The 140271-nt window shown below is 44.8% G+C and overlaps 1 protein-coding gene across 1 annotated transcript; it reads left to right on the forward strand.

Annotated features, from left to right (window-relative positions):
• Window positions 1–40237: 40237 nt before the first annotated feature.
• Window positions 40238–121042, forward strand: LOC137428463 (uncharacterized). Its single transcript, XM_078777091.1, has 2 exons — window positions 40238–40421; window positions 119709–121042. Exons 1-2 carry the CDS (start codon window positions 40238–40240, stop codon window positions 121040–121042), a joined length of 1518 nt encoding a protein of 505 aa, XP_078633217.1.
• Window positions 121043–140271: the final 19229 nt, after the last annotated feature.

A 140271-nucleotide genomic window follows, 5' to 3' on the forward strand; every position in this document is an offset into this window, starting at 1 on the left:
GGGCGCGGGATGGATTGCGCCTGTTGGGGGAGGGTTGACGGTGGACGCCAAATGAATGGGACCTAACTAATCTCATGTCTTTACACAACGCATATATTAATAGGGGAAATGGCCTATTCTTACACATACTAAGAAATAACTATCCTACAAGGGGGCCTACGTGTTGCTCGTGAAACTAACTATGGGGGGCAACCTTTAACCTTTAATGAGTCCAATGTGCAAATCTCAAAACCATAGCAATATTTCAGGCATGATATCTCAAAAGGTTTTGGACAGATTCGGACAAAACTTGGTTTATGAGTTGGGTAAGTGATAAGAACAAGCGATTCGATTTTGGTTCAAGTCAAATCCAGACCAACCTATCAGTGTCTGACCAAATTCCCTTTTAAAAATTCCCTTTTTAAAGGCCATTTTCCCTGTGGGATCGGGGATTCGCCTTGCAGGCCCCATGACAATCATCATGGTTCCCTTTTTGAGGCAATGTTTATGATGGCCGGATGCCCTTCCTGATGCCAACCCTTTAGTCCCCTCTTACACGAAGGGATACGGTGTACCTATTCTAAACCGGGGCACACACCGGCAAAGATTTGCAAAAACCAAACAAGACAAACAGTTCACCTGGTGGATGTCTGATCTCTACCGAGTGTAGTCCTCGTTGAGCTCTGTTTCCCTTTTCAACATCGCTGGGGTAGTTTTGTTTCATCCTTGGGACAGATGCTTTGATTTTTAAAAGTGCAATGGTCCACTTACGTCACTCACACTTACTTACTCACACTCACATGTTATTCCATTTACTGAAGAATGAGAGTTGTTTCATGATCGTACAATATTTACTTGAAGTAAATACTTGAAGAACTTTAAGAAATAGATGATTTTAATTGTGATTATTGTTGAATTTGTTCACATTAAATGAGTTGTTATTTCACTTAACATGATTTTCCTACTAATACAAAACTCACGTCATAATATTCTAATCGTTCTGTCTCGTTAAACATCAGGGGAAACTTTGTTTTTCCCATTGATTCATCATGTGACAGTGCTTTCTTTCTTTGGGATGGAGCATTCCCTTTACGCTGTGCTTAACACCACTCCCAAGGTGATATTTTTGTCAGCAAAGTGAGACCCACGCTCGATCTCATATCGAAAGATTGTGGACCACGATCGCTCTCTCATTATCTCTCATCTCTCGTGATCTCGGGTTGTATTGGTTGCATGACCTCATTGAATTTGGGAGCCCTGGACACTTGCCCTGTGTGCCCATGCGTTAATCCACCACTGAGTACAGAGGCTAAATGGAGCAAGAACTGGATTGGGGAAAGGAAGAAAAGGGTGGTTGGTCGTGGGACAATGTCAGACTGGAAAGTTATAAGTAATGGAGTTCCTCACAGATCAGTAGGGCCGTTGTTGTTTATAATTTATAGCAGTGACACGAGCAGACTAAAATGTACTTGGATGCAAGATAGGTGTCTGAGGGATGTTTTGCTTTGTTTCAAGAAGGGATCCGAAGGTTTCTGGGTCAATAAGTGTTTCAAGAAAGTTTTGGTGTCTGAGGGGTATTTGGGTGATGTTTGAAATGTTAAAATGAATGTTAAAACCTCACAATCCTGCCCATTTGTCTGTTACTGAACATTTAGAATTTTGGGTTTTGATCATTCTTCTTGGTTGACAATGATTTGAATGACAGTGGAGTGGTGCAGTGGATCAGGCTGAGTTTCATCTTTGTGCGTCTGGACTCGGCTCAGCGCTCATAACAGTGGAGTGGTGCAGCAGATCAGACTGAATTTCATATTTGTGCTTGTGGACTCATCTCAGCTCCCAGAGCAGTGGAGTGGTTCACTGGACCGGGCTGAGTTTCATCTTTTTCCTCGAGGACTCGGCTTTGTCTTTTTTTTTTTTTTAGCCTGGTGTTGGCTCAGCGGTTAGTGTGCTGCCTTGGGATCCTTGGGATCCAGCCAATCCCGGTCGATGGCTGAATTAACGCCAGGGGTGGTTGACTCAGCCTGTCATCCTTCCGAGGTCGGCAAATTGAGTACCAGCTTGCTGAGATGAATGATCCCGTTGTGTACCCCGATTTAGAATAGTTACACCGTATCCCTGCGCATCGTAAGAGGCGACTGAGGGTTGGCATCAAGAAGGGCATACAGCCATAAAAACATTGCATCAAACAGGGAACCATGAGGTCATGGGGCCCGCAAGGCTAACCTCCGCTCTGGTGGGGAAAATGGCCTTAAAACGATCATTCATTCATTTTTTGTTTGTTTACAAGATTCATTTCATTTTTGTGCTTGTGGGCTTGGCTCTATACAAGGTGCAGTAGAGTGGTTCGGGGTGGGTGGGATGCGTTTCGGCTTTGAGCCTGTGAATTCAGCTCGACGGGCAGTGATGTGGAGTGGTGTGGCAGGGGAGGTTGAGTTTCGCCCTTGGGCCTGTGGACTTGTGCTCAGTTTTCCTTTGTGGGTTGGCCCTGTACGGTCGGGAATTGTGGACCGAGAGTGTGAGGTTTGGCAGAGACTCTGAACAAGGACTGTGTGAGGAAAAGGAGGCGGGTTGCACGAGAGAGATGAGGAGGATTGTGCGATGGAATCAAGGGTTGAACTGAGTGGCGGGGAAAAGCATTTACTGTTTTTACTTTGAAAATTTTGCCATCGAAGAAGTGAGTCGAGTGAGGAAGGAGAGAGTCAGGAGTAGTGTAATAATGTTGTTCCTGGGACACCCCAAATCTCCATTCACATACATGTAAATTTTCCTCTCACCCTCACTTTCCTTCATTTTCCCTTAGCACCCCCATTCCTGCCACCCTTGGCCTTATGGACCTTTTACTCTTACTATCAATGATTGTTGTTGTCTAGTAGACCACTCAAACAATGAGCCTACAAATATTTGTTTATGCATCGGAAATAATTTAATTATCTTACAACTCTCATCACCATCTAATAAATTAACAAAGAAGATGTTTGAGTTTGGTGCTTTATCAAGATATTTTAACTGAGCTAAGATAAAATGGTAAACCTCCCTCAATGTTCTTGTTTGAGCACCTCCAGAGCCACACACCATTTTTAAATTAAAGTATATATTTTCCTGACAACCATCAAAGTTTTCCGTCCACTCAAAAATATTTCCATCTTTTTTACCCAACTCACCAGTATTTAAATTAATTCTCTTATTTGTTTTGTGAACTTTTTTACCAGTTGCCTTTTCAATTATACCTATTTGATATTTTTCACATTCGTTATGTTTTCCATTTATATACCAAGGTTGATTACACCTCCACTCTTTAGTCTGGTTGATACTTGGTTCTATCATTTATATATTCATTAAAAAGGCGGCGGTAGCCCCTTAAAATCCCTAACCCCATTATCTTAGCACTTATATATATCTTATCACTTATATATCTTATCACTTATATATATCTTCTCACTTATATATCTTATCACTTATATACTTATATAACCATAAGGGAGACTATCAATTCCATTTTGTAAAATAAACCTCTTATCGTCAAAAGCCCCCAATGCTTTCTTATTCACCTCTTCTGAATATAATTGATGTTTATAACTTCTTATTCCATTAATCTTTCTAAACTCTTCTTTCTTTGTTGTTAAACAACAATAATAATCATCAAAATTTATAGTGGTTGAAATTGTTGCTTTGCTCACCCCCTTTAGTTTTTTTTCCTCCTTATTAATATTTTTATTTATATATTTAAAAGCATATGCCTTTGAACGAAGCCCTATGAACTCCGTCATTATTTTTCCACCCAACTCAACCTTAAACTTTCCTATAACCTTATCATTAACATCTCTAAACAACTGACTATCTTTTGGATAATTATTTGTGTCATATGTATCAATATCATTTTTCATATCAGAATAAACATCATCAGTTTTTATCTCTAATATAAAGCTGTCAGTGTCCATATACAGTAAACTCAAATCATCATTATATCTAGGTTTAAGTGTTTTATAGAGATAGTCATTCATGAATAATTTAGATAAATCTAGAACTGATGTTCCTATATAAATAGTTTTATCCATAACAACACTCTCCTTTATCAAATGTATAGCACAAAAGTTTTCTGTGAAAACTTCAGCCTTTGTAAAGCTTGGTCGGTTAATCAGTTTTGATGCTTGTTTCCAAGATGTAGTAAGTCTTATGTCTTGTCTCTTTCTTACATTCTCCATCGTCTTTCCAAATACGGCGTTATTCATGAGCTTATAAAAATCATTCTTTGTATCCTTTCTACGTTGTGTATTAAAATTAATGTACTTTTCAAGCCATTTTCTCTGTTTAAACTTTAGAATCTTATGTATCTTCTCTACTCTAAGACCGGCCGAAAGATACTGTCTCAAGTTTCTTTGGTGTACTACATAATTTTTTTTATCATGGAATGTTGTAAGAAGTTTCTCTGACGATTTTGAGGTAAATGGCTTTTGATAATCACTCAACCACTCTTGCTCAGGTGTTCCTTTCTCACATGCATATGGAAGGTCTTTATGTAATTTATGAACTTCCTCTGGATATTTCAAATCAACTTCAAAATAATAACCAACTTTTTCTTCATTCAATTCTGCCTGTGTTGATATACATAGATTCTCAAAGACTTTGTTGTAATCCTTTTATTTTACCCATTTCAATCCACCATATGGAAGAGCCTGAGACATTGCCCAACCATACAAGTTATTCGCGTCATAATACATCAAGTAGGAGCTCTCGACAGATGAATCATAATTTGGAGTGTACTTGTTATTAGCTTTAGCATATCGGCTAGAACATACTTGTGATATTCCCCCTCTCTTTGCCTTTTCAATCATTAAAAGCATATCAACATCGGTTATTAAATCCAAAACTTGTTGTGTCATTTTTAACATTGCACTCCAAGCCAATCCAGGAGCAGTGTAATAGTGTGCTGGGTCCAGACCATATTCTTTATGTGATATTTCTCTAAATTCTTCGAAAACATCAGCAAGAAGAAGAACATCCGTCTTTAGGTACAAGTCATGATACTCTCCCATGTTCTTTATATTATATCGTTTCCAAACGCTTTTTGCATGTTAATAGTCTTCATCTGAAATATCAGTATTATTTAGAATATTAAAATATATATATTTAGGTGGAAGTTTATCATCTGCAAATTTGTAAAATGAGTCCATACAATCATATGGGAAAATTCCCTTTTGTGTTCGTAGACATGTATCTTTAAAATATTTAGAAAGACAACTAAAATCTTTTACTTTCTCTGCAAGTTTTGATAGTGGAGAATTCATGAATTTGTAAGTGTCTAGAAATCGAATCTGTGTAGCTGGTTTCGTGTATATTGTTTTTGTGAATGAAATGTATTTCTGGTCTGTACTTGGAATTGCTGAGATACTTCCAGAAGTCTTTGAGAGTTCCTTGATAAATAGATGAGTGTCATAATGAGCGTTGTTATGAAGAAAAACAGGAATGAAAGAGGGGAGTTGATAATTAATATTACAACTTTGATGAGCCGGACCTCTATATTTACCAGTGAGATGACAATGGTCTCTAACCTTTGGACCTTCACCAATTTTCTCCTCACAAATATGACAGACATTGTTTTTTCTAAATTTCCTTTTCTCTTCACTCGTCAAGGACATTGGTTTGTTGGTTTCTCTCATTATCTTGGTTAATCGAACACAGTCTTTTTCAAGTCGTTTCACAAACTCGTCTGGGGTATTTGAGCCTCTATACACCTCTAACTTGTTATATTCATCACAAACGGATGATTTGATATAATAACAAAAACCACAAGGAGTATGTTTTTGATATTTATTTGTGTATGATTCTTTTGAATCTGGAGAAGCAGTATCATTTTTTTCTAGAATACTTTCAAAATCAGCATATATTACAAACGGATGTTTGATTGTTTTCTTTTCATCTTTGAATGAGATATTTGAGCCTTCTTTAGGCATATTGATTACCGTTGATTTATGTTCACCACAATAATTTGAATGTTTATCTAATCTTGTGAATTGAAGAATTTAAGACAACGCAAACAAATATATATTTTATTTGTTCTTTTACATACTTGTGGTTTTATTAATTTAGCAATAACTTTGATGTATGTATAATGTGAATTTTCCTCTGAATGAATATATTGAAGATTAATATGAGTTTGTTTATATTTGTCAGAAAGCTTTAAAACCTAAATGTTGTTTGTTTCTGTCAGGCCATAAACATTAACTGATAAATTATTCATCTTTTCAAATGTAGGAATATCATTTCAAGCCATAGCCTGGTGTTTGGCTTAGCGGTCAGGGTACCAGCTTGGGATCCTAGGATCCTGGGTTTGAATCCTGGTCGATCGCTGAATTAACGCCAGGGGGGTTGACTCAGCCTGTCATCCTTCCGAGGTCGGCTAATTGAGTACCAGTTCACTGGTAATTCCCTGTTTGTCGTAAAAGGCGACAAAAAGGGTTGGCGTCAGGAAGGGCATTGGCCGTAAAACATTGCTTCAAAAAGGGGACCAAAAAACAACAACAACCACGGTGCCTGAAAAGGCCAACCACCGGTTTGCAGGGAAAAATGGCCTCTAAAGGTGTTTTTTTAATTCATTGATCGACCAGGGATATATATATATTTATAGCCATAGGAAACTTTAGGTCTTTCGTATTTAATGTATTCTCATATTTTTTATGATGAGATACTCTTTCATCATGAAAATGTGGAGGATGTAAGTTTGCTAGAATAGACCAGAGAAAACATTTATTGTCTTTATTAGCCGCGTCGCAGACGCTGGTCATAGAGTGCCCTCTGCTGTTGTTGTTGTTGTTGTTCTTCTTCTTCTTCTTCTTGTTCTTGCAGAGAAGACAAAACCTCAAAGCTCCACCCATTCTGGGAACCTTAGCTCCACCCATTCTGGGAGAGGCTTCATATAAACAAATATCCACCATTTTATTAACTCGCATAGCTTTGAGGCCTGTTTTGTAGGCCCGTGGTGTCTTGCTCTCTCTCCCAGTTTTATTTCAAATCAAATTCGATATATCATTTCATTTTTCACAGTCGCTAACATAGTTTTAGACTCGGTTGAAAAAAAACGGGAAGAAAATCCGATGAAAGTTGCCCTTTATAGAACGAAATGAATTCTCAAAGGCCTATAACTTCAAGTCCATTGAGATTTTTTTTTTTAAATCGCGGCATGGTCAGTCATACACCGCCCGAAATAAGAGATGGGAAAATGCCGAGATATATATATTTTGTTTAAATCGCGGCATGGTCAGTCATACACCGCCCGAAATAACAGACGGGAAAATGCCGAGATATATTAAAAATTCGTCCATTTGATGACGATCGTCACGATGAAATATTTAATTTACACGTCGTCACAATAATGTGGAGAGAGGAGCATAGCTTCGTTCACGTGTCGCCACATCCGGGAAATTGCCGAGATATATATTTTTTAAATTGCGGCATGGTCAGTCATACACCGCCTGAAATAACAGACGGGAAAATGCCGAGATATATTAAAAATTTGTCCATTTGATGACAATCGTCACGATGAAATATTTAATTTATACGTCGTCACAATAATGTGGAGAGAGGAGCATAGCTTCGTTCACGTGTCGCCACACACGGGAAATTGCCGAGATATATATATATTTTAAATCGCGGCATGGTTAGTCATACACCGCCTGAAATAACAGACGGGAAAATGCCGAGATATATTAAAAATTCGTCGCCACACACGGGAAATTGCCGAGATATATTTTCACTTTGCACAAAAATAACATCAAGTAATCGAATCAATAGGAATGTCCTGTGCCTATAACATCGACGTTATAGGCACAGCTGCATCTAGGCATTGTGTAACATCGACGCGGCTTTTGTTTTAATTAAAACTTTTTGTACTTGTTTTTGATATTGATAACTGCTTTTCTATTTTTGATAACACTGGGTAAATCAATGTAAGAAGAAGCTTTTAGAGAATGTGATTTAAGAATATGAATGTCTATGAAAATAATTTTTCCTATATTGAATCCACTTCCTACGATTGAATTATCCACATCTTGCTCTTGTTTAATAAGTTCATCATAGACGCCTGATGTTTTAAAATCTTGATATGTAGATATAAAGTGTGGCTCAGTTCTCATGTATGGTGTATCTATAACTCATTCGTCCTTTGTCATTTCTAATTTTACTCCCATATAAAATTTAAGTGGTTTCATTTCTTTTAGTGTTTTTTCAATCAACGTTTGAACAGCAGGTTTAACTATTTCTACAGCATCAACTATAGACTCTGGTTCAGGAGGTTTAAAGTTAAAGACTCTTATTTTAATATGGCCTTTGAATGCTCCATCACTGTTTTTAGTTGTGATAAAATTTGATCAATGTTGATTTGTTTTAAGATGTCTTTTAAAGCCTTCCTTAAGGATATTTTTATTACAGACATCGCAGTGTTTTGTTTCTAGACCAAGTGGAGATATTTGTTTGAAAAGATTGCGTGTGTTTGATGGTTTTAAGGTGTCTTTTGTATTGTTTATATTCTTGTTCACAAACGTCGCAATACGTTGCTTTGTTCATATTTATATAGTAAAATTATACTTAAAACAAAGTGTCTTTTTAGAGGCTTTTTAGAGATGAAACTGTGCTTAAAACAAAACACCTTTTACAGGTATAGAAGAAAATGTGCTTCAGTAAAGTGCCTTTTTACAGGCTTTTTTGGAGATGAAACTGTGCTTAAAGTAAAATGCCTTTTTCAGAGGCTTTTATAGATGTTAGTATACTTAAAACAAAACACCTTTTGAATCACTAAATTAAACACTAAAATCATCATCATCACTATCACTATCACACAATGATTCACTATCATCATCAATAAAGCTACTCTCATAACTTTCATTTGTATATACTGAAATACTATCATCCGAGTTAAATGAGTACACTGAATCACTATCACTCAATGAATCACTATCATCCGAGTACAATGTAATAGTAAAATCTTCACTGCTGTATTGACTCATATTTAATTAGCAGGAAAAATATTTCCATCTATACCAATAAACTTTCTTTCATTAACGGATTCAATCTCTACATTTTTAATATCAAAAGTTATCTTTAAATAATCTCTCACTACCATATAACGAAATGACATTTCACCAGAAATATTAACATCATTCATTTTACTTATATCTACACCCTTTGGATAATTAAAGTAAATACAAATTTCTCCACGAGTATTGTTGATGGTCTTATCATTCTTTTTCAAAGTATCGCGGTCAATCACTTTTTTAAGCTTTGAATAAATTGCCAGGAGTAGAGGAGAAACTTTTGTTAGATTTACTTTAATGGATGTCTTTCCAGGTATAGTTAGAGCTCTTCCTTTAAATGAAATAGAGGAGCTCGTGTTATTTTCCATAACTGGTTTTACCCAAAAATTTCCATATTTATCTTTGTTCAATTTAACATCTTTGACATATTTTTCTATATCTTCCACCGAAGTAGAGGTTGATTGAAATTTGTCTTTTGTGCTTTGAAACATTGTATTTATTAACGAATAAACTTGTGTTTAGTTGAAGTAAAGTTTTGATATATAAATATGATAAGTTCTGAAGGATATTTAGCATTTCCAGACTCTCCATATGATAAATTAGAGAATTGTCCGGCTTGTGATAGAATAGGGCTTCTATAATGAGGGTTCATATAAACAATGTATTTTCTGTGATTTAATTTTAATTAATGATAATAAAAAAAATAAAAAAATATATAACTCTTTTAAATTAGAACCAAAAATGAATGACTTTACAAGATTAATAAGAGAGATGAATGTTAAGTATTGTGATGATAATACACCATTTCTTTCAAGGGAAGAGACTATTTGTATTGAGGAAATGTATCAAGGTTTAATGATATTTATTCTTCAAAATAATTTTATTGGAAATGTTAACACAAGATACTATATCAATAAAATAATGAATTATTTTGAAATTAAACCCGAACTCAGGATAAAATATAGAGTTTCTAAAATAGCTCAAAAAAAGTAGATGACTTGTTTTCCAAATATATAAATGAATGATTTTTTACCCGTTTGGGAAAATGAGATAAAATTTAATAACCATAAAAATATTCCAAATTCATTGAGATGTCTAATAGTTGGTTTAAGCGGATGTGGAAAAACCTGTTTGCTTTTAAAGATGCTCCTCAGCCCTAATTTTTTAGATGATGATAATTTAATAATTTTTACAAAGTCAAGTTTTCAACCTGAGTATCAACTACTCTCACAGGGTTTTAATGCGGGTCTTAAAAAGGAAGACATTATCGGTTTATTTAAACTTCAAAACAAACTAAATGATTATAATATTGAAGATATAATACAATTATTTTGTGATACACAGAAATCAAAACCGAAAACAAAACGCATAACTTGTATTCTCAGTGATAATACGGATGATATACCTTCACCTCAAGATTTAGATAAATCAAAAAAGAACCTCGTCATCTTTGATGATTGTGTTAATGAGAGAAACCAAACAGTAATGGATAGCTACTATACAAGAGGGAGACATTCTTCTTGTAATTGTATTTATCTTCGTCAGTCATATTTTCAACTCCCTCGGCGCTCAATAAGAAACAATGCCAATACTTTTATTTTATTTAAGTTAAATTCAATAGATGTAAATAATTTTTGGAGAGATAATTGCTCTACGTTATGCAGTAAAAAAGAATTTGAAAATTATATGAAACACACGATTGGAAAATATAAATATATTGTTGTGAAACAAGATGAGATACTAACTGATATTTTACACACATAAATGACAACAATTATTATTAATCTTGTGGGTAAATCTGCTTCAGGAAAGAACTTTTTTTTTTTTTTTTTTTTTTTTTTGTATACAAGATCGAGGCTCGTGAAAGAGCGAACATTAATCACACAGAAAGACAAACTGACACATAAAACATATAACATAGGGAGCGGTAGACAAGATGGGGAGAGAGGGGGAAGGACACAAACACAACATTTGAGAGCAGGGACCGAGAGACATGGAGACATCGAGAGATCTGAGAAAGGGCGAGGGCTTTGGGGGGGGGGGGGGGGCGTGGGAAGGGGGCGGTGGGAGAGGTATAAAACATATGGACACTGCCAGGACTTCCAGGAAAGAAGTTGGAATTTCAAACAAGGTGGATCTGTGGTGAATTAGTGGGGGTAGAAAAGATCAAGGTTTTGGATGGGGGGAGATAAGAGATGGTGTTGAACAGCTGTTTTAAAGTCCTGGAGGGAGGAGTGGGATTGAAGGGAGTGAGGGAGTTTGTTCCAGAGGCGGGAGAAAAGAGGAATGAAAGAGTGAAGGTGAGCAGAGAGCCGAGATTTCGGCAGTTTAACCATCAGAGGGTTGCTGGCAGATCTTGTGCGACCTGTAGGAATATTTGGGGGACAGAGCACAGAGAGAGCTGGGGGAGCAAGGCCGGAGAGGAGTCGGTAGAAGACAGAAAGACCACCTACCTGCCTGCGGTGAGTGAGTGAAAGGCCCTCAGAGATAGCTTCATCGCGGGAGATTCCAATAATTCTGAAAGCTTTGGTTTCAACAGCGTGAAGCCGAGCTAGGTGTGAGGCAGGAGCACCGGCCCATAGGGGAGAACAGTATTCCATTGAGCTGCGGATGAAAGCCTTGTATGTGGTGAGGAGCTCAGGTGTGCCGAGGAAGGACTTCACACGACGGAGGATGCCCAGTCGGCGACTGGCTTTGGAGGCCAGCTTGGAAATGTGGTTTTCCCAAGAAAGATCATGGCAGATAGTGAGACCCAAAATCTTGAGCGACAGAACTTCTTGGAGAGGATTGTTGAGAAAGTAGATGGGAGGGTTGTCCAGTCGATCTTTTCGGAGAGACATAGTAAGAGTGTGAGATTTGTCAGGATTGAAAGACATGTTCCACTTGTTTGACCAGTCTGTGATTTTGTCCAGGTCTTCAGAGAGTGAGGAGGCTGCAGACTGCCGATCTGAGGGAAGAGGAATGGAGCGGCAGAGAGTGGAGTCATCAGCAAAGAGATAGAGAGGATTTTCGAGAGAGTCAGAGAGATCATTGATGAAGACCAGAAAAAGCACGGGGCCCAGAACACTGCCTTGGGGAACTCCAGCCTGAACAGGAAGAGGAGATGAGAGAAACCCATTCAGGGCCACACGTTGACGACGACTAGAGAGGAAGTCCGCCAGCCATGCGTGGAGATTTCCATGGATACCAAAGGAGGAGAGTTTGGTGAGCAGAGCGGGGTGCCAGACCGTGTCGAAGGCACGTGATATGTCGAGGGAGACAGCTCTAATTTCCTGTTTGGCATTGAGGACCTCCATCCATTGTTGAGACAGCAGAAGCAGCATGTCCAGAGTAGAGTGACCTGGTCTGAAACCAAATTGATGATCAGAGATCAAGCCATTGGAGAAGAGGAAAGATTTCATATCCGAAGCAATGATGGATTCCATGACTTTGCTGATAATTGGGAGAAGGCTGATTGGTCTGTAGTTGCTAGGATCTGTTTTTGCACCTTTTTTGTGCAAAGCGGTGATGTTGGCTGATTTCCAAGCAGATGGCAGTTGACCTTGAGCAAAAGAGAGGGTGAAGAGAACAGAGAGAGGATGAGATAGAGCAGCAGAGCAGGATTTTAGGACCCGTGGGCTGATGCTGTCGGGTCCAGTTGCAGAATCAGAGTCGAGGGTTGACAGAAACTTTTCCACCTTGTCAGGAGGAAAGGACACGGAGTCCAGGAGCAGCAGGGTACGACTGGGTATGGTGGGTACAGAGAGGGATGGGTTTGGGACACAAGATTTAGAGGCAAACACAGAGTTGAGGCATTCAGCTTTTTCACGTGCGGAGTCAGCTTGTAGCCGTTTGAGGTAAGGGAGGGGATGGAGGGGGAACAAACACCAGAAACGGATTTGACCAGACGCCACCAGGATTTGGAAGAGGGAGACAGATAAGAGAGTTCGGTCTTGAGAACGGAGAGATATTGTTTCCTGGCTCTCCTGAGGGTGGACACACACTTGTTTCGGGCTTTGTGAAAGGAAATGAGATTTCCTTCCGTTGGATTTGCTTTCCAGGAGACGAAGGCAAGTTGTTTCTGGGCAACAGCCTCACCACAAGATTCCGTGTACCATGGACGGGAGGAAGGGTATGACAACTGAAGACGAGATGGGATAAATCTGTGCATGAGAGAGAGCAATTTACTTTGGAAGAATTCCCAGGATGAGTTGATGTCAGAGGTGGTAGAGATGGGAGACCAGTCCAGATGATTGATGGCTGCTTGAAGACCGTGCCAGTTGGCCTGAGTGAAATGCCAGACTCGTCGACGCTGAGCAGGCTCCCTGAGGATGGTCAGAGAGATGTCCACTTTAACAAGGACATGATCAGATGATCCGATCGGAGCAGAAGAAGAGCAGCAGACATTTTCAGGGAAGTTAGTCATAACCAAGTCCAGAAGAGAAGATGTTCCGTTGACTGAGATCCGGGTCGGGAAATTGACAGATTGTGTCAGTCCCAGTGAGTCGCAGAAGTCCTTTGCTGAGGAGCCATGGCTGGTGAGAGAGGTACCCACACCCAGCCAACTGGCATGATGACAGTTGAAATCACCACATATGAGGAAGAGAGAGTTGGGATGAGTAGATAGAAGTTGGTCCATATCATCAGACAGCGAGATGTAGATGGAGTCATCACTGTTTGGTGGACGGTACAACACACATATGAACAAGAGGTGGGAGCGAAGGGGAAGCCGTAGCCAGAGGTATTCCTGGGGGTGAGGTGGAGAGAGTGCAGTGCAGGGCGAGTGAGGAAGAGAGTTTTTGATAAAGATAGCAACCCCGCCTCCAGGACGAGGCTCAGGTCTATCATACCGGAGGAGGGAGTAGCCCGGGAGAGATACTATGGAATCAGAGACATCATAAAGGAGGAAAGTTTCTGTTAAGCAGATCACGTCTGGTTTGACAGAAGCAACCTGTATGGAGAGATCAGTTAAGTTTGAACGAAGGCCCCGGATGTTTGAGGTCCATACCGTTAATGAAGAGGAAGGGGGAGCATCAGATACAGAACAGGTGGGAGGAGGGGTAGGGTAAGATGTGGAAGAGGTGGAAGAGGTAGGGAGTTTCATAAATCTAAACTCCTGAATAGTAAAAATGAAAAGATTGTAAGTTTTTTTTTAAAACACCCTATGATTCGTTTTGTAGGTACTACAACCAGAGCAATGCGACCAGGAGAAGTATAAGGGAAAGATTATTACTACATTTCAATGGAGGAACATATGCGATTGAGGAACGAAGGTCAAATATTTGAGGAGGTCTCTCTTGGTTCTACAAAATATTCACATTGTAAGAGTGAGTTAAATAAAGTAAAATCTAACGGTCTTGGGATTTTAGAAACGAATCCTGAAGGAATGAGACAAATTATTAAACATTTGTGTGGTGATGGAGTTAAGATTTTATCATTCGGTTTTGATATCGATGAGGAGACTCAACGCAAATGTATGAAAAGCAGAGATACAAGAAGAAATAACAACTCGTATTAATACCAATAAAGAATTTGATGAAATATTCAAAGAAAAGGATTTATTTCAACACATTTACTATAATGACAAAGAAAAGGAAAATTTTCCCGTTGACCTTTACAATTCATTAAATGATAAGTTTCAATAAATAAATACAGAAAATGAATGCCGAAGAAAGAGCAAGAAAGTTTAAGGAACATCAAGAGTTGATTTCAAAAGTTGTTAAACAACAGGAAGGGATAAAGAAGAAACGGAGACAGAAACTGACAGGTGAAGAAGTCTTTGAAAGAAAACAAGAGAAATTTTTTAAACCACTTTTAAAAACTCAACAAACGACTTTACCTACAGTTCCCACGATAGAATTTACTCCAAAAAAACTTCAAATGCTCAAAGATTTTAGTCAAATGACAGAGAAAGAACTTGGAGAATTAGAATATGATGATGAAGGATTATTTCGGAAACTTGAGGAGGTAAATCAACCCCCTAATTATATTGTGGAAGCTCTTCAAAACAATGAATATTCAGCGGATTCAAAAACCAGAGCAGGTCTCATTCCAACAGAAGAACCAGCACAGTTCCATCTTGTGAAAGAAAAGTTATTGATATTTAATGATAAATTGGTGTTCTTAAGTTCTTCTCAACCAAATGTTGAATTAACATCCTATATTAATGTTTCTTCTAACAAACTCCGGATTCAGCGGTTCAAAATATTTTGAGGAACCACTTGATATGGAAAGAGAGGAAGATAGAGAGTATATTGAGTTGCTAAACACACTTGATTATGGAGTTTCTGTTGCTGGTAAAAGTAAGAAGAATAAGAAGGAGAAACATATTATTGATGCTTTAAGTAAGCTTGGTTCGGGTGTTAGCTTTCTTCCAAATGACCCATCACAATTAGTTAAAAGGCTATTATTGTTATTAGGTAGTAAGAAGGCTGTAAACAACGATTGTTTTAATGAAACATCCGCCATTTTAGACCAGTTGATGAATATGAAAATAATTAATAAATGTCAATACAAAGATATTTTATGAGATATTAAATAAGATGAGAAGCACAATTCTTCGTTTTAATTTCACAATGAGTGATTACACAGCTTCATTCCCCTACCCACTACAACTTAACCCCACAAAAGAATATGAGGCATCTTTATTGTCGATGGAAACTTATAATACCTTGTTTAATATCACAGAGAAAAACAACAAGTTTATTTATAATCCAGGAAGTGGAGATAAAACTATAACCGTTTCACCCGGAGCTTACGAGATTTCTCAAATATCTTCTGAAGTCTCTTGCCTTATGAAAGAACAAGGTGATGAACCAAAAAATATTGTCATAGATATTCAAAAACACACTTCAAAATCAACTATTAAACTTAAAATTAATTATAAAGTTGATTTCACGATTGAAAAATCATTTAGAGAGCTATTGGGTTTCTCTTCAAAAAAGATTGAAACTAACGGGATGTTTTACAGTGATAATGTCATTCAAATATCCTCCGGTATAAATTCAGTATTAATTCATTGTGATTTGATTGATGGTGCTTATAACGATGGAATAAAAACAAATACAATATTTTCATTCAGCGCATACTCTACACCGATTGGTTATAAATTTAATATGGAACCAAAAAATCTTGTCTATTTACCTGTGTCAGGAAAAACCATATACAGAGTAAATTTTAGGATAACCGACCAAGATAATCGTATGATATCCTTTAATGAAGAAATTATATCCATCAGAATTCACCTGCATGAAGTTTTTCAATAAATAAATAATGGTTATTGTGAGAAAACACGAGTTGAGAAAACATAAAATAATTACAGGGGATGGGATGTTCCTTTCACCATACTATAAAGACGAAGGTATGTTTCCTGGTAGTGGATACTATAAACCAAAGAGACAATGTGGTGTGGGACATCAATTTAGAAATAAAGGAGATGGGATAATTGATACTCTAATGGGTATTGGTTCAACCATTCTTAAACATAAAGACCTAATTGGTTCAACTGCTTCTGCCGTGGGCTCAGTTGTGGGTGCTCTAAAGAGTATAAAAGATGCTCAAAAAGAGTCATAAATTACAAGCAATCAAATAAATTAAAAAAGGTAAAACTCAACTATCTTCACAAGAACGACAAAAAATCATTAAAATACTTGGGTCAGGGTTTCAACAATTTTAATGCTATATAAATACAAGTGTGAAAGCGATTGATAGTATCTATGATTTGGATGATACGATTATCATTTCAAATTCCACTAAAAAGGAAGACTATTTTAAGGTAAATGCTATAACAGGAACAGACTGGAATTCAAATGAAACAAAAAGTTTTGAAATAAATAATCAACAAACTTACTTGAATATAGCTGATAGTTTCTTGCTGTGTAAATTTAAATTCACTAAGGCTGCGAATAATACTAATGCTACACTCGTAAATGATTTCTTCTGGAAAATGTTTGATCGTGTCCGCCTGTATATTGGAACACAAGAGGTTGAAGCAGTTGATTATGTCTCTGCTACATCTGAAATGATGAAATTTACACTGTATTCGTTTAGTGATAGAATGGGTAAGGGAGCTGTTGAAGGTTTTATTCCTGATATGTCAACGGGAACAAATGCTGACCCTGGTTATAGTCAAAGGAAGGCAATGTATAATGATGAAACAAAAGCAGAGAATAGTTTTACTGTAGCAGTACCTCTTAAAGGTATATTTCGATTTTGTGATTTTGATAAAGTTTTGTATGTGCTTAAAATTAGATTTCAACTACAAAGGAATGATAATGTAAATAGGTTGCTTTTTGGGGTTGAAAATGCTTTTGGTGAAAATAATAAATTTGTTATTAATGATTTGTGTTGGTATATTAGTGAATATACTCCTAATCTTAAAACAGAAGAGATGTTGAATAGAAGACTTAACTCAAAGACCCCACTAAATGTATCATACCTTAAAAGAAGATGTCAACACGTTAAACTGAAACACACTACCTACACTTGGAATTTTGGTGTTCTGGAAGGAAAACCACGATACCTATGGCTCATTTTTAAGAAACCAGATGGAGATGAAGGTACTGATAAGAATAATGCACTGAGTGATAATGCCAAGGTGAAACAACTTCGGGTTTCTCTTGATGGCACATTTTACCCGCAAGATAGATTGGAAATTGATTGGGAAAAAAATTGATTATGCAGAAGCCAACAAGTCTTACCAAAAGGTGTGTGAAAGCAATGGTAATAATGACCCTATTTTGGATATGGTTGCGTTTCAAAAACTTTATACAATCTATGCAATTGACCTGAGTTCTCAAAAAGAAACTATAAAGTCTAACAGAGTGGACACTTCTCTATGCATTGAAAGAGGGGAGAGTGAAGAGGTTAATACATATTGTTTGCTTTTGGAAGAAACAGAATTACAGATTAATACAGATAATGGTGTTATGATTAATATCACATAGGTTTTTTCTCATAAATAAAGGAGTAGGAAAGAACAGGTCTATGTTAATCAAATCAATCTTAATAAATTAACATCTTGTATTCAAAATCAAAAGCTTTGTATTATTAATGTTAATGCAATTCAAAGAAAAGGAGCAGTAAGAATTTATGTTTTACTCACAAGAGAGCAGGTAAAAACACTAAATGATGCTGGTTCACTTAAAATTAAAATGACAAAACCTATGTTGAAGAAATATTCAACAAGGGAAACGAGTGGAGGATTTCTCCCATTTCTAATTCCTTTATTTGCTAGTTTAAGTGCGGCGGGAGCATTGACTGGTGGCATTTCAGCAGCAGTAAAAACTGCTAACGAAAGGAAGGCACAACTAAAAGCTCAAAAAGAATTGGAAAGACATAACAAGGAGTTGGAGAAACAAATTAGTGGAAGTGGTGTAATTGTAGATTTTGCTCAAAAACTTGAAAGTCTACCTGATAAAGCTAGATTGTTGGTTGGAGATATGCTTTCCTCTATCGCTCAAGCAGGTGTTAAACTAACTAAAAGGGGTAATGGGTTATATCTTTCTCATAAATAAATGGATAAATGGTTAAACAATTTGGAAAGAATACAACGTCAAATGTAGAACTTACTAAATATTTGTAAAAAACTAAAAATTGATAATGTGGTTATTTGTATGAGAGATGAATTAACAAAGTTGTCCAAGAATACAAAGAATATTATTATGAATTTAGACACACAGAATGGTTCTCATTGGGTTTGTATTCATAATAGTCAGGATAAATATTATTTTGATAGTTATGGTATGCCACCACCTGTTGAAGTAATACAACTCTTACAGAATGGTGTTTATCAAACATTTCAAGTTCAAGAAATTAATTCTAAATGTTGTGGCCAATTATGTTTATATGTATTATTTCAACTCAGCAATAATGAAAATTTTTATGATATCATTTTTAATCTAATATAAATGACTTATGTTGGAAAAAATGGTTCTATCTTTGGAGAATCTTCTCAGGATATTGATTTATCAAATTATTATACAAAGGCACAGGCTGAACGACAAAAATATAGTATAAGTAAAAATATTAATATGAAGAATACTTATAAATTAATCAATGATCCAAACCCTAAAGATGTGAATGACTTAATTAGATTCAGTGATTTATCACAATATATATCTTTAAATAAAACATCACGTTTTGTTAAACAAGTAAAATTTACAACCACAACACCTGGTTATACTGACCATACACCTTTCCTCATTCAATTTAACTATCTGCTTACAATTGAATTTTATAAAAAAGGGCATATAGTTAATATGCGAATTAATAAATGGGGGTATAATATGCCTGATTTAGGGTATAATTGGTTTTTTCAATAAACTTAGAAGACCTACATGATTTTAATCAGCCTCGTAAAGAAGAATATTATCCGCTTGGTGAGGATAAAGATTTATGTGGAAGTACAATTAGTAAACAACAAATACATGATTTTAAGCTTTAAAAAAATATGATAGTATAGCGATGGTTATAATAATAATAATAATTCATTTATTTTGTATAGCGCTTTTCCAGAAGCCCAAAGGCGCTTTGACAGAGTGGAAAACATAATGCATAACAATACATGAAAACAACAATTGCAAAAAGACAAGAATCAATAGGGAAATATTTAAAGCAAAAGGAGGGAGAAGGAGAAGAGATAGTCAGGGGTTAAATGCTGTGGGTTGAATGTTGAATGCAGTGTTGAACAGGTGGGTCTTTAGTAGGGCTGTCAACCGACCCGAGACCGGGACGAAATCCTGGCGGTTTCGGCTTTCGAGACGGTCTCGGGACGGTCCCGAGATAAATTGATTGACGGAATTTCTCGGTAAAAAAATCCCGGTTAAAATTCCAACATCTTGCAGATAGAGGCATTTATTGAGCCTTGCTTTCATTACTCTGCTTCTGCACAAGCATCATTTTTCGCAAGTGCAGCTGAACTGACACAAACGATGATAGATAAAGTAAATTCACTGTTCCAGGATTTTCCCCTTGTCAACAAACAATGCACTGCAAACGAATCCGAATTTCGAATCCGGATCTTCACCAACATCTAATCATGTCGTCCTTGTCACACACGCTGCATCTCCACAAAATTTCGTCCGAATCCGTCCACAACTTTTTGAGATATTGTGTTCACAAACAAATGGACAAACAGACAGGAGTGAAAACATAGCCTCCATCCACCTTTGGTGGCGGAAGTAATGACATCAGGATGAAGGTCACAATGAAAATCCGCCGCATCGTGGCTTCATTTAAACCGTTGAATCCTTCCGCTGTATCACTCCGCCTCGCCCCGCTACGCTGCGGTCACGTGTCCGTCCTTGGAGACGAGTTACGGAATGTGGTTGCTATGGGCTTTTGCACATTAATATCAAGGGATTCGCTCGAGGCCCCGTGAATGGAGGGACGATGTTTATTCAGATTAAAAACACGTTTATAACGGATTATTCTCCACACAATGTATTAATACAAGTACTATACATTATGTAGTTTTTTGAAATGAGTTTTTGATGAACGTTTATGTTTAATTGCAACGCTAAATCTATAAATTGTAAGAATCCCTCGGGGTTTGGTTTGACGGTTTGAATGTGAAAGTATTTTGGTTATCTTATCTCCACTTTAGGCCTGATAAGTTCATTACGTTTACTTTAGTCACAGAGTCAAAAATAAGGAGGGGGGGGGGGGTGATCACTACACCGCCTGCTTTATAATTTACTAGCAGAAGTACCCGGCGTTGCCGGGCGGGGGAGGGGAGGGGAACGGGGGGGGGGGGGGGGGAGCGAGCCCCTTGGCGATCAAAACTCACAAAATGATAATGAAACTCCAACCGGGATTCAAATATGCCTGGGCAGAAACATTTTCTCCCTCTGACATTCCGAGCAAGAAATTACACGACAATACAAACTGTAATGAGATAACCCGGTCCCATCGGTGGCCGATCATCTGCATGTAGGCGGTGTATTTTATTTCATCCAGGTAAATGGAAGCTAAGTCGGAATTTAAGTACTCAACATCAGAAATGAATTTTTTTCATTGTTGTTTATATATTGTAATGAAATTCCATTATTTTTGAAGCCTTGTTAATTTTTTATTTTTTATATTTTTTTATTTTATTTATTTTTACTTTGCCGGGAACCGAGCCGATCCGAGATCCCGTTATGAAAATTGAAAATTTATCGAGACGGTTCCGAGACGGGATTTTGAATCTAGCTAACAGCACTCGTCTTTAGTGATGTTTTGAATGTGGTGAGTGAGGAGGAGTCTCTGATGGTGTGAGGTAGTGAGTTCCAGAGGGTGGGAGCAGCGATGGAGAAGGCCCTGTCCCCCCAGGATCTGAATTTGGTCCGGATGGAGGGGGTCAGGAGGTTGGTACCAGCAGAGCGGAGGTTGCGGGTGGGAGTGTGTCTGGAGAGGAGGTCAGCTAGGTAGGATGGGGCCAGGTTATGGAGGGCTTTGTATGTCAAGAGGAGGATTTTGTACTGGATTCTCTGGGGGATGGGGAGCCAGTGAAGCTTGTAAAGGACGGGGGTGATGTGGTCACGGGTCCGGGAATGGGTGAGTAGACGGGCAGCGGAGTTCTGAATGTATTGGAGTTTATTGGTGATTTTTGAGGGTGAACCATAGAGGAGGCTATTGCAGTAGTCCAGACGGGAGGTGATGAAGGCGTGGATGAGGGTTTCTGCAGCCGTGGAGGAGAGGGATGAGCGGAGACGGGCAATGTTTTTCAGGTGAAAGAAGGCTGACTTTGTGATCTGTTTAGTGTATTTGTCGAAGGAAAGGGTTTGGTCAAAGATGACACCAAGATTCCGGATGTGAGGGGAGGTGGATACTGGGATACCGTCGATGTTGAGGGCAAAGTTATGGGTTGATTTTGTGAGCGTTTTTGGGCCAATGATGATTATTTCAGATTTATCACAGTTAAGCTTGAGGAAGTTGATTTGAAGCCAGGATTTTATTTCAGTGATGCAGTTTGTCAGGATAGAGTGGGTGTCGGTGGAGACGGACTTGGTGGAGATGAAAAGCTGGATGTCATCGGCGAAGCAGTGGAATTGGAGACCATGACGGCGGATTAAGTGACCGAGGGGGGACAGGTAAAGGATGAAGAGGAGGGGGCCAAGAACTGAACTTTGGGGGACACCTTGGGGGAGGGGAGCAGTGGGGGATTTGCAGTTATTGATGGAGATGAACTGGCGTCTGTCAGAGAGATATGATTTAATCCAAGAGAGGGCAGTGCCGGTAACGTTAAAGGTGGATTCAAGTCGGGTGAGGAGGATGGTGTGATCGATGGTGTCAAAGGCAGCGCTGAGGTCGAGGAGGACGAGAATGTTGAGGTTGCCAGCGTCAGAGGAGAGGAGAAGGTCATTGGCGATTTTGAGGAGAGCAGTTTCAGTACTGTGGTTGGAGCGGAATCCGGATTGGAATGTTTCATACAGGTTATTGGCAGAGAGATGATGTTTGAGTTGAGTGGCTACAGCACGTTCCAAAACTTTTGACAGAAAGAGTAGGTTGGAGATGGGTCTGAAGTTGTTTAGGGTGTCAGGGTTTAGACCAGGTTTTTTCAGAATGGGGGTAACAGCAGCAATTTTGAGGGAAGGTGGGACGATGCCTGTAGACAGGGAGGAGTTTATTGTTGCAATGATAAGTGGAGAGAGAGCAGGGAGGGAGGCCTTGACAAAGCTGGAGGGGATGGGGTCAAGAGTGCAGGTGGCAGTTTTCATTCCTATGAGGAGTTCAGAGAGGTCAGTAGGGGAGATTGGGGAGAACCGAGACAGGGGATGGCAGGACAAGGGGGGGCAGGTGGTTGGAGGGGGAGCGGGTGCGGCGGTGGTCAAGCTGTTGTAGATGTTGTCAATTTTGCGTTGGAAGAAAGAGAGGAAGGAGATGCAGTTGTCTACTGTGAATGACTGGGTGGTGGTGTTCAGGGGGCGGAGGAGTTTGTTTATTGTCGAGAAGAGTGCTTTTGGGTTTCCGGAGCCAGAGTGGATAATTTGAGAGTAGTAGGCGGAGCGGGCGCGAGAGAGGGCATCTTTGTAGTGTTGTAGGTGGTCCTTGTAGGCTTGGGAGTGAACTGTGAGACCCGTTTTATTGCGGAGTCTTTCAAGTTGGCGAGCACGAGTTTTCATCAGGCGGAGTTCAGGGGTAAACCAGGGAGCAGAATGGGTGAAAGAAACTGTTTTGGTTTTTACAGGCGCAAGCTGGTCAAGGCAGGAGGAGAGAGTGTGGTTGTAGTAGTCAGTGAGGTCGGAAGGGGTGTGGAGGTCAATCAAGGGAGAAGTGGACATTTTTTCAGAGAGGGTGGATGAGAATGAGGTAGGTGAAAGAGCGTTTAGCTTACGGAAGTTGATAGTGCGATAATGCCTTGGTGTTGGGGCGGGGATGTTGATGGTCAGAGTGATGGCTAAGTGGTCAGAGAGGGTGAGGTCGGAGCCAGAGAGATGGTGCAAATTTAATCCAGTGGAGCAGACAAGGTCCAAAATGTGACCACGGATATGGGTAGGAAAGTCGACATGTTGAGTGAGGTTAAAGCAGGTGAGTAAATCAGTGAAGTCAGTGGTTATTGTGGAGTCAGTGGAGTCCATGTGGATATTGAAATCACCAAGGAGGAGGATTGAGGGGGAGAGGAAACATAGCTGGGTCAGAAAGTAGGAGAAGTCAGACAGGAATGATGGGTGTGGTTTGGGAGGGCGGTAGACGACAGCCATGACTGACTGTGTGCGACCAGAGAGTTTAAAAGCCAGGTGTTCAAATGATGGAGCAGATGAGATGGAGATGAGGTTGGTCTTGATGTCTTGACGGTGGATAACGGCAATTCCACCACCTCGGCCCTCCGAGCGTGGTTTATTGACGTAGGAATATCCATTGGGTGTGGTGAGGTTGAGTGTGTAGTAGTCCAGAGGTTGTTGCCAGGTTTCGGTGAGACAGAGAAATTCCAGTTTGTTATCCAGGATGTATTCGTTCAGGATGAGGCATTTGTTGTTGAGGGACCGGGTGTTGAACAGGGTGAGCTTGATGTTGTTTTGAACAGCAGGGATGAATTCAGGTGATTTAGCCAGGGTTCGTAGGCAGGAGGTGCGATCGTGTGCATTGCTGTGACCAGGTGCGTTGGGACGAAGAGTGAGAGTGCGCTGAGCCGACCAGAGGACGGGGATGGAGTGACCTGATTGCAAATAAACAAACTTACGACCAGAGCCACGGTGAATGTACCTGGGTCGTCGGAGGAGTCCATTTGATTTGATGGCAGAGATGCATGATGGGGTGGAGCGGGTATTGAGCAGAAGGAGCCTTGCGGCGGAGTACCACAGAGCCATGCCAGGCAGGAGCGGAGAGACATGACGAGGCCAAGGTTGAGGAGGTGAAACAATGGTCCCAACCCACGAGAGCAGGCCCGAGGAAATGAAGGAGCCAGGTAGGTGAAGCCAGGAGCAGAGCCGGGACCAAGCAGAGGGCAGGCAGGAGCAAAGAGACGATCACGAGGCCAAGGTTGATCACGGCAAAGCGGCAAATGCAGCGGCAATCGACCGCCGCCGCGACAAATCTAGATCACGGCGGGAAACCGCCACCAAACCGCTGCGATGATCACAACCCATGAGAGCGTGCCCGAGGTTAGCATGGCAAAGAAGGAAGGTAATGAGATAAGGATAGAAAGCCGAGGAATACAAACCTATTTGGTAGTGGGAAGATGGGGTGGTATTACCTGTCATAATATTAATCTCACATATATTTCTGATACATAAATGGCAGGAAGAAGACTACAAGAGAATTATAATTTTTGTATTCAGGGATACCTACAAGAAAAGGGTGTTACATACCTTATGATTTGGAGCATATACATGGAAATTTTGTCATTAGAAACTGGCCTTATACTGATATTGCTAAACCCACAAATAGAGACTTGTTTAAAATATTAAATAAAAATGAACTTCTCAAAGTTATGAAATATAAAACTCTTTTAGAAATCATCAACAAATCTTATTGGTATCCTATAATGAGAAAAATAATTATAGATACAAGAATATCTCAAAATCCAGATGAATATATGTATAATATTATTTGGGACTCAAACTCAAGGGTAGCTGGGGATGAGGAAGGAGTTGAGGAGAAGGAGGAAGGAGTTGAAGAAGAGAAGGAGGAAAGAGAGAAAAAGGAGAAGGAGGAAAGGGAGGAAAAGGAGAAGGAGGAGAGGGAGGAAAGAGAGAGGGAGGAAAAATATAAAAAGATGGAAATCAGTGAGCTTTGTAAAAGATTAAATGTTTTACAGCAAATAAATCAATCTCAATGCATCGAAGAGGAAAATAAAGAATTAACGACTCTTCTGAAGATATTGATTTTTTAATTTGCTGAGGGGAGTTCAGTGAGAAGATATACATGAAGAAGAGAAAGGTCATATAGTTGATGATGTTGGTGTCATTGACTTTCTTTAGTTTTATTTGTAAATAAATGGAGGAGAGAGTGAAGACATTTCTAAGGATTCTTTATGTTTTAAAAATAAAGATTGAAATGTATATGTTGAAAACCAAAAAGGTTTTGGTACTATGTCAGACTTTTTCTCATAAATAAATATGAGTTATTGTCTCAAATGTAAAAAGAAAACTAAATCTAAAAATATCTCTTATGTTAAAGCTAAAAATAATAGAGTTTATCAAAAAGGAATATGTCAAGTGTGTGGCTCTAAAAAGCGTCAATTCATCTCTCCTAAAAGTGGAGGAGACATACAAAAGTTTCTGTCAGGAAGTAAATTTACAACAACTGGAATTCCTGGGGAACTACATCTACCTGGATATTCTTTCTGTGGTCCTGGAACAAACCTGGATAAAAGATTAGATGAGGCTGACAATCCTAAACCTTGGTCTAAACCTATAAATAGGGTTGATGAAGTGTGTATGAAGCATGATATTGCTTATGCGAATACCACTACATTGGATGAAAAACATGAAGCAGACAGAGAAATGTTATATAATTTGTCTTTGATACGAAATCCTACGTTGAGAGAGAAAGTTGATAGGTTTATTGTGAAAAAAATGATAAGTGCTAAATTGAAACTTGGTCTTGGTTATTCCTCAAAAAACTATCAGGCTCTAATGATGTCATCAAGACTGAGGAGCTTTTGGCTGATGAATTACACAAACCTATAATCACAAAGTTTAAAAGAAGGAAAGTTTATTCTAAATACACCGACCACATATGGTCCGCTGATTTAATCGAACTAAATAATGATAAGGGATGCAGGTATGCTTTAACCGTTATTGATTTGAGGAGTAGATTTGCCTGGGTTGTTCCTTTAAAAAATAAAAGGGGTGATACTCTTATGTTAGCTTTCAGTGGAATATTTAGTAAAAGATAAAGAAAACCAAAGAAGTTATGGACTGACGAGGGAACAGAGTTCTGTAACAAAATATTTATGAATTTTCTTCAGAGGGAGGGTATTAAATTATACAGCACCTTTAATGAAGGAAAAGCAGTTGATATTGAGCGTTTTAATCGCACTTTGAAAGAGAAACTATATAAAAAATTCATACAACTCGGTTCTCAACAGTGGGTATATTTAATCCAGAATATTGTAGATAATTACAATAATACAGTTCATTCATCAACAAAATCAAAACCATCGGAAACATTTTCAAAATTAGAATATGAAAAGGAGATTAATTTGAGAAAGCCCAAGTTCAAAGTTGGTGATATTGTAAGAATATACAGATGGAAAAGCCATTTTGAGAAAGGTTATACAAAGAGATGGACTAATGAATTATTCAAAATCGTTGATGTAATGGATACAGTCCCTTGGACTTACAAATTATATGATATGAATGGGGAAGAAATCTTGGGTTCATTTTACTCACAGGAATTACAAAAAACACAAGTAAACAGATAATACCCTTAAAAACAATGAATAAATAATAAAATGTAATGGGGATACGTTCTTAGACCTGTGAACTCCAAACACAGAATCCCTCAACTTTTCAGTTGGGGCTTAACTTTTGTGTGTGTGTGTGTATAATGGGGATACGTTCTTAGACCTGTGAACCCCAAACACAGAATCTCTCAACTTTTCAGTTGGGGCTTAACTTTTGTGTGTGTGTGAGTGAGTCATAATAATATACAAACCCTAACCCAACCTCAACCCCAACCCTAACCCTAACTGAACCCTTAGCCCCCACATTAAAACACCAAATTTGTGAGTCTAAACAACTGTATCCATTACATCAACCATTAAAAAAGTTCTTAACTCCATCTCTTTGTATAACCTTCCAATTCTATTTATCTTTTTTCCAACTTTTTTAAACAATTCAATGATAATATCAGATAAATGAGTCTGTGAGGTTTGACATTCATTCACAAATTCACCTCACATTCAGAACCCTAACCCAACCCCATCCCTAACCCTCACATTCAAAATCCCAACCCTAACCCAACCCCATCCCTAACGCCGTATTTGGAAAGACGATGGAGAATGTAAGAAAGAGACAAGACATAAGACTTACTACATCTTGGAAACAAGCATCAAAACTGATTAACCGGCCAAGCTTTACAAAGGCTGAAGTTTTCACAGAAAACTTTTGTGCTATACATTTGATAAAGGAGAGTGTTGTTATGGATAAACCTATTTATATAGGAACATCAGTTTTTTTTTTGTTTGTTTTTTTTTGTATACTGAATCGAGGCTCGTGAAAGAGCTGACATTTACTTCACAAACAAATCAACCAGACAAACAAAACACACAAAAAGAGGGAGCGGAAAACAAGATGGGGAGAGAAGGGGAAGCACACAAACACAACATTTGAGAGCAGGGAGATGTGTGGAAGAGAGAGGGCTTGGGGGGAGGAGGCGTGGGAAGGGGGGGGGGGGTGGAGGGAGAAGTATAAAACACAAGGACACCAAGGACTTCCAGGACAGAAGTTGGTATTTCAAAAAGTGGAATTGGGGTGAAATTAGCGGGGGTAGAAAAGATCAAGGTTTTGGATGGGGGAAGATAAGAGATGGTGGTGAACAGCAGTTTTAAAGACCTGGAGGGTGGAGTGGGATTGAAGAGAGTGAGGGAGTTTGTTCCAGAGGCGGGAGAAGAGAGGAATGAAGGAGTGAAGGTGAGCAGAGAGTCTTGATTTTGGCAGTTTGACCATAAGAGGGTTGCAGGCAGATCTTGTGCGACCTGAAGGAATATTTGCGGGACAGAGCCCAGAGAGAGCTGGGGGGGCAAGGCCAGAGAGAAGTCGGTAGAAGATGGAAAGACCACCAACCTGCCTGCGGTGAGTGAGTGAGAGGCCCTTGGAGTTAGCTTCATCGCGGGAGATTCCAATGATTCTGAATGCTTTGGTTTCAACAGCGTGAAGACGAGCTAGGTGTGAGGCAGGAGCACCAGCCCAGAGGGGAGAGCAGTATTCCATTGAGCTGCGGATGAAAGCCTTGTATGTGGTGAGGAGCTCAGGTGTGCCAAGGAAGGACTTTGCACGATGGAGGATGCCCAGTCGGCGACTGGCTTTGGAGGCCAGATTTGAAATGTGGTTTTCCCAGGAAAGATCATGGCAGATAGTGAGACCCAAAAGCTTGAGTGACAGAACTTCTTGGAGAGGATTATTCAGAAAGTGGATGGGAGGGTTGTCCAGTCGGTCTTTTCGGAGAGACATCGTAAGAGTGTGAGATTTGTCAGGATTGAAAGACATGTTCCACTTGTTTGCCCAGTCTGTGATTTTGTCCAGGTCTGCAGAGAGTGAGGAGGCAGCAGACTGCCGATCTGAGGGATGAAGAATGGAGCGACAGAGAGTAGAGTCATCAGCAAAGAGATACAGAGGATTTTCAAGAGAGTCAGAGAGATCATTGATGAAGACCAGAAAAAGCACAGGGCCCAGAACACTGCCTTGTGGAACTCCAGCCTGAACAGGAAGAGGAGATGAGAGAAACCCATTCAGGGCCACACGTTGACTACGACTAGAGAGGAAGTCCGCCAGCCATGCGTGGAGATTTCCATTGATACCAAAAGAGGAGAGTTTGGTGAGCAGAGCGGGGTGCCAGACCATATCGAAGGCACGTGATATGTCAAGGGAGACTGCTCTAATTTCCTGTTTGGTATTGAGGACCTCCATCCATTGTTGAGAAAGCAGAAGCAGCACGTCCAGAGTAGAGTGTCCAGGTCTGAAACCAAATTGATGATCAGAGATCAAGCCATTGGAGAAGAGGAAAGATTTCATATCTGAAGCAATGATGGATTCCATGACTTTGCTGATAATTGGGATAAGGCTGATTGGTCTGTAGTTGCTGGGATCTGTTTTTGCACCTTTTTTGTGCAAAGCGGTGATGTTGGCAGATTTCCAAGCAGATGGAAGATGACCTTGAGCAAAAGAGAGGGTGAAGAGAACAGAAAGAGGGAGTGAAAGAGCGGAGGAACAGGATTTTAGGACCCGTGGGCTGATGCCGTCAGGTCCAGTTGCAGAATCCGAGTCGAGGGTTGACAGAAACTTTTCCACCTTGTCAGGAGGAAAGGACACAGAGTCCAGGAGCAGCTGGGTACGACTGGGTACGGTGGGTACAGAGAGGGATGGGTTTGGGACAGAAGATTTAGAGGCAAACACAGATTTGAGGCATTCAGCTTTTTCATGCGCGGAGTCAGCCGTGTGGCTATTTGAGGTGAGGGAGGGGATGGAGGGGGAACAAACACCAGAAACAGATTTGACCAGAAGCCACCAGGATTTGGAAGAGGGAGACAGATAAGAGAGTTCGGTCCTGAGAACGGAGAGATATTGTTTCCTGGCTCTCCTGAGGGTGGACACACACTTGTTTCGGGCTTTGTGAAAGGAAATGAGATTTCCTTCCGTTGGATTTGCTTTCCAGGAGACGAAAGCAAGTTGTTTCTGGGCAATAGCCTCACCACAAGATTCTGTGTACCATGGACGGGAGGAAGGGTAAGACAACAGAAGACGAGATGGGATAAATCTGTGCATGGGAGAGAGCAGTTTGCTTTGGAAGAATTCCCAGGAGGAATTTATGTCAGAGGCAGTAGAGATGGGAGACCAGTCCAGATGATTGATGGCTGCTTGAAGACCGTGCCAGTTGGCCTGAGTGAAATGCCAGACTCGTTGACGCTGCGGAGGCTCTCTGAGAATGGTCAGAGAGATGTCCACTTTAACAAGCACATGATCAGAAGAGCCGATTGGAGCAGAAGAAGAGCAGCAGACATTTTCAGGGAAGTTAGTCATAACCAAGTCCAGAAGAGAAGATACTCCGTTGACTGAAATCCGGGTCGGGAAATTGACAGATTGTGACAGTCCCAGTGAGTCACAGAAGTCCTTTGCTGAAGAGCCATGGCTGGTGAGAGCGGTACCCACACCCAGCCAACTGGCATGGTGACAGTTGAAATCACCACATATGAGGAAGAGAGAGTTGGGATGGGTAGATAGAAGTTCGTCCATATTCTCAGACAGCGAGATGTAGATGGAGTCATCACTGTTTGGTGGACGGTACAACACAAATATGAACAAAAGGTGGGAGCGAAGGGGAAGCCGTAGCCAAAGGTATTCCTGGGGGTGAGGTGGAGAGAGGGCAGTGCAGGGCGAGTGAGGAAGAGAGTTTTTGATAAAGATAGCAACCCCACCTCCAGGACGAGGCTCAGGTTTATCATACCGGAGGAGGGAGTAACCTGGGAGAGATACCAAGGAATCAGAGACATCATGAAGGAGATGAAGGAGGAAAGTTTCTGTTAAGCAGATCATGTCTGGTTTGTCAGAAGCAACCTGTATGGAGAGATCAGACAAGTTTGAGCGAAGGCCCTGGATGTTTGAGGTCCATACTGTTAAGGAAGAGGAAGGGGGAGCATCGGATACAGAACGGGGGGGGGGGGGGGAGCGGTAGGGTAAGATGTGGAAGAGGAGGAAGAGGTAGGGAGAGCTGTTGAAGGTGTGTCGGAGATTACAGAATAGCTTGGAGAAAGGGAAGAATGGGGCAGACAAAAGGTTTGATGGTGATTGGGAGAGGCGCAGTGAGGTGTTATTTGACGAGGGGGAAGAGCGAGGCAGAAGGTTGAGGGAGATGAAGGTGAAAGTTGGAAGGGGGAAGAAGCGGGGAGGACGCTTTGAGGGGGAGGGGTGAGAGGGGAGTCTAGGAGGGGAGGAGCGAGGGAGAGTCTCGGAGTGGAGGGGTGTGGGGGGAGATTTGAAAGGAATGGGTGATTGGGAAGATTTGGAGGGGAGGGGCAAGGGGGAAGATTTGAAAGAGATGGGTGATGGGGATGATTTGGAGGGGATGGGCAAGGGGGTAGATTTAGAGGGGAGGGGTGATGGGATTTTGGGGTGATGGGATTTTGAAAAATGTACGATTAATGGGAAACGAACATTTATTGCAAAATGAGTTTCTTGAGACATTCGAGTCAAAAATACGTTTGAGGACGTTGGAGGGAGGATGGAGTGCTGGAGAGTTTAGGGAATGAATGAAAGATGCACTATAAGAGATGGAATTTTTTTTTGGAATGAATGGATTTGGTGAGCAAGTCGAAAGCATCCTTTTATAGAAGAAGAAGAAAAAGGTGTTATAGAATATGACAGAATACAGGTCTTCAGGGGTCAGATGAGACATTTTTTAACAACGTGATCACAAACGAAACAACGTGGTCGAAAAACGAACGAACGAACAAATAAGAACGAATAAACGAATAAGAACAGAAGGAAATGTTTTGGGGGTTTTTTTTTTTTTTTTGAGATTTTAAAACAAGGAAGTATGGGATGAAAAGACCGTGAAAAACAGAGACCGGAAAATAATTGCAGCGCGATCAGAGAACCGCTGAGACAAAAACGAAGCCTCAAGCCAAGGTTGGACACAGTCGCCTAGTACTACACTTAGGCCTCAGAATACGCGATAAGAGAGACCGACGATTCTGTACACAGGTATGAAAAACCAATGCCAAGAATACTATTCAAGACACCCCAATAGGTACATACAAGACCAGTTTCGACAAAAACACAATTGAGAAAAGTTACTTAACTTCGAAAGCGAGCGTGCATGGACAGCTTTGAAGAGACGAGACCTCCAATCTTGCGCATGCGCATCAATCCAATCTTGCGCATGCGCAGTTCTAGATTTATCTAAATTATTCATCTATGACTATCTCTATAAAACACTTAAACCTAGATATAATGATGATTTGAGTTTACTGTATATGGACACTGACAGCTTTATATTAGAGATAAAAACTGATGATGTTTATTCTGATATGAAAAATGATATTGATACATATGACACAAATAATTATCCAAAATATAGTCAGTTGTTTAGAGATGTAAATGATAAGGTTATAGGAAAGTTTAAGGATGAGTTGGGTGGAAAAATAATGATGGAGTTTATAGGGCTTCGTTCAAAGGCATATGCTTTTAAATATATAAATAAAAATATTAATAAGGAGGAATAAAAACTTAAGGGGGTGAGCAAAGCAACAATTTCAACCACTATAAATTTTGATGATTATTATTGTTGTTTAACAACAAAGAAAGAAGAGTTTAGAAAGATTAATGGAATAAGAAGTTATAAACATCAATTATATTCAGAAGAGTTCATGGGGGTTATGGATATGGTGTGAGAAATGGAGAAGGTGAAAGGATTTTGGAGTTTGCTGATGGAGCTGATTTGTTGATTTGTAATACTCAGTTCCAGAAAGAGGATAATAAGCTTGTTACATACACGTCAGGTGGGTCGACGACAACCGTTGACTACCTGATGGTGCGTAGGCGAGACAGGGGGCACCTCCGGGACACAAAGGTAATCCCGGGGGAGGAGGCTGTTTCACAGCACCACTTGGTTGTCTGCGACGTAAGGGTGAAAGGTGCGAGGAGAGCTCGGCGGGTGAAGTGCCAACCGAGAATGAAGGTGTGGAGGTTGAAAGAGGTGACAGTAAGGGAGGCATTAAAAGAGAGCCTGAGTAGGGTCGAGGATGATGTGGTTGAGCTTGAAAGTGGTTGGATGTCAATGAAAGCTAGTCTGTTGGGAGCCGTTGGTGAGGTATGTGGATGGACAAAAGGACCACCGAGGCACTCGGAAACATGGTGGTGGGATGATGAAGTTGGAAAGAGGATTGACGAGAAGAGGAAGAAGTTCAAGGAGTGGCAGAAGGCGAAGGGTACAGGAGCAGAAACAGCAGAGCATGAAAGTTATAAGGCAGCTAGGAAGGCTGCAAAGAAAGAGGTAGCAACGGTACAGGAGGCATGTAGGAAAATGTTCGGAGAACGCTTGGATTCAGAAGAGGGTCAGAAAGCAGTATTCAGGATTGCAAAGCAGATAGCGAAAGAGAGGTGTGATGTGATGGGTGTGAGTTGCTTGAAGGATGAAGTGGGACAAATCGTTGTCGACCCAGATGGAATTAAAGGAAGATGGAAAAGATATATGGAAATGCTGTTGAATACAGAGAATGAATGGGATGGCAACATGGAGAGTAACCCAGTTTTAGGACCGGCAGAGAAGATAACTGAGAAGGAAGTTGAGGAAGCGATAAAAGCAATGAAGGGTAGAAAACCGGGAGGGCCGACGGGAGTTGTGGGAGATATGTTGAAGGCAGCAGGAAGTTGGGGTGTGAAGAGAATGACAGAGATCTGTAATCTGGTGGTGAAAGAAGGCCGCATTCCAGTGGATTGGGAACTGAGTACCCTCGTCCCTCTATACAAGGGGAAAGGTGACCCTCTGGAGTGTGGCTCGTACTGAGCGATAAAGTTATTGGAGCATGGAATGAAGGTATTGGAAAGGGTGTTGGAGAGGAGGATAAGGAAGAAAGTGAAGATCGACGAAATGCAGTTTGGATTCATGCCAGGAAGAGGAACGACAGATGCGCTTTTCATTGTGAGGCAGTTGTAGGAGAAGTACATGGAGAAGAGGAAGAAGTTGTTTCTTGGGTTTGTTGATCTGGAGAAAGCAGTCGATCGGGTTCCACGCAAAGTATTGACATGGGCATTGAGGAAGTTAGGAGTGGAGGAATGGTTGATCAGAGTAGTGATGGCAATGTACAAAAGAGCGCGCACAGCTGTAACGACGAAGGACGGGAACAGTGGTGAGTTTGAGGTGAAGGTGGGAGTGCATCAGGGGTCGGTACTAAGTCCACTACTATTTGTAGCTGTGATGGAGGTGCTGGTTCAGAACGTAAAGGAGGGTTTACCGTGGGAGTTGTTGTATGCAGATGATCTGGTGTTGATTGCGGAAAGTATGGATGGACTGAAGGAAAAGATGAACACGTGGAAGGAATGTATGGAGACAAAAGGTCTGAAGGTGAATATCGGAAAGACGAAGGTGATGGCAAGTGGTAAAGCATGTGGTGAGGTGGAAAGAACTGGGAAGTGGCCCTGCGCTGTGTGTAGGAAGGGTGTCGGAGTGAACTCCATTCAATGTACAATGTGCGCGGAGTGGGTTCATCAAAAATGTAGTGGTCTGAGAGGGTCATTAACCAGTGTGGCAGCTACATTCTAATGTAAGGTGTGCACAGAGGGAGCTGCAGATGGAGGAAATGTTGAGTTGGATCTTGGAGACGGTGTGAAGCTGGAAGGTGTGAAAACATTTTGCTACCTCGGAGACATGCTGAATGGAGAAGGTGGATCAGACTCGGCAACGGTTGCTCGAGTGAGATGTGCATGGAAGAAGTTTCGGGAACTGAGTGCCGTGCTGATGATGAGGGGAGTGTCGTTGAAGCTGAAGGGAAAGGTGTATGCTGCATGTGTGAGAAGTGTTATGATTTATGGGAGCGAGACATGGGTAATGAACGTAGAGCAGCAACGAAGGTTGGAAAGGGTGGAAATGCGAATGGTTCGACGGATGTGCGGAGTATCGTTGCGAGAGAGGAAGACAAATGATGAATTGCGAAAGATGATGGGAATAGAGCCTGTGATTGATGCTGCGAAGAGGAACAGGTTGAGATGGTTTGGTCATGTGTTGAGGAAGGATGAATGTGACTCGTTGAGAAGAGTGATGGAAATGAATGTAGAAGGAAGTAGAAGACGGGGAAGACCGAGAAAGACTTGGCTGAAGATGGTGGAAGAAGAAATGCGGGCAAGGGGGTTAACAAGGAGAGATGCAGAAAATAGGGCAAAATGGAGAAGATTGTCATGGGGACCGCAAGGCTAACCCCCATTCTAGCAGGGAAAATGGCCTTTAAAATGCATGTTGTTGTTGTTGTTTGTATATTCAGAAGAGGTGAATAAGAAAGCATTGGGGGCTTTTGATGATAAGAGGTTTATTTTAGAAAATGGAATTGATAGTCTCCCTTATGGTTATATAAGTATATAAGTGATAAGATATATAAATGATAAGATATATATAAGTGATAAGATAAGGGGGTTAGGGATTTTAAGGGGCTACCGCCGCCTTTTTTATGAATATATAAATGATAGAACCAAGTATCAACCAGACTAAAGAGTGGAGGTGTAATCAACCTTGGTATATAAATGGAAAACATAACTAATGTTAAAAATATCAAATAGGTATAATTGAAAAGGCAACTGGTAAAAAAGTTCACAAAACAAATAAGAGAATTAATTTAAATACTGGTGAGTTGGGTAAAAACGATGGAAATATTTTTGAGTGGATGGAAAACTTTGATGGTTGTCAGGAAAATATATACTTTAATTTAAAAATGGTGTGTGGCACTGGAGGTGCTCAAACAAGAACATTGAGGGAGGTTTACCATTTTATCTTAGCTCAGTTAAAATATCTTGATAAAGCACCAAACTCAAACATCTTCTTTGTTAATTTATTAGATGGTGATGAGAGTTGTAGGAGAATTAAATTATTTCCTACGCATAAACAAATATTTGTAGGCTCATTGTTTGAGTGGTCTACGATACAACAATAATAATCATTGATAGTAAGAGTAAAAGGTCCTAATAGTAACGGAAGAGATTGGTGTGTGCTAGATAGGAGAGAGCAGGTGGTCAGAGAGGATAGATAGGAGAGAAGGATAGTTATGGCATGGGTAGTGAAACAGAGCCAAATGGTGTGTGTTATATCGCAGTGTGGGTCAAAACATGAAGGACTGGGGCAGAGAAGGAGGAATTCAGGGACGCACTGCAGAGGATGATGGGAATGGTTGACCTGCAGGTGATGCTGTGCATTGCAAGAGACTGTAACATGCACGTGGAAGTTGTGGAGCTGGGTAAAGAGGAATGTGTGGGAAGTTTGGTTGGGAAATGAGGAATAAAGAGGTTCAAGAGCTGGTAGAGCTGGGATCGAGGAATAGGTTGACCAAAGCAGGGTCATTCTTTCAAAAGCGGGAGAGCCACAAGATTACCTGTATGAGTGGATAGTGTTACGTGGTCCTCCCGTTGACTACCTGGTCTCGGTGACCCCCGGACCGTGAGAGGAACTCCGCCAGAAAGATCTATTATGTATGCGCTTTCGTAACGCAATCAATAGGAATTCCAATCAAGAAAAAAACCCCACACCAAGGATCCGGAATAATCAATGATATATTCCCCGAGCAATCAACACCCATCCACAATCAGCAATCAATAGTACAAAGATGTAAACTCATCTATAATAACTCTAAGATGGCCATCTTATACATTCCTCACGTGAGCCCCACTCCCGACTCCCTCCATGGTCAATGTCTCTCTCAATGTCTCCGTACGCCTGTAGTTCGATCTCCGCACTTGGGCGGTTGAACGGACCCTTCCTGACGTGCTTTCACCGTGCACGTCCCGTACCGGGAACAACGGCTGCAGCACGCACCTCCTGGCCAAGCAAAGCGGGTAAAGTAAAGCAGGCAAAGCAACACGCGGCTTGCCCAGCGCGCGCGGCTCAAGGTGCGACCCGTACGCGGCCTTGTAGATGGTGAGGCGAACTGTGCCAGCTGCTTGGTCCCGTGCACGAACCCACAGTGACTTGACGTGTCAAAGGGTAGTTACACGTCCCGGTAACTCCTCTCGCCAGACGGGCTTTTAAACACCGATTCTCTTACGTTGCTCAATCGATACCGCTCGCGTCCGTGCTCGGCGAGGAAGAAGAAGAATCGTCGCTTCTCCAGGACCTCGTGTCTTTTCCTTCCGTTTCCGGTCTCCTTTTTCCCAGAAGGGCTCCTGACCCTTTAATCACAACAACCTTTAATCGACTACACATTGATAAGCAAAGACCTGAATAGTAATTCACATACATTCACATAAATATGTAACAATAGCGAGAGAGATGGCGATATCGATGGTCAGATGGATGGGAGTGTTGGAAGCAGAAGTTACGTTGGTGAAAGGATGTACATGGGAACGAAAGGAAGAGTTTTGATTAGTCATGGAAATGTCGGAAGAATTCAGTGTGAACATCGGTTTGAGGCAGAGATGCTCTCTCACCCCACTCGTGTTTATCATGGTGATGGAGCTGGTAAGCAGGAAGGTAAACATGACAGGTATTATTGGGAGGATGTTGTATGTGGACGATCTCGTGAGGATGTAAGGCCGGAGATGCAGGTAGTCCTGGGGGATTGGAAAGTATTTGAGAAACATGAGCTGAAGATGAGTATGGAGAGGACTGAGGACACGTGGGTTGAACAGCAGAGAAAAGAAATGAATATCAGGTTAGAGGGGAAGGAGATCAGATGGGGAAATATGTTTGATTACCTGGGGAACAATGACCAGGGGATGGTGGTGGTGGTGGTTCGTGTGCAGCCTATGGCTACTTGGCTGCATCATTTTCTGGGGTGTGGCTGTGCCGCTGATACAATGCCCCCGTTACCATTCAGGTGGTGCTCATTTTGCCGACGTCGGAAGGATGACAGGCTGAGTCAACCCACCTGATGTTAATTCAATGGCTGACACCTGAAGATCTCAAACCAGCCACCTTAACCGTTAGGGCAACACCAGGCTTACCAGTGACGGAGAGGTGGAAGCATAGGTGCAGAGGAGGATCCAGGTGGGTGTGAATGTGTTTATGAGGGTAGAGGGAGTAATGACAGACAGAAAGATGTCAATGAGTTTGAAAGGGAAAGTTCTGATGCCGTGTGTCATGCCAGCCTACCTTCATGTTCTGGAAACTGTGGCACTGGCAGAGGGACAACAACAGAGGCTGCAGGTTTGTAAGAACAACTCGGTGAGGAGGATTGCGGGACTGAAGAGGGTGGATAGAAAGAGGATGGATGAACTGAGGGAGGAGATTGGTGTGCAGATGAGTTTGACGGGGAGATTGGTGAAATACCGGCTGAGATGGGTTGGACACGTGGTGCAGATGGGGGAAGAGAGACTGGCAAAGATAGCGGATAGGTTGACTGAGCAAGGTAAGAGGAAAAGAGATAGGTTACGGTTGAGATGGGAGGATTGTGTGAAGCGGTATATCAATAAGGTGTGTGAGCCTGGTGTTGGCTTTCCAGTTAAGGTGGTTGGCTTGATGGTCTTTATGGTCCCGAGTTCAAACATCTGTCATGGCATTGGATTATCACCATGCGGGCCTGTCATCCTTCTAAAGTTCACAAAATGAGTACCAGCTTACTGGTAATGGGGGGTGTTGCATCAGTGGTACAAACGCACCCACAGAAAGTGATGTGTAGCTTAGCAACCACAGACTGCATATGAACCACCACCACCCGCAACGTGGGAGTTGCTGGGGAGTGGAGAGAGTTGGCTTAGAACATAACAGAGTGAAGTGGAGGTGTATCGTGGTCAAGGTAGGGCAGAAGCTTGGAGCCATTGGACCTCAGCCCTTAAAACGGGAAGAGGACGAGGAGCAGAATTATTCTTCCTATTTCCTGAGCAAATATACTGCATTTAATAATAATAAAAAATTATGCAGTTTATACATTGCATTTCCAAAAAACGTAACTTTCCCACAGGGTTCAAAATATCGAACTTCACAAATGCTCTTCCTAAAAAACTTTAATACAGGTGAGTCAGTCCTACTTCCCAGTGTGATGATCTTGAATTGAATTCCCATGGACATGTCCCAGAGGAATGTTGTTGTTCCATCCGATTTTATTATTTATCTTATTTCTATTATTTTATTATTTATTTCATCCTATTATGTTTTCGGGTTGTCCGTCCGTGCGGTCTAAACCTCGTTTTTCTCAGCAACCACATGTCCGATTGAGACGAAGCTTTCAGGGTAGGAGTGACACCCATGCACAATATTTTTGTGATTGTGATGTCATAGGTCACGTGTATAGCAGCCATCTTGGACTCAAAGCAAATAATGAAAAAATTATTTACCGCAGAATGGAAAAATTTGAAACTTCACACATTGTCAGGTCCTCCCAAAGGGAAACAAAAGTGTGATAATGATGACATCATCGGTGAAGCGGAACACCAGCCAAAAATGTTTGATTCGAATTCCTTATCCTAAAAATCTGAAATTGCATGCACATGATCTGTGACCCATTTGTATTGAAATATTAAATTTATGACATCATAGGTCACATGGTTTGGCAGCCTCATTTGATTGAACATAAAACCTGAAAAAAACTTCTTCTCCCAAACCACCAAATCGATTGACACAAGACTTTATGTGTGTCATTGACTGGTCATGGCGATTAAAAGATGATCACGAAAACATCATTGGTCAAATGGTGTGGCAGCCATATTGGATTGAAGGAAAAGATAAAAGAATTACATCTCTGAAACTGCTTACCCCATTGATGTGAAATTTAACAGATATCATCTAACACCATTGTTGCATATAGTTTGAAAATGATGTCGTAGGTCACGTGATTTGGCAGCCATCTTGGATAGAAAAACGCACCTTATCCGTTCAATATGAAACTTCACAAACATTATCTCCGACCCACACATATGCAGAGTGTACAATTTTTTAAAGGTCATATGTCACGTGGTATGGCAGCCATCTTAGCCTGAAAGCCAATATTAAAAATATTCCCTTCTCTGAAAGTGCTTCACCAATCGATGTGAAACTTGTCATGGCTGGTGAAAATGTGATATGTGAAAACAGCTGAAGGGATTTCAATCAAACTTGTTTATTTTTAGGACAGTGAACGAGGGCATATACACGTTGTGGGACTATGCGGAGGCATATTGGTGACACAATCGCATTGTTCTAATTTTACATAGTTTTATATTTGGCTAAATCAACATTCACATCAACATGTAATACAATCAGAGTGTTGTCTTAAGAATCTGCACCATGTACACTTTCTATTTCGGGATGTCACATGGTGTGTGTTTGTGTTTCATGAAAGTTTAAGTGATTGCTGTAACTGCTTTTGGAAGAGGATAATGTCTCAAGTACAGAGGTACTTCACATGCAGGTACTTTATCAGATCAAGGTACTCAGCATGGAGCAAACATCAGGAAGAGTGGTATGTTTGTCACCCCTCTCAAGGTTCACTGACGATGTATGCTCAAGTTGGCTGTTGGAAGGATTCCTATCGTGTGCAGCTGAAATCGGAACAGCCGGCTGTGCTTGGGTGTGGAATGAAGGTTGAGAATCTGGAAGGATTTCCAAAGATTGTGCAGATAAAAATAGAGGATGTGAACTCCTTTGGCATGGAAGAGGAGCAAAGCGACCAGCCGAATGGTGAGTTGTGTGATCAACGTGACTTCTGATGGGATCTGTGTTTGGTTATTGCCAAGTTTTTTATATACATGATAGAGGCTCGTGGAGGAGATGGAACAGATTGGTAGGGAATGAAATGGAGGGGAGAAAACCACAATTTGCAGAGTCAATGTGAGAGTGAAATGAATGCAAGGGGAAAGAAGAAAGGAGAATGACACATGCAGGTGAACAAGCTGTAAACAATTTGAATGAAACACAAGAAGTAGAAGGGGAAGGCGGAGATGAAACAGAAAAGTAACAAACCAAACAACAACCAATGAACAAATGAAAAGAGATGACGGAAAGGGGGAAAATGACAATGACCTGGAAAAAGGGAATGCTTTGGAATGGAGTAATTTGTGGTGGAAAAGATAATGGTTGGATTGGGGATTATGTGAGATGGTGATAAGCAGCTGTCTTGAAGACCTGGAGGGAAGAATGAGATTGAAGAGAATGTGGAACATGTTTCCACAGGTAGGAAAAAGAGGAATGGATGAGTGGAGGTGAGCAGTGATTCTAGATTTTGAGAATTTCACCAGAAGGTGTTTGCTGGTGGATGTGTTACCGCAGAAACCTGGAGGGGAAGGACAAAGCATGGAAAGGGCAGACCAGAAAGAAGGCAGAATAAGAGACACCACCAACCTGTCTGTGGTGTGAACGTCATGGACCCGCAGACTCAGCTTCATCGCGGGAGATTCCAATTGTCTTGAGGCCTTGATTTCCACGGAGTGAAGCTGAGAAGGATGAGGCAAAAGAGCCAGGCAAGAGGGGGGAGCAGTTTTAATGTTGATGAAGCTGTTGATGAAGTCCTTGTTAGTGGATAACAGATCAAGTGTGTTGAGGAAGGACTTTGCACAATGGAGGATGCTCACTCTTGCTTTGAAGGCCAACTGAGAAATGTTGTTTCCCCAATAAAGATCATCGCTGATGATGAGACCCAAAAGTTGGAGTTACTGAACTTCTTCATGAGGATTATTAAGAAAGGAGGTTGGAGGGTTTGCCAGATGATCCTTTTCACAGAGAGAGAGTGAGAGGGTGAGATTTGTAAGAATTGATGACATATTCCAAGTGTTTGAGCTACTTGCAATTCTATAAATGTCTGAAGAGAGGGAAGAGGCTGCTGCTTCTCTGAAGAATGAGGCATGTCATGGCAAAAGGTAAGCCTGGTGTTTGCTTCATAGCCACGACCCCCTGTTGTTCCATTGAAATAACACCAGGTGGGTTGACTCAGCCTGTCATCCTTCCGACTTCGGCATCTAAATGGTAAATGATCATAAATGAGTGTACGAAACAGCAACAACAGCAGACGGTGGGGTCATCAGCAAAGAGATGGAGGATTTTCCCAAAAGTCAGAGAGATGGTTGATGGAAAAAAGGACTTGACCTACCACACTGCCTGAGGACAATACAACCTCGACAGGGAGAGAAGATGAGAGGATTCCATTGAGATTTAAGCTTAACACATGTGTGGGGAGAAAACCCTGATCTCATGTGTGACATTGAAGGCCTCCATCCATTTTTGAGAGAGCAGAAGAATAACGTTCATGGTAGAGTCACTGGAAAGGGTGGAAATGTGAATGGTTTGGTGGATGTGCGGAGTATCGTTGAGAGAGAGGAAGACAAATGATGAATTTCGAAAGATGATGGGAATAGAGCCTGTGATGGATGCTGTGAAGAGAAACAGGTTGAGATGGTTTGGTCATGTGTTGAGGAAGGACGAAAGTGACTGGTTGAGAAGACTGATGGAAATGAATGTAGAAGGAAGTAGAGGACAGGGAAGACCGAGAAAGACTTGGCTAAAGATGGTGGAAGAAGAAATGCGGGAAAGGGGGTTAACAAGGGGAGATGCAGAAAATAGGGCAAAATGGAGAAGATTGTCATGGGGCCCGCAAGGCTAACCCCCGCTCCAGCAGGGAAAATGGCCTTAAAATGCCTGTTGTTGTTGTTGTTGTTTGTTGTGGAGTCACTGGGTGTGAATCTGAACTTTTCACAGATTTGCTGTGCATTTTGAGTTGTGGCTCCGTCCTCCATCATAAGAAGATTTCTACCATTCGGTCAACTGCGCACATTGAAATGACCACGTGGTGAAATTCATAAAACCATAACATTGTGATGAATGATTCATGCATGTGCATTTGCCTCCACTTACTGTCCTGGGAGGTGATTACTCTCAGGAGGTAATATTGTCATGTCTCCTGTTTGGGAGTCTGAATCCATTACAATTTACATCCATTGAAAGTCCAATAACTTGTCTCATTTGTCATTGGAGGAAACAATCAATGGGCTCTCGCCTCATCAATCATCTCCAGCTGTGACTCAGCCGAGACAGGTAGCCAACACTTGGGCCCTCTGATGAAAGAAAGCTGAATAAAGCATCTTAGAAACGCTACACAAGATAAGACCATCCACAAGATAAGACCTGTGGATAAGACCTTCCACAGCTGCAGACAATTGGAAGTAGCAAAAGGATGAAAACCCCAATGCTACAAGCTCATATCACGGACTGATTTCATCACTGATTAGCGAATCGTCAGCGATAGCTTCGACGGAACGTTGTTCTGTGGAGGAATCCAGGGCCTTCAATCTTCATATCATGTGCAACACTTGGCTCTTGATTTGAATCATTGTTGGGAGTCCAGCTTTGCTGCTGATGAAGGTGATAGTGAGAATTTAAAAAAATTGTTCTGTGTGCCGAGATTATCTCGACTACCCTTTGTGAAAGACAACAAGGGATCATAAATGTCCATTTTGGGTTCGGTTGCGAGAGTACGCTGGCGTTGCATATTCGCCGCTTCTCCGACTGGATGGATGTACAGGGTCTGCTTCTACTTTTCTGACCTGACATCTCACACCTGTCCTGCCTTTTCACACCCGCACGTGCCGCGTGTTCTCCGGCTGGATAACGGAATCTGCTTTTGATGGTACGGAATACGGAATCGAAAGGCCCGCTCCCGTTGTTTGTGGCCGTGGCCTTGTTTGCCGGTGGCCGTGTGGTCTTGGTGGCCTTGTGGCCTTGTTTGCCGCTGTGGTCTTGATTAGCGGCTGCAGTCGTTTGCCGCTGCGTTTGCCGCTGCGTGTGCCGCTTTGCCTCCTCGACCTTGGCCTCGTACTCGTCCCTTCGCTCCTGCCTGGCATGGCTCTGAAGTACTCCGCCGCAAGGCTCCTTCTGCTCAATACCCGCTCCACCCCATCATGCATCTCTGCCATCAAATCAAATGGACTCCTCCGACGACCCAGGTACATTCACCGTGGCTCCGGTCGCAAGTTTGTTTATTTGCAATCAGGTCACTCCATCCCCGTCCTCTGGTCGGCTCAGCGCACTCTCACTCTTCGTCCCAACGCACCTGGTCACAGCAACCCACACGATCGCACCTCCTGCCTACGAACCCTGGCTAAATCACCTGAATTCATCCCTGCTGTTCAAAACAACATCAAGCTCACCCTGTTCAACACCCGGTCCCTCAACAATAAATGCCTCATCCTGAACGAATACATCCTGGATAACAAACTGGACTTTCTCTGTCTCACCGAAACCTGGCAACAACCTCTGGACTACTACACACTCAACCTCACCACACCCAATGGATATTCCTACGTCAATAAACCACGCTTGGAGGGCCGAGGTGGTGGAATTGCCGTTATCCACCGTCAAGACATCAAGACCAACCTCATCTCCATCTCATCTGCTCCATCATTTGAACACCTGGCTTTAAAACTCTCTGGTCACACGCAGTCAGTCATGGCTGTCGTCTCCCGCCCTCCCAAACCACACCCATCATTCCTGTCTGACTTCTCCTACTTTCTGACCCAGCTATGTTCCCTCTCCCCCTCAATCCTCCTCCTTGGTGATTTCAATATCCACATGGACTCCACTGACTCCACAATAACCACTGACTTCACTGATTTACTCACCTGCTTTAACCTCACTCAACATGTCGACTTTCCTACCCATATCCGTGGTCACATTTTGGACCTTGTCTGCTCCACTGGATTAAATTTGCACCATCTCTATGGCTCCGACCTCACCCTCTCTGACCACTTAGCCATCACTCTGACCATCAACATCCCCGCCCCAACACCAAGGCATTATCGCACAATCAACTTCCGTAAGCTAAACGCTCTTTCACCTACCTCATTCTCATCCACCCTCTCTGAAAAAATGTCCACTTCTCCCTTCATTGACCTCCACACCCCTTCCGACCTCACTGACTACTACAACCACACTCTCTCCTCCTGCCTTGACCAGCTTGCGCCTGTAAAAACCAAAACAGTTTCTTTCACCCATTCTGCTCCCTGGTTTACCCCTGAACTCCACCTGATGAAAACTCGTGCTCGCCAACTTGAAAGACTCCGCAATAAAACGGGTCTCACAGTTCACTCCCAAGCCTACAAGGACCACATACAACACTACAAAGATGCCCTCTCCCGCGCCCGCTCTGCCTACTACTCTCAAATTATCCACTCTGGCTCCGGAAACCCAAAAGCACTCTTCTCGACAATAAACAAACTCCTCCGCCCCCTGAACACCACCACCCAGTCATTCACAGTAGACAACTGCATCTCCTTCCTCTCTTTCTTCCAACGCAAAATTGACAACATCTACAACAGCTTGACCACCGCCGCACCCGCTCCCCCTCCAACCACCTGCCCCCCCTTGTCCTGCCATCCCCTGTCTCGGTTCTCCCCAATCTCTCCTACTGACCTCTCTGAACTCCTCATAGGAATGAAAACTGCCACCTGCACTCTTGACCCCATCCCCTCCAGCTTTGTCAAAGCCTCCCTCCCTGCTCTCTCTCCACTTATCATTGCAACAATAAACTCCTCCCTGTCTACAGGCATCGTCCCACCTTCCCTCAAAATTGCTGCTGTTACCCCCATTCTAAAAAAACCTGGTCTAAACCCTGACACCCTAAACAACTTCAGACCCATCTCCAACCTACCCTTTCTGTCAAAAGTTTTGGAACGCGCTGTAGCCACTCAACTCAAACATCATCTCTCTGCCAATAACCTGTATGAAACATTCCAATCCGGATTCCGCTCCAACCACAGTACTGAAACTGCTCTCCTCAAAATCACCAACGACCTTCTCCTCTCCTCTGACGCTGGCAACCTCAACATTCTCGTCCTCCTCGACCTCAGCGCTGCCTTTGACACCATCGATCACACTATCCTCCTCACCCGACTTGAATCCACCTTTAACGTTACCGGCACTGCCCTCTCTTGGATTAAATCATACCTCTCTGACAGATGCCAGTTCATCTCCATCAATAACTGCAAATCCCCCACTGCTCCCCTCCCCCAAGGTGTCCCCCAAGGTTCAGTTCTTGGCCCCCTCCTCTTCATCCTTTACCTGTCCCCGCTCGGTCACTTAATCCGCCGTCATGGTCTCCAATTCCACTGCTTCGCCGATGACATCCAGCTTTTCATCTCCACCAAGTCCGTCTCCACCGACACCCACTCTATCCTGACAAACTGCATCACTGAAATAAAATCCTGGCTTCAAATCAACTTCCTCAAGCTTAACTGTGATAAATCTGAAATAATCATCATTGGCCCAAAAACGCTCACAAAATCCACCCATAACTTTGCCCTCAACATCGACGGTATCCCAGTATCCACCTCCCCTCACATCCGGAATCTTGGCGTCATCTTTGACCAAACCCTTTCCTTCGACAAATACACTAAACAGATCACAAAGTCAGCCTTCTTTCACCTGAAAAACATTGCCCGTCTCCGCTCATCCCTCTCCTCCACGGCTGCAGAAACCCTCATCCACGCCTTCATCACCTCCCGTCTGGACTACTGCAATAGCCTCCTCTATGGTTCACCCTCAAAAATCACCAATAAACTCCAATACATTCAGAACTCCGCTGCCCGTCTACTCACTCATTCCCGGACCCGTGACCACATCACCCCCGTCCTTTACAAGCTTCACTGGCTCCCCATCCCCCAGAGAATCCAGTACAAAATCCTCCTCTTGACATACAAAGCCCTCCATAACCTGGCCCCATCCTACCTGGCTGACCTCCTCTCCAGACACACTCCCACCCGCAACCTCCGCTCTGCTGGTACCAACCTCCTGACCCCCTCCATCCGGACCAAATTCAGATCCTGGGGGGACAGGGCCTTCTCCATCGCTGCTCCCACCCTCTGGAACTCATTACCTCACACCATCAGAGACTCCTCCTCACTCACCACATTCAAAACATCACTAAAGACCCACCTGTTCAACGCTGCATTCAACATTCAACCCACAGCATTTAACCCCTGACTATCTCTTCTCCTTCTCCCTCCTTTTGCTTTAAATATTTCCCTATTGATTCTTGTCTTTTTGCAATTGTTGTTTTCATGTATTGTTATGCATTATGTTTGCCACTCTGTCAAAGCGCCTTTGGGCTTCTGGAAAAGCGCTATACAAAATAAATGAATTATTATTATTATTATTATTAACTAATGCTGGCAGACAAGACATTCAGTTTAATATTCATCCGATGGATGGCATATTGATTAATTGACTGCATGCGGAAAACCGGGATGGCAGTTTATGTGTGGGCCGAGATTTGAACTTTGACTAGATTGCTCAAAGATATACTTGCAAGGTATTGTTGTGTGCCTGCCCTCTGGTGAACCTGTGTTATGACAACTGTGTCATGACATGTGTTTCATGACAACCGCAGGGCGACACGGATGACCAAACGAGCTTTACTCCCAGGCGTTCAATCCACATTTATGGTATTCTTTACACGCGAGGGAAAGGGGGATGACGAACTTACCTGGACGGCTTCCACCCGACTTCTTCGCACCTGGATAAATTAATCACCTCAAACGACACAGGGTTAAAATGTACAAAAAGACCGGCTTTATTAAATAAACTGCCGGTAACAAGGAAAGCACCATAAAAATAAATTCCTCATTGGAGCGCCTCTGTACACACTCAAATACAAACAATGGGAAACATAACTGTAAAAATTAATGTGTTTGTGTGGCACTTTGCTCTAATCAGCTCTTGAACCTCGTCAAGAATCGTCAAAACCCCCTCGCGTCCTTCGCGGCAAAACCGCAGGCTGCACTGCCGTGGGCACAAACTAGGCGTCACGCACCCTCGTTCGCCCAGCTGCACTCGTCTTCGTCGTCCTTGCGCGGGAAGCTGCAGTTCTCGGTCCGCAGTTCCTCCTCCTCCACACGATTGCGATGAAGATGTTAGAACACGACCTTTCACCACCAAATCCAGGAAACGAGAGATAAAAAATCGTGGCTGTTCCCATTGAATGTCCCTCGCTCCGGAACACCCCAACACAAAAGAGAAAGCCACGAGGAAAGCGAGAGAAGAAGAAAGAGACAAAATGTCGGGACACGACTGTTCATGATGAATCTCCCTTGCGCAAGAGGAGAAAATGTCAGCCGAGCGTTCCTTTAGAGTCAAGGTTCTGACGTCATCTCACGACGTCTCTGTGTCCGCTCTCCTCAGCAAGTCCCATCTTAGCAGTCTTTTTGCCAATCAAATCCCGGACCGATCACTGCTCTTTGGGGCGTGGCTTCACGGACATTTTGTGCGTCTGTGCTCACCAGGTCGATGTTATCCACGGTAGTGTTCAATGTCCTCTTTCCGGTTGGTTTTTATTTGGTGTAGTTGATGCGCGATTTCTTACTATTTGTGTGTGCTGCCCGGTGTCATAAGGAACAAATGAAAAAATAACAGAGGCCATTACATACAGGGGATTAATTTACCCATCATCCCTAGCTAATTAACAAACACCACCTCTCTCATGGGGACAAAGACACACTCTTCCACGACATACAATCTACACAAATTTCCGACTTATGATACATCAAGGTTCTTCTTCATCACGACATACGGAGCATGTTTTTTTTTTTGTTTTTTTTTTGTTTTTTTTTATACTGAATCGAGGCTCGTGAAAGAGCTGACAACCGTGAGGGAAAGACAGCACAGGGGGACCGCGAGGGAAAGACAGTACAGGGGGACCGTGAGGGAAAGACAGCACAGGGAGACCGCGAGGGAAAGACAGTACAGGGGGACCGCGAGGGAAAGACAGTACAGGGGGACCGCGAGGGAAAGACAGTACAGGGGGACCGCGAGGGAAAGACAGCACAGGGGGACCACGAGGGAAAGACAGCACAGGGGGACCGCGAGGGAAAGACAGCACAGGAGACCGCATGGTAATCTATACACTCTCCCTGGCTCCAAGGTAATCATTGTCTACCCCCGACAAACGTAACACAGGCCCCTTAAATTCACCCTTACATTTTGCATCGAACATTCAGATTACCCATGCCAATTTTTCCACATTTCGCTATCTTCACCAAAGAAGGGTGCTTCTCCATACACCTGCCAGCCGAGCATGGCCCCATATGCTCGGCTCGTTCCAAATTTCCCGATCTCATCCCATGGCTCTCTTCCTAAGCCGAGAGTCCACAAATCACCACAGAATATCTGTGGAAGGTCATTCTCACACCATCATGTTCCACAGGTGCCACAATGGTTGTCTGGTGGGCTATACTCATCACTGTCCATGCGGATCGACCCAAGTCCAAAAACCAGCACAGCATGGCAGTTCATCACATGCTGGCTGTCCCAGAGTCTCGGGGAGAGGCTGCCAGGCCGCATGCCCGGGCGGTCACCACATCAGGCCCTTGTTGGCCGTCTGTGGTGCCTCCACCAAAGCGCAGGCCACAACACCTCCCGCGAGTGGTCCTCATAATACACCATCCTAGGTACCTGTGAGAAACCACCTCAGACCCCCGGAGGTCTAAACCTCTACCTGAAACACGACCTGAAAACACTACCTGAAACACTCCCTTGGACGGCGCCCCAATGAAAAAGGGAAGCCTCACTCCACCCTACCCCCCATGGGGCCCCTGTTCGTACCATGACACCTATGGTCGGACCCCACGTCCCAATCTCACCAGCACAGGCCCCCCAGCTGGCTGGCATAAACAGATTTTGAAAGGGGCAACTTTTCCCTGAGGCCCACCTCAATGACCTCTCCTGGTCCGAATTCCGCACCCTGGGGACCAATTCCCTCCAAGGCTGTGCCAAACCAAACTCCCATTTAAATTGAATTTTAAATTTCCTTTGAAATTTTTTTGCCCCTTGTGTCCAAACGGCAGCTGCAGGTAACGACCCCTTTCTCCGGGTGCTCTGCCCCTCCCTGCAGTTGTTCCAAATTTTATATGGGGACCAGTTCTTCCGAGGCTCTATCTCCCGACTATTCCATGTCCGAATCCAGCTTGGAGCCAAAACACCCCCCCCTCCCCCACCCCCTGCTGGGTTTTCAATATCGGAGCCTTTTGTACCCAATTGTTGTTTGTGGTGAGGGTCCCCTCGGTCGCTTTAATCTCATCCTGGGGACATTCCATGGGCCGACTCACCTCATCTCCCAGACTCTCTTGGACTCGATCAATCCCCTCCCTGATGACACGGTCCAAGGTGCTCGGCTGCTCCGTTCCAAATTCATTCAGATTATCATCCCCAATCACTTCTGGCCCCAACATGTCTTCATCTTTTCACACCCGGTCTGGTTCTGTTCCACGGACCTCCAATATCTTTACCCCCTGTTGCTCCGCATCAAAGACCTGCAGCTCCACAAGTTCAAATTCCTCTCCCTGTTGTTGCATTGTGACATCCACACCAGCCGGACAGCTTTCCAGGTCATTTCCAGTCAAACATTCCCCATTTAAATTTGAGTTTCCCCCATTTACCTCTAGACACTCCCCATTTACCTCCAAGCATGCCGTCTCCTGCGCCCCAAGTGTATCAGCTTGGGTTGCACCCTCTTTCATTCATTCTTTCATTCCCAATACAATCTCTTCCCCTGCTACTTTGTCAATGCATTCCCCCAGTTCTTGTGTTGTTCCCTCCATTTTTCTTCCTTTCGTTCATTCCTTCCCTCCATTACATCAATTTTGCCTTCCAATTGTTCCCCACGCTCATTCTGAGCATTAATTTGTTCACTCGGGCTATCTTTAATGAAACATTTCCCCTCCTGTGCCACAATGTATCAATTTTGTTTTTTCCATTCCATTGATTTGTCCCTTCAATTAATTCTCTATTTCCTCCATGAATTTGTTCGTTTGTTCTCTTCGGGCTTTTATTTCAGCAATTGTTACATCCATGATGGCTATCATTCGTTCAGTATGGGCATCCATTTTTTCATTCATTTGTTCGCTCCGAGCATCCATTCCCATTAACCATTTGCACATGGCCTGGAAATCCATCGGATCCGTTCCCATTGTCGCCGGCTCCCTCATAGGAAAGGGGGGGTGGACTCGTGCTCGGGACGTGCACAAAAAGAAAGAACAATTCAGTATCTTTTACTTTTTATTCCGATAACATAATCATCAAAATATGTCTCCAACTCGTCAATATTTTCCACAATGCTACTTCCTCGATTTCAAAACATGTTTATTTTTATGCTCCAGATTAATTTGTTTCAGCTTTTGATAAGAAAAAAATGCACCAACCCAACTGGTATTTACCCTCCAAATTGTTTCCTGAGCCTGGACCTCCATTGTGCAGCTGAATAGCACCAGGCAGACTGAATCCGCCCATAATCCTTCAAGGTTTACAAAATGCGCAGCAAGTTACAAGAATAGGGGCTCTGCATCGGCGGCACCACCACGTTCCAACATCGCAATTTCCCACATCTTTTACACTATATGTCCATGATTTAATCACCCCCGTTCATTGTTTTAGCCAAATTTCTTAGCCTACCCCCTACACAGCGTGTGTGTGCGTGTGTGTGTGTGTGTGTGTGTGTGTGTGTGTGTGTGTGTGTGTGTGTGTGTGTGTGTGTGTGTGTGTGTGTGTGTGTGTGTGTGTGTGTGTGTGTGTGTGTGTGTGTGTGTGTGTGTGTGTGTGTGTGTGTGTGTGTGTGTCTTCATAAGGCGAGGTTTTATAGGCTTCGTGTAGTGCTTTCGGTGGGATTTGAGTGGGGGGTGGGGTGGGGGGGTTAAGGGGCAATTACTGTGTGTCCGCCTGTTAGAAGACCCAATGACCCAGAAGACCCCAAGGACTCTGAAGACCCAAAATACCCCAAAGACCCAAAGGACCCCAATTACCCAAAGGACCCCAAAGACTGAGCACACCCAATGGACCCTGAAGACCCAAAAGACCCAAACAACCCCAAGGACCCAAATGACAAAAAGGACCCAAAAGACCCCCAAGAACTCAGAAGAACCCCAAGTACTCTGAAGATCCAAAGACCAAAAAGACCCAATGAACCCCAAACATCCAAAATACCCCAAAGACCCAAAATATCCAATAGAATGAAAAGACCCTGAAGACACAATGGACCCCAAAGACGCAAATTTTGGTAAGACCCAAAAATCCCTAAGACCTAAAAGACCTCAAGGACCCAGAAGACCCAATAGACCCAAAATACCTGAAGACCCAAAATACTCTGTCGACTGTTAAAGACACAAAAGATAATGAAGACCTAGAAGACCCCAAGGACTTTGAAGACCCAAAATACCCCAAAGGACCCCAAAGACTGAAAAGACCCAATGGACCCCAACGACCCAAAAGACCCTGAGGATCCAAAAGACCCAAACAACCCCAAGGACCCAAATTACAAAAAGAACCCTAATGACTCAGAAGACCCCAAGGACTCTGAAGACCCAAAATAACCCAAAGACCAAAAAGACCCAAAGGACCCCAAATACCCCAAATACTGCAAAAACCTTAAAGACCCAAAAGACAAAAACCCAAAAGGCCCTGAAGACCCAAAACTTCCCAAAGACCCAAAACACTGAAAAGACGATCTCGCGAGATCTCGGCGAGGTCACGTGTTTTCGAAGCTGTTCCATGCGCTCACGCTTTCGAAGCTAAGTGATCTTTCACAATTGTGTTTTTGTCGAGACTGTATCTATCTTTCGGTGTATGTACCTATAGCGTATCTTTTGGAAAATTTTCGGTGCTAATTTTTCGTACATGTATACACAATCGTCGGTTAATGCGTATCGAGTATTCTGAGGTCTAGTACTCGTAGGCTTAGGCTACCGTACCGTCTCCAACCTTGTGGTTTTGTTTTTCTCTCAGCGATTCGTCGAATGCACTGCAATTATTTTCGTTCTCTGTTTCATCCCAGTCCTTCACCCCATACCTCCTTGTTTAATATCTCTACTCAAAAAAAAAAAAACCCAAAAAAATATTTCCTTCTCAGGGCTTATTCGTTTATTTGTTGTTCTTATTTGTTCGTTCGTTCTTCGTTCACGTTGTTCGTGATCACACGGTTAGAAATGTATAATCTCTCTATATAGAAATATATAGAAATCTATATATATAATCTATAATAGAAATCTATATAGATGCTAATAATCTAATAATCTAATGCTAATAATGCTAATAATGCTAATGCTAATAATCTAATAGATGCTAATAATCTATATAGATGCTAATAATAATATATAGAATAATCTATAATAGAAATCTATATAGAAATCTAGAATAGTTAGAAATGTATAAATGCTAATCAGAGGCGCATGACCCCGTGCCCTCAGCTCGTTCATTGATGATCCAAAGCCGAGGTTTCAGCACCTGGACCACCTCTCTGCTCTCCTCGGATCCTCTCTCTGACTCGGCTGTGCTGCCACGACTCATAACTCAATATCACCCTTGGTATTTTTCTCGCTCCCGCCTGTGTTTCTCCTCGAATCATATCTCGTGCTCCCCTTCCAGCCCCATTCCAAAAAGTCAACTGATCGGTTATCCGCTTTGACCAATGGTAATTCTGAAGTATATTTACATAATATACGAAGGTTGGAATAACGGACAATGAAAACAAAATGAACAAAACAACAACAAAATGAACAACAACTGAACAACTGTTTTCTCTCATATATTATAACACCCTTTTCTTCTTCTCCTACAAAAGAATGCTTTCGTCTTGCTCACCAAATCTATTCATTCCAAAAAATATATATAATACCATCTCTTATAGTTCCTCCTTTCTACATTCCCTAAACTATCCAGAACTCCACCCCTCCTTCAGTGTCCTCAAACTTATTTTTGACTCGAAGGTCTCAAACTCATTTTGCAAAAAATGTTCGTTTCCCATGAATCGTACACTTTTCAAAATCCAATCTCACCCCTCCCCTTCAAATCCTCCCATCACCCATCCCTTTCAAATCTCCCCCCTTGCCCCTTCCCTCCCCTCCCTCCTAAACTCCCCCCACACCCCTCCCCTCGGAGACTCTCCCTCACTCCTCCCCTCCTAGACTCCCCTCTCACCCCTCCTCCTCAAAGCATCCTCCCTGCTTCTTCCCCCTTCCAACTTTCACCTTCATCCTCCCCAACCTTCTGCCTCGCTCTTCCCCCTCCTCAAATAACACCTCACTGTGCCTCACCCAATCTCCATCAAACCTTTTGTCTGCCCCATTCTTCCCTTTCTCCAAGCTATTCTGAAATCTCTGAAATCTCTGACACACCTTCAACAGCTCTCCCGACCTCTTCCTCCTTTCCACATCTTACCCTACCCCTCCCCCCCCCCCCCCCTGTTCTGAACCCGATGCTCCCCCTTCCTCTTCATTAACGGTATGGACCTCAAACATCCGGGGCCTTCGCTCAAACTTGACTGATCTCTCCATACAGGTTGCTTCTGACAAACCAGATGTGATCTGCTTAACAGAAACTTTCCTCCTTCATGATGTCTCTGATGCCTTGGTATCTCTCCCAGGTTACTCCCTCCTCCGGTATGATAGACCTGAGACTCGTCCTGGAGGTGGGGTTGCTATCTTTATAAAAAACTCTCTTCCTCACTCGCCCTCCACTGCCCTCTCTCCACCTCACCCCCAGGAATACCTTTGGCTACGGCTTCCCCCTTCGCTCCCTCCTTTTGTTCATATGTGTGTTGTACCGTCCACCAAACAGCAATGACTCAATCTACATCTCGCTGTCTGATAATATGGACCAACTTCTATCTACCCATCCCAACTCTCTCTTCCTCATATGTGGTGATTTCAATTGTCACCATGCCAGTTGGCTGGGTGTGGGTACCTCTCTCACCAGCCATGGCTCTTCAGCAAAGGATTCTGCGACTCACTGGGACTGACACAATCTGTCAATTTCCCGACCCGGATCTCAGTCAACGGAGCATCTTCTCTTCTGGATTTGGTTATGACTAACTTCCCTGAAAATGTCTGCTGCTCTTCTTCTGATCCAATCAGCTCATCTGATCATGTGCTTGTCAAAGTGGACATCTCTCTGACCATTCTCAGAGAGCCTCCTCAACTGATTGCTGTGAAGAGTCCTCCACCACCACCAACCTCAACCTCCACCAGGATTTGACCAGACACCATCAGAGAGTCAGAGAGATCATTGATGAAGACCAGAAAAAGCACAGGGCCCAGAACACTACCTTGGGGAACTCCAACCTGAACAGGAAGAGGAGATGAGAGAAACCCATTCAGGGCCACACATTGACTACGACCAGAGAGGAAGTCCGCCAGCCATGCGTGGAGCTTTCCATGGATACCAAAGGAGGAGAGTTTGGTGAGCAGAGCAGGGTGCCAGACCGTATCGAAGGCACGTGACATGTCAAGGTCAAGTTGGACATCTCTCTGACCATTTTCAGAGAGCCTCCTCAACGTCGACGAGTCTGGCATTTCACTCAGGCCAACTGGCACGGTCTTCAAGCAGCCATCAATCATCTGGACTGGTCTCCCATCTCTACTGCCTCTGACATCAACTCATCCTGGGAATTCTTCCAAAGTAAATTGCTCTCTCTCATGCACAGATTTATCCCTTCTCGTCTTCAGTTGTCATACCCTTCCTCCCGTCCATGGTACACGGAATCTTGTGGTGAGGCTATTGCCCAGAAACAACTTGCTTTCGTCTCCTGGAAAGCAAATCCAACGGAAGGAAATCTCATTTCCTTTCACAAAGCCCGAAACAAGTGTGTGTCCCCCTCCATCCCCTCCCTCACCTTAAATGACCACACGGCTGACTCCGCACGTGAAAAAGCTGAATGCCTCAACTCTGTGTTTGCCTCTAAATCTTGTGTCCCAAACCCATCCCTCTCTATACCCCCCGTACCCAGTCGTACCCAGCTGCTCCTGGACTCTGTGTCCTTTCCTCCTGACAAGGTGGAAAAGTTTCTGTCAACCCTCGACTCTGATTCTGCAACTGGACCTGACGGCATCAGCCCACGGGTCCTAAAATCATGTTCTTCCGCTCTTTCACTCCCTCTCTCTGTTCTCTTCACCCTCTCTTTTGCTCAAGGTCATCTTCCATCTGCTTGGAAATCTGCCAACATCACCGCTTTGCACAAAAAAGGTGCAAAAACAGATCCCAGCAACTACAGACCAATCAGCCTTCTCCCAATTATCAGCAAAGTCATGGAATCCATCATTGCTTCAGATATGAAATCTTTCCTCTTCTCTAATGGCTTGATCTCTGATCATCAATTTGGTTTCAGACCTGGACACTCCACTCTGGACATGCTGCTTCTGCTTTCTCAACAATGGATGGAGGTCCTCAATGCCAAACAGGAAATTAGAGCTGTCTCCCTTGACATATCACGTGCCTTCGATACGGTCTGGCACCCCGCTCTGCTCACCAAACTCTCCTCTTTTGGTATCCATGGAAATCTCCACGCATGGCTGGCGGACTTCCTCTCTAGTCGTAGTCAACGTGTGGCCCTGAATGGGTTTCTCTCATCTCCTCTTTCCTGTTCAGGCTGGAGTTCCCCAAGGCAGTGTTCTGGGCCCTGTGCTTTTTCTGGTCTTCATCAATGATCTCTCTGACTCTCTTGAAAATCCTCTCTATCTCTTTGCTGACGACTCTACTCTCTGTCGCTCCATTCTTCATCCCTCAGATCGGCAGTCTGCAGCCTCCTCACTCTCTGCAGACCTTGACAAAATCACAGACTGGGCAAACAAGTGGAACATGTCTTTCAATCCTGACAAATCTCACACTCTTACGATGTCTCTCCGAAAAGACCGACTGGACAACCCTCCCATCCACTTTCTGAATAATCCTCTCCAAGAAGTTCTGTCACTCAAGCTTTTGGGTCTCACTATCTGCCATGATCTTTCCTGGAAAAACCACATTTCAAATCTGGCCTCCAAAGCCAGTTGCCGACTGGGCATCCTCCGTCGTGCAAAGTCCTTCCTTGGCACACCTGAGCTCCTCACCACATACAAGGCTTTCATCCGCAGCTCAATGGAATACTGCTCTCCCCTCTGGGCTGTGGCTCCTGCCTCACACCTAGCTCGCCTTCGCGCTGTTGAAACCAAAGCATTCAGAATCATTGGAATCTCCCGCGATGAAGCTAACTCCAAGGGCCTCTCACTCACTCACTCACCGCAGGCAGGTTGGTGGTCTTTCCGTCTTCTACCGACTCCTCTCTGGCCTTGCCCCCCCAGCTCTCTCTGGGCTCTGTCCCGCAAATATTCCTACAGGTCGCACAAGATCTGCCTGCAACCCTCTTTTGGTTAAACTGCCAAAATCAAGACTCTCTGCTCACCTTCACTCCTTCATTCCTCTTTTCTCCCACCTCTGGAACAAACTCCCTCACTCTCTTCAATCCCACTCCACCCTCCAAGTCTTTAAAACAGCTGTTCACCACCATCTCTTATCTCCCCCCATCCAAAACCTTGATCTTTTCTACTCCCGCTAATTTCACCCCAATTCCACTTTTTGAAATACCAACTTCTGTCCTGGAAGTCCTTGGTGTCCTTGTGCTTTATACTTCTCCCTCCCCCCCCCCCCCCTTCCCATGCCTCCTCCCCCCGGGCCCTCTCCCTTCCACACATCTCCCTGCTCTCGGATGTTGTGTTTGTGTGCTTCCCCTTTTCTCCCCATCTTGTCTTCCGCTCCCTCTTTTTGTGTATTTTGTTTGTCTGGTCGATTTGTTTGTGAAGTAAATGTTAGCTCTTTCACGAGCCTCGATTCAGTATACAAAAAAAAAGAAAAAAAAGAAAAAGAAAAGGGAGACAGCTCTAATTTCCTGTTTGGCATTGAGGACCTCCATCCATTGTTGAGAAAGCAGAAGCAGCATGCCCAGAGTAGAGTGACCAGGTCTGAAACCAAATTGATGATCAGAGATCAAGCCATTGGAGAAGAGGAAAGATTTCATATCTGAAGCAATGATGGATTCCATGACTTTGCTGATAATTGGGAGAAGGCTGATTGGTCTGTAGTTGCTGGGATCTGTTTTTGCACCTTTTTTGTGCAAAGCGGTGATGTTGGCTGATTTCCAAGCAGATGGCAGATGACCTTGAGCAAAAGAGAGGGTGAAGAGAACAGAAAGAGGGAGTGAAAGAGCGGAAGAACATGATTTTAGGACCCGTGGGCTGATGCCATCAGGACCAGTTGCAGAATCAGAGTCGAGGGTTGACGGAAACTTTTCCACCTTGTCAGGAGGAAAGGACACTGAGTCCAGGAGCAGCTGGGTACGACTGGGTACGGTGGGTACAGAGAGGGATGGGTTTGGGACACAAGATTTAGAGGCAAACACAGAGTTGAGGCATTCAGCTTTTTCACGTGCGGAGTCAGCCGTTAAGCCGTTTGAGGTGAGGGAGGGGATGGAGGGGGAACAAACACCAGAAACAGATTTGACCAGACACCACCAGGATTGATTGATGTTGGTGGTGATTGATGCTGTGAAGAGGAACAGGTTGAGATGGTTTGGTCATGTGTTGAGGAAGGATGAAAGTGACTGGTTGAGAAGAGTGATGGAAATGAATGTAGAAGGAAGTAGAGGACCGGAAAGACCGAGAAAGACTTGGCTAAAGATGGTGGAAGAAGAAATGCGGGCAAGGGGGTTAACCAGGAGAGATGCAGAAAATAGGGCAAAATGGAGAAGATTGTCATGGGGACCGCAAGGCTAACCCCCGCTCTAGCAGGGAAAATGGCCTTAAAATGCATGTTGTTGTGTTTGTTGTGTTGACTCTGCAAATTGTTGTTTTCTCCTCTCCATATCATTCCCTTCCATTCTGTTCCATCTCCTCCACGAGCCTCTATCATGTACATAAAAAACTTGACAATAACCAAACACAGATCCCGTCAGAAGTCATGTTGATCACACAACTCACCATTCGGCTGGTCGCTTTGCTCCTCTTCCACGCCAAAGGAGTTCACATCCTCTATTTTTATCTGCACAATCTCAGGAAATCCTTCCAGATTCTCAACCTTCATTCCACACGCAAGCACAGCCGGCTGTTCCGATTTCAGCTGCACACGATAGGAATCCTTCCAAAAGCCAACTTGAGCATCCATGATCAATGAACCTTGAGAGGGGCAAGAAACATACCACTCTTCCTGATGTTTGCTCCACTCTGAGTACTTTGATCTGATAAAGTACCTACATGTGAAGTACCTCTGTACTTGACACATTATCCTCTCCCAACATCAGTTACAGCAAGCACTTAAAGGGCCACAGACACAGAAAATCATGCTTGGTTTAATTAATAGATACTAGGGCATGCCCGTACTATATATAAGCTAGGACGTGCCCGTACGTGGGTGCCCGTTCCTTGCCAAAAAAAAAAAAAAAAAAAAATTTGTGTAGGGGTGTGTGTGTGTAAACATCCTAGGGCGTGCCCGTACGTGGGTGCAAAAAAACATGCGTGCAAACAACAACAACAAAAAAAAACTTTGAAACCACGTGGCAGTAACGACCACAGAACCCCCCCCCCTCTATTTACATGAATGGTTTGGTCCATTCGCAACGACCACAGAACCCCCCCCCTCTATTTACATGCAATGGTTTGGTCCAAAGCGAACGGTTTGGTCCATTTGATGTGATTCGATGATTCGATGTGAATGGTTTGGTCCATTCGCAACGACCACAGAACCCCCCCCCCCCTCTATTTACATGAATGGTTTGGTCCATTCGCAAAGCCAAAGCGAACGACCACAGAACCCCCCCCTCTATTTACATGAATGGTTTGGTCCATTCGCAAAGCCAAAGCGAACGACCACAGAACCCCCCCCCCCCCCCCTCTATTTACATGAATGGTTTGGTCCATTCGCAATGCCAAAGCGAACGGCGAACGGCTAAATCGCCATAGCTCGGTAAGTACTTGTCCGATTAATTTCAAACCTTGAAAAGGCACATCCTCGGGTCCCCAGCAATATACCTGGCAAGTTTCAAGTATATCGGACCCGTGGTTGTCGAGAAACAGCGGTCACAGACACACAGACACACAGACACACAGACACACAGACACACAGACACACAGACACACAGAGATTGCTGGAATTATAGATAGATTGCTTCACTTAACACTTAATTGTCCTTTTTATTTGAATAAATATCACTCGATTGGCCCCCGCCACCCAAAAAACGGCGATTTGATTGCTCATGTGACTGGCTACGTCATCGAGGGAATTTTTGTTGCTGCTGGTAGTTTTTAATAATGATTTTGACTATCAGAAGATTCTTGGTCGGGCAGTTATCATTGCGTGCTGAGAAACCTTTCCCTCCATCACATCACACAGGTGACATCATGAATGAACATCACGATTTTAGGGGCGGGACTCCACCACCAGCTAAAAACTACCAGCAGCAACAAAAATTGCCTCGATGACGTAGCCAGTCACATGAGCAATCAAATCGCCGTTTTTTGGGTGGCGGGGGCCAATCAAGTGATATTTATTCACAAAAAAGGACGATTAAGTGTTAAGTGAAGCAATATCTATTAATGAAACCAAACATGATTTTCTGTGTCTGTGGCCCTTTAAACTTTCATGAAACACAAACACACACCATGTGACACCCCCAAAAAGAAAGTGTACATGGTGCAGATTCTTAAGACAACACTCTGATTGTATTACATGTTGATGTGAATGTTGATTTAGCCAAATATAAAACTATGTAAAATGAGAACAATGCGATTGTGTCACCAATATGCATCCGCATAGTCCCACAGCGTGTAAATGCCCTCGTTCACTGTCGTAAAAATAAACAAATTTGATTGAAATCCCTTCAGCTGTTTTCACATATCACATTTTCACCAGCCATGACAAGTTTCACATCGATTGGTGAAGCAATTTCAGAGAAGGGAATTTTTTTAATATTGGCTTTCAGGCTAAGATGGCTGCCATATCACATGACATATGACCTTAAAAAAATTGTACACTCTGCATATGTGTGGGTCGGGGATAACGTTTGTGAAGTTTCATATTGAACGGATAAGGTGCGTTTTTCTATCCAAGATGGCTGCCAAACCACGTGACCTACGACATCATTTTCAAACTATGTGCGACAATGGTGTTAGATGATATCTGTTAAATTTCACATCAATGGGGTAAGCAGTTTCAGAGATGTAATTATTTTATATTTTCCTTCAATCCAATATGGCTGCCACACCATTTGACCAATGATGTTTTCGTGATCATCTTTTAATCGCCATGCCCAGTCAATGACACACATAAAGCCTTGTGTCAATCGATCTGGTGGTTTGGGAGAAGATGTTTTGTTCAGGTTTTAGGTTCAATCCAATAAGGCTGCCAAACCATGTGACCTATGATGTCATAAATTTAATATTTCAATACAAATGGCTCACAGATCATGTGCATGCAATTTCAGATTTTTCGGATAAGGAATTCGAATAAAATATTTTTGGCTGGTATACCACTTCACCAATGATGTCATCATTATCACACTTTTGTTTCCCTTTGGGAGGACCTGACAATGTGTGAAGTTTCAAATTTTTCCATTCTGCGGTAAATAATTTTTGAATTATTTGCTTTGAATCCAAGATGGCTGCCATACCACATGACCTATGGCATCACAATTATCACAAAAATATTCTGCATGGGTGTCACTCCTACCCTGAAAGTTTCGTCTCAATCGGACATGTGGTTGCTGAGAAAAACGAGGTTTAGACCACACGGACAGACAACCCGAAAACATAATAGGATGAAATAAATAATAAAATAATAGAAATAAGATAAATAATAAAATCGGATGGAACAAAAACATTCCTCTGGGACATGTCCATGGGAATTCAGTTCAAGATCATCACACTGGGAAGTAGGACTGACTCACCTGTATTAAAGATTTTTCGGAAGAGCATTTGTAAAGTTAGATATTTTGAACGCTGTGGGAAAGTTAAGTTTTTTGGAAATGCAATGTGGAAAAATGCATAATTTATTATTATTATTAAATGCAGTATATTTTCTCAGGAAATAGGAAGAATAATTCTTCTCCTCGTCCTCTTCCCGTTCCCGTTGTCAGGGGTGAGGTCCAATGGCTCCAAGCTTCTGCCCTACCTTGACCACGATACACCTCCACTTCACTCTGTTATGTTCTAAGCCAACTCTCTCCACTCCCCAGCAACTCCCACGTTACGGGTGGGGGTGGTTCATATGCAGTCTGTGGTTGCTGAGCTACACATCACTTTCTGTGGGTGCGTTTGTACCACTGATGCAACACCCCCCATTACCAGTAGGCTGGTACTCATTTTGTGAACTTTAGAAGGATGACAGGCCCGCATGGTGATAATCCAATGCCATGACAGATGCTTGAACTCGGGACCATAAAGACCATCAAGCCAACCACCTTAACTGAAAGCCAACACCAGGCTCACACACCTTATTGATATACCGCTTCACACAATCCTCCCATCTCAACCGTAACCTATCTCTTTTCCTCTTACCTTGCCCAGTCAACCTATCCGCTATCTTTGCGAGTCTCTCTTCCCCCATCAACACCACGTGTCCAGCCCAACTCAGCCGGCATTTCACCAATCTCCCCGTCAAACTCATCTGCACACCAATCTCCTCCCTCAGTTCATCCATCCTCTTTCTATCCACCCTCTTCACTCCCGCAATCCTCCTCACCGAGTTGTTCTTACAAACCTGCAGCCTCTGTTGTTGTCCCTCTGCCAGTGCCACAGTTTCCAGAACATGAAGGTCGGCTGGCATGACACACGGCATCAGAACTTTCCCTTTCAAACTCATTGACATCTTTCTGTCTGTCATTACTCCCTCTACCCTCATAAACACATTCACACCCACCTGGGTCCTCCTGTGCACCTATGCTTCCAACCCACCATCACTGATAAGCCTGGTGTTGCCTTAATGGTTAAAGTGGCTGGCTTGAGATCTTAGGGTCGTGAATACAAGCCCCTGTCAGCCGTTGAATTAACACCAGGTGGGTTGACTCAGCCTGTCATCCTTCCGACGTTGGCAAAATGAGTACCAGCTGAATGGTAACGGGGGCATTGTATCAGCGGCACAGCCACACCCCAGAAAATGATGCAGCCAAGCAGCCGGAGGCACCACCACCACCATGTCCTGGTCACTGTTCCCCAGGTAATCAAACATATTTCCCCGTCTGATTTCCTTCCCCTCTAACCTGATATTCATTTCTTTTCTCTGCTGTTCTACCCACGTGACCTCAGTCCTCTACATACTCATCTTCAGCTCATGTTTCTCAAATACCTTCCAATCCCCCAGGACTACCTGCATCTCCCGCCTTACATCCTCACGAGATCGTCCACATACAACATCCTTCCAATAATACCTGTCATGTTTCCCTTCCTGCTTACCAGCTCCATCACCATGATAAACATGAGTGGGGTGAGAGAGCATCTCTGCCTCAAACCGATGTTCACACTGAATTCTTCCGACATTCCATGACTAATCAAAACTCTTCCTTTCATTCCCATGTACATCCTTTCACCAACCTAACTTCTGCTTCCGACACTCCCATCCATCTCACCATCGATATCACCATCTCTCTCGCTGTCCACTCATACAGGTAATCTTGTGGCTCTCCCGCTTTTGAAAGAATGACCCTGCTTTGGCCAACCTATTCCTCGATTCCAGCTCTACCAGCTCTTGAACCTCTTTATTCCTCATTTCCCAACCAAACTTCCCACACATTCCTCTTTACCCAGCTCCACAACTTCCACGTGCACGTTACAGTCTCTTGCAATGCACAGCATCGACTGCAGGTCAACTATTCCCATCATCCTCTGCAATGCGTCCCTTAATTGCACCTTCTCTGCCCCAGTCCTTCATGTTTGTGACCCACACAGTGATATAACACAAACCATTTGCCTCTGTATCACCACCCATGCCATAACTATCTGTCTCTCCTATCTTTCCACTCTGACCACATCCTTGTTAATCTCTTCTGTTACTATTATTCCAAGGCAATTCCACCTGCCATCGTAACCCGCATTCAAGAACTTGCACCCTCCTCCCAACCTCCTATCTACGGTGGAGCTTTAAAAATTAAAAAAAACTAAATTTTTATTTTTCAAAGTCTTACCCCCTTAATCTGTTCCATATAATATAGAAACACTGTATAAAACGTTTGAGCACTACATTATTATGTTTAGGGGTAGCTCAAGGGCCGCAAAGATTATGAAAATTATAAAAATTCAACGAATTATGAGTATATCAGACTATATCTTAATTTATTTTAAACAACACACTTGAACACAGTATTTCTTTTTGAACACATTAATAGTGAATTCTTTGTTCAGTTTCTGACAGAGTTCATAGTATCAGTCTGACAATGTCCAGCAAACCCCAAATTTATTATTTTCATGGCATCCCGGACAGTGTATGTTTTCTGCTATCAGGGTACATTCTGCGATGGTCCTCGACAACTTGCAGCAGGAATTGCAGCTGAGTTTCATCGCGGGTTATCAACCCACTGTACTCCTGAATGAGTGCCACTCCACGTTCAGCGTAGTCATTGATAACTTTTAGAGAGTTGACTGTTTCTGCAGCCTGCTTGTAGTCGTCTCTGTCATCCCACAAGTCCGGATCAACCGCGAGAAATCCATCTGGAAGTTCCATCATTCGCAGAAGTTTCATTGACCTTGCTGTGATGAAATCTTCCAAGTTCTTGTCCTTGAATGAATCAAGAGCAACAGTGATTCGCTTGGAATGATCCTGATCTTGGTCTTCTTCATTCTTCATGGCACTCACCATCAGTCTCTTGGTTGCCGAACTGACCCGACTGTCGAAGAAAGCCAAGCTAACAAGTTCCTGTGACAAGTACCACACGTGATTGGAAAACTTGCGTGATGTTGACTTTGAGATGGCTGGATGGATTGATGAGTATTCAAGCAGTGACCTCAGCAGCAGCAGGTCACTGCAAGGAGCACCTGATGCTTGAGGTGCAGAGATCCAGGCTGTCAGGTAGACACGTACTGTGAATACACTCACATCACGTAATCCTCTCTTTTCTGCAGGAGTCAGTTTGAATTGAGCCTTGAACATCCAGATCTTGAGACAGTATATTACTTTGGACATCCAGCGGGCGTGGTGCATTGCTCCGGGTGACATGAATCACACTCCTCTGGCAGGAGCAGCACCGAGAAAGACAATCACAAGTTCCAAGAATTCTTTATAATCATCTCTCGGCTGACTCTGTTCAAGATGCTTGTTGGCATAATCGATAGTGCCTTGCTTTATGTCTTCCACTAGACTTGCCACGTCATCAGCTGCAATCCCTGGTTCATACTTGGCCGTGTCTATGAATCCCCAGTATTCCTGGAAGCGTTTGAAGAGTGGAACCTCGGGAGAAGATTTGGCTCCCAATCCCATACACACTTGGAACACTGCACCAATTATCAATTCCATAATGTGATGCCTGCAAGCTAGTGACAAGAGCTCCTTTTCAAGCTTCTGCTCTAGGAGGACACAGGCACCAGCGATCCGACCAGTGTTTGAGCTGGTCGTGTCAAAACACATAGCTCGGATGCTGTCGGCTACGCCCCAGTCTTCAATGGCTCCAAAGACAGCAGCAGCCTGAGCCTCGGCTGTTCCAGATGGAAGCTTGGCAACTGTGAGTAGCTGAGAAACTCCTTTCCCTGAAACCAATACTGGCAGGCGATCAACCTTCTCTTTTCCAATTAGATCAAGGATCAGTTTGCCGTCCCAGTGAACAACAAGGGGAACGTTTCCCTGAAACTCCGCCTTTATATTTGCAGATCTCTGGACTCGGTGTTGTACTCTTTGTCGGCGAATTGAGTCTCTGTTTAGAGCAAGTTCATCAATGTTCTGTCCCAAGCTTTTGGCAGTTTCTGCTATAACAAAAACGGCTTTGCGGTCTGACACTTTTGTGCGATCTAGAGCGGCTGCGAGTTCTTCAGTAACGACAGTTTTTCGCCCCCTCTTTCTTTTTCGTGTCTGAAATGTGATGCCTCCAGCAGCTCCCTCACTTGCATTGTCCCCAGTTTCCATCTTTTCACTATCTTCTGCTGAGCTGTTTTCAGATTCAGAACCAGATGAAATCAGTTCAGCTGTAGAAGCTGCTAACTGTTTCATTTGCTCCATTCGCTGTCGCCTGGCAAGCATTTCCTCCTCTCTTTTGGACGCCGTTTTCTCCTTCGCAGCAAGCTTTACATCTACTCCAGCCAGCGACCCCGTTCTTCCCTTTTCTCGCTGGGCTAACAAGAAATCCTTCTCTTCTTGTAATATTGACGTATTGGTCAGAGCATCAGCGTGAGCGACATCAAAAAGGTCTTCAAGCCTGGAAACAAAAGCCGACTCTCTCGCGAGTTGAGTTGGTAACGTTCGCGCTTTGTTCTTTTTCAGAAGACGCCATTCTTCAAATGTCTGCTCAAGCTTGGTTTGGCAGTTTTGATGAGCTCTCATCGGGATTCTAGCTTTCTTCCAAAAGTTAGCTATTTCCGTGATGGTAACATCCGACGATTGTCTTACGGTCTCCTTCAGATCGAGATGGTGATGTAGGAAGAATCCAAGAGCCATACGCAATGATGGCAACTTGCTGCCACTTAATTCAGTCACAGAGTCGCCAAGGAGATACAACTTGGTTTGAGATCTTGTTGCTTTTTCCACAGATGACATTTTCAATCAGATATGAATCTGAAAGAAATAGAACATAGCATTAAGAAATTAAGAATCAAGAAAATTCAAACAGTTCTATTAATAACTGAGCAGTGAGCACAATGCCTCAAGCAATTACACAAACATACTGCTGCAACAGTGTTGCAGCTGTTGCTTAGTCAGCATAGTCAGTCCATTGAGTCCAAACAGTAAACAAGTCTGAACATGTCTGGAATATAAATTCATGGAAAATTTGCATTATCAATTTATCAGAAAAACAATGGGATTCGGATGATTGGTTGGATAATAGATCTGAACCAATTGAACCACAATGATTATGCTTCTATAATCTGTGATAATATTATACCATGTTTATACACCCATTGTGTCTGTGATTCTCTGCAAAGCCTGTGATAACTTCGTTTTTATTTTCAAATAGTGTTCTGTGATACACCTATGTACAGTGTTTACTTTTAGATACCATGGTGATAAGCGTTCCCAGGTCAGCACTACATCTCATTTTAGCATTTATTGTCTAGCAGACTCTAGCTCAACGAACATTTTACTCTTTTATTATAACAGATATTGTGTATGTACAATGTACATATTACTACTGTAATTATTTATTTAATGGAGCACAGAGTTTTATAACTTAAAGGTTTTATCTGTGTTCCCAGTAATTAATTTTACCACAATGATTGCATGTTGTGTGTATGATGATAGGAGAGAGTGTCAATTTACTTAGTAGTTAAATTTGGGTTCTTAATTTATCAACAGAATTAATCTATTTATCAGTAGTATGCGAAATAAAAGGGCGGCCGCAGCTTTGGGGTATCAGAAACTTTACCATCATTGAGCTACCCCTAAATATTGTTCACTTGTGCTCATATTTTGCCTGAATTCTTATTTCATATATAGGAACGCATTGAGACGGTAAGAAGATCATATTTCAAAAGTTCAAAAATAAGCTCCACGTTGCTCCTCCCCCTGCCTCCTTTCCATTTGCTCTCCTGCACACACAACACTTTCAACCTCCTTCTCTGCATCTTCTCCATCATGTCCACCACCTCAACTCTTCTCCAACCCCCATTGATCCCACATTCAAACTACCAAGCCGACCTCACTTCAAAACCACTGCCTGACTGACAGCGATAGTGCCATCTTAAATAATTTGGGGGCGTTCAGGTCATCAATCAGCAGCCCTGACCTAGCCGATTTACTGTCCCCATCATGCGTGCACACACTCACACCCACTTCCTATACCACTCACCCAACCCCTTCCCTCCCCCCCCCCCACCTCATTGTTGTCATTTTCACCCTCCACTCGATGTGCTCCACTCCTCCCTCACCACACCCACTTCTCCCTCACCTGACTCTCTCCTTCCTCACCAGACTCACTTCTCCCTCGTCTGACTCTCTCCTTCTTCACTCGACTCACTTCTCCTATGGCAAAATTTTCAAAGTAAACACAGTAAATGCTTTTCCCCGCCACTCAGTTCAACCCTTGATTCCATCGCGCAATCCTCCTAACCTCCCTCACGCAACCATCCTCCTTTTCCTCACACAGTCCTTGTTCAGAGTCTCTGCCAAACCTCACACTCTCGGTCCACAATTCCGAACCGTGCAGGGCCAACCCACAAAGGAAAACTGAACACAAGTCCACAGGCCCAAGGGTGAAACTCAACCTGCCCCAACACACACTTCACATCACTGCCAGTCAAGCTGAATCCACAGGCTCAAAGCCGAAACGCATCCCACCCACCCCGAACCACTCTACTGCACCTTGTATAGAGCCAAGCCCACAAGCACAAAAATGAATTGAATGTTGTAAACAAACAAAAAATGAATGAATGATCGTTCTAAGGCCATTTTCACCAGCAGAGCGGGAGTTAGCCTTGCGGGCCCCATGACCTCATGGTTCCCTGTTTGAGGCAATGTTTTTATGGCTGGATGCCCTTCTTGACACCAACCCTCAGTCGCCTCTTACGATGCGCAGGGATACGGTGTACCTATTCTAAATCGAGGTACACACCGGGATCATTCATCCCAGCAAGCTGGTACTCAATTTGCCGACCTCGGAAGGATGACGGGCTGAGTCAACCCCCCTGGCGTTAATTCAGCGATCGACCGGGATTGGCTGGATCCCAAGGATCCCAAGCCAGCACCCTAACTGCTGAGCCAACACCAGGCTAAAAAAAAATAAAAAGACCAAGCCGAGTCCTCAAGGAAAAAGATGAAACTCAGCCCGGTCCAGCGAACCACTCCACTGCTCTGGGAGCTCAGATGAGTCCACAAGCACAAAGATGAAATTCAGTCTGATCTGCTGCACCACTCCACTGTTATGAGCGCTGAGCCGAGTCCAGATGCACAAAGATGAAACTCAGCCTGATCCACTGCACCACTCCACTGTCATTCAAATCATTGTCAAGCAAGAAGAATTATCAAAACCCAAAATTCTAAATGTTCAGTAACAGACAAATGGGCAGGATTGTGAGATTTTAACATTCATTTTAACATTTCTATCACCCAAATACCCCTCAGACACCAAAACTTTCTTGAAACACTTAATGACCCAGAAACCTTCGGATCCCTTCTTGAAACAAAGCACAACATCCCTCAGACACCTATCTTGCATCTAAGTACATTTTAGTCTGCTCGTGTCACTGCTATAAATTATAAACAACAACGGCCCTACTGATCTGTGAGGAACTCCATTACTTATAACTTTCCAGTCTGACATTGTCCCACGACAAACCACCCTTTTCTTCCTTTCCCCAATCCAGTTCTTGCTCCATTTAGCCTCTGTACTCAATGGTGGATTAACGCATGGGCACACAGGGCAAGTGCCCAGGGCTCCCAAATTCAATGAGGTCATGCAACCAATGCAACCCGAGATCACGAGAGCTGAGAGATAATGAGAGAGCGATCGTGGTCCACAATCTTTCGATATGAGATCGAGCGTGGGTCTCACTTTGCTGACAAAAATATCACCTTGTGAGTGGTGATGAGCACAGCGTAAAGGGAATGCTCCATCCCAAAGAAAGAAAGCACTGTCACGTGATGAATCAATGGGAATAACAAAGTTTCCCCTGATGTTTAACGAGACAGGACAATTAGAAAATTATGACGTGAGTTTTGTATTCGTAGAAAAATCATGTTAAGTGAAATAACAACTCATTTAATGTGAACAAATTCAACAATAATCACAATAAAAATCATCTATTTCTTAAAGTTCTTGAAGTATTTACGTCAAGTAAATATTGTACGATCATAAAACAACTCTCATGAGTAAATGGAATAACATGCGAGTGTAAGTAAGTAAGTGTGAGTGACGGAAGTGGGACATTGCGCTTCTTAAAATCAAAGCACCTGTCCCAAGGATGAAACAAAACTACCCCAGCGATGTTGAAAAGCAAAACAGAGCTCAACGAGGATTACACTCGGTGGAGATCATACCTCCACCAGGTGAACTGTTTGTGTCTTGTTTGATTTTTGCAAATCTTTGCCGGTGTGTGCCCCGGTTTCGAATAGGTACACCGTATCCCTTCGTGTAAGAGGGGACTAAAGGGTTGGCGTCAGGAAGGGCATCTGGCCATCATAAACATTGCCTCAAAAAGGGAACCATGATGATTGTCATGGGGCCTGCAAGGCTAATCCCCGATCCCACAGAGTAAATGGCCTTAAAAAAGGGAATTTTAAAAAGGGAATTTGGTCAGACACCGATAGGTTGGTCTGGATTTGACTTGAACCAAAATCGAACCGCTTGTTCTTATCACTTACCCAACTCATAAACCAAGTTTCGTCCGAATCTGTCCAAAACTTTTTGAGATATCATGCCTTAAATATTGCTACGGTTTTGCGATTTGCACATTGGACTCATTAAAGGTTAAAGGTTGCCCCCCATAGTTAGTTCCACGAGCAACACGTAGGCCCCCTTGTAGTATAGTTATTTCTTAGTATGTGTAAGTATAGGCCATTTCCCCTATTAATATCTGCGTTGTGTAAAGACATGAGGTTAGGTCCCATTCATTTGACGTCCACCGTCCACCCTCCCCCAACAGGCGCAATCGGTAAGGTGCAGTGGGGGACGGTAAGGGTCACCAACCAATCAGGGCTCGAGCGGCATGGCGTGACAGGGCGTGGCAGAGAACGGCTGGTGAGTTAGAGAAGGTTCGCAAGGCGGGGCTATATAAGCCCACCCACAAAGCCTTCGAAAGGACTAGCGCGGGAGGACTGGCACCAGTGGCATGTTACGAAGGACTGGGAGAGAATAAGCGCGTTGTGAAGGACTTGCTGGAATAGTGAGCACTTATATGGAGTGCATTGAAAGGACTCGTGGAGAGCACTTCGTGGCAATAGCGCTTTGAGGCTTTGAACTGGAAGCTCGCCATATTACATACGCGCCAGAGAGGAAGAAGAAGAAGCGTTAGCAGTACGAGTATGCGGCCACAGCCAAACACGCCGGTGGCTAATAGCGCCTATTCCAGCCACGCGAGCAAACGCGGCAATAGCCGCCAGTGAGTTACCGTCAGCCGCGCCAAAGTCCGCCCCCCCACTGTGCGCCCGTCATAACCTTTGCGTCCAAATGGCACATTACGAGCTCCTGCCTGTCTTCTGTTCCATCCATCTTTGCGGGACGTGCCGGGGACCAGAGGAAGCTGCACGGGAGCCATCCCTGGACGAGCCATGGACCATCATCCTGCACCTGCAATCCCCGTGTGAGTGTGTGTGTCAGACGGGCCCATGTCCTTGGGTATTAAGTTAAGACTGTTCTTAAGGATTGCTCTGTGTCCCTGCTCCTCTTCATTGTATGGTGTAAATAAACCATTTGTTCTTCCTGTCTTTCCTGATTCGATCGTACCTGTGATTTCTCCATTGACTAAGCGTGGTACGAATAAGACCACTTGAATCGGGTTCCACCAGCAACTAAACGGCTCGGATCACATGTATGCTACCGCTCGGCGCATCCACCAACACACGTGGTTCGGGTGAGGCTTATCTCCTCGTTTCAGGGCAGCTCTAGTACTTAGGTAACAGCGAATTTGGTCCTGCAACCCGATTTAGCGCTGTCCGGAAAGGAAGTGATAGGTCTCGGATCGCGCCTGGTCAGTCAAAGACAAGGGGACTAACCCCCCCCTTGGTATGGGGAGAAGGCCGGCGACAGATCTGCAACATTTGGTGTCAGGAGTGGGATTTGGAACCTGGGACCAAATTTGTTAGACAAAATTTTGGACACCAATTGTACATATTGGCCGCAACAATTGGTGTCGGGGAGTGGGATTTGGAACCCAGCCAAATTTCTTTTGGACAAATTTGGCCAAAATTAAGAGTGACCAAAATTTAGTATTAAAACAAAATTGTATTCGTACCATGGATAGCCAAGACGGTCGAATGCCGGTGGGGGTAGAAGAGGAGGTATCTGATGAGTTAGAATCAACAACCAGGACCGAGAAGGACAGCTAGAAGTGGAGGAGGACATTAATGAGGGTACAGCAGTAGAGGTAACAGGGGAAGAAAATGGCGGCGCCTCGCACGTGGCGGCGAGAGCCGAGCCCGTGGCGCCAGGGGACTGGGGTCTTTTTACGATTCAACTCGCGGCAAGCTTCGAGAAACTGAAAGATTAATTGGACACCCAAAAGGACGAGCTGAAAGCTCAGGGTGAGCGATTGGAAAGCAAAATGGGCGGCCAATTGAAAGAAATGGGGGACAAATCAATCCGAGAATTGGGGGAGGCAAAAAATGAATTGGGAAGAAAAATGGGTGACCAATTGGAAGAGGTGAAAAACGGGTTGGAGAGCAAAATGGACACCCAAAAGAACGAATTGGTAAAAATGAGCATGGCGTCTAAGAAAGAAACAAAAGAAGCAGGGAAGGACATAAGGCGCAAGTTGAGCGAAGAAGTCACATTGGGACACGACGAGGTAACGCGGTGTGGGGAACGCGTGTGGAGCAAGTTAGAGCAGGGCGCAGCTAAATTGACCGAGGGAATGGAAATCGCGACACGGGGTGTAGAAAAGCCGACGGCCGTCAAATTGGAAAAGCAAATTTCATGTGCGCCGGCGGTTGTCGAGGAAAAAGAAAAAGAGGTGGTTATAGTTGAAATTGGGGTCGAAGAGACGGCAGAGTTAGAAATTGAATCGCCAGAAAAAGAGATGGAATGTACTCAAAGTCTGCATTTGCATCGTGATGTCGGGCTGCCTAACCCCAATGAAAGTTTGCAGGTGGTGGGGCAGGAGAAGAGGATCCCGAAGGTGAGTATGAGCGTGTATGGCGCGAAAATGTTTGGCGCGAAAAGATTTTTGGCGCGCTTGGGATCCCGACGAAGCCCGGGCGCTCGTGGAAGGTCCTTTGTGAGGTGTACGAGAGTGAATGGCGTGCGTGTGCGAAAAAAGTGTGCACCGCAGCGAGATTGTGTTTCAGAGTGCGTTACGGAGAGTGAGGAAGAATGCACACCGGAATGTGTGTGGGAAGAGTGTGTCGAAGACGAGTGTGTTACCGAGTGTGCGATGGCCAAGGAGAGTGAGAGAGGATGCACACCAGAGCGCATGATTGGGTGTGTACCAGAGGAGTGCACACCCATGGGTAAGTGTGCGCTGATTGGGTGTGTACCAGAAGAGTGTATGCGAGGGTGTGCGGTACAGGAGTGTGTGAAGAAAAAGTGTGTAACGGAGTGTGTGAGTGGTATGAGTGCACCAGGATGTGCACGAGGGAGTGTGATAATGGAGTGTGCGAACGGCGTGAGTGCGCCTGAGTGGTGTGAACCCGAGTGTGCAAGGGGACAGAATGCACGGAGAGAAAGTGCAGTAACGGAATGCAGGGGGTGTATGAGAGGCGCTGGAGCGCCGCGTTGTGTGAGTGAGGAACGGGTCGCGAGGTGCGAGAATGCGAATCGGGCATCGACGCAGACCGGGGGAGTAGCGTCTAGCGCGACGTATAGCCGACGCAAGTCCTCGGTGCGTGGTGTGCTTTGTGTGCTGCGGGGGCCGGCGGGGATCGACGCCGCGGCGGTTTCACAAGAACCGCCGTGCACGATTCGTGCCGGGCCCCGCCCTGTATGGTCGGTGCCGCGCCTTGGTGGAAAAGGCGATCGGCACGGTTCAAGGGGAGGTAGGAGAGTTCGGAACCGCACCCCCTTGCGGCTGCGATGCTCCGACCGGGGCCGGTTGGGCCGTCGTGCGTGGGACCGGAAGGCTCCACATAGAGATGGCGCCTTGAACCTTGGCCCGAGCATGCCTCCTCCCCTGAATCGAAAATGCTGGCCGGATCCAACCAACAGGAGACCAACCACCCGCATGCATCGCTCGGCTTTTCGAAGCCGAGCTGTGACGAAAATGTATTTCCGCACCAAGAGGCTCCAATGTCGTGGACGGATAGCAATGGCGTTGGCGAATGGTACCCGGTGTAGAGGGATGGTAGCTTCGCCATCCCTCACTTGGGGCAAAGGAGCGCTAGACTATGGGGTGGCAGTGAAAACTAGCCAGGGTGGGCTAGGGTAATTGTTAGGGATTTAGAGATGACAGTAGATGACAAGATTTAAGTAGTGACTTTGGTACAGGTAGAGGGGACGTCGACAGATTAGAAGGATGATAATGACGAGGGATGTGCTTAGTGTAAGGGAAAACGGGGAAGCACAAGTATTAGGGGGGAAAGCAGCTCAAGCTACATGATGCTGTCTGTATGTGTGAGAATCTGCATGCTGAGCAAATGAGCAATTGGTTGGGGATAACCAGAGGTGGTGTATTGATGTGAATGGAATTGTGTGGACGTGTATTGACTTGCATGGTGTGCAAGTGGAAAAAGGAATGAGAGCACAAGAGGTGTGCCGGGAATAATTGGTGTGTGAAATAAATGGTGTGGAATGAGTGGTGCGGAATGCTTGGTGTGAAGTCAAAGGTGTGGAATGCATGGTGCGAAGGAGTGAATGGGGGAGATGGACCCATTCACGAATACCCGGGGTGGGTAGTTTAAAGTCAGGTAGAGGGTTCAGGTAAATTTTTGGATATTGACACCTGTGGTGCAGGTAGTAGCAAAGAAGTGCTTGGATGGGTGCATGAGTCTGTGGAAATGGCTGGGCGTGTGGGCCTGTTGGTGCGTATGGTTATTGGGGCACTCCGCCACTGGTAGTCTGCCGGCCAGGTGAGGCCACAGTTATGCTCTGGGAGCCAGTCAGAGTAGTATTCAGTGGGGCCTGAGGATCCAGGAGAAGGACCAGGGTAGCCCAATGCCAGAGAGGGCATCAGAGGGGTGAGAGAGCCAGGAGGGGCCTTCCCCAGTTCGGTAGTCGCAAGGAGCAAAGTAAGCTCGGGTGGCGACCTCAGTGGCGGAGGTGCGCAGGTAGGTAGACCTGCTGGTGGAGCCACATGACCCAGCCCCGAAATTGTGCGAGGGCACAGAAAGAGAAATTGGGGAGTGAGACCCAAATTTGGATGGCATCACAGGATGGTCAATGGGAATTGGTTTTTAGAACCACATAGAGTAAAGTTGGCCAATTGGATTGGCAGGGCAAGACCCCGGGTAGTGTAAAAGAGTTAAAGTCATTATAGGATAGTTTGGAATTGAGAAGTCTCTTCGCACCATCCACATCCACTCACCAAGGTGACAATACTCCACACCAGAACCATGTGAACGATTTGAGTAAATGTGAGATGCATCACGACGTAAAGTGACATTGTGTGTGATTCCATCTCTTCCTTCTTGGGAGGGATTGTATGACGAATTTGGCAGAGAGGGGGATATGGGAGACAAGACGTAGCGACGAATTCGGTCTTTCGCTTACGCATGCACGTCCGCACGCACGGACGGACGGACGCACACACGGACGGAGGGGGAAACCATAGTCACCCTTTCGCTCAGCGGTGCGACGGGGGACAAAAACGTCGAGCATAATCCACCCCCAATGCCCCCAAAGAAAGTTGCCATGGAGACATCAAATTATCAATTTCATGAAGATTTAAATTGACAATCTTAATCAGAGCTCGCATCAATCAGATGAAAATTGATTTTCAGATGAAAATTTATGATTTTGAAGTTTTGAGTTGTCCTTCAAACTTTTGACCTCAAAAAAAGTTGATTTCCCAGTTCAGTGACTCAATATGCAAATGCTGTTCAACTTTCATCGCAATCAAATATAGAATGACAATTTCATTAAATTTGACCTCAAGATGACCTTCAACCTCAAAATCAATAGGCTTCTCAGTTGTGACAACCTTTACAACTTGCTTATGTTTCATGGCGATTGAGTTTAGAATTGCTATCTGTAGACGAATGACATACAAACAAACAGACCAACCTGACAAACAAACAGACAGGATGAAAAATCAGTCAGACACCGAGGACTTGCCAGACTTTTACTTTTTTATTGGACATTTAGGACAAATATGGCGGCCGAACCACATGACCGATGACGTTATCATTGACAAATTTTATTCCCCATGGAGTTCTTTTCAATGACCCATGTCTCAATTTTTTCTATTCAGCACTTTCGGAGATATGGAGGTGCAAAGTTTATCCGTTTTTCCAAGATGGCGGCCGAACCACGTGATCGATGTCGTCATCATGAACATATTTTATTCCCCATGGAGAGTTCTTTACAATGAGCCAGCTTTGGAGGCCAGCTTGGAAATGTGGTTTTCCCAGGAAAGATCATGACAGATAGTGAGACCCAAGAGCTTGAGTGACAGAACTTCTTGGAGAGGATTGTTGAGAAAGTAGATGGGAGGGTTGTCCATACGGTCTTTTCGGAGAGACATCGTGAGAGTGTGAGATTTGTCGGGATTGAAAGACATGTTCCACTTGTTTGACCAGTCTGTGATTTTGTCCAGGTCTGCAAAGAGTGCGGAGGCTGCAGACAGCCAATCTCAGGGATGAGGTATGGAGCGGCAGAGTGGAGTCATCAACAGAGAGAAAGAGAGGATTTTCCAGAGTCGGACAGATCATTGATGAAGACCAGAAAAAGCACTGGGCCCAGAACACTGCTTTGGGGAACTCCAGCCTGAACAGGAAGGGGGAGATGAGAGAAATCCATTCAGGGGCACATGTTAACTAGGATCAGAGAGGAAGTCCGCAAGCCATGCGTGGAGATTTCCATGGATATCATAGGAGGAGAGTTTGGTGAGCAGAGCGGGGTGCCAGACCGTATCGAAGGCACGTGATATCTCAAGGGAGACAGCTCTGATTTCCTGTTTGATATTGAGGACCTCCATCCATTGTTGAGACAACAGAAGCAGCATGTCCAGAGTAGAATGACGTGGTCTGAATCCAAATTGATGATCAGAGATCAAGCCATTGGAGAAGAGGAAGGATTTGATGTCAGAAGCGATGATGGATCCCATGACCTTGCTGATAATTGGGAGCCGGCTGATTGGTCTGTAGATGCAAGGATCTGTTTTTGCCCCTTTTTTGTGTAAAGCTGTGATGTTGGCTGATGTCCAAGCTGATGGCAGATGACCTTGCGCAAAAGCGAGGGTGCAGAGAACAGAGAAAGGGTGTGAAAGAGCGGCAGAGCAGGATTTTAGGACCCGTGGGCTGATGCCTTCTAGTCCAGTTGCAGAATCAGAGTCGAGGATTGACAGAAACTTCTCCATCTTGTCAGGAGAGAAGGACATAGAGTCCAGGAGCAGCTGGGTACGACTTGTTACGGTGGGCAGAGAGACAGACAGGTTTGGGACACAAGATTTTGAAGGAAACACACACAGAGTTGAGGCATTCAGCTTTGTCACGTGCAGTGTCAGCTGTGTAGCCATTTTAAGAAAGGGACGGGATGGCAGCGGAGCAAACACCAGAAACAAATTTGACCAGATACCACCAGGATTTCGAAGAGGGAGACAGGTTTGAGAATTCACTCTTGAGAGTGGAGAGATATTGTTTCCTGGCTCTCCTGAGGGTGACACACACTTGTTCCGGGCTTTGTGAAAGGAAATGAGATTTCCTTCCGTTGGATTTGCTTTCCAGGAGACGAAGGCAAGTTGTTTCTGGGCAACAGCCTCACCACAATTCCGTGTACCATGGACGGGAGGAAGGGTATGACAACTGAAGACGAGATGGGATAAATCTGTGCATGAGAGAGAGCAATTTACTTTGGAAGAATTCCCAGGATGAGTTGATGTCAGAGGTGGTAGAGATGGGAGACCAGTCCAGATGATTGATGGCTGCTTGAAGACCGTGCCAGTTGGCCTGAGTGAAATGCCAGACTCGTCGACGCTGAGCAGGCTCCCTGAGGATGGTCAGAGAGATGTCCACTTTAACAAGGACATGATCAGATGATCCGATCGGAGCAGAAGAAGAGCAGCAGACATTTTCAGGGAAGTTAGTCATAACCAAGTCCAGAAGAGAAGATGTTCCCGTTGACTGAGATCCGGGTCGGGAAATTGACAGATTGTGTCAGTCCCAGTGAGTCGCAGAAGTCCTTTGCTGAAGAGCCATGGCTGGTGAGAGAGGTACCCACACCCAGCCAACTGGCATGGTGACAATTGAAATCACCACATATGAGGAAGAGAGAGTTGGGATGAGTAGATAGAAGTTGGTCCATATCATCAGACAGCGAGATGTAGATGGAGTCATCACTGTTTGGTGGACGGTACAACACACATATGAACAAGAGGTGGGAGATTTGGAAGAATTTCCAGGAAGAATTGATGTCAGAGGCAGTAGAGATGGGAGACAAGTCCAGATGATTTATGGTTGCTTGAGTACCGAGCCAGTTGGCCTGAGTGAAATGCCAGACTCGTCGATGCTGAGGAGGCTCTCTGAGAATGGCCAGAGAGATGTCCACTTTAACAAGCATATGGTCAGATGAACCGATTGGAGCAGAAGAGCAGCAGACATTTGCAGGGAAGTTTGTCATAACCAAGTGTAGAAGACAAAATAACTGCAGTCAAGCGCTTCCTATTGCCACAAATGAGCTTCCTACACCTCCCTACTGGCAGTTTGGCTCACTCTTCTTGGGCAATTTGCTCTAGTTCTCCTCGATTTTAAGGGTGTCTTCTCCCAACTGCTGTTTTCAGATCTCCCCACAGGTGTTCAATGGGTTTAGATCTGGACTCATTTCTGGCCACTTCAGAACAGTCCAGCATTTTGTCTTGAACCACTCCTGGGTGCTTTTTGAAGTGTTTGGGGACATTGTCCTGCTGCAAGACCCATGACCTTCAACGGAGACACAGCTTTCTGACACTGGGTTGAAAATTGCGCTCCAAAATGCCTTGGTAATCTCCTGATTTAATGATGGCATGCACACATTCAAGGCATCCCGTGCCAGAGGCAGCACAGCAACCCCAAAACATCATTGAACCTCCTCCACATTTAACTGTAGGGAAGGTTTTCTTTTCCTTGAAGGCTTCATTTTGCTTTCTGTAAACATGGAGGTAATGTGCTTTACCAAAAAGCTGTAATTTGGTCTCATCTATCCACAGGACATTCTGCCAGAAGGATTTTGGCTTGTTCAGGTGTGTTTTGGAAACCTCCAGTCAGGCTTTCTTATGTCTCTCTCTCAGCAGTGGGGTCCTCTTGCATCTCCTACCATAGAACCTCTTTTCATTGAGTTGGTGATGGATGGTGCGAGTTGAAACTGTCGTACCTTGTGTCTGAAGGTCAGATTTAATCTGTTTGGCAGTTGATCGAGGTAGTTTCTCCATCAGTCAAACAATCCTCCGCTGCAATCTTCAATCAAGTTTTCTCTTGCGGCCACGTCCAGGGAGGCTGGCTACAGTGCCATGGGCCTTAAACTTCCTGATAACATCGCATTCGGTGGACACAGGAACATCAAGGTCTCTGGAGATGGACATGTAGCCTTGAGATTGTCCATGCTTGGCTACAATCTTGTATCTGATCTTTTCAGACAATTCTCTCGTTTTATTTCTTTTCTCCCTACACATTGCGGTACACACAGTGACACAAAACAGCAGAATGACTCCTTTTCTCTTTTCAAACTGGTTGAATGAGTGATTTTTATATTGCAGGCACCCGCAACTCATCTTGGGTCAGTTAAATTACAAAGTTAAGGAGAATCACCTGCTTTAATTCTAATTATGTCTCACAACTTCCAAATTATGTCTCAAATAGGGGACCGAAAAACAACAACAACCACGGTTCCCGAAAAAGGCCAACCCCCGCTTTGCGGGGAAAAATGGCCTCTAAAGGTGGTTATATATATTTTATATAAGTTCCAAAAGGTTCCAATAATATTGACCGGCCCATTTTAGGATTTCTGTGTGGAATAAGCTAAGATTTCGTAATTTTTTCAGCCTTTTTTATTTTGTTCCACTGTAAACCAAAGAAATACATATGTGGACACCAAAATATTTTTTAATTTCAACTATTTTCTGGAACAAATGGTGTATGATTTGAAAAAAGTGCAAGGGTGCAAATATTTTTGGCCACAACTGTAAATGTAAAGGATAAGTTCCACAATAAATTTTGACACAGGAGACAACTTACTGCCTTTGCCCATCATGCCTCTGCTGTATTAACCCCACATTGATTCAATATATTGAAATCATTTTGATGGGAGATACAGAAAGAATAACAGCACAGAGACATGAGCAGGGTTTATATTGTGCGAAATATATTTCCGACATCGTGATTATGGGCTGGCAGCATTTATGTCTATTTATATATACTAGGGCATGCCCGTACGTGGGTGCCCGTTCCTTGCCAAAAAAAAAAAAAAACGCAACCCGTACGCCCTACCCCGCCCGTACGCCCGTAAACAAAAAAAACAACGCTCTTCGCTTCCGCCCTTCGCTCTGACTGAATTGGGAGAAATAATGCGCATAAGAAATCGAGAAATTATTATTTTCTCCGGAAGAAATCGAATTACGAACCGTAATGGCGCACGCGCTCGGCTCGGCTCGCTCTCACATCGGCCACGCCTACGCAACAACGCGTTCTGTGATTGGCTGCCGGAAGTGCAGTCTTCACTGTCCGGAAGGTCGCATATCGCAGTTACGATGAATCGCAAATTAGTTTTAATTAGTTTTAAAACATAGTTGAACGCCAACATAGTTTGCCAACGTGAAATAAATGAATACGCTCTCAAATGTGCCGTCCGAGGCAGAGTCTGTTCGCCACGTTCGGCACACGTGATAGCTCGCTGCTCTCTGATTGGTTGAATCGTTTTTTGGACATAGCTCGGTAACTACTTCTCCGATTAATATGAAACCTTGAAAAGGCACATCCTCGGGTCCCCAGCAATATACCTGGCAAGTTTCAAGTATATCGGACCGGTAGTTGTCGAGAAACAGCGGTCACAGACAAACATACATACATACATACATACATACATACATACATACAAACATACACACAGAGATTACTGGAATTATAGATAGATATATAATTTTAAAGGAAAAACGATAACACTTCGTTGGAATTTGTTTTGAAAGCCATTAACTTAGTGGGGCAACTTAGCATAACAATTGTGCATTTTGTGAGGAAAGCACCAAATTTGGCACACTAGTAGACTATCATATTATGAAAAGATCTGGATATTGGGCCATCTCAGATTCAGAGATTTGATTTTTGCAAGATTTCGATTCGATTGGGATCAAAGAGAACACCTTCTTCGTCTTCTGTACAGTGAAGTTTCCAGCCCTGAATTCTCTGGCTACATCTGGGTGCTTCATTGGGAGTGCAACCATGTCCCTCAGGTGAACAGGGACCCACCTGGCATAGTGTGTGTGGTCTAAGGCATGGAACCATGGGACCAGTTCCGTCAGGGCATTAAGGCACATCGTGAATGAAGCCTGCCACAGAGAACGCACGTAGACCAGTACCAACATCTCTAGTTCCAGCACAGTTGCCCAGTACTGAAAGTTGGGAATGTCTTCTCCTCTCTGGTGACACCAGTCTTCAAACTCAGGCAGGTCTTCTGCATCATCAGCATATGTCATACAGTGGCGTTCATACGCACGGTGTTGCAGGATGTGCAGTGCCGCTGCAGTGATTTGATGAGCTCTTCTTGTGCGGGTGACGTGGGCAGCTCGCAGGAAGGAGTCAGCCGTCCCTGGCATTGCAATCTCAGCTTGCAAATCTGCAAAATCTGCAAATCTTGCAAAAATCAAATCTCTGAATCTGAGATGGCCCAATATCCAGATCTGTTCATAATATGATAATCTACTACTGTGCCAAATTTGGTGCTTTCCTCACAAAATGCACAATTGTTATGCTATATTTAGCTTAGCTGCCGGACTAACTAGACCTATTGGCCGATGTATATTCCAAGTTTCAGCTCGTTTCAATTTATAGCCCTTGAGATATGAGCGCTAACACATTTTTGGCGGACAGACGGACAGACACCAACGTGATTTTGAGGGTTTTCTTAATAAAACTCAAGAATGCAGAAACAGACATTGGTGAAATTTGGAACATATAACCTCAACGAACAAAGCATTTACTTCTGAAATTTGGAACATATTACCTCAACGAACAAAGCATTTACTTCTGAAATTTGGAACATATTACCTCAACGAACAAAGCATTTACTTCTGAAATTTGGAACATATTACCTCAACGAACAAAGCATTTACTTCTGAAATTTGGAACATATTACCTCAACGAACAAAGCATTTACTTCTGAAATTTGGAATATATTACTTCAACGAACAAAGCATTTACTTCTGAAATTTGGAACATGTCACCTCAACGAACAAAGCATTTACTTCTGAAATTTGGAACATATTACTTCAACGAACAAAGCATTTACTTCTGAAATTTGGAACATATCACCTCAACGAACAAAGCATTTACTTCTGAAATTTGGAACATATTACCTCAACGAACAAAGCATTTACTTCTGAAATTTGGAACATATTACCTCAACGAACAAAGCATTTACTTCTGAAATTTGCAGCCAATTTCGACCAGTAGAAGCCGAGAAACGAATTTCCAGTCCCCATGTCGAAGATGCATACAGAGAAACGATCCCATATAAAGGCAGGGGAGCTTTGCGCTTCCTTTGATTTCATTATGATCTCAAAAAGATCTGATGATTGCAAAAATAATAAACTAAAACAACACTTTGACGTCATCAAAAAAGGAAATATACACCATAATCCCTTGTGAGCGACGCCATCCTCCCCTACAGACACGAGTTTGAGTGGAAAGTGATTCATGCAATTCGGCAAAATAACAGGATTCAAGGTGAAATGTCACTTCTTCAGGTTGAGGTAAAAAGGTACTTTTATTACTCCTCCGTTCGCTCTCCCGTTGCTGCGGAAGTCTCAGACCTCAGATCTGTTGTTGGGCCATGGGCTGGTGTTATGAAATGTCTGATGTTACCATGTTAACCCTTGATATGACTTTCATGGGGGTGGATGTGCTTCTTTTTCTGCTTGGAGCCGTATGAAGCCGGTTGCGAAGCAAGATCCTGTTGCTGGACAACAGAACCCTAAAACAGCCCTCACACGTCGTAGGATCCAGGATACCGACCGATCTCACAGTGAAGATTATGGTCCCAGGTTACTTTGTGAAAAATGTCATCTTTTTATCCCAAAATGTAATTAAAATAATAATTCTTCTGTATCCTTGTACTTGGTTTTAACTGCCCCATTAAAAGCCCCCACTGAGCTACCAGTGGTACACGCGACCTCCAATAGTCACGTGGTGAGGTGGTTCGAAAACATCGTCATCGCGGACCAAGTCACGAGCTTAACCTTCGCGATCGCTGATATCGAGTGAAGAAACAAGTTAAAATCTATCAGAACGGTATCTTTAGCGCAACTCACGAATGTGTTTAAAACACCAAATCTCCACAACATTTCCTCACCTCACAACTCGCTTTGGATAAAATGTTTCTTTCGCTGCTCGTTTCTTGGGAACCGCATCCACTCGTCTCTTCTTCTTCTTTATCGTAATAAATGATACTTCCGTCGAATCCCGCTCTATCATTATCTCACCCCCAACAGCTTCTATTACGAGATCATTGTTTCCAGTAGTTAATGTTGTTAAAATGTATTTCACACCAAAATATCCATTGTTGAAAGAAAAAGAGGAAAAAGAAGGTTCGACAATCCACGCTGGAATATACACCCCTGTTGGATAATGCAAAAACCCTTTGGTGTTACACATGACGTATTATGTAACCTGTTTCCGTTTCCGGGTAGGCGGAGTCAGTTGCTCGATGATGCAGAATAGCGGAAGGTTTGCGTGTTCGTTCACTGTGTTGTTTGAATAAACTCACATGTTCATTTCTGCCTCCTTGAACTTTTCACATGGCGGAGGCGGGAAAAGGAGCATTGTGCGCAGCTCTGGGTGTGATCATCGGTTCCCACTTCCAATCCAAACTGATAACGGTGGATGGCAGCGGATTGACTTTCGATTCCGTCCGTCGTCATCGGTCGCGGGAAGGGGATTTCTCACGTTAATGTCTGTTTCGTTGGTGTTTTCAGAGTGCGACGTCAATGAAAGGTTGTTGTTGTTTATTTGTGGTGCCCGTTTGTTCGAGGACCAGAAACCTTTCAACTGTTCCGCATTCCAGGGGTGTGTTCAGTTACCAAGCGGCGAGCTATCGCTTGCCAAGCCAGACGTTCCTTATCAACGGTATCAAATGGAGTGGTTTAGCCACTTGGTGAACATTCTCGAAGAAACTTGGTAAGTGAACCCACCTCTTGGTAACTGAAGCCTCCTCTTGGTAACTGAAGCCTCCTCTTGTTAACTGAACCCACCTCTTGGTCACTGAAGCCACGTCTTGGTAACTGAACCCACCTCTTGGTAACTGAAGCCACCTCTTGGTAACTGAAGCCACCTCTCCTGGAGAAACTTAAAGTCCCACAAGGCACAGTGGACATTTGGGGACAGGAAGAGTTTTACAGAAGTTTATCGGGTGGGTGAAAAAGAGACAGAAAGGAAGATTGTGAAGGGAAAAAGAGCGGGAAAGAAAGGAACGAGATCGGGATTGGCAGAGTTGGAGTGAGAGAGTCGTGGAGTCCAACAAACACGTGACGAGACAGTAGAGATCCGCACATTAAATAAATACAAAATAATGAAATATAAACATAAGACACGGGTACCATTTGAGAAAACATCGCTACAAGTAATAATTGATAACAGTTGGACGAGACAAATACAAAATGGCTGCCTTAGCATTGAAAGTTTTTCTTTTGGAGCAAAAAGGAAATCAGAACACAAACAAAACCAGAACCACAAGTTCAGGATGAACACGTGACATTTCCAGGATAGAATCCTTTTGAAGAGGGAAGATGACAATGTGAGAATTTCTTGGCTGTGGAGAACTCAAACTTTATAGGGGATTGGAGATGAAAGGACACTCATCACCAGGTACCATTCTCTATCTCCACACAGTGTCGGGGATTACAATCCTGGGTATGTCAACACCCTCAGGTTACGAGATAGAGTGAGCAGGTATTTGCAAGTTGTCCATGGTGTCCGTAATAACTCACTCATACTTCGTGAAAGACACCATGGCATGTTTAACATTCACTAACTAATGCTAAGAGACAGGACCCCCAGCTTAACCTCCATACGAGAAATGGTGCACATATTGATGTATTTCCTGCATGTGAAAAACCAGGATGGCAGTTTGTAGCTGGGCTGAGATTGAAACAAAGGTGAGATAGCTCAGAGCCGTGTGCAGACCTCCAAGGTATCCCAGCAGCCCAAATGGATGGTGATTGGAGGAAAATGATGATTGCATACCCGGAGAACAGTGAGACAGAAAATAATGTGGCCTCGTGTTCAGACACAGACCTTTTTTTTTTTTTTGTATACTGAATCGAGGCTCGTGAAAGAGCTGACGTTTACTTCACAAACAAATCAACCAGACAAACAAAATATATAAAAAGAGGGAGTGGAAGACAAGATGGGGAGAGAAGGGGAAGCACACAAACACTTGAGAGCAGGGAGATGTGTGGGAGGGAGAAGGCTTGGGGGGAGGAGGCGTGGGAAAGGGGTGGGGGTGGGAGAAGTATAAAACACAAGGACACCAAGGACGTCCAAGACAGAAGTTGGTATTTCAAAAAAGTGGAATTGGGGTGAAATTAGCAGGGATAGAAAAGATCAAGGTTTTGGATGGGGGAGGATAAGAGATGGTGGTAAACAGCTGTTTTAAAGACCTGGAGGGTGGAGTGGGATTGAAGAGGGTGAGGGAGTTTGTTCCAGAGGCGGGAGAAAAGAGGAATGAAGGAGTGAAGGTGAGCAGAGAGTCTTGATTTTGGGAGTTTAACCATAAGAGGGTTGCAGGCAGATCTTGTGCGACCTGTAGGAATATTTGCGGGACAGAGCCCAGAGAGAGCTGGGGGGGGCAAGGCCAGAGAGGAGTCGGTAGAAGACGGAAAGACCACCAACCTGCCTGCGGTGAGTGAGTGAGAGGCCCTTGGAGTTAGCTTCATCGCGGTCGATTCCAATGATTCTGAATGCTTTGGTTTCAACAGCGTGAAGACGAGGTATGTGTGAGGCAGGAGCACCAGCCCAGAGGGGAGAGCAGTATTCCATTGAGCTGCGGATGAAAGCCTTGTTTGTGGTGAGGAGCTCAGGTGTGCCAAGGAAGGACTTCGCACGACGGAGGATGCCCAGTCGGCGACTGGCTTTGCAGGCCAGATTTGAAATGTGGCTTTCCCAGGAAGGATCATGGCAGATCATGAGACCCAAAAGCTTGAGTGACAGAACTTCTTGGAGAGGATTATTCAGAAAGTGGATGGGAGGGTTGTCCAGTCTGTCTTTTCGGAGAGACATCGTAAGAGTGTGAGATTTGTCAGGATTGAAAGACATGTTCCACTTGTTTGCCCAGTCTGTGATTTTGTCCAGGTCTGCCGAGAGTGAGGAGGCTGCAGACTGCCGATCTGAGGGATGAAGAATGGAGCAACAGAGAGTAGAGTCATCAGCAAAGAGATAGAGAGGATTTTCAAGAGAGTCAGAGAGATCATTGATGAAGACCAGAAAAAGAACAGGGCCCAGAACACTGCCTTGGGGAACTCCAGCCTAACAGGAAGGGGAGATGAGAGAAACCCATCCAGGGCCACACGTTGACTACGAATCGAGAGGAAGTCTGCCAGCCATGCGTGGAGATTTCCATGGATACCAAAAGAGGAGAGTTTGGTGAGCAGAGCGGGGTGCCAGACCGTATCGAAGGCACGTGATATGTCAAGGGAGACAGCTCTAATTTCCTTTTGGCATTGAGGACCTCCATCCATTGTTGAGAAAGCAGAAGCAGCATGTCCAGAGTAGAGTGACCAGGTCTGAAACCAAATTGATGATCAGAGATCAAGCCATTGGCCTTGGACCAATGAAATATGACCTTGGAGAAACTATAGCAATTCCATCCTTTCCCAAACATCAATTTCCTTACCATTCTTGGGATCATTGCTCATCCCAGGTACGCACAATTACCAAACCACCAACACATGAATGAAAGGCCAACTTTTTAAATAAAGGTATCACGGGATATTCAACAACCATAACCGAAATTAAAATGTGGCAGGAAACTCTGAAATGCACCTCTCCTTGCTGACACAGTACATCAGAGTTACACGTGTTATCAGATTTGTTCCTTCAGTAATCAAACCAAAGACTGGTGATGAATCGTGAAAACGACACCAACTAACATATCCTGCGACTCTTGAACACATTTTACTCTTATTTAAATAAACCAGTGTGGACATGGCTGCAAGTCGTCACTTTATTCAAACAGGTATTTTCATGACAATTCAATATCTTGATGAAAATATTTCTCAATTGAAGGGATCTATGTCCCTTTTTGCACTTCTTGGTAAGTCTGCGTTCATAAGTATGTCATCCACAAAAGAGGGTTCACCATTATTGGGAAATCTTTGGTTGCAGCCAATCACGTGGCTTACCCCATGGGATGCTGGTTTCTTGATAGGGGTTAATGATATCACTCAGTGGAGTTGTGTCAATCATCATCATCAAACTATAATGGGGATATGGCCGATGTTTCATGTATGGAGGTACATATGTGTATATACGTAGACGAAACTCATTTCCTAAGTTAGAATTGCACATTTCCTGAATTAAGATTTCACATTTCCTAAGTTGAAAGGAGATTTCATATCAACTGTTATGATGGATTCCATGACCTCTGAAGAGTGGAAGCGGCTGTGGTGTCATTTGAAGAGAACAATAGCGGAGGACCACACTCCTGAGAAAGACTAACAAGGCACCATCAGGTTTTCAAGAAGGGAGACAAGTTTGAAAGTTCATTCTTGAGGTTGGACAGATGTAATTTTCTGCGTATTCCTGAGAGTGGAACCCAATAAAAAGCATTTCACACAATGTACATTTCCACGGGTGTTTTCCATTGTGAATTTTTAAATCTCTTTCGATGTCGCACAAATAAGTGAATGATTTGCTCAAACTGTGCATTTGTATGAATGTTCTTGTTGGTTATTATCTCCATAATTTGGGTTTGAGAAGGGAGAACAGAGCCTTCCCAGGTCTCAAAGTGTCCACCTCCACGTGTGTGTGTGCATACGTGTGTGTGTGTGTGTGTGTGTGTGTGTGTGTGTGTGTGTGTGTGTGTGTGTGTGTGTGTGTGTGTGTGTCTGTGTGTGTGTGTACATGTGTGTGCCTGTATATACATGTATGTTTGTATGCAAGTAGTTGTTGTTGGTTGCTATCTCCACACGTTGTTGGGCTTCAAGAGATGGAACAGAAACCAAACAGTTCTCAAAGTATGCACCTCCATTGTGTTTGTGTGCTTATGTGGTATTTGTGTATCTAATATGTAAAATATATATATATATATATACCAACCCCATCCCCACTTTTTAGGCTTATCCCCCTTTTCTAGACTCGTGCTGCACCCTGCGGCTAATGCTCATGTGCCCCAATCTCTCATTGTGTATTCCCATGTGCATTTTAAGGTTGGATAGATGAATGAGAGACTTTCCACAAATTGTGCGTTTCTCCAGGCGTTCTCCATTTTCAATTGTCATGTGCATTATATTTAAGGTGAGGAGACTCGTTAAAATTTTTTTCCAGTAATTGTGCACATACATACATGCATACAGGTGTTCTCCCATTCGTTGTCATCTCCATTTGCGGGTTTTAGAAGGTGAGGAAGTTCTCTCAGAACTCAAAATGTCCCCCTCCTTTTTCGGTAAAGGATCGTTATTCAGGAACGTCCATTGTGAATCATCATGTGCCTTTTAAGGTGAGATGACTTATTAAAAGAATTTCCACAAATTGTGCATTTGAATGGGCGTTCTCCATTGTGAATTTCCATGTGTGTTTTAAGGGTGGATGAATGATTAAAAGACTTTCCACAACTTGTGCATTTGTATGGGCGTTCACCATTGTGAATTGTCATGTGTTGTTTAAGGCCGGGTGGCCGTTTAAAAGATTTTCCACAACTTGTACATTTGTATGGGCGTTCACTACTGTGAATTGTCATGTGTTGTTTAAGGCCGGGTGGCCGTTTAAAAGATTTTCCACAACTTGTGCATGTGGACGGGCATTCCCCACTGTGAACTCTCATGTGTATTTTCAATTTGTCTGGGCGAAGGAAAGATTTTCCACAATTTGTGCATTTGTATTGATGTTCAGATTTCTTTCTTTGGTGAGCGTTGTGAAAATTATTCTGTGCAAACATCTCCACATTCATTTTGTCTTGCTTGTAAAAATTCCTCTTGTTTGTTGCATCTGGTGATGTTGCAGTTGGTGCAGTCTCCCGTGTAGATTCAGTGGATTCACCTGTAAATACATCACATGATCTGTAAAAAAATAAGATTCACATGACCAGACAAATGTGCCGAAACATGTACATCGTATTTGTTCCACTGCAGAAAACTAAAAATATATATATTGTTGTGTATATACAGTAATGTGCAAAAGTTTGGGTTTCCATGATAATCATACTTTAGGTATCAGAGTTTTGAGTATGCACATGATCTATGACCAATTTGTGTTGAAATATTAAATTTATGACATCATCGGTCACATGGTTTGGCAGCCATATTTGATTTAACATAAAACTTGAAAAAAACATCTTCGCCCAAAGCACCAAATCGATTAACTCAAAGCTTTACGTAATTCATTGACTCGGCATGGTGATTGAAAGTTTATCATGAAAACAACATTGGTCACATGGTGTGGCAGCCATATTGGATTGAAGGAAGAGATTAAACAATTATATCTTTGAAACAGCTTGCACTATTGATGCAAAATTTTACAAATATCATCGAACACCATTGTTGCATTTAATTTGAACATGATGACATCGTCAGTGATGTGGTTTGGCAGCCATCTTGGATAGAAAAACAAACCTTATCCGATAAACACGAAAATTCACAAAAGCATGATACGCCACCTATACATATGCAGAGTGTACATTTATTGAGGTCATGTTACGTGGTATGGCAGCAATACTAGATTGAAAGCCGATACTCAACAACAACAACAACAACCGGCATTTTAAGGCCATTTTCCCTGCAAGAGCGGGGATTAGCCTTGTGGGCCCCCTGACAGTCTTTTCCATTTTGCGCTATTTTCTGCATCTCCCCTTGTTAACCCCCTTGCCCGCATTTCTTCTTCCCCCACCTTTAGCCAAGTCTTTCTCGGTCTTTCCGGTCCTCTACTTCCTTCTACATTCATTTCCATCACTCTTCTCAACCAGTCACTTTCATCCTTCCTCAACACATGACCAAACCATCTCAACCTGTTCCTCTTCACAGCATCCATCACAGGCTCTATTCCCATCATCTTTCACAATTAATCATATGTCTTCCTCTCTCTCAACGATACTCCAGACATGCACCGAACCATTCGCATTTCCACCCTTTCCAGCCTTCGTTGTTGCTCTACGTTCATTACACATGTCTCGCTCCCATAAATCATAACACTTCTCACACATGCAGCATACACCTTTCCCTTCAGCTTCAACGACACTCCCCTCCTCGTCAGCATGCCACTCAGTTCCCGAAACTTCTTCCATGCACATCTCACTCGAGCAGCCGTTGCCGAGTCTGATCCACCTTCTCTATTCAATACGTCTCCTTGGTAACAAAATGTTTTCACACCTTCCAGCTTCACGCCGTCGCCAAGATCCAACTCAACATTTCCTCCATCTGCAACTCCCTCTGTGCACACCTTACAATTGAATGTAGCTGCCACACTGGTTAATGACCCTCTCAGACCACTACATTTTTGATGAACCCACTCTGCGCACATTGTACATTGAATGGAGTTCACTCCGACACCCTCCCTGCACACCGCACACGGCCATTTCCCAGTTCTTTCCACCTCACCACTTGCTTTACCATTTGCCATCACCCCATCACCTTCATTTTTCCGATAATCACCTTCAGACCTTTTATCTCCATGCATTCCTTCCACTTGTTCATCTTCTCCTTCAGTCCATCCATACTTTCCGCAATCAACACCAGACAATCTGCATACAACAACTCCCATGGTAAACCCTCCTTTACATTCCGAGCCAGCACCTCCATCACAGCTACAAATAGTAGTGGACTTAGTACTGACCCCTTATGCACTCCCACCTTCACCTCAAACTCACCACTGTTCCCGTCCTTCGTCCTTACAGCTCTGCGCGCTCTTTCGTACATTGCCATCACTATTCTGATCAACCATTCCTCCACTCTTAACTTCCTCAATGCCCATGTCACCACTTCGCGTGGAATCCTATCAAATGCTTTCTCCAGATCAACAAACCCAAGAAACAACTTCTTCCACTTCACCATGTACTTCAGCAACTGCCTTGCAATAAAAGGTGTGTCTGTCCTTCCTCTTCCTTGCATAAATCCAAACTGCATTTCGTCAATCTTCACTTTCTTCCTTATCCTCCTCTCCAACAACCCTTTCCAATACCTTCATTCCATGCTCCAATAACTTTATCGCTCGATACGAGCCACAGTCCAGAGGGTCACCTTTCCCCTTGTATAGAGGGACGAGAATACTCAGTTCCCAATTCACTGGAATGCGGCCTTTACTTCTTTCACCACCAGATTGCAGATCTCTGTCATTCTCTTCACACCCCAACTTCCTGCTGCCTTCAACATATCTCCCACAACTCCCGTCGGCCCTCCCGCTTTTCTTCTCTTCATTGATTTAATCGCTTCCTCAACTTCCTTCTCAGTTATCTTCTCTGTCGGTCCTAAAACTGGGTTACTCTCTATGTTGCCGTCCCATTTATTCTCCGCATTCAACAGCATTTCCATGTATCTCTGCCATCTTCCTTTAATTCCATCTGGGTCCACAACAATTTGTCCCACTTCATCCTTCAAGCTACTCACCTCCATCACATCACACCTCTCTTTCGCTATCTGCTTTGCATTCCTGAATACTGCTCTCTGACCCTCTTCCGAATCCAAGCGTTCTTCGAACATTTTCCTGCATACCTCCTGCGCCTTTGCTACCTCTTTCTTTGCAGCCTTCTTGGCTGCCTTTTAACTTTCATGCTCTGCTTTTTCTGCTCCCGTACCCATCGCCTTCTGCCACTCCTTGAACTTCTTCATCTTCTCGTCAATCCTCTTTCCAACTTCATCATCCCACCACCATGTTTCCGAGTGCATCGGTGGTCCTTTTGTCCATCCACATACCTCACCAACGGCTCCCAACAGACTATCTTTCATTGACATCCAACCACATTCAAGCTCAACCGCATCATCCTCTACCCTACTCAGGCTCTCTTTTAATGCCTCCCTTACTGTCACCTCTTTCAACCTCCACACCTTCATTCACGGTTGGTACTTCACCCGCCGAGCTCTCCTCGCACCTTTCTCCCTCATGTCGCAGACAACCAAGTGGTGCTGTGAAACAGCCTCCTCCCCCGGGATCACCTTTGTGTCCCGGAGGTGCCCCCTATCTCGCCAACGCACCATCAGGCAGTCAACGGTTGTCGTCGACCCACCTGACGTGTATGTAACAAGCTTATTATCCCCTTTCGGGAACTGAGTGTTACAAATCAACAAATCAGCAACGTTATCAAACTCCAAAATCCTTTCACCTTCTCCATTTCGCACACCATATCCGTAACCCCCATGAACTCCCTCAAAACCGTCCATACTCCTTCCCACATGTCCATTTAGGTCTCCTCCTACCACAACAACTTCCTCGTCTTTCACGTTTTCCATCAGCTTCTCTATCGCACACCAGAACTTGTCCTTCTCTTCATCGCTCCTCCCACCCTGCGGAGCATATCCCGAGATGACGTTCACTAAGAGCTTTCCAATCATCATTTTCACCATCATCAATCTATCACTCACTCTAGTCACACTCACCACACTGTCTACAAACTCCTCAGAAAACAGGACACCAACACCATTCACGCCCTCCGGGTGTGGGGAACACCTCCACCGATCGTAACAGAAGTTCACCAACAGTTTGAGATTGAGAATGACGAAACTTTATTAAAATACCAATTATACAGATCTGGAGGAGACTGAGACGTCTACAGCACTAACCAGCTTCATGCCACGTCTAGCCTTCCTGAAAATACATTGATTCACAGTCCACTTATATAGGGACACGTTTTATCAGAAAATCTCCGAGAGAACAAAGGAACTGGCGAGAGTTCCTCCCACCGTTATCCCTAGTGGGCCGAGCCCCCACCGTCATCCGTCCTTTCATCTTGGGGGAGTGGAGCATGCACCGTTAGGATCCGGACCAGATGTGGTTTCAAGGCTCCGAGGTGACAGAAAATATAACTCCCTGAAAGGGGATTGCATTCTTGGTTCCGATAAGACCATAAAGTAAATGAGGTCGTTCTGATGAGTTCCAGGTGTTAAAAGCACCTTCAGTTCACATTTCTCATTTAAACATAAATTCAAAGCATATTTATTGTAACTCAAGCGTCGCTGTGATTATACGATATATAATTAATGTTTTGGCCGTTTATCAAAGGTTATATGTCTACGATTCAAGCATCCTACGTAAAGTTACACATTCCGCGCGCATATTATCCATTTTCCTGCCCGCGGTTTGAGGCGCTGTCTGGGAGAAGAGAGAAGGTTTATGACTTAGGCTTATCTAGCTTTCAAGGGGCACACGTATACAATGAGGCCAGACGTTCAGCACGGATGAAGCGAGCATTTTCTCATTTTAAACTAAAGCGAAGCGGCAACCTTTTATTAACTTTATGAAATAGCATTTTTAAACAGCATTTATAACATAACATATTAGTCTGACGACATCCATAACAGGGCATTTAAGCAGTAACAGATCTGCGACCTGACATCCCTTCCTCTTGTCTCGTCGAGACAAAGTATCTCAAGAGACAACGTGCCGCATCGGGCTTTATTGAAAGACAATCGTGTAATGCGGGTGTCTCCCAAGGGCATACCGTGCGCACATAGCGCCTCGCCCGTGCATTTGGGGAACGTGTCGTGTGGTGCGTGCTTGGAACCTGAGGGCTCAGAACATGAAAGTCCATTAACGTTTCGGATCCACAACGAAGGCGTCTGGTCCTGATGAGGTTCTGCCCCGCCAGAGGGCCCGCAACCTCCCCTGCGGAACTTGCTCCCCCCACCCTTTGCAGACGCGGTCCTTGCAGATCTTCGAAGTTAATCAACGATCATGCCCATGCGATCTCTCACGTGCTGCTGTTCTGGGGAATACATAATGTCGTCAGTATCTTGTGTCTCATTTTCCTGGTCAGGGTACAGAGCGTAAAAATCCGATTCACTTGAAGCATTTGAACTTAAAATATTTGAAGCAAAGAGAGGGACTTCCTTTATGTCAAAGTCTCCCATGGACGCCTGGTCGGCATGTGGGTCTAGGATATCCACGTCGGGTCCCTCGACTGCCAGACCCAGCGTCGCAATCAGATCCATAGTTGGGTCGGAAGGGGGTGTACAGCTGTCAGCTTGTAATACATAAGAGGCGTTAGCCAGTACACGCAAGGGGTTTACAGCACAAGTATCACAGTCATCACAAACATCATTACAGGCAGCAGCCAGTTCCCACATGGGATTTTCAACACAAGTATCACAGTCATCACAAAAATCAATGCAATTTTCTGGAGCGCCGGTCACATCTGCATTGTTGAAGGACCCATTCAGGTCGACGGCCTCTGTGGTCAGAACCATAGTCGTGGTCGGCGGCTTCTTCACTTTCCATCCTGTAAAATACTTTCTCATACAGAGGAGGACTAGAGATTTCATTAGTGCCCCCCAAATTACTACCCCGATTATCACAGCCAGTGCGGTCAATAACCACTTCACTATGGTGCCCGTCCATCCCCGGAACCAGTCAGTGAGCCAGCTAAATTTATAAGAATTCTCGCGCGCGATCCGATCGATCGTCAGGGCGTGGCTAGTTTCCCTTAGTCTCACTATTGCGGCTGACACTCGTTCGGATGGATCAGGTATGTAAGTGCAACATTTTCCCTCTATTATTCCGCATACCCCTCCTTTCTCTGCCAGGAGCATGTCCAAAGCCACCCGATTCTGCATCACCATTGTACGCATGTGAATTACCGTGTCCAATAGTATGTCATGAGCCATAGCGGTGTCGTTTGCCACCTTTTCTAGGGCCAAAGCCAATTTGTCTATCCGGAAGCTGTTCATGGCTGTGCCCGCACCTGGGAAGAAGAAACCTAACACCTTTTCCCATAGGCTCCCGTGTAGTTTAGTGGTTCCATCTTCGTTCATGACTGACCTCTTATGTCGCCTGTCCAAGAACTTTGGGTCTAGCTCATCCAGTATCTCAACGTCAGGAAGGACTGAACCCAGATAACATGTGCCCCCCCAATTATTTGGTAAATAGGGGTAAGCCTTGTCGCCGCATATAAACATTGTCCCATGGGGTGGGACCAGGTGGGTGGATAAGCACTGGAGTCCCTTTACCACCCCATTAATCCTACTAACCCCCCTAGAGAATGTTATAGCCGTTATGTTGTGGTTGTGTTTATCTTGCAGTACTATTCGTAATGTAATCCCCGAGCTCCCTTGTCCCAGCTTCCCGGGGAGAGTGTAGGCGCATTCTGATTCTCCCATACGCAAGTGGCCGGAACCCTGGAGGCAGACCGTCCCTTTCTGTGGTTTGACCCAGACGGGGGCAGGCCTCTCGGCCACATGGGCAATCATTGACGGGTGATAATTAAATTGTCGATTGCAACTCTTGCCGTTGTCAACCCCTTCTCTTTCCAGCGTGGTGACTAAACATGGGGAATCGATAGGTTGTGAGCAGAGGTCATTGAGGGACAAAGGTAGCACTATCATGTGTATTCCTGTGGTGCCTGCTTGGGGAAAGTGCATGCACGACCAGCAGTGTGTCCTATTTTGAATTGTTGCCACCTCCCTGGCCACTTTCCAATATGTGTTTTCACCCTTCTTTGGGGCCTTATCCTGGGGTTGCGGCGTGAGTATGTATTCGTTGCATCGTATGTAGTTCTTTTCGCCACTGGCCGCGCCAGGGGTCCAGACGCTGCACCGGACCTGCATAGTCATGCCTTTCTCTAGGCGTGTGCGTGTTTGTAGCTTAAAATCAGGGGTTCCCCATTGGTATCCTGGTTGGGCCAAGGTCTTAATGCTAGCTTGCCCGTCTTCCCGGAACTCTCGTATCTTTCGTAGTACAATGCCAACCCGTCCAGGCCCTGCCGACAGTGCTAGCCATCTTACGGTTACCCAATTTGTGTGCAGGGTTTTCTGTTCGAAACATGGTAGTGATACTCTTTGTCCCCATGTTACGGTGAGGTGTCGGGTTCCGTTTTCGCATCTATTGGGATCGGAGCTTCCCCTAGCTGCTGTCGCTATCAATAGTATCGTACCTATGATTAGGCCCATCCTTACTGTGGTTGTTGTGGTGTAGTGTCTGGTGCTTGTATGGCCAACTTACAGTGCGTGGCGTGGATCCATGAGGTCTTGCCCTCGCAAAAGACTGCCGTTGGTGTAGTCAGCAACACCTGGACTGGTCCCTTCCACCTTGGTTCCAAGGCGTTCTTGCGGGTGAAGTGTTTTACGAGCACGTAATCGCCGGTCTGGAAGTCGTGGATGGCGTGGCTTGTTGGTTCAGGCAACGCCTCTCGTACCCGGGCGTGGATGCTGCGTGCCACATTGGACAATCCTCTGCAAAACTTTAAAAGCATGTCATCCATCACAGGCAAGTCAAGTTTGGACGTGTCCATCGGGGCCGAAACAGGCAAACTCATAGGTCGTCCCATTAATATCTCGTGGGGGGAAAGGCCCGTGGTGCGGCCCGGAGTGGACCGAATACTTATTAACGCCAGCGGGAGTGCTTCCGGCCACTTCAAACCTGTGTCTGCACAGATCTTGGCTACCTTAAGTTTCAGAGTCCCGTTGGTGCATTCCACAAGTCCCGCTGATTGTGGGTGATAAGCGCAATGGAAAGATTGTTTCACGCCCAGTGCCTTTAGGATACCCTTAATCACCTCTCCCGTGAAGTGGCCCCCTTTGTCTGACGAAATTTTCTGAGGGATGCCGAATCTGCACATGAAATCCCGCACGAGGCGCTTGGCTACTGTCGGGGCGTCTGACTTAACGCATGGATAGGCCTCGACCCATTTTGTGAACATGTCCACGATTACCAGGACATAGCGGAACGACATACTTGGTTCCATGTTTATAAAATCGAACTGGACATGACAGAAGGGCCCGATTGGTCGGGGATGGCCCGCATTATGTGGGTGCCTTGGTGGTGCCCCCCTGTTGTGTTGTTGGCAAACCGCGCATGACCGGCACACCTCAGATGCGATTCGCGACAGTCCCGGTGCCGCCCAGGTATAGTTTATCTGTTCCATCACCCCCCTCTGGCACACATGGCCATTTTGATGTCCCATACGTGCCAGCCAAGGCAGTAGTTCCTTGGGTGCTATTGGTTTTCTGTGAAGGGTCCACATCGCATTTGGTCCGGGGCGTGTGGCCCCTCGTTTTACCCAGTCATCGTGTTCGGCTGCTGTTGCTGCGTTTTGAAGTTTTATAATGTCTTCATTAGTCGGTGAGGCGGTGATGATGGTGCACCCATTTTGCGAGGAGGGGGTTGGTCCGGAGGTCGGTACGTTGGCAGTTTGCGTGTGTGCCCCCTTTGCTCGCGTTACCATCGGCATGTTCCGTCCTATTTGTTGGTTGGCCGCTTTTCCTGCCGCTGCGTCCGCTCTGGCGTTGCCTCGGGCGACGTCAGAGTCTGTCTTTTGGTGGCCGCGACATTTAATTACCGCGACCGCGCGGGGAAGCAAGATGCTTCGGAGTAGCCCTTCAACCAATTCGCCGTTCTTTATGACCGAACCCGCAGATGTGAGAAAGCCTCGCATCTTCCAAATTGCCCCTTTGTCGTGAACTACCCCGTGCGCGTATGCTGAATCTGTATAAATGTTGACGGCAAGGTCTGCCGCCAAGCTGCATGCTCTAGTCAAGGCGCACATTTCCGCCTGCTGGGCGGAAAATGTGGGCGGAAGGCGCCCGCTTTCTACCGTCTCATTATCTGAACACACCGCGTATCCGGATAGCAAAGAGCCGTCCCATCCGCGTTTAGCTGATCCATCGACGTAGTACACACGATCGGGGTTGTCGAGGGGAACGTCCTTCAAGTCCGGACGTACCGTGGAGACTTGCTGTACTACATCGACACATACGTGGGGTTCGCCCTCCTCTGGGGTGGGCATCAGTGAGGCCGGGTTGAGTGTAGTGCAACGTTTGATGGTGACGTTGGCGGCCGTAATCAGTGCTGTTTCGTATTGCATTAGTCTAGTGGTCGACAAGTGTTGTGTTGTCCGCTGTAGTAACAGTGAAGTGACGCAGTGTGGTACCTGTAGCGTTACCGGGTGCCCCATTACAATGTCCGCCGTCCTTTCCACTGCGTACCTAGCCGCTGCCACGGCTTGCAGGCACACCGGAAACCCTTGCTCGACCGGTTCTAGCTTTTTGCTAAAGTAGGCTACCGGTCATTCCTTATCTCCATGAGTCTGTGTCAAAACGGACTGAGCAAAACCCCTTACTGCATGAGTGTAAAGGGTGAATGGTTTCGCATAATCGGGGAGTCCTAAAGTCGGTGCCGTTACCAATGCCCTTTTCAGCCCCTCGAAACAGCGCATCAATTCGTCCGTCCAAACCAAGTAGTTCGGTTCTCCTATTCTGGTGGCTTCGTACAGTGGTTTAGCAAGTAGCGCGTAGTCGATTATCCAAGAGCGGCAGTAACCCGTCATACCTAGGAAGCGCAACATCTGTCGTTGCGTACTTGGCCGTGGCGATTCCATGATGGCGGTTACCCGTCCGGCATGCAATTCTCGCTTCCCGTGTGAAATGGCATGACCCAAATAGGTTACTACCTTCCGTACAAATTGGAGCTTTCTCCGTCCCACCTTGTGGCCCTTGGTCGCCAAGGCTCTTAGCAGGGCCATGGAGTCCCCTTCACAGGCTTCCTTGGAAGGGGAACAAATCAACAAGTCATCAATGTATTGCAACAACACCGAACCCCCTTTTAGTTCCACGTCTGCCAAATCGCGGTGCAGCGCCCGGGAGAACAGGGTGGGGCTGTCGGAGAACCCTTGGGGTAACACCGTCCAGGTGAACTGGCGCCCTCTAAAGGTGAAGGCGAACAAGTATTGTGACTCAGGTGCGATAGGTACGGAGAAAAAGGCAGAGCATAGGTCAATAACGGTAAAATGTGTTGCGTCCGGTGGGATAGATGTCATAAGGCCTTCCGCATTTGGTACCACTGGGTGTATGCCTTGTATAACTTTGTTTACTTCCCTCAAATCCTGCACGAACCTCCATTTATTCTGCATTGGTTTCTTCACGGGCAAAATTGGTGTGTTGCATTGGCTGTTAGTTTCCACAATTATTTTCTGTTTCACCAAAGATTGAATCACTGGCTCTATGCCCGCATCGGCCTCGTGCCGCAATTTATATTGTCTCACGTTTGGGAGGGGCATTCCTGGTTGGACTGGTATCACCAGAGGTTTGGCATCGCGAATTCGCCCGACATCATTGTCGTGTTGGGACCACAAATCGGCCGGAACCTCCTCCAAAAGGTCATCGGACTCGCCCGGGCTCTGAGACACCGTTCGTACAACGTGGGTGCCCTTTGGGGGTAGGTCTGTCTCTTCAAATTTTCCTTCTATACTTTGCTCCTCAAGGGTGATCAAATACCCCTCGTCCTTGTCGAGCACCGTCACTGTCCAGTGGTCCACTTCATAAATGGCGCTGCACGGAATTTCTCGCAAGCGCCCCACCATCCAGCCTACACTTTCCGCCGGCCACCCTTTGGCGGTGGTGAGGGTAACATGGGCGTCCACCCCTGCGGGATACTGAGACAACGCCCGCTGCTCCGCAGTTAGGGTTACCTCGACGCCTATTCCCTCCCGTCCAACCCATATATTTGACAATAGTAGGTCCGAATTCTTACCTATTGACCCCTTTATCTTTTCTCGGTACTCATCGTCGTCGCCCCTGGCATCGTAGTAAGCCGTGCAATGGGGAGGGTTGTCCTTTACGTCTGTTGTGATTTGGTGTACGCGCAGCCAATCTCGCAGCCCGTCGTTCCGGGAGCACACTGTGTCTAGGACGTGTGCCCAAGTGGCCAAAGCCCCCTTTTCCAGGCTCCACCAGTAGGCGGTGGGGCCGGGCCGAGACAATGCCGTCATTAACAGATCGCGTTTGGATTCCGCGACATCTACAAAAACTCGGGGCGGTGGTAGTCATCAAAAAAGCGTGTCTAGCCTCTAGTGGGCCGCACACCACTCTTACCTCTTCTGAAATAGGGAGCGCTTGGGGCAAGCCTGAAACTCCCACTATCTGAACGTCCCTATCAGTGGGGCGCAAAGATGGTAGCTGCCCTTCGTTAATAGTACTGCGAGTCGCACCCGTGTCTACGAGGAAGTCTACCTGTTGCCCATCCACGTCTAGTGTCAAGGTCGGCTCCTCGGTTGGTGTCATAGTCAAAAGGGGGCATTCTACGGGCGGCCCGCCGGCGTCCCGTCAATAGGCTACTTGATTTCTCGGTGGCGGGTATCCCTGGCGGGGCCCCCGGCAATCACGTTTCCAATGTCCCATCCGTCCGCAGCGGAAGCACGCCCCCTGTGGAGCGGTGGATGCGGGGTACCCGTTGTTATTGCGCGGACCCTGTTGCGTCGGACGCCTCGCAGGCTGTTGGTTCCGTTGTCCCCATTGTGGCGGCCCATTCCCGTTTGCTCCGCTTGGGGCCCAATAACTTGGGGGAGGCCCATCGTTTTGGGGAGGGGGTCCCTGTGGATACCCGTTCTGGGGAGGGGGCGTTGGTACTGCCCAGGTCTGTGGAGGGGGTGTTTGCATGGCCCAGCTCTGCGGCTGTGGAGGGGGCCCCTGCATGTTCCAGTTTTGGGGAGGGGGCCCTTGTGGGTTCCTGGACAAGCATTTACAACATGTCGTCCTTCACATCGGCCTTCTTATCGTCGCCCATGTTACATTGCTCGGCCGCTTCAACTAATTGGTCGGTTGGCATCAGTGCGGCTGGCATCAGTGCGGTGTATACCCCGGTCAACAATAGGTCGACAAGGGCATTCCAATCGACGAGGGTCTGGGCCACGGTTTGGGCCGGGGTTGGTGCTACATTTGGCCAGCGTGCGTATATTTTGGCCTGGTCCCACACCCGCGCGGGCAATACAGCCTTCCCCATATGGCAGACGTCCCGCCAATCTGCGCCTGCATCGTGTATCCACAAACGCATAAATTCCGGTATCTGACCGGGCTCGTCGGCCAGCAAGGCTCTCACCCGCTCCTGCATAGACACCAAATCTGATTCTCTCCAGGGTATCCTGATGTTAATGGGTGCCCCCCTGTTCAGTCCTATGGTTTTTAAGGGACACATCCCGATTGTAGGCTGTGGGTTCTCCGATTCCGTGAACCCTTCCTCTGAGGGGTACAGTTCTCCTAGCCCTACTGGGGCCGCGAACCCTCTGTCCGCCCCCCTAACTTCTTGTCCTCTAAATGGATTGCCCGGGCTAAGGTGAACCTGAGGGGCGGCTGGTCTAGTTTTCTGGGGGTCTAACCCCTGGGGAAACAGGGGCGGGGGTGGGGGAGTTGGCGCCTGTGGCCCGGGGACAGGGCTCAGGGCTTGGGGGGGGGGGTAGAGGCATGGTGGCTACCTCCCCTGTCGCGGGGTCTTGGTCCGGATTTTGGACGAGCGGCATCAACCGCTGATTTACTTGCTTAACTGCTTACTTAATTGTCCTCTGTCCTTGTAGCTTCAATAACTACAGCTGTAATGCTTAAATTTTCAATATTTCAAAAACCACTTCTGTCCTTCTTACCTGTGGTTACCTGCCCCCTTGCTGTGAGCCTATTTATTTTCTCTTGTTCACCTGGTCCTGGTTTGTTTCTATCTGGATTTCTGTTGCTTGCTTCCTCTGTCCCTACAGCTTCAGCAACTTTCCTGCCCTCTTGTCTAAAGCTTAGTCTCGAGCTTCCTGGCTTGACCTCGTAGTTGTCACTACCTTCTTGTCAAGCCTACCTGGTACCTGCGCGTTTCCCTATTCCTGGCCATGTTCCTTTGGCCCTCTAAGTTAGCCACAGCCCTTCTTTCCCTGGCATGCAATGGCATACCCCATCTTGTCTCTGGGCTGTTCCTTCCTGGAAAGTTCTCGGTCACCGGTGCAGCTGTTATGGCTGTCCGACCTCACATTTCCCCCTCCTCCTTGTTAACTGTAACGTTATCCTTACTGAACGTTATCCTTACTGATATCCTGCGCAAATTCTACCCTTAGCGTTACCCGTTACCCTCTTAACGTTATCCTGGTGAATTTAACGAAGGCTCGTCACTCGTCCGCACTCCCTCAAAACCGTCCATACTCCTTCCCACATGTCCATTTAGGTCTCCTCCTACCACAACAACTTCCTCGTCTTTCACGTTTTCCATCAGCTTCTCTATCGCACACCAGAACTTGTCCTTCTCTTCATCGCTCCTCCCACCCTGCGGAGTATATCCCGAGATGACGTTCACCAAGAGCTTTCCAATCATCATTTTCACCATCATCAACCTATCACTCACTCTAGTCACACTCACCACACTGTCTACAAACTCCTCAGAAAACAGGACACCAACACCATTCACGCCCTCCGGGCACCCTTGCCACGCAAACTTGTATTTCTGTCCCTGCCTACCCTTCACCATTCTCACAACACTTCCCTTCCATCTCGTCTCTTGCACACAACATATGTCCACTCTTCTTCTGACCAATACTTCCACCACTTCTCCTGATCTCGCTGTCATTGTCCCTCCATTCCATGTCCCAAACCTCAGAAACCGATCTCCACTTCGGGCTGTACCCTGCCCATATGTAGTTGTAATTGTCCCAGTAATTGTAATTTGCAGAGTCAATGTGAGAGTGAAATGAAGGGAAGGGGAAGGAAGAAAGGAGAAGCACACATGCAGGTGAACAAGCTGCAAACAATTTGAATGAAACACAAGAAGGAGAAGGGGAAGGCGGAGATGAAACAGAAAAGTCACAAACCAAACAACAACCAATGAACAAATGAAAAGAGATGAGGGAGAGGGGGGAAATGACAATGACCTGGAAAAAGGGAGTGCTTTGGAATTGAGTAATTTGTGGTGGAAAAGATAATGGTTGGATTGGGGATTATGTGAGATGGTGACAAGCAGGTGTCTTGAAGACCTGGAGGGAAGAATGAGATTGAAGAGAATGTGGAACATGTTTCCGCAGGTGGTAAAACAGAGGAATGGATAAGTGGAGGTGAGCAGTGATTCTAGATTTTGAGAATTTCACCAGAAGGTGTTTGCTGGTGAACGTGTTACCGCAGAAACCTGGAGGGGTGGGACAAAGCATGAAAAGGGGAGACCAGAAAGAAGGCAGAATAAGAGACACCACCAACCTGTCTGTGGTGTGAACGTCATGGGCCCGCAGACTCAGCTTCATCGAGGGAGATTCCAATTGTCTTGAGGCCTTGATTTCCACGGAGTGAAGCTGAGAAAGATGAGGCAAAAGAGCCAGGCAAGAGAGGGGAGCAGTTTTAATGTTGATGAAGCTGTTGATGAAGTCCTTGTTCGTGGATAACAGATCAAGTGTGTTGAGGAAGGACTTTGCACAATGGAGGATGCTCACTCTTGCTTTGAAGGCCAACTGAGAAATGTTGTTTCCCCAATAAAGATCATAGCTGATGATGAGACCCAAAAGTTGGAGTTACTGAACTTCTTCATGAGGATTGAAAAGAAAGGAGGTTGGAGGGTTTGCCAGATGATCCTTTTCACAGAGAGAGAGTGAGAGGGTGAGATTTGTAGGCTGCTGCTTCTCTGAAGAATGAGGCATGTCATGGCAAAAGGAAAGCCTGGTGTTTGCTTCATAGCCACGACCCCCTGTCGTTCCATTGAAATAACACCAGGTGGGTTGACTCAGCCTGTCATCCTTCCGACTTCGGCATCTAAATGGTAAATGATCATAAATTAGTTCACTAAACAGCAACAACAGCAGACGGTGGGGCATCAGCAAAGAGATGGAGGATTTTCCCAAAAGTCAGAGAGATGGTTGAAGGAAAAAAAGGACTTGACCTACCACACTGCCTGAGGACAATACAACCTCGACAGGGAGAGAAGATGAGAGGATTCCATTGAGATTTAAGCTTAACACATGTCTGGGGAGAAAACCCTGATCTCATGTGTGACATTGAAGGCCTCCATCCATTTTTGAGAGAGCAGAAGAATAACGTTCATGGTAGAGTCACTGGAAAGGGTGGAAATGTGAATGGTTTGGTGGATGTGCGGAGTATCGTTGAGAGAGAGGAAGACAAATGATGAATTGCGAAAGATGATGGGAATAGAGCCTGTGATGGATGCTGTGAAGAGAAACAGGTTGAGATGGTTTGGTCATGTGTTGAGGAAGGACGAAAGTGACTGGTTGAGAAGAGTGATGGAAATGAATGTAGAAGGAAGTAGAGGATGGGGAAGACTGAGAAAGACTTGGCTAAAGATGGTCGAAGAAGAAATGCGGGCAAGGGGGTTAACAAGGGTAGATGCAGAAAATAGGGTAAAATGGAGAACATTGTCATGGGGCCCGCAAGGCTAACCCCGCTCCAGCAGGGAAAATGGCCTTAAAATGCCTGTTGTTGTTGTTTGTTGTGGAGTCACTGGGTGTGAATCTGAACTTTTCACACATTTGCTGTGCATTTTGAGTTGTGGCTCCGTCCTCCATCATAAGAAGATTTCTCTCATTCGGTCAACTGTGCACATTGAAATGACCACGCGGTGAAATTCATAAAACCATAACATTGTGATGAATGATTCATGCATGTGCATTTGCCTCCACTTACAGTCCTGGGAGATGATTACTCTCAGGAGGTAATATTGTAATGTCTCCTGTTTGGGAGTCTGAATCCATTACAATTTACATCCATTGAAAGTCCAATAACTTGTCTCATTTGTCATTGGAGGAAACAATCAATGGGCTCTCGCCTCATCAATCATCTCCAGCTGTGACTCAGACTAGACAGGTAGCCAACACTTGGGCCCTCTCATGAAAGAAAGCTGAATAAAGCATCTAAGAAACGCCACACAAGATAAGACCTTTGCTGTTTTAAGCTCTACCCAGGTTCTTCCACAGCTGCAGACAATTGGAAGCAGCAAAAGGATAAAAACCCCAATGCTGCAAGCTCATATCATGGACTGATTTAATCACTGATTAGCGAATCGTCAGCGATAGCTTCGACTGAACGTTGTTCTGTGGAGGAATCCAGGGCCTTCAATCTTCATATCATGTGCAACACTTCGCTCTTGATTTGTATCATTGTTTGGAATCCGGCTTTGCTGCTGATGAAGGTGATAGTGGGAAGTTAAAAAAAATTGTTCTGTGTGCCGGGATTATCTCGACTACCCTTTGTGAAAGCCAACAAGGGATCATAAATGTCCATTAACTAACGCTAGCCGACAAGACATTCAGTTTAATATTCATCCGATGGATGGCACATTGATGAATTGACTGCATGCGGAAAACCGGGATGGCAGTTTATTTGTGGGCCGAGATTTGAACTTTGACTAGATTGCTCAAAGATATACTTGCAAGGTATTGTTGTGTGCCTGCCCTCTGGTGAACACCGCAGGGCGACACGGATGACCAAACGAGCTTTACTCCCAGGCGTTCAATCCAAATTTACGGTATTCTTTACACGCGAGGGAAAGGCTGATGACGAACTTACCTGGACGGCTTCCACCCGACTTCTTCGCACCTGGATAAATTAATCACCTCAAACGACACAGGGTTAAAATGTACAAAAAGACCGGCTTCATTAAATAAACTGCCGGTAACAAGGAAAGCACCATAAAAATAAATTCCTCATTGGAGCGCCCCCGTACAGACTCAAATACAAACAATGGGAAACATAACTGTAAAAATAAATATGTGTTTGTGTGGCACTTAGCTCAAATCGGCTCTTGAACCTCATCAGGAATCGTCAAAACCCCTTCGCGTCCTTGGCAGCAAAACCGCAGACTGCACTGCCGTGGGCACAAAGTAGGCATCACGCACCCTCGTCCGCCCAGCCGCACTCGTCTTCATCGTCCTTGCGTGGGAAACCGCAGTTCTCGGTCCGCAGTTCCTCCTCCTCCACACGATTGCGATGAAGATGTCAGAACATGACCGTTCACCACCAAATCCAGCAAATGAGAGATACAAAGTCGTGGCTGTTCCCAATGAATGTCCCTCGCTCCGGAGCACCCCAACACAAAAGAGAAAGCCACGACGAAAGCGAGAGAAAAAGAAAGAGGTAAAATGTCAGGACACAACTGTTCGTGATGAATCTCCCTTGCGCAAGAGGAGAAAATGTCGGCCGAGCGTTCCTTTGGAGTCAAGGCTCTGACGTCATCTCATGACGTCTCTGTGTCCGCTCCCCTCAGCCAGTCCCATCTTAGCAGTCTTTTTGCCAATCAAATCACGGACCGATCACTGCTCTTTGGGGCGTGGCTTCACAGACATTTTGTGCGTCTGTGCTCACCATGTTGATGTTATCCATGGTCGTGTTCAATGTCCTGTTTCCGGTTGGTTTTTATTTGGTGTAGTTAATGCGCGATTTCTTACTATTTGTGTGTTTTGCTGGTGTCATAAGGAACAAAGGAAAAAATAACAGAGGCCATTACATACAGAGGATTAATTTACCCATCATCCCTAGCTAATGAACAAACACCACCCCTCTCATGGGGATAAAGACACACTCTTCCACGACATACAATCTACACAAATTTCCTACTTATGATACATCAAGGTTCTTCTTCATCACGACATACGGAGCATGGTAATCTATCCACTCTCCCTGGCTCCAAGGTAATCATTGTCTACCCCCCTACAAACGTAACACAGCCCCCTTAAATTCACCCTTAAATTTTGCATCGAACCCTCAGATTACCTATGCCAATTTTTCCACATTTCGCTATCTTCACCAAAGAAGGGTGCTTCTCCATACACCTGCCAGCCGAGCATGGCCCCATATGCTCGGCTCGTTCCAAATTTCCCGATACCATCCCATGGCTCTTCCCAAGCCGAGAGTCCACAAATCACCACAGAATATCTGTGGAAGGTCATTCTCACTATCATGTTCCACAGGTGCCACAATGGTTGTCTGGTGGGCTATACTCATCACTGTCCATGCGGACCGACCCGCGTCCAAAAACCAGCACAGCATGGCAGTTCATCACATGCTGTCTGTCCCAGAGTCTCAGGGAGAGGCAGCCAGGCCGCATGCCCGGGCGGTCACCACATCAGGCCCTTGTTGGCCGTCTGTGGTGCCTTCACCAAAGCGCGGCCCACAACACCTCCCGCGAGTGGTCCTCATAATACACCATCCTAGGTACCTGTGAGAAACCACTTCAGACACCCGGAGGTCTTAAACCGCACCAGGATCCGGTGACCCTGCCAGCCCGAGACACTCGCTTGGACGGCGCCCCGATGAACAAGAGAAGCCACACTTCACCCTACCTCCCGTGGGGCCCAGTTCGTACCATGACACCTATGGTCAGACCCCACGTCCCAATCTCACCAGCACAGGCCCCCCAGCTGGCTGGCATAATCAGATTTTGAAAGGGGCAACTTTTTCCTGAGGCCGACTTCAATGACCTCTCCTGGTCCGAATTCCACACCCCGGGGACCAATTCCCTCCAAGGCGGTGCCAAACCAAACTTCCATTTAAATTGAATTTGAAATTTTCTTTGAAATTTTTTTGCCCCTTGTGTCCAAACGGCAGCTGCAGGTAACGACCCCTTTCTAAGGTTGCTCTGCCTCTCCCTGCAGTTGTTCCAAATTTTCGATGGGGACCAGTTCTTCCGAGGCTCTATCTCCCGACTATTCCATGTCCGAATCCAGCTTGGAGCCAAAACACCTCCCCCCCCCCACCCCTGCTGGGTTTTCAATTTCGGAGCCTTTTGTACCCAATTGTTGTTTGTGGTGAGGGTCTCCTCGGTCACTTTAATCTCATCCTGGGGACATTCCATGGGCCGACTCACCTCATCGCCCAGACTCTCTTTGACTCGATCGATCCCCTTCCTGATGACACGGTCCAAGGTGCTCGGCCGCTCCGGTCAAAATTCATTCACATTATCATCCCCAATCACTTCTGGCCCCAACATGTATTCATCGATACACACCCGGTCTGGTTCTGTTACACGGACCTCCAATATCTTCACCCCCTGTTGCTCTGCACCAAAGATCTGGTGCTCCACAAGTTCCAATTCGTCTCCCTGTTGTTGCATTGTGACATCCACACCAGCCCGACAGCCTTCCAGGTCATTTCCAGTCCAACATTCCCAATTTAAATTTGAGTTTCCCCCATTTACCTCTAGACACTCCCCATTTACCTCCAAACATGCCGTCTCCTGCACCCCAAGTGTATCAGCTTGGGTTGCACCCTCTTTCATTCCCAATACAATCTCTTCCCCTGCTACTTTGTCAATGTATTCCCCCAGTTCTTGTGTTGTTCCCTCCATTTTTCTTCCATTCGTTCATTCCTTCCCTCCATTACATCAATTTTGCCTTCCAATTGTTCCCCACGCTCATTCTGAGCATTAATTTGTTCACTCAGGCTATCTTTAATGAAACATTTCCCCTCCTGTGCCACAATTGTATCAATTTTGTTTTTTCCATTCCATTGATTTGTCCCTTCAATTCATTCTCTATTTCCTCCATGAATTTGTTCGTTTGTTCTCTTCGGGCTTTTATTTCAGCAATTGTTACATCCATGATGGCTATCATTCGTTCAGTATGGGCATCCATTTTTTCATTCATTTGTTCGCTCCGAGCATCCATTCCCATTAACCATTTGCACATGGCCTGGAAATCCATCGGATCCGTTCCCATTGTCGCCGGCTCCCTCATAGGAAAGGGGGGTGGACTCGTGCTCGGGACGTGCACACAAAGAAAGAACAATTCAGTATCTTTTACTTTTTATTCCGATAACATAATCATCAAAATATGTCTCCAACTCGTCAATATTTTCCACAATGCTACTTCCTCGATTTCAAAACATGTTTATTTTTATGCTCCAGATTAATTTGTTTCACCTTTTGATAAAAAAAAATGCACCAACCCAACTAGTATTTACCCTCCAAATTGTTTCCTGAGCCTGGACCTCCATTGTGCAGCTAAATAGCACCAGGCAGACTGAATCCGCCCATAATCCTTCAAGGTTTACAAAATGCGCAGCAAGTTACAAGAATAGGGGCACTGCATCGGCGGCACCACCACGTTCCAACATCGCAATTTCCCACATCTTTTACACTATATGTCCATGATTAAACACCCCCGTTCATTGTTTTAGCCAAATTTCTTAGCCTACCCCCTACACAGCGTGTGTGTGTGTGTGTGTGTGTGTGTGTGTGTGTGTGTGTGTGTGTGTGTGTGTGTGTGTGTGTGTGTGTGTGTGTGTGTGTGTGTGTGTGTGTCTCTTCATAAGGCTAGGTTTTATAGGCTTCGTGTAGTGCTTTCGGTGGGATTTAAGTGGGGGGTTGGGGGGGGGGTTAAGGGGCAATTACTGTGTGTCCGCCTGTTAGAAGACCCAATGACCCAGAAGACCCCAAGGACCCTGAAGACCCAAACAACCCCAAGTACCCAAATGACAAAAAGGACCCAAAAGACCCCAAGAACTCAGAAGAACCCCAAGTACTCTGAAGATCCAAAATACCCCAAATACCAAAAAGACCCAATGAACCCCAAACACCCAAAAGACCCAATAGAATGAAAAGACCCTGAAAGAAAGAAATGGACCCCAAAGACGCAAAATTTTGGTAAGACCCAAAAATCCCTAAGACCTAAAAGACCTCAAGGACCCAGAAGACCCAACAGACCCAAAATACCTGAAGACCCAAAATGCTCTGTCGAATGTTAAAGACACAAAAGATAATGAAGACCTAGAAGACCCCAAGGTATTTGAAGACCCAAAATACCCCAAAGGACCCCAAAGACTGAAAAGACCCAATGTACCCCAAAGGCCCAAAAGACCCCGAGGATCCAAAAGACCCAAACAACCCCAAGGATCCAAATTACAAAAAGAACCCTAATGACTCAGAAGACCCCAAGGACTCTGAAGACCCAAAATAACCCAAAGCCCAAAAAGACCCAAAGGACCCCCAAAATACCCCAAATACTGCAAAAACCTTAAAGACCCAAAAGACAACAAAAACCCAAAAGGCCCTGAAGACCCAAAACTTCCCAAAGACCCAAAACACTGAATAGACCCCAAGACCGTTAAAACCCCATGAAGACCCAAAATACTGAAAAGACCCCAAGACCCCAAGACCCTCAAATACCCAAAACACAACCAAGACCCAACATACCCCAAAGACCCACAAAGACAAAAATACCTCAAAGACCCAAAATACCTTGAAGATCCAAAGACTCCAAAGACCCTTAAATACCCAGAAGACCGAAAAACCCCAAAGACAAAAAAGACCCAAAAAACTGTTCCAACCCATCATTTTTGATGGCCTTTATGCTCGTGTTTAATATGTCACAAGATTCAATTTATCATGTATGTAACAGGACCCCAATAAACCCACCACCGAGAAGACTTTGCCCAAACATCATGCTGAAATGTCAAAGCACAATAACATACATGTACTCAATCAGTTCCCTTCATTCATATGACATAATTACAAAATAGAAGATAACATCAAATGGTTTATCATTGCCTTGGTTCCTAAGGAACCATGACAAGAGGTTGTACAACATTGCCTCTGTTGGAGTTACACTTTTCCCTATCCTGAGAAATGAATTTAAACAAAGAAATTCAGTTGGGATGCCGGCGATGATTTATCTACTCTTCACGAAAAGCACATGATTTGTTTTTACAATCAGAAAACATTATCTATCTATAATTTCAGTAATCTCTGTGTGTTTGTTTGTTTGTACGTTTGTACGTTTGTTTGTTTGTACGTTTGTTTGTCTGTGACCGCTGTTTCTCGACAACCACGGGTCCGATATACTTGAAACTTGCCAGGTATATTGCTGGGGACTCGAGGATGTGCCTTTTCAAGGTTTCATATTAATCGGACAATTACTTACCGAGCTATGTCCAAAAAACGATTCAACCAATCAGAGAGCAGCGAGCTATCGCGTGTGCCGAACACACTCTGCCTCGGATGGCACATTTGAGAGCGTATTCATTTATTTCACGTTTGCAAACTATGTTGGCGCTATGTTGGCGTTAAACTATGTTTTAAAACTAATAATAAAACTAATAAAAACGAATTTGCGATTCATCGTAACTGCGATATACGACCTTCCGGAGCTCCTGTGAGAGCGTGCGCCATTTCGGATCGTACGGGTACGACGTGCATGCCATATGTTGGCGTTAAACTGTTTTAAAACTAATTAAACGGACAAATTTCATGTCATGTTTCATGTAAATAGAGGGGGGGGGGGGGGGGGCGATTGTCACTGTACTCGCAAGCCGTTCGCCGTTCGCTTTGGCGTTGCGAATGGACCAAAACATTTCATGAACCAAACCATTTCATGTAAAGCGTTCGCCGTTCGCTTTGGCGTTGCGAATGGACCAAAACATTTCATGAGCCAAACCATTTCATGTAAATAGAGGGGGGGATATAATTTTAGATATAGATATAGTACGGGCATGCCCTAGTAGAATCAAATGCAATACCCTCTCCTCTGGCGAGGGTAACGAGAAGGGCACTTTGTGGAGAGCATACCTCCGCCTGGTTGACCATATCACTCAATGGTGAAGAATCACTAAGAAAATTATTCTAGCTGGATCCAGATCCGGATCTTCACCATTATTGAATTGATTCTTCTTTGTCACACACACAACCTGTCCAATAAGTTTCGTCCAAATCCATCCATAACTTATTAAGATATCCTGCAAAGTATTGTTTTTCGCCCAATCTCCCAATGGTGAAGAATCACTTTTAAAATTTTAGTTGCCAGATCCGAATCCGGATCTTCACCAAAATGTAATAATTTCGATCCGAATCCGGATCTTCACCAAAATGTAATAATTTCGTTCTGATCACATATGCTACATCTCTACCAAATTTTGTCCGAATCCATCCACAACATTTTGAGATATTTTATTCATAAACGGACAGACAGACAAACAGACAAACAAACAGGCACAGATAGACAGGGGTGAAAACGTAACCTCCATCCACCTTTGATGACGGATGTAATCATTATTCTGCTACTAATTTCTCCCACAATGTCACAATGCTTTGACACGTCACTATTCCCTTTGGGAAAGTTTTTATTTTCTCTGTTCAAGTAAGACCTCAAAAGGTCTGGTGTTGGCTTAGCGGTCAGGGTACCAGTTTGGGATCCGAGGATCCTGGGTTCGAATCCCGGTCGATCGCTGAATTAACGCCAGGGGGGTTGACTCAGCCTGTCATCCTTCCGAGGTCGGCAAATTGAGTACCAGTTCACTGGTAATTCCCTGTTTGTCGTAAAAGGCGACAAAAAGGGTTGGCGTCAGGAAGGGCATCCGGCCGTACAACATTGCTTCAAAAAGGGGACCAAAAAACAACAACCACGGTGCCCGAAAAAGGCCAACCCCCGCTTTGCGGGGAAAAATGGCCTCTAAAGGTGGGGTTAAGACCTCAAATTAATGATTTTAATGCAATATTTATATTTATTTAGCTATTTTAAGAGTCTGGAACCAGCTATGCATGCAACGCAACACTGCCTGCATTTAATAAAAGTTACTTTTCCAGATTTATTTGTGAAAGTGGAAGTGAAAACTGAACACGACATTGATGTTCACCTGGATCGACCCGAACCCAAATATGCTGAAGCTTCTTTCTTCAAGAACCATCCCCAAGAAGGTTTCTGTCAATGTCTATACATTTTGAGTTGAACAGTTTGATGATGAACTCTGGTGTTAAGAAAGATAGGGCCAATACTCATAGTATAGTACCTGGTAGAATAATACCTGGTAGAATAAACAGTATACTGCACCGACTTAGGGTATTTTAAACCAATTTCAATGGTTGCTAGAAGACAGGGCAGCATGTACAATCATACTAACAAAATCATGTCAGAATCAAACTTTAAACAAACAAAGAAAAAAATACGTATTTTTGGGGGCAACTCCCCCTCCCTGAACCCCATATACGTCCGAAGACCACAATTTTTCTTATGCCTCTAACAAACATTAGTACATCAATGGTGATTAAGGTTTGGTGAGGTTTCATCGAAATTGCAAGTGTAGTTTTTGAGAAGAAAGCAAATACCTATTTTGGGGGTAACCCCCCCCCCCCACCCTCCATAGATTCCCAAAGGGGCAGATTTTTTTAATGCAGTGAATATACTTTGGTACATCATGGGTTGTGAAGGTTGAGGTGAAGTTTCATCGAAATAGTGTGTGTAGTTTTTGAGAAAAAAGCAAATACCTATTTTGGGGGGAACCCTCCCCGTGGCCCCCAAAGGGGCATTTTCTTTTCATGCCGTGAACAAACTTTGGTACATCATGGGTAGTGAAGGTTGTGGTGAAGTTTTATCGAAATTGTGTGTGTCGTGTCTGAGAAGAAAGGAAATACCTATTTTGGGGGGAAATCCCCCGTTAGTTTCCCAAGGGGGCAGATTTTTTTAAATGATGTGAACAAACTTCGGTACATCACGGGTGGTGAAGGTTGTGGTCAACTGTCATCAAAATTGTGTGTCTAGTTTCAGAGAAGAAAGCGAATACCTATTTTAGGGGGGGTCAAACCTGGACCCTCGTAGACGCCTTTAGACTTTGATTTTCTTCGTGCTGTGAACAAACATCGGTACATCACGGGTGATGAAGGTTGTGGTCAGGTTTCATCGAAATAGTGTATGTAGATTCAGAGGAAAAAAGCAAATTCCTATTTTTGGGGGGGTCAAACCTGGATACACTCTGACCCCGGTAAACCCCCTTAAACCCCGATTTTTTCAGTGCCGTGAACAAACTTTAGTCACAACACAAGAAATATCATTTGTGCCAAATTTGGACGCAATCCCATCAGCGGTTTCAGAGAAGAAGTTTCAAGTGTTTACGGACAGACGGATGGACAGACTGACAGATGGACAACGCACCATCTGATAAGCTCCCCCGTTCCAGTTGAGCTAAAAAGCTAGAGCAATGCGACTCTGCGCCAATATGCATCCGCATGTCATGGGTAGATGTCGTGGTTCGCTGTCCTAAAAAGAAACAAGTGTTTTTTTGTTTTTGTTTTGTATACAAGATTGAGGCTCGTGAAAGAGCGAACATTAATCACACAGAAAGACAAACTGACACATAAAACATATAACATCGGGAGCGGTAGACAAGATGGGGAGAGAGGGGGAACGACACAAACACAACAGTTGAGAGCAGGGACCGAGAGACATGGAGACATCGAGAGATCTGTGGGAGGGAGAGGGCTTTGGCGGGGGGAGGCATGGGAACGGGGGGTGGGAGAGGTATAAAACATATGGACACTGCCAGGACTTCCAGGAAAGAAGTTGAATTTCAAACAAGGTGGATCTGGGGTGAATTAGTGGGGGTAGAAAAGATCAAGGTTTTGGATGGGGGAAGATAAGAGATGGTGGTGAACAGCTGTTTTAAATACCTGGTGATTTAAATCCTTTCAGCTGTTTTCAAATATCCCATTTTCACCAGACAGGACAGGTTTCACATCAATCGGTGAAGCGGTTTCGGAGAAGGGATTTTGTTTCAATATCGGCTTTCAATATCAGCACCTGTACCGGGGTGTGTACCCCGGTTTAAAATAGGTACACCGTATCCCTGTGTGTCGTAAGAGGCGACTAAAAGGGTTGGTGTCAGGAAGGGCATCCGGACATAAAATATTGCCTCAAAAAGGGAACCATGACAATTACAACTACATATGGGCAGGGTACAGCTCGAAGTACCCCGTGAGGGACCTCACTCCCTCTCTTCAAAAATCGAGGTGGGGAACCCAATCGAAGCAAGGGTAGAAATCACTCCATTTCTGATGACGAAACGTCTGATGCCCCACGTGGATATCGGTTTCTGAGGTTTGGGACATGGAATGTAGGGACAATGACAGGGAGATCAGGAGAAGTGGTGGAAGTATTGGTCAGAAGAAGAGTGGACATATGTTGTGTGCAGGAGACGAGATGGAAGGGAAATGTGTGAGAATGGTGAAGGGTAGGCAGGGACAGAAATACAAGTTTGTGTGGCAAGGGTGCCTGGAGGGCGTGAATGGTGTTAGTGTCCTGTTTTCTGAGGGGTTTGTAGACAGTGTGGTGAGTGTGACTAGAGTGAGTGAAAGGTTGATGTGGTGAAAATGATGATTGGAAATCTCTTGGTTAACGTCATCTCGGGGTATGCTCCGCAGGTCGGTCGGAGCGATGAAGAGAAGGACAAGTTATGGTGTGCAATAGAGAAGCTGATGGAAAACGTGAAAGATGAGGAAGTTGTTGTGGTAGGCGGAGACCTAAATGGACATGTGGGAAGGAGTCTAGATGGTTTTGAGGGAGTTCATGGGGGTTACGGATATGGTGTGAGGAATGGAGAAGGTGAAAGGATTTTGGAGTTTGCTGATGGAGCTGGTTTGTTGATTTGTAATACTTAGTTCCAGAAAGAGGATAATAAGCTTGTTACATACACGTCAGGTGGGTCGACGACAACCGTTGACTGCCTAATGGTGCGTTGGTGAGATAGGGGGCACCTCCGGGACACAAAGGTGATCCCCGGGGAGGAGGCTGTTTCGCAGCACCACTTGGTTGTATGCGATTTAAGGGTGAAAGGTGCGAGGAGAGCTCGACGGGTGAAGTACCAACGAGATTAAAGGTGTGGAGGTTGAAAGAGGTGACGGTGAGGGAGGCATTAAAAGAGAGGCTGAGTGTGGTAGAGGTTGATGTGGTTGAGCTTGAAAGTGGTTGGATGTCAATGAAAGATAGTCTGTTGGGAGCCGTTGGTGAGGTATGTGGATGGACAAAAGGACCACCGAGGCACTCGGAAACATGGTGGTGTGATGATGAAGTTGGAAAGAGGATTGACGAGAAGAGGAAGAAGTTCAAGGAGTGGCAGAAGGCGAAGGGTACGGGGGCAGAAAAGGCAGAGCATGAAAGTTATAAGGCAGCCAAGAAGGCTGCAAAGAAAGAGGTAGCAAAGGCGCAGGAGGTATGCAGGAAAATGTTCGGAGAACGCTTGGATTCGGAAGAGGGTCAGAGAGCGGTATTCAGGATTGCCTAAGCAGATAGTGAAAGAGAGGTGTAATGTGATGGAGGTGAGTAGCTTGAAGGACGAAGTGGGACAAATCGTTGTGGACCCAGATGGAATTAAAGGAAGATGGCAGAGATACATGGAAATGCTGTTGAATGCAGAGAATAAATGGGACGGCAACAAAGAGAGTAACCCAGTTTTAGGACCGACAGAGAAGATAACTGAGAAGGAAGTTGAGGAAGCGATTAAAGCAATGAAGAGCAGAAAAGCGGGAGGGCCGACGGGAGTTGTGGGAGATATGTTGAAGGCAGCAGGAAGTTGGGGTGTGAAGAGAATGACAGAGATCTGCAATCTGGTGGTGAAAGAAGTAAAGGCCGCATTCCAGTGAATTGGGAACTGAGTACCCTCGTCCCTCTATACAAGGGGAAAAGTGACCCTCTGGACTGCGGCTCGTATCGAGCGATAAAGTTATTGGAGCATGGAATGAAGGTATTGGAAAGGGTTGTTGGAGAGGAGGATAAGGAAGAAAGTGAAGATTGACGAAATGCAGTTTGGATTTATGCAAGGAAGAGGAAGGACAGACACACATTTTATTGCAAGGCAGTTGCTGAAGTACATGGTGAAGAGGAAGAAGTTGTTTCTTGGGTTTGTTGATCTGGAGAAAGCATTTGATAGGATTCCACACGAAGTGGTGACATGGGCATTGAGGAAGTTAAGAGTGGAGGAATGGTTGATCAGAGTCGTGATGGCAATGTACGAAAGAGCGCGCAGAGCTGTAAGGACGAAGGACGGGAACAGTGGTGAGTTTGACGTGAAGGTGGGAGTGCATGAGGGGTCAGTACTAAGTCCACTACTATTTGTAGCTGTGATAGAGGTGCTGGCTCGGAATGTAAAGGAGGGTTTACCATGGGAGTTGTTGTATGCAGATGGTCTGGTGTTGATTTTTTTTTTTTTTTTTTTTTTTTTTTTTGTATACAAGATCGAGGCTCGTGAAAGAGCTAACATTAATCACACAAAAAGGCAAACCAACACATAAAACACAAAATAAGAGGAGCGGTAGACAAGATGGGGAGAGAGGGGGAAGGACACAAACAACATTTGAGAGCAGGGACATCGAGAGAACTGTGGGAGGCAGAGGGCTTGGGGGGAGGTGGGAGAGGTATAAAACATATGGACACTGAAAGAGTAAGAGTGGGTGGGGGAGGGAGATAGAGCAAGAGTGGTGGGGGGGGGGGGGAGATAGAGCAAGAGTGGATAGGGGAGGGAGATAGAGCAAGAGTGGGCGGGGGAGGGAGATAGAGCAAGAGTGGGTGGGGGAGGGAGATAGAGCAATATTGGAGGGGGGAGATAGAGCAAGAGTGGAGGGGGGAGATAGAGCAATATTGGAGGGGGGAGATAGAGCAAGAGTGGAGGGGGGAGATAGAGCAAATAGGGGGGGGGGGGATAGAGCAAGAGCGGGGGGGGGGAGGGGGAGACAGAGCAAGATTGGAGGGGGGGGGGAGACAGAGCAAGATTGGAGGGGGGAGATAGAGCAAGAGTGGAGGGGGGAGATAGAGCAAGAGCGGGGGGGGGGGGGAGACAGAGCAAGATTGGAGGGGGGGGGGGAGACACAGCAAGATTGGCACAGACACAGCAAGATTCTAATCATATTCTTCAATGTCTGGTGAAACCTTTCCAAGGTCCCTTGGCTCTCGGGATGGTAAGTACTTGATCTTACTTGCTCCACTCCCAACAGGTGTACCACTTGCTGAAAAAGCGTTGACATGAAATTGGAACCCTGATCAGGCTGGATGGCCTTAGGTAGGCCAACCAAAGTGAAAAATTTAATCAAGGCCTTCGTAATAACTGCCGCAGTAATTTTCCTAAGAGGCACCGCTTCTGGGAACCTCGTGGAAGCGCACATGATGGTCAGCAAATACTGATGTCCAGCCTTAGTTTTAGGTAAAGGGCCTACACAGTCAATAATGACTCGGCTGAATGGCTCTTCAAAAGCTGGAATTGGTTTTAAAGGTGCGGATGGGACTTTCTGATTAGGTTTTCCCACCAGCTGGCAAGAATGGCAAGATTTACAGAACTCCGCCACATCACGTCGCAATCCTGGCCAGAAAAAATGCACCAATATTCTGTCACACGTCTTGTTCACTCCAAGGTGCCCGGCCAAAGGTGTTTCATGTGCCAAACTCAATATCTCCTTCCGGTACGGCTGTGGCACCACAATTTGGTTATGAACTTTCCACTCATCATTTGCTGGCACCTCCGGTGGTCTCCATTTTCTCATGAGTATTTCCCCTTTCATGAAGTAACCAACAGGTATTGCGGAAAGTATGGATGGACTGAAGGAGAAGATGAACAAGTGAAAGGAATGTATGGAGACAAAAAGTCTGAAGGTGATTATCGCAAAAATGAAGGTGATGGCAAATGGTAAAGCAAGTGGTGAGGTGGAAAGAACTGGGAAATGGCCGTGTGCGGTGTGCAGGGAGGGTGTCGGAGTGAACTCCATTCAATGTACAATGTGCCAGAGTGGGTTCATCAAAAATGTAGTGGTCTGAGAGGGCCACTAACCAGTGTGGCAGCTACATTCAAGTGCAAGGTGTGCACAGAGGGAGTTGCAGATGGAGGAAATGTTGAGTTGGATCTTGGCGACGGCGTGAAGCTGGAAGGTGTGAAAACATTTTGTTACCAAGGAGACGTGTTGAATGGAGAAGGTGGATCAGACTCGGCAACGGCTGCTCGAGTGAGATGTGCATGGAAGAAGTTTCGGGAACTGAGTGGCGTGCTGACGAGGAGGGGAGTGTCGTTGAAGCTGAAGGGAAAGGTGTATGCTGCATGTGTGAGAAGTGTTATGATTTATGGGAGCGAGACATGTGTAATGAACGTAGAGCAACAACGAAGGCTGGAAAGGGTGGAAATGCGAATGGTTCGGTGCATGTCTGGAGTATCGTTGAGAGAGAGGAAGACAAATGATTAATTGTGAAAGATGATGGGAATAGAGCCTGTGATGGATGCTGTGAAGAGAAACAGGTTGGGATGGTTTGGTCATGTGTTGAGGAAGGATGAAAGTGACTGGTTGAGAAGAATGATGGAAATGAATGTGGAAGGAAGTGGAGGACGGGGAAGACCGAGTAAGACTTGGCTAAAGGTGGTGGAAGAAGAAATGCGGGCAAGGGGGTTAACAAGGGGAGATGCAGAAAATAGGGCAAAATGGAGAAGACTGTCAGGGGGCCCGCAAGGCTAACCCCCGCTCTTGCAGGGAAAATGGCCTTAAAATGCCTGTTGTTGTTGTTGTTGTTGTGTATCGGCTTTCAATCTAGTATTGCTGCCATACCACGTAACATGACCTCAAAAAATGTACACTCTGCATATGTATAGGTGGCGTATCATGCTTCTGTGAATTTTCGTGTTTATCGGATAAGGTTTGTTTTTCTATCCATGATGGCTGCCAAACCACATCACTGACGATGTCATCATTTTCAAATTAAATGCAACAATGGTGTTCGATGATATTTGTTAAATTTTGCATCAATAGTGCAAGCTGTTTCAAAGATATAATTGTTTAATCCTTTCCTTCAATCCAATATTGCTGCCACACCATGTGACCAATGTTGTTTTCATGATAAACTTTCAATCACCATGCCGAGTCAATGAATCACGTAAAGCTTTGAATCAATCGATTTGGTGCTTTGGGCGAAGATGTTTTTTTCAAGTTTTAGGTTAAATCAAATATGGCTGCCAAACCATGTGACCGATGATGTCATAAATTTAATATTCCAACACAAATTGGTCATAGATCATGTGCATACTCAAAACTCTGATAACTAAAGTATGATTATCATGGAAACCCAAACTTTTGCACATTACTGTATATACTCAACAATATATATATTTTTAGTTTTCTGCAGTGGAACAAATACGATGTACATGTTTCGGCACATTTGTCTGGTCATGTGAATCTTATTTTTTTACAGATCATGTGATGTTGTATTTACAGGTGAAGCCACTGAATCTACACGGGAGACTGCACCAACTGCAACATCACCAGATGAAACAAACAAGAGGAATTCTTACAAGCAAGACAAAATGAATGTGGAGATGTTTGCACAGAATAATTTTCACAACGCTCACCAAAGAAAGAAATCTGAACATCAATACAAATGCACAAATTGTGGAAAATCTTTCCGTCGCCCAGACAAATTGAAAATACACATGAGAGTTCACAGTGGGGAATGCCCGTCCACATGCACAAGTTGTGGAAAATCTTTTAAACGGCCATCCGGCCTTAAACAACACATGACAATTCACAGTAGTGAACGCCCATACAAATGCACAAGTTGTGGAAAATCTTTTAATCTGTCAACCAAACTTAAATCACACATGACAATTCACAGTGGTGAACGCCTATACAGTTGCTCAAGTTGTGGAAAGTCTTTTAAGCAATCATCCCACCTTAAAAGGCACATGATAATTCACAGTGGTGAATGCCCATACAAATGTACAAGTTGTGGAAAATCTTTTAATCAATCATCCAACCTTAAACAACACATGAGAATTCACAATGATGAACGTCTATACAAATGTACAAGTTGTGGAAAATCTTTTAATCAATCATCCACCCTTAAACAACACATGAGAATTCACAATGATGAACGTCTATACAAATGTACAAGTTGTGGAAAATCTTTTAATCAATCATCCAACCTTAAACAACACATGAGAATTCACAATGATGAACGTCTATACAAATGTACAAGTTGTGGAAAATCTTTTAATCAATCATCCACCCTTAAACAACACATGGAAATTCACAATGATGAACGCCCATACAAATGCACAAGTTGTGGAAAATCTTTTAATCTGTCAACCAAACTTAAATCACACATGACAATTCACAGTGGTGAACGCCCATACAGTTGTTCAAGTTGTGGGAAGTCTTTTAATCAGTCATCCACCCTTAAACAACACATGAGAATTCACAGTGGTGAACGCCCATACAAATGCACAAGTTGTGGAAAATCTTTTAATCTGTCAACCAACCTTAAAAAACACATGAGAATTCACAATGGCGAATGCCCATACAGTTGCTCAAGTTGTGTAAAGTCTTTTAATCAATCATCCACCCTTAAAAAACACATGAGAATTCACAATGGTGAACGCCCATACAGTTGCTCAAGTTGTGGAAAATCTTTTAATCATTCATCCACCCTTAAAACACACATGGAAATTCACAATGGAGAACGCCCATTCAAATGCACAATTTGTGGAAATTCTTTTAATAAGTCATCTCACCTTAAAAGGCACATGATGATTCACAATGGACGTTCCTGAATAACGATCCTTTACCGAAAAAGGAGGGGGACATTTTGAGTTCTGAGATAACTTCCTCACCTTCTAAAACCCGCAAATGGAGATGACAACGAACGGGAGAACACCTGTATGCATGTATGTATGTGCACAATTACTGGAAAAAATTTTTTAACGAGTCTCCTCACCTTAAATATAATGCACATGACAATTGAAAATGGAGAACGCCTGGAGAAACGCACAATTTGTGGAAAGTCTCTCATTCATCTATCCAACCTTAAAATGCACATGGGAATACACAATGAAAGATTGGGGCACATGAGCATTAGCCGCAGGGTGCAGCACGAGTCTAGAAAAGGGGGATAAGCCTAAAAAGTGGGGATGGGGTTGGTATATATATATATATATATATATATATATATTTCACATATTAGATACACAAATACCACATAAGCACACAAACACAATGGAGGTGCATACTTTGAGAACTGTTTGGTTTCTGTTCCATCTCTTGAAGCCCACCAACGTGTGGAGATAGCAACCGAACAACAACTACTTACACACAAACATACATGCATATACAGGCACACACACGTACACACACACACATACACACACACACACACACACACACACACACACACACACACACACACACACACACACACACACACATGTATGCACACACACACGTGGAGGTGGACACTTTCAGACCTGGGAAGGCTCTGTTCTCCCTTCTCAAACCCAAATTATGGAGATAATAACCAACAAGTACATTCATACAAATGCACAGTTTGAGCAAATCATTCACTTATTTGTGCGACATCGAAAGAGATTTAAAAATTCACAATGGAAAACACCCGTGGAAATGTACATTGTGTGAAATGCTTTTTATTGGGTTCCACTCTCAGGAATACGCAGAAAATTACATCTGTCCAACCTCAAGAATGAACTTCAAACTTGTCTCCCTTCTTGAAAACCTGATGGTGCCTTGTTAGTCTTTCTCAGGAGTGTGGTCCTCCGCTATCGTTCTCTTCAAATGACACCACAGCCGCTTCCACTCTTCAGAGGTCATGGAATCCATCATAACAGTTGATATGAAATCTCCTTTCAACTTAGGAAATGTGAAATCTTAACTCAGGAAATGTGCAATTCTAACTTAGGAAATGAGTTTCGTCTACGTATATACACATATGTACCTCCATACATGAAACATCGGCCATATCCCCATTATAGTTTGATGATGATGATTGACACAACTCCACTGAGTGATATCAGTAACCCCTATCAAGAAACCAGCATCCCATGGGGTAAGCCACGTGATTGGCTGCAACCAAAGATTTCCCAATAACGGTGAACCCTCTTTTGTGGATGACATACTTATGAACGCAGACTTACCAAGAAGTGCAAAAAGGGACATAGATCCCTTCAATTGAGAAATATTTTCATCAAGATATTGAATTGTCATGAAAATACCTGTTTGAATAAAGTGACGACTTGCAGCCATGTCCACACTGGTTTATTTAAATAAGAGTAAAATGTGTACAAGAGTCGCAGGATATGTTAGTTGGTGTCGTGTTCACGATTCATCACCAGTCTTTGGTTTGATTACTGAAGGAACAAATCTGATAACACGTGTAACTCTGATGTACTGTGTCAGCAAGGAGAGGTGTATTTCAGAGTAAACTGCCACATTTTAATTTCGGTTATGGTTGTTGAATATCCCGTGATACCTTTATTTAAAAAGTTGGCCTTTCATTCATGTGTTGGTAATTGTGCGTACCTGGGATGAGCAATGATCCCAAGAATGGTAAGGAAATTGATGTTTGGGAAAGGATGGAATTGCTATAGTTTCTCCAAGGTCATATTTCATTGGTCCAAGGCCAATGGCTTGATCTCTGATCATCAATTTGGTTTGAGACCTGGTCACTCTACTCTGGACATGCTGCTTCTGCTTTCTCAACAATGGATGGACGTCCTCAATGCCAAAAGGAAATTAGAGCTGTCTCCCTTGACATATCACGTGCCTTCGATACGGTCTGGCACCCCGCTCTGCTCACCAAACTCTCCTCTTTTGGTATCCATGGAAATCTCCACGCATGGCTGGCAGACTTCCTCTCGAGTCGTAGTCAACGTGTGGCCCTGAATGGGTTTCTCTCATCTCCCCTTCCTGTTAGGCTGGAGTTCCCCAAGGCAGTGTTCTGTGCCCTGTTCTTTTTCTGGTCTTCATCAATGATCTCTCTGACTCTCTTGAAAATCCTCTCTATCTCTTTGCTGATGACTCTACTCTCTGTCGCTCCATTCTTCATCCCTCAGATCGGCAGTCTGCAGCCTCCTCACTCTCGGCAGACCTGGACAAAATCAGACTGGGCAAACAAGTGGAACATGTCTTTCAATCCTGACAAATCTCACACTCTTACGATGTCTCTCCGAAAAGACAGACTGGACAACCCTCCCATCCACTTTCTGAATAATCCTCTCGAAGAAGTTCTGTCACTCAAGCTTTTGGGTCTCATGATCTGCCATGATCTTTCCTGGGAAAGCCACATTTCAAATCTGGCCTGCAAAGCCAGTCGCCGACTGGGCATCCTCCGTCGTGCGAAGTCCTTCCTTGGCACACCTGAGCTCCTCACCACAAACAAGGCTTTCATCCGCAGCTCAATGGAATACTGCTCTCCCCTCTGGGCTGGTGCTCCTGCCTCACACCTACCTCGTCTTCACGCTGTTGAAACCAAAGCATTCAGAATCATTGGAATCGACCGCGATGAAGCTAACTCCAAGGGCCTCTCACTCACTCACCGCAGGCAGGTTGGTGGTCTTTCCGTCTTCTACCGACTCCTCTCTGGCCTTGCCCCCCCCCAGCTCTCTCTGGGCTCTGTCCCGCAAATATTCCTACAGGTCGCACAAGATCTGCCTGCAACCCTCTTATGGTTAAACTCCCAAAACCAAGACTCTCTGCTCACCTTCACTCCTTCACTCCTCTTTTCTCCCGCCTCTGGAACAAACTCCCTCACCCTCTTCAATCCCACTCCACCCTCCAGGTCTTTAAAACAGCTGTTTACCACCATCTCTTATCCTCTCCCATCCAAAACCTTGATCTTTTCTATCCCTGCTAATTTCACCCCAATTCCACTTTTTTGAAATACCAACTTCTGTCTTGGAAGTCCTTGGTGTCCTTGTGTTTTATACTTCTCCCACCCCCACCCCTTTCCCACGCCTCCTCCCCCCAAGCCTTCCCCCTCCCACACATCTCCCTGCTCTCAAGTGTTTGTGTGCTTCCCCTTCTCTCCCCATCTTGTCTTCCGCTCCCTCTTTTTATATATTTTGTTTGTCTGGTTGATTTGTTTGTGAAGTAAACGTCAGCTCTTTCACGAGCCTCGATTCAGTATACAAAAAAAAAAAAAAGGTCTGTGTCTGAACACGAGGCCACATTATTTTCTGTCTCACTGTTCTCCGGGTATGCAATCATCATTTTCCTCCAATCACCATCCATTTGGGCTGCTGGGACACCCTGGATGTGTGCACACGGCTCTGTGCTATCTCACCTTTGTTTCAATCTCAGCCCAGCTACAAACTGCCATCCTGGTTTTTCACATGCAGGAAATACATCAATATGTGCACCATTTCTCGTATGGAGGTTAAGCTGGGGGTCCTGTCTCTTAGCGTTAGTGAATGTTAAACATGCCATGGTGTCTTTCACGAAGTATGAGTGAGTTATTACGGACACCATAGACAACTTGCAAATACCTGCTCACTCTATCTCGTAACCTGAGGGTGTTGACCCACCCAGGATTGTAATCCCCGACACTCTGTGTGGAGATAGAGAATGGTACCTGGTGATGAGTGTCCTTTCATCTCCAATCCCCTATAAAGTTTGAGTTCTCCACAGCCAAGAAATTCTCACATTGTCATCTTCCCTCTTCAAAAGGATTCTATCCTGGAAATGTCACGTGTTCATCCTGAACTTGTGGTTCTGGTTTTGTTTGTGTTCTGATTTCCTTTTTGCTCCAAAATAAAAACTTTCAATGCTGAGGCAGCCATTTTGTATTTGTCTCGTCCAACTGTTATCAATTATTACTTGCAGCGATGTTTTCTCAAATGGTACCCATGTCTTCTTGTGTTTATATTTCATTATTTTGTCGTTATTTAATGTGTGGAGCTCTACTGTCTCGTCACGTGTTTGTTGGACTCCACGACTCTCTCACTCCAACTCTGCCAATCCCGATCTCGTTCCTTTCTTTCCCGCTCTTTTTCCCTTCACAATCTTCCTTTCTATCTCTTTTTCACCCACCCGATAACCTTCTGTAAAACTCTTCCTGTCCCCACATGTCCACCGTGCCTTGTGGGACTTTAAGTTTCTCCAGGAGAGGTGGCTTCAGTTACCAAGAGGTGGCTTCAGTTACCAAGAGGTGGCTTCAGTTACCAAGAGGTGGCTTCAGTGACCAAGAGGTGGGTTCAGTTACCAAGAGGTGGCTTCAGTTACCAAGAGGTGGGTTCAGTTACCAAGAGGTGGCTTCAGTGACCAAGAGGTGGGTTCAGCTACCAAGAGGTGGGTTCAGTTACCAAGAGGTGACTTCAGTTACCAAGAGGTGGCTTCAGTTACCAAGAGGTGGGTTCACTTACCAAGTTTCTTCGAGAATGTTCACCAAGTGGCTAAACCACTCCATTTGATACCGTTGATAAGGAACGTCTGGCTTGGCAAGCGATAGCTCGCCGCTTGGTAACTGAACACACCCCTGGAATGCGGAACAGTTGAAAGGTTTCTGGTCCTCGAACAAACGGGCACCACAAATAAACAACAACAACCTTTCATTGACGTCGCACTCTGAAAACACCAACGAAACAGACATTAACGTGAGAAATCCCCTTCCCGCGACCAATGACGACGGACGGAATCGAAAGTCAATCCGCTGCCATCCACCGTTATCAGTTTGGATTGGAAGTGGGAACCGATGATCACACCCAGAGCTGCGCACAATGCTCCTTTTCCCGCCTCCGCCATGTTAAAAGTTCAAGGAGGCAGAAATGACCATGTGAGTTTATTCAAACAACACAGTGACCGAACACGCAAACCTTCCGCTATTCGGATTTCGGCATCATCGAGCAACTGACTCCGCCTACCCGGAAACGGAAACAGGTTACATAATACGACATGTGTAATACCCACTGAACTATAACAGTTCAGTGGTAATACCAAAGGGTTTTTGCATTATCCAACAGGGGTGTATATTCCAGCGTGGCTTGTCGAACCTTCTTTTTCCTCTTTTTCTTTCAACAATGGATATTTTTGTGTGAAATACATTTTAACAACATTAAATACTGGAAACAATGATCTCGTAATAGAAGCTGTTGGGGGTGAGATAATGATAGAGCGGGATTCGACGGAAGTATCATTTATTACGATAAAGAAGAAGAAGAGACGAGTGGATGCGGTTCCCAAGAAACGAACAGCGAAAGAAACATTTTATCCAAAGCGAGTTGTGAGGTGAGGAAATGTTGTGGAGATTTGGTGTTTTAAACACATTCGTGAGTTGTGCTAAAGATACCGTTCTGATAGATTTTAACTTGTTTCTTCACTCGATATCAGCGATCGCGAAGGTTAAGCTCGTGACTTGGTCCGCGATGACGATGTTTTCGAACCACCTCACCACGTGACTATTGGCGGTCCATTTCATTTAGAGGTCGCGTGTACCATTGGTACCTCAGTTGGGGCTTTTAATGGGGCAGTTACAACCAAGTACAAGGATACAGAAGAATTATTATTTTAATTACATTTTGGGATAAAAAGATGACATTTTTCACAAAGTAACCTGGGACCATAATCTTCACTGTGAGATCGGTCGGTATCCTGGATCCTACGACGTGTGAGGGCTGTTTTGGGGTTCTGTGGTCTAGCAATAGGATCTTGCTTCACAACCGGCTTCATACGGCTCCAAGCAGAAAAAGAAGCACATCCACCCCCATGAAAGTCATATCAAGGGTTAACATGGTAACATCAGACATTTCATAACACCAGCCCATGGCCCAACAACAGATCTGAGGTCTGAGACTTCCGCAGCAACGGGAGACCGAACGGAGGAGTAATAAAAGTACCTTTTTACCTCAACCTGAAGAAGTGACATTTCAACTTGAATCCTGTTATTTTACCGAATTGCATAAATCACTTTCCACTCAAACTCGTGTCTGGAGGGGAGGATGGCGTCGCCCACAAGGGATTATGGTGTATATTTCCTTTTTTGATGATGTCAAAGTGTTGTTTTAGTTTATTATATTTGCAATCATCAGATCTTTTTGAGATCATAATTAAATCAAAGGAAGCACAAACCTCCCCTGCCTTTATATGGGATCGTCTCTCTGTATGCATCTTCGACATGGGGACTGGAAATTCGTTTCTCGGCTTCTACTGGTTGAAATTGGCTGCAAATTTCAGAAGTAAATGCTTTGTTCGTTAAGGTGATATGTTCCAAATTTCAGAAGTAAATGCTTTGTTCGTTGAGGTAATATGTTCCAAATTTCAGAAGTAAATGCTTTGTTCGTTGAGGTAATATGTTCCAAATTTCAGAAGTAAATGCTTTGTTCGTTGAGGTAATATCTATCTATAATTCCAGTAATCTCTGTGTGTGTGTGTGTGTGTCTGTCTGTGTGTGTGTTTGTTTGTCTGTGACCGCTGTTTCTCGACAACCACGGGTCCGATATACTTGAAACTTGCCAGGTATATTGCTGGGGACCCGAGGATGTGCCTTTTCAAGGTTTCATATTAATCGGACAATTACTTACCGAGATATGTCCAAAAAACGCTTCAACCAATCAGAGAGCAGCGAACTAGCGCGTGTGCCGAACGTGGCGGACACACTCTGCCTCGGATGGCACATTTGAGAGCGTATTCATTTATTTCACGTTTGCAAACTATGTTGGCGCTATGTTGGCGTTAAACGATGTTTTAAAACTAATAAAAACGAATTTGCGATTCATTCGCTTTCCTGCGCGTTTGTGTACGCGATGGCGATTTCTTTACCAAACTCCGGAAGCCGTTCGCTTTGGACCGAACCATTTCATGTAAATAGAGGGGGGGGTTCTGTGGTCGTTGCGAATGGACCAAACCATTCATGTAAATAGAGGGGGGGGATTGTCACTGTACTCGCAAGCCGTTCGCCGTTCGCTTTGGCGTTGCGAATGGACCAAACCATTTCATGTAAATAGAGGGGGGGGATATAATTTTAGATAGATATATAGTACGGGCATATATATAGTACGGGCATGCCCTAGTCTATCTATAATTCCAGTAATCTCTGTGTGTTTGTTTGTTTGTTTGTCTGTGACCGCTGTTTCTCGACAACCACGGGTCCGATATACTTTAAACTTGCCAGGTATATTGCTGGGGACCCGAGGATGTGCCTTTTCAAGGTTTCATATTAATCGGACAATTACTTACCGAGCTATGTCCAAAAAACGATTCAACCAATCAGAGAGCAGCGAGCTATCGCGTGTGCCGAACGTGGCGAACACACTCTGCCTCGGATGGCACATTTGAGAGCGTATTCATTTATTTCACGTTTGCAAACTATGTTGGCGCTATGTTGGCGTTAAACTATGTTTTAAAACTAATAAAAACGAATTTGCAATTCATCGTAACTGCGATATACGACCTTCCGGAGCTCCCGTGAGAGCGTGCGCCATTACGGATAGTAATTCAATTAAAAACATAAAAACATTGTCCCAATTCAGTCAGAGCGAAGGGCGTTGTTTTAAGCGAAGAGCGTTTTATTTTTCCCCTTAAATTCAGTCGCCGGACGGTGAAAGCTTTTTTTTGGGGGCAGCTACTGGCAGCCACGTACGGCCAATCACAGGACACGTTGTTGTGTCGACGTGCCGTGTTGTTTTCCCTCGCAGTTTGGAATGTTTTTCCTTTTCATTTTTTTTCTCTTCTCTTTCTACTTGATGATGGTAGCAGTTCTGTACTCGCAAGCCGTTCGCCGTTCGCTTTGGCGTTGCGAATGGACCAAAACATTTCATGGACCAAACCATTTCATGTAAATAGAGGGGGGGGATATAATTTTAGATATATATATAGTACGGGCATGCCCTAGTGTTCCAAATTTCAGAAATAAATGCTTTGTTCGTTGAGGTAATATGTTCCAAATTTCAGAAGTAAATGCTTTGTTCGTTGAGGTAATATGTTCCAAATTTCAGAAGTAAATGCTTTGTTCGTTGAGGTAATATGTTCCAAATTTCAGAAGTAAATGCTTTGTTCGTTGAGGTAATATGTTCCAAATTTCAGAAGTAAATGCTTTGTTCGTTGAGGTAATATGTTCCAAATTTCAGAAGTAAATGCTTTGTTCGTTGAGGTAATATGTTCCAAATTTCAGAAGTAAATGCTTTGTTCGTTGAGGTAATATCTATCTATAATTCCAGTAATCTCTGTGTGTGTGTGTGTATGTATGTATGTATGTATGTATGTATGTATGTATGTCTGTTTGTCTGTGACTGCTGTTTCTCGACAACTACCGGTCCGATATACTTTAAACTTGCCAGGTATATTGCTGGGGACCCGAGGATGTGCCTTTTCAAGGTTTCATATTAATCGGAGAAGTAGTTACCGAGCTATGTCCAAAAAACGATTCAACCAATCAGAGAGCAGCGAGCTATCACGTGTGCTGAACGTGGCGAACAGACTCTGCCTCGGACGGCACATTTGAGAGCGTATTCATTTATTTCACGTTGGCAAGCTATGTTGGCGTTCAACTATGTTTTAAAACTAATTAAAACTAATTTGCGATTCATCGTAACTGCGATATGCGACCTTCCGGACAGTGAAGACTGCACTTCCGGCAGCCAATCACAGAACGCGTTGTTGCGTAGGCGTGGCCGATGTGAGAGCGAGCCGAGCCGAGCGCGTGCGCCATTACGGTTCGTAATTCGATTTCTTCCGGAGAAAATAATAATTTCTCGATTTCTTATGCGCATTATTTCTCCCAATTCAGTCAGAGCGAAGGGCGGAAGCGAAGAGCGTTGTTTTTTTTGTTTACGGGCGTACGGGCGGGGTAGAGCGTACGGGTAGCGTTTTTTTTTTTTTTTGGCAAGGAACGGGCACCCACGTACGGGCATGCCCTAGTGTTCCAAATTTCACCAATGTCTGTTTCTGCATTCTTGAGTTTTATTAAGAAAACCCTCAAAATCACGTTGGTGTCTGTCCGTCTGTCCGCCAAAAATGTGTTAGCGCTCATATCTCAAGGGCTATAAATTGAAACGAGCTGAAACTTGGAATATACATCGGCCAATAGGTCTAGTTAATGGCTTTCAAAACAAATTCCAACGAAGTGTTATCGTTTTTCCTTTAAAATTAAATATATATATATAAATAGACATAAATGCTGCCAGCCCATAATCACGATGTTGGAAATATATTTCGCACAATATAAACCCTGCTCATGTCTCTGTGCTGTTATTCTTTCTGTACCTCCCATCAAAATGATTTCAATATATTGAATCAATGTGGGGTTAATACAGCAGAGGGATGATGGGCAAAGGCAGTAAGTTGTCTCCTGTGTCAAAATTTGTTGTGGAATTTATCCTTTACATTTACAGTTGTGGCCAAAAATATTTGCACCCTTGCACTTTTTTCAAATCATACACCATTTGTTCCAGAAAATAGTTGAAATTAAAAAATATTTTGGTGTCCACATATGTATTTCTTTGGTTTGCAGTGGAACAAAATAAAAAAGGCTGAAAAAATTACGAAATCTTAGCTTATTCCACACAGAAATCCTAAAATGGGCCGGTCAATATTATTGGAACCTTTTTGGAACTTATATAAAATATATATAACCACCTTTAGAGGCCATTTTTCCCCGCAAAGCGGGGGTTGGCCTTTTTCGGGAACTGTGGTTGTTGTTTTTCGGTCCCCTATTTGAGACATAATTTGGAAGTTGTGAGACATAATTAGAATTAAAGCAGGTGATTCTCCTTAACTTTGTAATTTAACTGACCCAAGATGAGTTGCGGGTGCCTGCAATATAAAAATCACTCATTCAACCAGTTTGAAAAGAGAAAAGGAGTCATTCTGCTGTTTTGTGTCACTGTGTGTACCGCAATGAGTAGGGAGAAAATAAATAAAACGAGAGAATTGTCTGAAGAGATCAGATACAAGATTGTAGCCAAGCATGGACAATCTCAAGGCTACAAGTCCATCTCCAGAGACCTTGATGTTCCTGTGTCCACCGTACGCGATGTTATCAGGAAGTTTAAGGCCCATGGCACTGTAGCCAGCCTCCCTGGACGTGGCCGCAAGAGAAAACTTGATTGAAGATTGCAGCGGAGGATTGTTTGACTGATGGAGAAACTACCTCGATCAACTGCCAAACAGATTCAATCTGACCTTCAGACACAAGGTACGACAGTTTCAACTCGCACCATCCATCACCAACTCAATGAAAAGAGGTTCTATGGTAGGAGATGCAAGAGGACCCCACTGCTGAGAGAGAGAGACATAAGAAGGCCTGACTGGAGGTTTCCAAAACACACCTGAACAAGCCAAAATCCTTCTGGCAGAATGTCCTGTGGATAGATGAGACCAAATTACAGCTTTTTGGTAAAGCACATTACCTCCATGTTTACAGAAAGCAAAATGAAGCCTTCAAGGAAAAGAAAACCTTCCCTACAGTTAAATGTGGAGGAGGTTCAATGATGTTTTGGGGTTGCTGTGCTGCCTCTGGCACGGGGTGCCTTGAATGTGTGCATGCCATCATTAAATCAGGAGATTACCAAGGCATTTTGGAGCGCAATTTTCAACCCAGTGTCAGAAAGCTGTGTCTCCGTTGAAGGTCATGGGTCTTGCCGCAGGACAATGTCCCCAAACACTTCAAAAGGCACCCAGGAGTGGTTCAAGACAAAATGCTGGACTGTTCTGAAGTGGCCAGAAATGAGTCCAGATCTAAACCCATTGAACACCTGTGGGGAGATCTGAAAACAGCAGTTGGGAGAAGACACCCTTAAAATCGAGGAGAACTGGAGCAAATTGCACAAGAAGAGTGAGCCAAACTGCCAGTAGGGAGGTGTAGGAAGCTCATTTGTGGCAATAGGAAGCGCTTGACTGCAGTTATTTTGTCTTCTACACTTGGTTATGACAAACTTCCCTGCAAATGTCTGCTGCTCTTCTGCTCCAATCGGTTCATCTGACCATATGCTTGTTAAAGTGGACATCTCTCTGGCCATTCTCAGAGAGCCTCCTCAGCATCGACGAGTCTGGCATTTCACTCAGGCCAACTGGCTCGGTACACAAGCAACCATAAATCATCTGGACTTGTCTCCCATCTCTACTGCCTCTGACATCAATTCTTCCTGGAAATTCTTCCAAATCAAACTGCTCTCTCTCATGCACAGATTTATCCCATCTCGTCTTCAGTTGTCATACCCCTCCTCCCGTCCATGGTACACGGAATATTTGGGGTGAGGCAATTGCCCTGAAACAACTTGCCTCTGCCTTCTGGAAGGCAAAGCCAACGGAAGGCAATCTCATTTCCTTTCACAAAGCCCGGAACAAGTGTGTGTCACCCTCAGGAGAGCCAGGAAACAATATCTCTCCACTCTCAAGAGTGAATTCTCAAACCTGTCTCCCTCTTCGAAATCCTGGTGGTATCTGGTCAAATTTGTTTCTGGTGTTTGCTCCGCTGCCATCCCGTCCCTTTCTTAAAACGGCTACACAGCTGACACTGCACGTGACAAAGCTGAATGCCTCAACTCTGTGTGTGTTTCCTTCAAAATCTTGTGTCCCAAACCCATCTGTCTCTCTGCCCACTGTAACCAGTCGTACCCAGCTGCTCCTGGACTCTATGTCCTTCTCTCCTGACAAGATGGAGAAGTTTCTGTCAATCCTCGACTCTGATTCTGCAACTGGACTAGATGGCATCAGCCCACGGGTCCTAAAATCCTGCTCTGCCGCTCTTTCACACCCTTTCTCTGTTCTCTTCACCCTCTCTTTTGCGCAAGGTCATCTGCCATCAGCTTGGACATCAGCCAACATCACAGCTTTACACAAAAAATGGGCAAAAACAGATCCTTGCATCTACAGACCAATCAGCCTGCTTCCAATTATCAGCAAGGTCATGGGATCCATCATCGCTTCTGACATCAAATCCTTCCTCTTCTCCAATGGCTTGATCTCTGATCATCAATTTGGATTCAGACCAGGTCATTCTACTTTGGACATGCTGCTTCTGTTGTCTCAACAATGGATGGAGGTCCTCAATATCAAACAGGAAATCAGAGCTGTCTCCCTTGACATATCACGTGCCTTCGATACGGTCTGGCACCCCGCTCTGCTCACCAAACTCTCCTCCTATGGTATCCATGGAAATCTCCACGCATGGCTTGCGGACTTCCTCTCTGATCTTAGTCAACATGTGCCCCTGAATGGATTTCTCTCATCTCCCCCTTCCTGTTCAGGCTGGAGTTCCCCAAAGCAGTGTTCTGGGCCCAGTGCTTTTTCTGGTCTTCATCAATGATCTGTCCGACTCTCTGGAAAATCCTCTCTTTCTCTCTGTTGATGACTCCACTCTGCCGCTCCATACCTCATCCCTCAGATTGGCAGTCTGCAGCCTCCGCACTCTTTGCAGACCTGGACAAAATCACAGACTGGTCAAACAAGTGGAACATGTCTTTCATTCCCGACAAATCTCACACTCTCACGATGTCTTTCCGAAAAGACCGTATGGACAACCCTCCCATCTACTTTCTCAACAATCCTCTCCAAGAAGTTCTGTCACTCAAGCTCTTGGGTCTCACTATCTGTCATGATCTTTCCTGGGAAAACCACATTTCCAAGCTGGCCTCCAAAGCTGGCTCATTGTAAAGAACTCTCCATGGGGAATAAAATATGTTCATGATGATGACATCGATCACGTGGTTCGGCCGCCATCTTGGAAAAACGGATAATGTTTGCACCTCCATATCTCCGAAAGTGCTGAATAGAAAAAATTGAGACATGGGTCATTGTAAAGAACTCTCCATGGGGAATAAAATATGTCAATGATGACGTCATCGGTCACGTGGTTCGGCCGCCATATTTGTCCTAAATGGCCAATAAAAAAGTAAATGTCTGGCAAGTCCTCGGTCTCTGACCGATTTTTCATCCTGTCTGTTTGTTTGTCAGGTTGGTCTGTTTGTTTGTATGTCATTCGCCTACAGATAGCAATTCTAAACTCAATCGCCATGAAACATAAGCAAGTTGTAAAGGTCGTCACAACTGAGAAGCCTATTGATTTTGAGGTTGAAGGTCATCTCGAGGTCAAATTTAATGAAATTGTCATTCTTTATCTGATTGCAATGAAAGTTGAACAGCATTTGCATATTGAGTCACTGAACTGGGAAATTAACTTTTTTTTGAGGTCAAAAGGTTGAAGGACAACTCAAGGACAACTCAAAACTTCAAAATCATAAATTTTCATCTGAAAATCAATTTTCATCTGATTGATCCGAGCTCTGATTAAGATTGTCAATTTAAATCTTCATGAAATTGATAATTTGATGTCTCCATGAGAACTTTCTTTGGGGACATTGGGGGTGGATTATGCACGACGTTTTTGTCCCCCGTCGCACCGCTGAGCGAAAGGGTGACTATGGTTTTCCCCTCCGTCCGTCCGTGCGTGCGTAAGCGAAAGACCGAATTCGTCGCTACGTCTTCTCTCCCATATCCCCTTCTCTGCCAAATTCGTCATCCAATCCCTCCCAAGAAGGAAGAGATGGAATCACACACAATGTCACTTTACGTCGTGATGTATCTCACATTTACTCAAATCGTTCACATGGTTCTGGTGTGGAGTTTTGTCACCTTGGTGAGTGGATGTGGATGGTGCAAAGAGACTTCTCAATTCCTAACTATCCTATAATGACTTTAACTCTTTTACACTACCCGGGGTCTTGCCCTGCCAATCCAATTGGCCATCTTTACTCTATGTGGTTCTAAAAACCAATTCCCATTGACCATCCTGTGATGCCATCCAAATTTGGGTCTCACTCCCCAATTTTTCTTACTGTGCCCTCGCACAATTTCGGGGCTGGGTCGTGTGGCTCCACCAGCAGGTCTACCTACCTGCGCACCTCCGCCACTGAGGTCGCCACCCGAGCTTACCTTGCTCCTTGCGACTACCTAACTGGGGAAGGCCCCTCCTGGCTCTCTCACCCCTCTGATGCCCTCTCTGGCATTGGGCTACCCTGGTCCTTCTCCTGGATCCTCCGGCCCCACTGAACACTACTCTGACTGGCTCCCAGAGCCTAACTGCGGCCTCACCTGGCCGACAGACTACCAGTGGCAGAGTGCCCCAATAACCATACGCACCAACAGGCCCATACGCCCAGCCATTTCCACAGACTCATGCACCCATCGAAGCACTTCTTTGCTACTACCTGCACCACAGGTGTCAATATCCAAAAATTTACCTAAACCTTCTACCTGACTTTAAACTACCCATCCCGGGTATTCGTGAATGGGTCCATCTCCCCCATTCACTCCTTCGCACCATGCATTCCACACCTTTGACTTCACACCAAGCATTCCGCACCACTCATTCCACACCATTTATTTCACACACCAATTATTCCCAGCACACCTCTTGTGCTCTCATCCTTTTTCCACTTGCACACCATGCAAGTCAATACACTTCCACACAACTCCATTCACCTCAATACACCACCTCTGGTTATCCCCAACCAATTGCTCATTTGCTCAACATGCAGATTCTCACACATACAGCATCATCTAGCTGGAGCTGCTTTTCCCCCTAATACTTGTGCTTCCCCGTTTTCCCTTACACTAAGCACATCCCTCGTCATTATCATCCTTCTAATCTCTCGACGTCCCCTCTACCTGTACCAAAGTCACTACTTAAATCTTGTCATCTACTGTCATCTCTAAATCCCTAACAATTACCCTTGCCCACCCTGGCTAGTTTTCACTGCCACCCCATAATCTAGCGCTCCTTTGCCCCAAGTGAGGGATGGCAAAGCTACCATCCCTCTACACCGGGTACCATTCGCCAACACCATTGCTATCCGTCCATGACACTGGAGCCTCTTGGTGCGGAAATACATTTTCGTCACAGCTCGGCTTCGAAAAGCCGAGCGATGCATGCGGGTGGTTGGTCTCCTGTTGGTTGGGTCCGTCCAGCATTTTCGATTCAGGGGAGGAGGCATGCTCGGGCCAAGGTTCAAGGCGCCATCTCTACGTGGAGCCTTCCGGTCCCACGCACGATGGCCCAACCGGCCCTGGTCGGAGCATCGCAGCCGCAAGGGGGTGCGGTTCCGAACTCTCCTACCTCCCCTTGAACCGTGCCGATCGCCTTTTCCGCCAAGGCGCGGCACCGACCATACAGGGCGGGGCCCGGCACGAATCGTGCACGGCGGTTCTTGTGAAACCGCCGCGGCGTCGATCCCCGCCGGCCCCCGCAGCACACAAAGCACACCACGCACCGAGGACTTGCGTCGGCTATACGTCGCGCGAGACGCTACTCCCCCGGTCTGCGTCGATGCCCGAGTCGCATTCTAGCACCTCGCGACCCGTTCCTCACTCACACAACGCGGCGCTCCAGCGCCTCTCATACACCCCCTGCATGCCGTTACTGCACTTTCTCTCCGTGCATTCTGTCCTCTTGCACACTCAGGTTCACACCACTCAGGCACACTCACGCCGTTCGCACACTCCATTATCACACTCCCTCGCGCACATCCTGGCGCACTCATACCACTCACACCACTCCGTTACACACTTTTCCTTCACACACCTGTACTGCACACCCTCGCATACACTCTTCTGGTACACACCCAATCAGCGCACACTTACCCATGGGTGTGCACTCCTCTGGTACACACCCAATCATGCGCTCTGGTGTGCATCCTCTCTCACTCTCCTTGGCCATCGCACACTCGGTAACACACTCGTCTTCGACACACTCTTCCCACACACATTCCGGTGTGCATTCTTCCTCACTCTCCGTAACGCACTCTGAAACACAATCTCGCTGCGGTGCACACTTTTTTCGCACACGCGCGCCATTCACCCTCGTACACCTCACAAAGGACCTTCCACGAGCGCCCGGGCTTCGTCGGGATCCCAAGCGCGCCAAAAATCTTTTCGCGCCAAACATTTTCGCGCCATACACGCTCATACTCACCTTCGGGATCCTCTTCTCCTGCCCCACCACCTGCAAACTTTCATTGGGGTTAGGCAGCCCGACATCACGATGCAAATGCAGACTTTGAGTACATTCCATCTTTTTTTCTGGCGATTCAATTTCTAACTCTGCCGTCTCTTCGACCCCAATTTCAACTATAACCACCTCTTTTTCTTTTTCCTCGACAACTGCCGGCGCACATGAAATTTGCTTTTCCAATTTGACGGCCGTCGGCTTTTCTACACCCCGTGTCGCGATTTCCATTCCCTCGGTCAATTTAGCTGCGCCCTGCTCTACCTCGCTCCACACGCGTTCCCCACACCGTGTTACCTCGTCGTGTCCCAATGCGACTTCTTCGCTCAACTTGCGCCTTATGTCCTTCCCTGCTTCTTTTGTTTCTTTCTTAGACGCTATGCTCATTTTTACCAATTCGTTCTTTTGGGTGTCCATTTTGCTCTCCAACCCGTTTTTCACCTCTTCCAATTGGTCACCCATTTTTCTTCCCAATTCATTTTTTGCCTCCTCCAATTCTCGGATTGATTTGTCCCCCATTTCTTTCAATTGGCCGCCCATTTTGCTTTCCAATCGCTCACCCTGAGCTTTCAGCTCGTCCTTTTGGGTGTCCAATTAATCTTTCAGTTTCTCAAAGCTTGCCGCGAGTTGAATCATAAAAAGACCCCAGTCCCCTGGCGCCACGGGCTCGGCTCTCGCCGCCACGTGCGAGGTGCCGCCATTTTCTTCCCCTGTTACCTCTACTGCTGTACCCTCATTAATGTCCTCCTCCACTTCTAGCTGTCCTTCTCGGTCCTGGGTTGTTGATTCTAACTCATCAGATACCTCCTCTTCTACCCCCACCGGCATTCGACCGTCTTGGCTATCCATGGTACGAATACAATTTTGTTTTAATACTAAATTTTGGTCGCTCTTAATTTTGGCCAAATTTGTCCAAATCCCACTCCCCGACACCAATTGTTGTGGCCAATATGTACAATTGGTGTCCAAAATTTTGTCTAACAAATTTGGTCCCAGGTTCCAAATCCCACTCCTGACACCAAATGTTGCGGATCTGTCGCCGGCCTTCTCCCCATACCAAGGGGGGGGTTAATCCCCTTGTCGTTGACTGACCAGGCGCGATCCGAGACCTATCACGTCCTTTCCGGACAGCGCTAAATAGGGTTGCAGGACCAAATTCGCTGTTACCTAAGTACTAGAGCTGCCCTGAAACGAGGAGATAAGCCTCACCCGAACCACGTGTGTTGGTGGATGCGCTGAGCGGTAGCATACACGTGATCCGAGCCGTTTAGTTGCTGGTGGAACCCGATTCAAGTGGTCTTATTCGTACCACGCTTAGTCAATGGAGAAATCACAGGTACGATCGAATCAGGAACGACAGGAAGAACAAATGGTTTATTTACACTATACAATGAAGAGGAGCAGGGACACAGAGCAATCCTTAAGAACAGTCTTAACTTAATACCCAAGGACATGGGCCCGTCTGACACACACACTCACACGGGGATTGCAGGTGCAGGATGATGGTCCGTGGCTCGTCCAGGGATGGCTCCCGTGCAGCTTCCTCTGGTCCCCGGCACGTCCCGCAAAGATGGATGGAACAGAAGACAGGCAGGAGCTCGTAATGTGCCATTTGGACGCAAAGGTTATGACGGGCGCACAGTGGGGGGGGCGGACTTTGGCGCGGCTGACGGTAACTCACTGGCGGCTATTGCCGCGTTTGCTCGCGTGGCTGGAATAGGCGCTATTAGCCACCGGCGTGTTTGGCTGTGGCCGCATACTCGTACCGCTAACGCTTCTTCTTCTTCCCCTCTGGCGCGTATGTAATATGGTGAGCTTCCAGTTCAAAGCCTCAAAGCGCTATTGCCACGAAGTGCTCTCCACGAGTCCTTTTGATGCACTCCATATAAGTGCTCACTATTCCAGGAAGTCCTTCACAACGCGCTTATTCTCTCCCAGTCCTTCGTAACGTGCCACTGGTGCCAGTCCTCCCGCGCTAGTCCTTTCGAAGGCTTTGTGGGTGGGCTTGTATAGCCCCGCCTTGCGAACCTTCTCTAAATCACCAGCCATTCTCTGCCACGCCCTGTCACGCCATGCCGCTCGAGCCCTGATTGGTTGGTGACCCTTACCGTCCCCCACTGCACCTTACCGATTGCGCCTGTTGGGGGAGGGTGGACGGTGGACGTCAAATGAATGGGACCTAATCTCATGTCTTTACACAACGCAGATATTAATAGGGGAAATGGCCTATACTTACACATACTAAGAAATAACTATACTACAAGGGGGCCTACGTGTTGCTCGTGGAACAAACTATGGGGGGCAACCTTTAACCTTTAATGAGTCCAATGTGCAAATCGCAAAACCGTAGCAATATTTAAGGCATGATATCTCAAAAAGTTTTGGACAGATTCGGACGAAACTTGGTTTATGAGTTGGGTAAGTGATAAGAACAAGCGATTCGATTTTGGTTCAAGTCAAATCCAGACCAACCTATCGGTGTCTGACCAAATTCCCTTTTTAAAATTCCCTTTTTTAAGGCCATTTACTCTGCGGGATCAGGGATTAGCCTTGCAGGCCCCATGACAATCATCATGGTTCCCTTTTTGAGGCAATGTTTATGATGGCCAGATGCCCTTCCTGACGCCAACCCTTTAGTCCCCTCTTACAGGAAGGGATACGGTGTACCTATTCTAAACCGGGGCACACACCGGCAAAGATTTGCAAAAAATCAAACAAGACACAAACAGTTCACCTGGTGGAGGTATGATCTCCACCGAGTGTAGACCTCGTTGAGCTCTGTTTTGCTTTTCAACATCGCTGGGGTAGTTTTGTTTCATCCTTGGGACAGGTACTTTGATTTTAAAAAGTGCAATGTCCCACTTCCGTCACTCACACTTACTTACTTACACTCGCATGTTATTCCATTTACTCATGAGAGTTGTTTTATGATCGTACAATATTTACTTGACGTAAATACTTCAAGAACTTTAAGAAATAGATGATTTTTATTGTGATTATTGTTGAATTTGTTCACATTAAATGAGTTGTTATTTCACTTAACATGATTTTTCTACG

Source organism: Myxine glutinosa, chromosome 5, assembly GCF_964187855.1.
Source record: "Myxine glutinosa chromosome 5, kmMyxGlut1.1, whole genome shotgun sequence".
NCBI lineage: Eukaryota > Metazoa > Chordata > Myxini > Myxiniformes > Myxinidae > Myxine > Myxine glutinosa.

What these genes read in the sequence shown, in the direction of transcription:
- LOC137428463 (XM_078777091.1), top strand. Translation starts at nt 40,238, where the DNA reads ATGTATGCTCAAGTTGGCTGTTGGAAGGATTCCTATCGTGTGCAGCTG. An exon ending in GCAAAGCGACCAGCCGAATG is followed by an intron (nt 40,422 to 119,708) that starts GTGAGTTGTGTG and finishes TTGTATTTACAG; the next exon opens with GTGAAGCCACTGAATCTACA.